Consider the following 121,896-nt stretch of genomic DNA (forward strand, 5'->3'; position numbering starts at 1 on the left):
TCTCACTGTCTCTCTCTCTCTCAAATAAATAAATAAAATCTTAAAAAAAAAAATTATAATAACAATAACACATCTTTTCTCCATTGTACAAGGCATAATTCTCAAGCAATGATATTGATGGCGTAACAGATTCAGATCCCTCGTGGTCTGTTAAGATACCACTTGATGTGACTTTGGGTCTGATTAACTAGTGGCTAGATTTGGGTTCCTCTGAAAGCAGGGCCTGAGACAAGGAGTTGAGTGCAGGTGATTTCAGAAGCAGGAGTATGGAAGGATGAGAATAGGGAAGGAGGGAAAAAGAGAGATGGGTTATTGAGTCAGCAAGAACTCAAAACCACCAGGGAACTTCTGAGAACTTCTGCAGAAAGCACCTCAGAATTGTTCACCTGAAGGACAGAACTGTCCACCTGCAAATTTCAACCAACTCTCACTCCTCATTGGTGAAGGACTGTTCTCTTGCATGCCTGGGCTGACCCTATAAGAAGTTGACTGTCCTTTGCTGGCTTCCGAAAAACATCTAGGGCAGAAAACTAGAAAGAGACCATAGCCTACGTGCTTGAGGTGGGATGGGGACATGGACAGGAACTGCCCACCTCAGCTGAGCTGAAAAAAAATGGGTTCAGGGAACAAAATGAAAATGGGAATTTGAAAAGATATACTTGCACCCCTATAGCTATTGCAACATTATTTATAATAGCCAAGATACAGAAGCACCCAAGTGTCCATTGATAGAGGAATGGATAAAGATGTGGTGTGTATATTTATACAGTGGAATATTACACAGCCATAAAAAAGATGCCTCGCCATTTGCAACAACATGGAGAGACCTAGCGGGTATTATGCTAAGTGAAATAAGTCAGTCAGAGAAAGACAAATACCATACGATTTCACTCATATGTGGACTCTAAAAAAAAAACAAGACAAACTAACAAAAAGCAGAAAGAGACCCAAAAATACAGAGAACAAACTGATGGTTGCCAGAGAGAAGGGGTATCAGGAGGATGGGCTAAATGGGTGAAGGGGACTGGGAGGTACAGGCTTCCAGTCACAGGATGAATAAGTCACAGGAATAAAAGACTCTGCATGTGAATATAGTCAATGATATTGTAATAGCAACGTGTGGTAACAGATGGCAGTTATACCTGTGAGTACAATATAACATATAGTGCAGTTGAATCATATGCTGTACACTGGAAACTAGTGTAACATTGTGTAAAAACTATACGCAAATTTAAAAAAATTTAATGAGGTGATGTGGCCTGGGCATGATAGGCATCTGTGTCACCTAGGAAGATTCTCATCCCAAATAACGTGAGAAGCCGTGTTCTGTAGAGGACAGGGCATCATATTCGCCATTTGTTAGCTGCGTGAGCTTTGGCAAACTTCTTTTCCCTCCAAACCTTAATTTCTTCATCTATAAAGCAATTATAATGGTAATAATTAAGTACTCTTCTAAATAATAAATTTGTTAATCCACATGAGGTGCTTGGTGCAAGAAGAAAAACACATTAAGCTGCTATAGTATTGTTAATAAATTAATAATTAAAATAGTGATATCTCATTTGCCTTCTAGGTCTCCAATTTTGGTTCACATTTTTTGACCCCTTTTTGGTCTTGCTATTACTCAGTAGCTTCTGTTTATTCAGACACGTGATAGCTGCCTCGGCTTGTTTCTTTTCCTCCTTCTTCTTTCCTAGCAAATATTTTTTGAGCCCTAACTGTGCTCCAGACATTGTCCTCACCTTACTCTATAATTTTGCTTTGCTTCTCAGACTGCATTCAGCCTTCTTAGCTGAAGTACTGAAAATTCAGTTTGTATAAATACTGCCTGCAAATTACCCATGTCCACCATCCTTCAAATGTTTTAAAGTCTTGCCATGTCATGCTGGAAACAGAACAAATAGATGAGAACTCATGTATAAATGAGCATTGTTCCTCATTTTTTTTAAAGATTTTATTTATTTGTTTGACACAGAGAGAGAGAGAGAGAGAGAGAGAGGGCACAAGCAGGCAGAGAACCAGAGGGAGAGGGAGAAGCAGGCTTTCCACCAAGCAGGGAGTCCGATGCAGGGCTCGATCCCAGGACCCGGGGACCACGACCTGAGCTGAAGGCAGACACTTAACCAAATGAGCTACCCAGGTGCCCCAAGCACTGTTCCTCTTAAAGTAGTTACCTTGCAAGGTTTCACAATTCACCTCTCTCCCTCCCCCACTCTCTGTATTTGGGGAACAATACAGAGTTGGTATATTATTTTAAATAGTAGAGGATGCAAAAATAATTTCTGTTTTGTTTGCAGGCATTTGCAACAACACAGAGGAGTACATAACACTAATGACCACATCTCATTCTTTTATAAACCCCAACCCACACCTGACCTACTAACCTTCCTGCAGTAAGTATATAATAAGTGTTAGCTATTTATTCATCCATTTATCAAACATTTTAAGTACTCATTATAAGCTAATTGATGTATTAAGATCTGAGGAAGGACACAAAGGTAATTAAAGTATGATTTATGATGTCCAGACCATTATGGTCTAACAAAGAAGATAATATTAAATGTCTCTATAAAAGGATCTTAGAAGAGTTTTAAACAAAACAATTAACAAAACTGAGTGTTCAGCTCAGGTCATGAAGCCCAACTCAGGACTCAATCCAGGATCCCAGGATCATGACCTGAACTGAAGGCAGATGCTTAACTGACTGAGCCACCCAGACATCCCTCATATGAGATTTTAGTAAACAAAACAATTCATTTGAGTGTTGATTTTTTTCAATAAGTAGAAATATAAATCATACCACCATATTAACACTAAAAAGAGATCTAGAGATAGCCAAACAGAAGAAAAGATCTTCCCAGCCATTAAGATCAAGGTAATTTGGGGGACGGCTGGGTGGCTCAGTGGGTTAAAGCCTCTGCCTTCAGCTCAGGTCAAGATCCCAGGGTCCTGGGATCAAGCCCCCGCATCGGGCTCTCTGCTCAGCAGGGAGCCTGCTTCCTCCTCACTCTCTCTGCCTGCCTCTCTGTCTACTTCAGAACTCTGTCTGTCAAATAAATAAATAAAATCTTTAAAAAAAAAAAAAATCGGGGCGCCTGGGTGGCTCAGTGGGTTAAGCCGCTGCCTTCGGCTCAGGTCATGATCTCAGGGTCCTGGGATCGAGTCCCGCATCGGGCTCTCTGCTCGGCAGGGAGCCTGCTTCCTCCTCTCTCTCTCTCTGCCTGCCTCTCTGCCTACTTGTGATCTTTCTCTGTCAAATAAATAAATAAAATCTTTAAAAAAAAATCAGGGTAATTTGGGACAAGGGAACTAATGCACCAAAGCTCCTTTTTATTCAAGTTTAACAATAACCACTGCCTGTGAGGCACTGCTCTTGGAAAATGGATGAAAGGAACATGGATTGAAAGCTGGGGGATCAGTTAGGTGACTATGACAGTGATTTAGGTAAGAGGTAATGAAGGTCTGACAATGATACCAGAAAGGGTAAAGAAGAGGAAGCAGATCTGAGAGATTATACATTAGCAAAACTTTAAAAAGAACTATATGAACAAGATCAATTGAACATGGAAATAAGTTACAAGTTGAGAATATCTCCTAAGTTTATAATGTGGACAAGTGGGTAAAATGCCCTTTCTTGCATGTGTTTGCATGCCACTGTGTATTGAGAGGTAAGAAGTTATGGCAAATGATGAGTTTGGTTTTCTTGAATTCAGGAGTATTCAGAGCACCCAAAAGAAACTATTTTAGTACAATTGACCATCAGCATGTCCTACTGACAGCTGTACTATTTTAGATTCAAGCAGGACTTTTCGAACACTTGTAAGAACAAAGTTTGAATTTGCAGAAAAAGGGGGAGTTGTTTCCCTCCATAAATCTGAATAAAAAGTTCTTACTATTACTCAACTCAGGGAGTTTTACTACTAACTACCTCTCATCTCCCCGAGAGTAGACACTCTCTCTTACTCCTCTCCATATCTTTAGAACCTAGAATCTGTACCTGGCCCAAAAAAAGGAATTCAGGAAATATTTGTTGAATTAACTAATTAATTAAGGTTAAACTAAACCTCTGTCCTATTCCCAAGAGTCTGCATGACTACTGGAAAGGAAGCCATGCCTGTAAATCAAGATCTTGGGTACAGGAAAAGAGAAAGAAAGAGCTAGAGAAATAATCTTTCCAATCTCACAAAAGCAGGTGACATCTCCAGAAGACAGCCAATTGTTTTCTCCTACACACATCACCTACCCACTTTATTTCCCATGTGGAGTCTTAGACCAGAGATGAGCACCTGTTTTGAAGAGGGAAAAGGAGAGGAAAGAGGAAAAACTACCACAGCTCCCACTGGCTTATTAACTTATTAGTTCCAGACATTTATGAAATCTAATTCTGTATCCTTTTGCTACTCTGACACACTTCTTTGTTTTGATTCAAACATGCTTGAAGAGTGTTCACTCCTTGAAACCAAATGGTTACCGAATTTAGCACACAGTGGATATACAAAGCTAATGAAATGAAGGAAGGATGGAAGGAAAGGAGGGAAGCAAAGGAAAGGAGGGAGAGAGGGAAGGAGGGAGGAAGGATTCTTTACAAAGATTGGCTTTCATGGATGAAACTCTGTAAGCCCAATGAATGTCATTTTTTCCCCAAAGCAAGTATTCCCAAATATTCTACAGAGAAATTCACTTGGTTCCAAACCTGAAGACCAGCAGCAACATTTGAAAAAGTAAAGATGGCCCAAAACTGGGGTTGGAGATACATCTGTTCCTAAACGGTGACCCAGTCACTGGGGGAGTGAATCTGATACGAGAAAATATAAGGGATATGAGCTGGCTACTCAATCCTGGCCACAGCCTATCGCTGTTTTGGGAAAATAGAAAAGAAAGAGAGTACATAAGAAAAACTGAATGCTGAATTAGGTAGATAAGGATTTGAAATGAGCCTGAAGAATGAGCTGATTCATAAAATCCATGGAATAGATCACTTGGGACACTCTACTAAGACAATGCTAAGACTCAGAGATATCCAAACACAGAGTTAAAACTCACTTCCCATTTTTACTTCCATTAGTTAAAAAATGCAGCTTGAAAACTTGAAAAATGTCCATCATCAAAGAATTCTCTGGAGGAGTTGGAAAATCACCTGTATCCAGCTGGTACTTTGCTCTGTTAATGATTTGTATATATGTGAACAAAAGGTTCAGTGCTCCTATTAATTACCTAAAAAATGATTAATTTCCTTTTCGACTATGGAATTAAGGAATCAAGAGGTAGATCACCTTTAAGCCTTCTCTGTATCATGGAGACCAGAAATAAGTATCATTCCTTGTGCACTCACCATGTACTTTCCCTTTTTATTTTCTGCTACAATTCTGCATGCCCACATAGCAGAATGAGAAGAGACAAAATTCACATTCATCTTGTTTTTGCTCAAATCCTAGAGGTGGAAATGATGGGCCACAAACTTTCTAAGGCAGAGCACATATGTAGGTAATCACACCCTTTGCTTCACCATCACAATGTCCCCTTCTTCCTATATTCTCCATATTACTCCCTACACATGCACTTCACCTGTATTTGCCACAGAATCCTCAAAATGTCCACAGCATTTAAGTGCCATCAGGCTATTTTGCCTGTGGTTGGGGTCTTAACTTTAATAGCCTCCAGGCTTGCAATTCACTCTCCTGTTTATAACCTCTACTTTAAACTGTAATTTGGATTTTCCTTATTTTCATTGCCCTGTGCAAATATCTCACCAGACAAAAACATTGCTCCTGGAGCACTCTATTATAATATCCCAACTGCCAACATGAAAGGCTCAATGGAAAGTTCACCTCCATTATGTAATGCTGAATAGAATTTAAACCAAATAGGACACTGAATAATATCATTTCTGTTGCTCTGAAATTTGTTTATGCAAGTTATTGTGTTCACGAATTGTAATTGCTGCCCTCGTAATGACTTAGATGGAGAGGTAAAAGGTAGGCACTCAAGCTTGTGAAGAACATGAAAATATGGAGAAAAACACTATTGAGTGAAGTACAATAAGCAACTATCTATTAAGTATTATTAAGGTGCTTTATACTTAATTCATACCATTTTATCAAAAAACATACCTGTAGAGTGGCTATGGTTATTATCATGCCTGTTTCATAGAGGAATGTATTAGGCCTTATCATCTCTGAGGCATAGGTGAAAATCCATTGCAGTTGAAGGAAGGGAACAGAAAAAATCTACTCCGGAGAAAGGGGCCAGAACATATGTTGGACAAATACCATAAGAGATCACCTCCGGCTGTGAGGGAGGGAAGAATTCCTAGAAGACTCCATCCCTAAGACCCAGAACAGAGGACTTATATAACACTAAGGCTTAAACATAGCAACAGAAAATATGACCCTTCCTCTGCAACCACCACTAGGCTAAAAAATCAAGTATTAATAGTTATCTACTGCTAGAGAGAGGTAAGAGAAACGATCTCAAGCTGATTGTGGAGTACATACTGAGAAAAACCGTCTGGCCAATCAGCCCCTACCTTAAATGAAAAGAAAAGCTAGAGGAATGTGAAGCTTATGGTGAGGACGTTATAGGTTGAATTCCACCCACACACACACACAAAAAAGTCAAAATCCTAAGCCTCAGTACCTCAGAAAATATCTTTGTTTAGAGACAGACTTTTCATAGAGCTAGTCAAGCTAAAATCAGGTCCTTACAATGAACCCTCATCCAATATAACCGGTGTCCTTATAAAAGGGGCAAGTTGGACAGAGACAACATTCATAAAGAAAAGATGATGTGAAGAGGCATACGGAGAAGATGGCCATCTACAAGCCAAGGAGATAGGCCTAAAACAGAACTTTCCCTCATACCCCTCAGCAGTAACCAACCCTGGCAACACTAGGACTTCTAGCCTCCAGAATTGTTAGACAATAAATTTCTTGTTAAAGCCATTTGGTTGGTGATACTTCATGGTACATCTCATGCTCACTCTCTCTCTCAAATGAATAAATAAATAAAATCTTTTTTAAAATTCAACAAAAAATTTTAAAACAGAAAATTATAAAAATACATGAAAACAAATGTTTGTTCTTAAATATCAATAAGATTAACAAACTGTCAGACTGAGAAGGAAAAAAATGCTAATTACCAATACAGAATGAGAAAGGTGACAACACAACAAATTCTTCAGATATTAAAAGGATAATAAGGGTCATTTAAAGGATAATAAGGAGCTTTGCTCAGTGGCAGTATCATAGCCAATGAGGTTTATCTGAGGCATGATTGTTGCTAATTGAAAAGGGTAATAAGGAAATATTATAAATAACCTCATGCCAATAAATTTGACAACTCAGATGAAATGGACAAATTTCCTGAAAGATACAAACAAAGCTCACTAAAGGAAACATCCATATCCTGAGTAGCCGGGTATCTCTCAGAGAAATTGACTCAGAGTTAACAGCCTTCACACAAAGAAAACTCCAGGTTTAAATGGCTGGTGAATTCTATCAAGCATTTATGGAAGAAATAATAGCACTCTACACAAAATTTTCCAGAATATTGAAGAGGAAGGAATAGTTAACTCATTCTGTAAGTCCAACTGTACTCTGACAGAGACAGAGGTGAAAGAGACATTATAAGAAAACTATAGAACAATATCATTCATGATCACTATACAAAAATCTTCATCAAATATTAGTGAGTAAAATCAATAATAAATCAAAAGGATTATGCATCATGGACTGTATCTCAATTCAGAGCTGATTCAATATTTGAAAATCAATATAATTCACATCAACTGACTAAAGAAAAATCATATGATAATCTTGATAGGTGCAGAAAAGACCTTGACAAAATTCAAAATCTCTCATAATACAAACTCTCAGTAAACTAGGAATAGAAAGGAATTTTCTTAGCCTGATAGCATCTAATGTTCTAATGATGAAAGTGGAATGCCTTTCAGATTAGGAACAAGGCAAGAATTCCATTCTTACTACTCCAATTCAACATTGTACTGAAAACCCTTGCCAGTGTAATAAGATAAGAAAAATAAATAACAGGACTACAGATTAGAAAGGACAAAATAAAACTCTTTCCACAGATGACAAAGTTGTTTACATAGATAAGTCAAGAATTCGTCAAAAGAAAAATTAATAGAATAAATGAATTTATTAGAGTTACATGATACAAAGTCAACATACAAATACCAATTGTATTTCTATAGTTTAGCAGTAAAGTATTAAAAATTTAATTTTGCAAAAAAAAATCATTTACAACAGTAGAAAAAATGCTTAAAGATAAAATGTATTAACTATATATATGCTTAAAAATACAGAACACTGATAAAGACATCAAAAAATATTTGGATATGTCGTTTGCAAATATCTTCTCCCATTCTGTCAGTTGTCTTTTGGTTTTGTTAACTGTTTCCTTTGCTGTGCAAAAGCTTTTGATCTTGATGAAATCCCAAAAGTTCATTTTTGCCTTTGCTTCCCTTGCCTTTGGCGATGTTCCTAGGAAGATGTTGCTGCGGCTGAGGTCGAAGAGGTTGCTGCCTGTGTTCTCCTTAAGGATTTTGATGGATTTCTTTCTCACATTGAGGTCCTTAATCCATTTTGAGTCTATTTTTGTGTGTGGTGTAAGGAAATGGTCCAATTTCATTTCTCTGCATGTGGCTGTCCAATTTTCCCAACACCATTTATTGAAGAGGCTGTCTTTTTTCCATTGGACATTCTTTCCTGCTTTGTCAAAGATTAGTTGACCATAGAGTTGAGGGTCTATTTCTGGGCTCTCTATTCTGTTCCATTGGTCTATGTGTCTGTTTTTGTGCCAGTACCATGCTGTCTTGATGATGACAGCTTTGTAATAAAGCTTGAAGTCCGGAATTGTGATGCCACCAACTTTGGCTTTCTTTTTCAATATCCCTTTGGCTATTCGAGGTCTTTTCTGGTTCCATATAAATTTTAAAATTATTTGTTCCATTTCTTTGAAAAAGATGGATGGTACTTTGATAGGAATCGCATTAAATGTGTAGATTGCTTTAGGTAGCATAGACATTTTCACGATATTTATTCTTCCAATCCAGGAGCATGGAACATTTTTCCATTTCTTTGTGTCTTCCTCAATTTCTTTCATGAGTACTTTATAGTTTTCTGAGTATAGATTCTTAGCCTCTTTGGTTAGGTTTATTCCTAGGTATCTTACGGTTTTGGGTGCAATTGTAAATGGGATTGACTCCTTAATTTCTCTTTCTTCTGTGTCCAAAATCTATAAAGAACTTAGCAAACTCAACACCCAAAGAACAAATAATCCAATCAAGAAATGGACAGAGGACATGAACAGACATTTCTGCAAAGAAGACATCCAGATGGCCAACAGACACATGAAAAAGTGCTCCATATCACTCGGCATCAGGGAAATACAAATCAAAACCACAATGAGATATCACCTCACACCAGTCAGAATGGCTAAAATCAACAAGTCAGGAAATGACAGATGCTGGCGAGGATGCGGAGAAAGGGGAACCATCCTACACTGTTGGTGGGAATGCAAGCTGGTGCAACCACTCTGGAAAACAGCATGGAGGTTCCTCAAAATGTTGAAAATGGAACTGCCCTATGACCCAGCAATTGCACTACTGGGTATTTACCCTAAAGATACAAACGTAGTGATCCGAAGGGGCACGTGCACCTGAATGTTTATAGCAGCAATGTCCACAATAGCCAAACTGTGGAAAGAACCTAGATGTCCATCAACAGATGAATGGATAAAGAAGATGTGGTATATATACACAATGGAGTACTATGCAGCCATCAAAAGAAATGAAATCTTGCCATTTGCGACAACATGGATGGAACTAGAGCGTATCATGCTTAGCAAAATAAGTCAAGCAGAGAAAGACAACTATCATATGATCTCCCTGATATGAGGAAGTGGTGATGCAACATGGGGGCTTAAGTGGGTAGGAGAAGAATCCATGAAACAAGATGGGATAGGGAGGGAGACAAACCATAAGTGACTCTTAATCTCACGAAACAAACTGTGGGTTGCTGGGGGGAGGGGGGCTGGCAGAAGGGGGGTAGGGTTATGGACATTGGGGAGGGTATGTGCTTTTGGGTAAATTGGAAGGGGAGGTGAACCATGAGAGACTATGGACTCTGAAAAACAATCTGAGGGGTTTGAAGTGGCGGAGGGGGTGGGAGGTTGGGGTACCAGGTGGTGGGTATTATAGAGGGCACAGCTTGCATGGAGCACTGGGTGTGGTGAAAAAATAATGAATACTGTTTTTCTGAAAATAAATAAATTGGAAAAAAAATTTAAAATATATATATATATATTTGGATAGGGCGCCTGGGTGGCTCAGTGGGTTAAAGCCTCTGCCTTCAGCTCAGGTCATGATCCCAGGGTCCTGGGATCGAGCCCCACATCGGGCTCTCTGCTCAGCGGGGAGCCTGCTTCCTCCTCTCTCTCTCTGCCTGCCTCTCTGCCTACTTGTGATCTCTCTCTATCAAATAAATAAAATTCTTTAAAATATATATATATATATATTTGGATAAATGGATATACATACCATGTAAACAAACTGGAAGACTCAACATTGTTAAGAAGTCAAGCCATAAGTGACTCTTAATCTCACGAAACAAACTGTGGGTTGCTGGGGGGAGGGGGGTTGGGAGAAGGGGGGTAGGGTTATGGACATTGGGGAGGGTATGTGCTTTTGGGTAAATTGGAAGGGGAAATGAAACATGAGAGACTATGGACTCTGAAAAACAATCTGAGGGGTTTGAAGTGGCGGGGGGGTGGGAGGTTGGGGTACCAGGTGGTGGGTATTATAGAGGGCACAGCTTGCATGGAGCACTGGGTGTGGTGAAAAAATAATGAATACTGTTTTTCTGAAAATAAATAAATTGGAAAAAAAATTTTAAATATATATATATATATATTTGGATAGGGCGCCTGGGTGGCTCAGTGGGTTAAAGCCTCTGCCTTCAGCTCAGGTCATGATCCCAGGGTCCTGGGATCGAGCCCCACATCAGGCTCTCTGCTCAGCGGGGAGCCTGCTTCCTCCTCTCTCTCTCTGCCTGCCTCTCTGCCTACTTGTGATCTCTCTCTATCAAATAAATAAAATTCTTTAAAATATATATATATATATATTTGGATAAATGGATATACATACCATGTAAACAAACTGGAAGACTCAACATTGTTAAGAAGTCAAGCCATAAGTGACTCTTAATCTCACGAAACAAACTGTGGGTTGCTGGGGGGGAGGGGGGTTGGGAGAAGGAGGGTAGGGTTATGGACATTGGGGAGGGTATGTGCTTTTGGGTAAATTGGAAGGGGAAATGAAACATGAGAGACTATGGACTCTGAAAAACAGTCTGAGGGGTTTGAAGTGGCGGGGGGGTGGGAGGTTGGGGTACCAGGTGGTGGGTATTATGGAGGGCACGGCTTGCATGGAGCACTGGGTGTGGTGAAAAAATAATGAATACTGTTTTTCTGAAAATAAATAAATTGGAAAAAAAAAGAAGTCATCTTTCTTAAGATAAAAATAAAAATCCAATGAGAAAGTTTCATAAAAGCTAATTTTTTAAAAAATTGCATGTAAATGCAAAGATATCAGAATAGCCAAGACAAGTTTTGAAAATAAGAGCTAAGTAGGCCCCACACTACCTGGTTTCAAGATCACTGTAAAGCTATAATAGTCAAAGCAATGTTACACTGAAGAAAAGTATACATACATAGATGAATAGAAAAGAATAAAAAGTCCAGAAATAGATTTTGCATATGTAGTGAATGGATTTCAGACAAAGATGCAAAGGTAAATCAATGGAGAAATCATATTTTTTTTCTGAAACTACTGCTATTAAAAAAAAAACTATTGCTATAAAAAAACTATTGCTATAAAAATTATATAAAAAATATAAAAATCAACACAAAACAAACAACAAAAAAAGAACTTAGATCCATACATTGCTCCCTATACAAAAATTAAGTCGAACTGGATCATAGGGGAGCACCTGGGTGGCTCAGTCAAATGAACCTCCAACTCTTGGTTTCAGCTCAGGCCATGATACCATGGGTCATGAGATGGATCCCTGTGTTGGGCTCCTCACTCAGCAGGAAGTCTGCTTGAAGATTCTCTCCCTCTGCCCCTCCCTCCATTCAGACTCTCTCCCTCTCTTTCTCTCTCTCTCCCAAATAAATAAATATTTTTTTAAAAGAGTTAGGTTGCACCCAGATGGCTCAGTCAGTTAAGCATCTGCCTTTGGCTCAGGTCATGATCCCAGGGTCCTGAGATCAAGACCTGTGTTTGGCTCCCTACTAAATGGGAGCCTGCTTGTTCCTCTCCCTCGCTTTTCCCCACCCTGTTCATAATCTCAATCTCTTCTCTCTCTCAAATAAACAAAATCTCTTTTTTTTTAAGATTTTATTTACTTATTTATATATTTGACAGAGAGATGGAGAGAACACAAGAAGGGGGAACAGCAGGCAGAGAGAGAAGGAGAAGCAGGCTCCCCGCTGAGCAGGAAGCCCAATGTGGGGCTTGATACCAGAACCCTGGGATCATGACCTGAGCCAAAGGCAGACACTTAACCAACTGAGCCACCCAGATGCCCCTAAATAAAATCTTTTTTTAAAAAATGTTTTAATTGGATCATAGGACTGAATATAAAATACAAAACTATAAAATGTCTAGAACACATAGGAGAAAAATCTTTGTGACCTAGGGTTAGGCAAAGATTTCTTAGATATGATACCAAATGCAATACCCACAAAAGAACAAGTCAGTACATTTTATTTCATCAAAGTTGAGAACTTCTACTATTCAACAATGTTAAGAGAGTGAAAAGCCCCATAGCCTGGGAGAAAATATTTTTAAATCACACCTGACAGAAAAGTTGCATTCAGAATTCACCAAGAGTTTTCAAAATATAAAAAGAAAATAAATAACACAAGAAAAGACATGGGCAAAAGATTTGGATACCTCTCCAAAGAAGATGCAAAGACCAAACAAAAATCATGTGAAAAGACTCAACATTATTAATCATTAGCTAAGTACAAATCAAAACCATAATGAGATACTATCATACACCCATACACCCATGAGAATGGCTAAAAAGGAGAAAATAACTAATAATGCCAAGATTTGGTAAAAATGTAGAGCAACTAGGACTTCCATATATTCCTGGCAAAAATGCAAAATGGTATTGTCACTTTGGAGAACAGTTTGCCAGTTTCTTATAAAGTTATATGTATACACTATCAGACAACACAGCAGTCCCATTACGGCTATTTACCCAAATGAAATGAAAATCTATGTTCACACAAAAACCTGTACACAAACATTTACATCAGTTTTCACCATCTTTGCCAAAAACCGGAAACAACCAAATGTCCCTCAGCTGGGGAAGGGATCAGCAAACTCTGGGATTCTACGCAGTGATACACTGCTCAGGAATTTTTTTAAAAAGAATCAATACATGCAATAAGATGGATGAATCTCAAACGCCTTCTGCTAAGTGAAAGAAGCCAGAGTCAGAATATTACATACCATAAGATTCCATTTATTTGCGGCACCTGGGTGGCTCAGTGGGTTAAAGCCTCTGCCTTTGGCTCAGGTCATGGTCCCGGGGTTCTGGGCTCGAGCCCTGCATCAGGCTCTCTGCTCGGCAGGGAGCCTGCTTCCTCCTCTCTCTCTGCCTGCCTCTCTGCCTGCTTGTGATCTCTGTCTGTCAAATAAATAAATAAAATCTTTTAAAAAAAAAAAAAAGATTCCATTTATTTAATATTCTTTTTTTTTTAAGATTTTATTTATTTACTTGAGAGCGAGACAGTGAGAGAGAGCATGAGCGAGGAGAAGGTCAGAGGGAGAAGCAGACCCCCCGCGGAGCTGGGAGCCTGATGCAGGACTCGATCCCAGGACTCTGGGATCATGACCCGAGCCGAAGGCAGTCGTCCAACCAACTGAGCCACCCAGGCGTCCCCATTTATTTAATATTCTTATAAAAAACATTTTAGAGAGGTGCCAGGGTGGCTCAGTTGTTTGAGCTTCTGACTCCTGGTTTCAGCTGAGGTCCTGATCTCAGGGTCATGGGTTCCAGCCACGCATCAGGCTCCACACTTGGCAGGGAGTCTGCTTGTCCCTCTCCCTCCCCCTCTGCCCCTCCCCCTGCTTGTGCTTGCTCTCTCTAAAAATAAAAAAGATTAAATATTTTTTTAAATTGCTGGGACAGGGCGCTTGGGTGGTTCAGTGGGTTAAGCCTCTGCCTTTGGTCATGATCTCAGGGTCCTGGGATCGAGCCCCGCACTGGGCTTTCTGCTTGGGAGCCTGCTTCCCGCCCCTCGCGTGCCTCTCTGCCTATTCGTGATCTCTCTCTCTGTCAAATAAATAAATAAAATCTTTAAAAGAAAATTACGGGGACAGAAAGTAGATGAATGGTTGTCAATAGAGAGAGGGGTTAACTAAAAAGGAACACAAGGGAGGGGGAGGGGGAAACCCTTTTATATCTGGATTGTAGTAGTGGTTACTACAATATATGATTTTCAACACAGAACTGTACACTATAAAGGGTGGATTTTACTGTATATACATGATAACATTTTTTAGAGGGGAGGGGGCAGAGGGACAGGGTGAGAGAGAATCCCAAGCAGGCTCTATCCTGGGGCTCAGTCTTACAGCCCTGAGATGGTGACATCAGCCAAAATCAAGAATTGGACACTTAACAAACCGAGCCATCCAGGTGCCCCTAAATGATATAATTTTTAATGGAAAATGTTATTGTAATGTAGTAACAAATGATTAAGGCTAACCACAGAAACGTTTAAACTCTTAAAATTATAAATAAAATATTTACAATACATAGAGCACTAACTAGCTGACAAATGCTCTACAAAATTCTCTCTAATCCTTATAGGAACCCGTCAAATATTTACCATGACCCTTACTATCATATTAAGAAACTGATCTTCGGGCGCCTGGGTGGCTCAGTGGGTTAGGCCGCTGCCTTCAGCTCAGGTCATGATCTCAGGGTCCTGGGATAGAGTCCCGCATCGGGCTCTCTGCTCAGCAGGGAGCCTGCTTCCTCCTCTCTCTCTCTGCCTGCCTCTCTGCCTACTTGTAATCTCTCTCTGTCAAATAAATAAATAAAATCTTTAAAAAAAAAAAAAAGAAAGAAAGAAACTGATCTTCATGATCTCCTAGATATGAGGAAGTGGAGATGCAACAGGGGGAGTTAAGGGGGTAGGAGAAGAACAAATGAAACAAGATGGGATTGGGAGGGAGACAAACCGTAAGTGACTCTTAATCTCACAAAACAAAGTGAGGGTTGCTGGGGGGAGGGGGGTTGGGGGAAGGGGGATGGGGTTATGGACATTGGGGAGGGTATGTGCTATGGTGAGTGCTGTGAAGTGTGTAAACCTGGTGATTCACATACCCGTACCCCAGGGGATAAAAATATATTATATGTTTATAAAAAAATTAAAAATTAAAAAGAAAAAAAAAGAAAAAGAAAAAGAAAGTGATCTTCAAAAAAATAGGACCTTCTTGTAAGTTATGAAGCAAAACCCCAATTCCAAATCTTGGTTTAAAATCCCAAATAAAGGGCACTGTACTACTATGGGCTTCATTTCTTTAAACCTTAGAACAAGCATATGAAGTTGGTAATCACATCTCTAGTTTACAGATGGAGCTACTGAGGCCTAAAGGATCACTTAACTATGCTAAAGCCCCAGAGCTGATCAACAGTCACATTTTACCAAGGTCTGCCCGACACTAAAGCCCAGACCATAAATATGTTAGCAGCTCTCAATCCAGGGTGATTTTGCTCCCCTCTCCCCATCCCAGGGGACATTTAGCAATGTCGGAAGAAAATTTTTGATTGTCACAATGGGGCGGGGCAGAGAAGATCTACTGACATCTAGGGCATGGGGCCCAGGATGCGGCTAAACATCCTACCAGGGGCAGGGCAGCCTCCCACAACAGAAAATTATCCAGCACGGAATATTAATAGGGCCAAGCTTAAGTAATCCTGCATTATGCCATGGGATCCATGGAATAAAAGAGTCAGAATAAGGCACTTCATTAGGACCTCCTTCCATAGTCTCCGACCTGGAGTCATGCCTTCCCCAATATTAAAGACACGGCCTGGGATCACCCATGTGTCTGATTTCTGTCCTTTGGGAAAGAGGAGGTTGAGGTGATACAGAGGAAATTTTGAAAAAACACGGGTGACTGCTGAATTGAAAGAGGGGTTTTGGAAAGTCAATACAGTTCAAGACAATACAGAGAAATCTCGTAACTGCTGTATCAAGCAGCATGAAGCCCTGAGTCTTTGAGGGAGGGCAGGCATGGGGATAGGAATTATGTTCCCATTATCCACAAAATGAACATTTTCCTAACTATAATGCAGTGATTTCAGAAGCAATTTAAAAAAAAACAAAAAACAAAAACAAAACACCAAGAATCTTCCCCCAAACTCTACAGCCTTTCTGATTTTTGTCAGCAACAAAGAATTCAGCTTCCAAAAGCAGGCTGCATCTCTGAATATTAAAACTCCCACCTTGGGAAATTTTTTAAGCCTCTGACAACCCCTTCTAAAGTGATAAATGAAAGTCACTCTACAGACTATAGTGCTCATGGGCCCCTTTTATCTCCTGAAGAAAGACAACACAGTGAAAACTTAGGAGCCGGAGACCAAATTACTGACCTTGAATCACCTTCCACACCACATCTGGCCCAACCAAGATAGGGGATTAAAAGCTTTAACTAGGAGCAACAGCAAATGATGTAATTTGATGATATAAAGAAATCCATCAAGGGAGAATAAACGGCTAGATCGTATTATTCATAGAGCTCTTGGAGTTTAAAAAGAGGCTAAATTTGCCTTCAGCTAAGTCCTTTCATGCTAAAAATCAACCATTCCACTTTCACCTCCTGCCCAGAGAACAAGCAACTCTAGGACCAAAAAAGCTTGGGCTGTCTTAATGGGTTTATTACTACCTGCCAAGAGCTGCATGGATGAACCCCGACATCACTCCCCTCCCCCCGCTTTATTGTTCTGATTTCCCTTTTTTGTGATGGTGATTATAATGCCACACTGATACCTATTCACCCACATCGTCGGTATGAGTTTCCCTGTTCCTCCACCAGAGCCGCACTTCTTGTGCCAGCCAGCTACGAAACTTCCTGAATTGCCGTCAAATCCAAGCATCAAGGGTCTAAGGCCCCAAACTTGACCGTAGCAAAAATGCACCATGTCACTTGCTTTGTGGCATTTTCCCTGGGACTCACAAATTGTTATCTTTGTACCTAAATCTGCTTCTCTCTGCCTTTCTCCCTAACACCTGACCATAAGCATTAACTACCCGTTCTCAGGCACTCGTTATATACCCGGCACTGTACTAGGTTTGACAAATAGAGTTTTACTCAGTGCTCACAGCAACCCATGAGGTAAGTATCATTACCTCTTTGTTACAGGTGAAAAAATGAAGGCTGGAGAGTTTTAGAAACTTAAAACAGGCAACATAAAAAGCAAGCAGCAGGTTTACTCCTAAGTCTGTCTGACTCCAGAATCCATTTTTACTACTCAGCATATAAGATTTATGGGTAAAAATAAAAATAATAAAATGTTAATGTAGTTATTGCTAAAATATAAGGTGTTGACTAATTTTATGTCTTTCTTAATTATTGTCCATTTTTTTCAATATTTAAAATTGGGCAGGGCGCCTGGATGGCTCAGTGGGTTAAAGCCTCTGCCTTTGGCTCGGGTCATGATCCCAGGGTCCTGGGATCAAAGCCCCGCATCGGGCTCTCTGCTTGGCGGGGAGCCTGCTTCCCCCCACCTCTCTCTCTCTGCCTGCCTCTCTGCCTGCTAGTGATCGCTCTCTCTGTGTCAAATATTTTTTTTTTAATCTTTAAATAAATAAATAAACAAAATTGGGCATACAAAATAGAGTAACAGACTGGATGCACCCTTACATCTAGAACAACAAAAAACAAGTGAAATATGTGAAACAAAAGTTTTCAAGATACTGGACATTGGGCAACAAAGGCAGTGATCCCTGACAGGTAGGAAACAACTAAGGTTTGCCTCACACCTCTGCACACAGAGAGGAAACCAGGCAGGATATGGCAGACTCCCTGAGCTGAAAAGACAAATCTGAGTCCAGTGAAACTGAAGTGCCTAGAGTTCATAGCAACAGTACCAGCAAGAAAGGAGGTACACAGACAGAGAACTCCAGACAACTGTAGAGGGTACTCTTCAAGTATTTAGTGAATTCTGATCAGTATATACATGTGAGGAAACTCTCTGGATAAGGGAAAAAAACTAAAAAGATAAAAGTATCCAGTGTTCAAATTGAGCTGGGAATAGTACCTATTCCCACCAACCAGACTAGAAAACCACATGACTCACAGGTCATAGAGTAGAGGACACAGTAGAGTCTTGTCTCAGTAATGGAAAATAATTATCCATGGAAAGCTCGGCTCGACTCAATATTAATCACTTAATATTTCTTTTTTTTTTTAAGATTATTTATTTATTTATTTATTTGTCAGAGAGTGCAGAAGCACAGAGAGCTGCAAGCAGAACAGGCAGCGCTAGAAGCAGGCTCCCTGCTGAGCCAGGAGCCCAATGTGGGACTCGATCCCAGGACTCTGGGATCATGACCTGAGCCAAAGCTTAATCAACTGAGCCACCCAGGCGGATACAAAATATTTGGATACAAAAATATATCCAGCCCTCAGTAAAGCAAGCATCCCAATATCTGACAGCCAATCAGAAAATGAACAGACATGCAAAGAGGTGAACAGATACAATCATAATGAGGAGAAAAACCCATTCAAACCGACTCAGAAATGTTAGCAAGACATTAAAACAGTTACTATACCTGTACCCCCACATGTTTAGAATTTGAAGTACAGCCATGAAAGATTTAAAAAAAAATCCAAATCAAACTTATAGAGATAAAAAATTATATTGGATGAAAATAGCAGAAGATTAGACACTGCAGAGGAGGAAAAAAAGTGTACTTGAAGCTAAAGCACAGAAATTACTCAAAATATAACACTGAGAGAAGAAAGAATCCAATAAAATTAAAAGAGCAGCCATGAGATGTACAACAACTTCTAACAGCCTAAATGCATAGACGGAATCCTAAAAGGAAGGGGGGGGAATTATTTGCAGAAAATGGTCCAAATTTGATGAAAACTATAAACCCACATATCAAAGATCAAATGAATTCCACACACAAAAAAAAATTTTTTAACTACACCAAGACACACCATAATCAAATTGTTCACACCAGTAGCAAAGAGAACACCTTAAATTCAGTCAGTGAAAAGAGACATATTATGTAGAGAAGAACAAAAATAACAATGACAAAGGCACCTGGGTGACTCAGTCACTTAAGTGTCTACCTTCGGCTCAGGTCATCCCTCAGAGGCCTGGGATGGAGTCCCGCTTCAGGCTCCCGCTGTTCGGGCTCCCTGCTCAGCGGGAGTCTGCTTCTCCCTCTGCCCCTCTCCCAACTCGTTCTCTTTCTCTCTCTCTCTCAAATAAATAATTTTAAAAATAACAATGACAGATTTTTTTCCAATGGAAACAACACAAGGGAGAAAACAGTACAGCAACATAACAGAATTCTACACCCAGCAAAAATATCTTTCTAAATGAAAGGAAAGCAACATGGATGAAAGTTGCAAACATTATGCTAAGTGACAGAAGCCAGTGAAAAAAATCCACGTATATTGTTTTAGTCTATGAATATGTCCAAAGTAGGGGTGTCTAGGTGGCTCAGTCAGCTAAGTGTCTGCCATTAGCTCAGGTCATGATCTCTGGGTCCTAGGATGGAGTAACATGTCAGGTTCCCTGCTCAGCAGGGAGTGTGCTTCTCCCTCTCCTCCCTACTTGTGCTCTAAATAAATAAATAAAATATATAAGGGGGGGAGAAAATGCCAAAAATAGGCAAAACTTTACACAGTAAATAATGGGTACCTAGAGCTGGGAGGGTTGGAGCTAAAGAGGTTAATAAAAGGAACAGAATTTCTCTTCAAGGTGACAGAAATGTTCTAAAATTAACTATAATAATGGTTGCACAATTCTGTGAATAAACCAAAAACCACTGAATCATATACTTTGGTGCATGCATGTGAATTACATCTCAATAAAGCTGTTTTTTATATGGAAGGAGAAATTTTAAATTGTTCAGAAATACAAAAGACAAAAAAGTCATAATAGCAGACCCACACTACAGGTTAAAAGCAGTCTTTTAGGCAGAAGGAAAATGATACTAGATGGAAATATGGGTCTACACAAAGGAGTATGAAGAACACCAGAAATGGTAAACAGCAAAAGGAATGATTTTTTCTTATTTCTTTAAATCTCTCTAAAAGGTAGCTGTTGAAACAAAATTATTAATAATGTATTATAGGTTTATTACACCTACATAAATGTAAAGCATATGATAATAAAAATATAAATTCTGGGAGGGGCGAGTGGAAGTGTACTACTGTAAATTCCTGTACTTTCCCTTAAGTGATATATCATTGGACAGTAGATTGTATTCATTTAAGATGTATACAATAAACAATAAAGCAATCACTAAAATGACAACACACCAGGTGGCAGATAATAAGCCCCAAAGGAGATAAAAATAGAATCATAAAGAATAATCCAAAAGAAGGCAGAAAAAGAAAAAGAAAACAAAGAACAGATGAGACAAATAGAGAATAATTAGCAAGATGGCAGGCCTAAACCCAACCAGATTAGTAGTCACATTAAGTGAAAATGCTCCAAGTACTCCAATTCAAGGCAGATATTTCCAACCAGAAAGAGACAAACAGATCAGTAGAACAGAATAGAGAGGCTAGAGGCTGACCCACTGATGAATGGAAAAATCACTGATTTCTTTTTACAAAAAACACTAATTCAATGAAGAAAACAGTCTTCTAACAAATGAAGATCCAACTATTATATATGGACATATAACAAAACAAAATAATTTTGATATATAATAATAATTTTGGGATATATATAATTGTATATATTATATATCTAAAATATATATCTTAATATCTTAAATATATAAATATAGATATAAATATATAAATACTTATATATAAATATATTTATATATTTAAAATATATCTTAAATATATATTTCTATATCATATATAAATATATATTTTATAATATATATCATATATATAAGATAATTTTGATAAATATCCCATACTATATATAAAAATTAACTCATTTGGACCCAAATATAAAATTAAGACTTCTAGAAAAGTACATAGGAGAAAATCTTTGTGTGACCTTGGTTTAGACAAAGATTTATTATATAGGACACCAAAAGCACAATCCATAAAAAACAAATTGATAAACCGAACTTCACAAAAACTGAAGACTTCTTCAAAAGTCACTATTGAGAGAATTAAAAGACAACCTATAGGGCACCTGGGTGGCTCAGCTGATAAGAATCTGACTTCATCTCCGGGTCCTGGAATCAAGCCCCTCAGTGGGCTCTACAATTGACGTGAGTCTGCTCGTCCCTCTTCCTTTGCCTCTACCCCTACTAAAGCATTCTCCCTCTCTCTCTCTCTCTCCCTCTTTCTTTCTCTCAAATAAAAACTTTTTAAAAAAATACAGCCCACAAACTTGTGAAAAAATTGGAAAGCATATATCTGATAAAGGACTTGTTTCCAGAATATATTTTTTAAAAACCCTGAAGTGTCAAAACTAAGAGAATAGAGGCGCCTGGGTGGCTCAGCCATTAAGCATCTGCCTTTGGCTCAGGTCATGATCCCAGGGTCCTGGGATTGAGCCCCACATCAGGCTCCTTGCTCCGTGGGAAGCCCGCTTCTCCCTCTCCCTCACCCACTTCCCATGCTTGTGTTCCCTCTCTAACTCTCTCTCTGTCAAGTAAATCTTTTAACAGTCTTAGAAAAAAAAAAAAGATAAGAGAACAAGCAACCTAATTTTTTTGTTTGTTTGTTTTAATTTTTTATTTTTTATATTTTTATCCCCAGGGGTATAGGTCTGTGAATCGCCAGGTTTACACACTTCACAGCACTCACCAAAGCACATACCCTCCCCAATGTCCATAACCCCACCCCCCTTCTCCCAACCCCCCTCCCCCCAGCAACCCTCAGTTTGTTTTGTGAGATTAAGAGTCACTTATGGTTTGTCTCCCTCCCAATCCCATCTTGTTTCATTTGTTCTTCTCCTACCCCCTTAAGCCCCCACGTTGCATCACCACTTCCTCCTATCATGGAGATCATATGATAGTTCTTTCTCCGCTTGACTTATTTCGCTAAGCATGATACGCTCTAGTTCCATCCATGTTGTCGCAAATGGCAAGATTTCATTTCTTTTGATGGCTGCATAGTACTCCATTGTGTATATATACCACATCTTCTTTATCCATTCATCTGTTGATGGACATCTAGGTTCTTTCCACAGTTTGGCTATTGTGGACATTGCTGCTATAAACATTCGGGTGCACGTGCCCCTTCGGATCACGTTTGTATCTTTAGGGTAAATACCCAGTAGTGCAATTGCTGGGTCATAGGGCAGTTCTATTTTCAACATTTTGAGGAACCTCCATGCTGTTTTCCAGAGTGGTTGCACCAGCTTGCATTCCCACCAACAGTGTAGGAGGGTTCCCCTTTCTCCGCATCCTCGCCAGCATCTGTCATTTCCTAACTTGTTAATTATAGCCATTCTGACTGGTGTGAGGTGATATCTCATTGTGGTTTTGATTTGTATTTCCCTGATGCCAAGTGATATGGAGCACTTTTTCATATGTCTGTTGGCCATCTGGATGTCTTCTTTGCAGAAATGTCTGTTCGTGTCCTCTGCCCATTTCTTGATTGGATTATTTGTTCTTTGGGTGTTGAGTTTTCTAAGTTCTTTATAGATTTTGGACACTAGTCCTTTATCTGGTATGTCGTTTGCAAATATCTTCTCCCATTCTGTCAGTTGTCTTTTGGTTTTGTTAACTGTTTCCTTTGCTGTGCAAAAGCTTTTGATCTTGATAAAATCCCAATAGTTCATTTTTGCCCTTGCTTCCCTCGCCTTTGGCGATGTTCCTAGGAAGATGTTGCTGCGGCTGAGGTCGAAGAGGTTGCTGCCTGTGTTCTCCTCAAGGATTTTGATGGATTCCTTTCTCACATTGAGGTGCTTCATCCATTTTGAGTCTATTTTTGTGTGTGGTGTAAGGAAATGGTCCAATTTCATTTCTCTGCATGTGGCTGTCCAATTTTCCCAACACCATTTATTGAAGAGGCTGTCTTTTTTCCATTGGACATTCTTTCCTGCTTTGTTGAAGATTAGTTGACCATAGAGTTGAGGGTCTATTTCTGGGCTCTCTATTCTGTTCCATTTATCTATGTGTCTGTTTCTGTGCCAGTACCATGCTGTCTTGATGATGACAGCTTCGTAATAGAGCTTGAAGTCCAGAATTGTGATGCCACCAACTTTGGCTTTCTTTTTCAATATCCCTTTGGCTATTTGAGGTCTTTTCTGGTTCCATATAAATTTTAGAATTATTTGTTCCATTTCTTTGAAAAAGATGGATGGTACTTTGATAGAAATTGCATTAAATGTGTAGATTGCTTTAGGTAGCATAGACATTTTCACAATATTTATTCTTCCAATCCAGGAGCATGGAACATTTTTCCATTTCTTTGTGTCTTCCTCAATTTCTTTCATGAGTACTTTATAGTTTTCTGAGTATAGATTCTGTGCCTCTTTGGTTAGGTTTATTCCTAGGTATCTTATGGTTTGGGGCACAATTGCCTAATTTTTTAAATTAGCAAAAGATTTAAGCAAACTCTTTAGCAAAAAAAAAGATATATGAGGGGCGCCTGGGTGGCTCAGTGGGTTGGGCCTCTACCTTCGGCTCTAGTCGTGGTAAGGGGTTCTAGGATCGAGCCCCGCATCAGGCTCTCTGCTCAGCAGGGAGCCTGCTTCCCCCCCCCCTCTGCCTGCTTCTCTGCCGACTTGTGATCTCTGTCTGTCAAATAAATAAATACAATCTTTAAAAAAAAAAAAAAGATATATGAATGGCAAATGAGCACATGAAAGGATGTTTAATGGAGGGCCTAAGTGACTCAGTCAGTCAAGCACATCTGCCTTTGGCTCCGGTCATAAACCTGGGGTTCCAGGATCAAGCCCCATGTTGGGCTCCCTACTCAGTGGGGAGCCTACTTTTCCTTCTCCCTCTGGCACTCCCCCTGCTTGTATGTTCTCTCTCTCTCTCTCTCTCAAATAAATTAATACATAAAATCTTTAAAAAAAGAAAAGATGTTCAACATCACTAGTTATTAAGGAAATGCAAATTAAAACCACAAGGACATAGCTTTACACACTTTAAAACTTAAAAGATGAACCACACCAAGTATTGGCAAGGATGCAGAGAAATTGAAATTCTCATGCACTGCTGGTGTGAATGTAAAATGGTAGAATCACTTCAGAAACAGTTTGTGTTACATCCACAAAAGAGACTACTACTTAGCAATAAAAAGAATGGTCTCAGATATACACAAAACAAAAGGAACTCAGAGTAATCAGGTCAAGTAAAAGAAGGCAGATGAAAAGATTTTTAATGAAAAAAATTTTTAAACTGTACTGTGCAATTCTATTTATATAAACTCCAGAAAATGCAAACCAACTTGTACAGAAAGCAGATCATTCATTTTAAGTGTGGCAAGTTGGGGGCAGGATGAAGAGGGACAAGAAGAAAGACGTATAAAGGGAAATGAGAAAAACTAGAACTATGACTGATACGTTCACTCCCTTGATTGTGGTATTGGGTTCACAGGTATATACATATGTCAAATTTATTAAATTATATACTTAAATATTTGTGCCCTATATTAACTATATACAATAACTTCTATAACTTACTTTTTAATTGAATTAATAATTTATACAACTATGCCTCAATAAAAATGGGCACATGACATTTTATTATCATAAAGCCCGTAAACATATCTTAATAAATGCAAAGAAATATCTAAGGTAGAAGGAATTTCAGGGGTTCCAGCTGGCTCAATTAGTGGAGCATATGACTCTTGATCTCAGGGTTGCAAGTTCAAGCACTATGTTAGGTGCAGAGATTACTTTAAAAAAATAAAATCTTTTTAAGAATAAAAATAAAAAATATGGGGCACTTGGATGCCTCAGTCAAGTAAGCATCTGACTCTTGATTTTGGCTCAGGTCATGATCTCAGGGTCATGAGCTCAAACCCCATGTTGGGTTCTGTGTTCAGCAGAGGGTCTGCTTGAGCTTCTCTCCATCTCCCTCTACTACCACTGCCCCCCACTGCGCTCACAAGCTCTCTCTCTCTCTCTCAAATAAATAAATATTTAAAAAAATAAAAATAAAAAATAGAGTAGAAGGAATTTCAGTTGCTATGTTAGAGGGAGATATTTAGGGGAAGTGGAATCTTCAGTTCCTGTAAGTTTCTAAAAGTCTGGCATGGCTAAAATACCTTATATACCACACCACAACCAAAGGTAATTACTTACTTGTCTTGTGAGTACTAACAGGAGTAAAATCTTAAATGAAAATCTAGGAGCACCTGGGTGGCTCAGTGGGTTAAGCCACTGCCTTCGGCTCAGATCAAGAAGTTTATTTCAACCATCCATACAAGGACTCTTCCCCTCTTAAGATCGTAATACCTGGAACAACAACAACAACCCAAAAAAAAGAAGGATTTCAGTGGAAAATGCCTTGAGCTTAAGTTTCTTTTCAGTTACCAAGACATTCCATCACAATCATGAGAATTCCCACAAACCATTTCAGCACATATTGGGGCTCTACTTAAAAGCTGCCATCCCAGTGATACCACTGTAATCAATTTCATTCATCTTCGAGCACTTCAAGACGGTCTTTCTAGCACTCAGGTTTGTAAGCCAAACCATAATAATTACCAGGGATTTCCATGACTGAATTCCTCTCCATGGTCAACTAATTGCGCACGCTGCAAGAGAAACTGTGTGGGACAAAGGGTGTGGATCCATGCAAACCCTCCCCAAGGCCTCAGAAAAGGAGGAGACATTTAGAAATTCTACACTCTTGGGGATGCCTGGGTGGCTCAGTTGGTTGGACGACTGCCTTTGGCTCGGGTCATGATCCCCGAGTCCCAGGATCGAGTCCCACATCAGGCTCCCAGCTCCACGGGGGGTCTGCTTCTCCCTCTGACCTTCTCCTCACTCATGCTCTCTCTCACTGTCTCTCTCTCAAATAAATAAATAAAATCTTTTTAAAAAGAAGGGAAGAAAGAAAGAAAGAGAAATTCTACACTCTTGTTTCAAAAGTTGATATTCTCTTTGGTGGGTGGGGGCAGTGAATGCAGGCAAAACAGAAGTAAAGGGTTATACTGAAATCCTCTAGGAAAGGGGACCAGAAGTAGAGCTCAGAAAGTGGGCTTTTACTTTTTACTGTATACCTTATAGTATTTTTTAAAGATTTTATTTATTTATTTGACACAGAAAGAGAGATCACAAGTAGGCAGAGCTGCAGGCAGACAGAGAGGGGGAAGCAGGCTCCCCACTGAGCAGAGAGCCCGATGTGATACGGGGCTTGATCCCAGGACCCAAGATCATGACCTGAGCCGAAGGCAGAGGCTTAACTCACTGAGCCACCCAGGCACCCTTATAGTTGTTTTTGTTTTTGCTTTTGTTTAATTTTCTAACTCTTCTTGTGTGTAACTCTTTTCCATTGGCAGGGGATATCTGTGGGATTTAAGATCCTTTTGTATTCAAGTTTATAGTCCTTTGTATCATATCTTTTAATAAATGTAATTTTTAATAATGTTCATCCTCCTTTGTGTCCATTCAGAACCAGAAGAGATCACAGACATCTCTTAATCTAAGACCAACCATTCTACAGATGCAATACTTGATGCTCAGGATAGAGAACCAGGCTCCTCAAGTCTCTACCCAGTAACTGGAATGGCCCATTCAGGATCTAACACCTCTGGACTTTCAATACATTCTATCAAATTTCCCTTCTGCAGCTACATATTAATTTTCCATAATAAAAATTTTTTTAAAGATTTTATTTATTTATTTATTTGACAGACAGAGATCACAAGTAGGCAGAGAGGCAGACAGAGAGAGAGGAGGAAGCAGGCTCCCTGCTGAGCAGAGAGCCCGATGCGGGACTCGATCCCAGGACCCTGAGATCATGACCTGAGCCGAAGGCAGCGGCTTAACCCACTGAGCCACCCAGGCGCCCCCTCCATAATAAAAATTTTTAAACTGTAAGTGCACCAATTTTCTGGAAGCCACACCTTGAAAGAAAAATGTACCAAAATTGAAAACTCAAAAGAGAAGTAATTGTAGGGATTTAAGAAGGCGAATTGGGGTGGCGGTGCCTGGGTGGCTCAGGGGTTAAAGCCTCTGCCTTCAGCTCGGGTCATGATCCCAGGGTCCTGGGATTGAGTCAGGTTCTCTGCTCAGTGGGGAGCCTGCTTCCTCCTTTCTCTCTACCTGCCTCTCTGCCTACTTGTGATCACTGCCTGTCAAATAAATTAATAAAATCTTTAAAAAAAAAAAAAAAAGAAGAAGAAGAAGGTGAATTAGGGGAAGTTTTGTTGCAATCCCTGACTTTCTCTAAAGTAACATTGTGGGGGAGGGGTGAGGTACATGTTCTGTGTGGCTCTAGAAGGAAATACTAAGTCCCATGAATGGAAGTCCAAGAGGGTAAATGTGACCCAGCTCTCCACAATGGAGTGCTCTGTGTGTGTGTGTGTGTGTGTGCTTGCACACATGCACGCACAGTGATTTGGGGACTAACATGCCAGCTGTGTTGGAGAAAGAGCTAGACATGAGAAGAGGGATAACCTGGATGTGCTTCAAAGTCTTCTCCCCTAAGGGCCCAGGCTGGAGCTCTACACAGCGAGGCAGCTCCTACACACAGGCCACCTCATTAGATCATTCCTTTCCCTTGCCTCCTTTCATCTGGAAGACACTACCTCGTCCCCTACAGATCTCCCCATGGAGTAAATGAGTTACGGTTGGCTTCACAGAAATAGAAACTTAAATCAGCAGCAACAATTACTGGGCAGTAAGCAAAGTAAAACCCCTGGGCCCCACAAACAGCCAAGGATCAGAAAACTCCCAAAGTTCTCCCAAAGAGAACTAGGCAATGCTCGGAAAATGATGAGGCCTCTTTGGTACCACTCCGTCTTTCCTTTTCCTTACACAATCAGTCTCATTGGGATTTTGGTGTTTTTATTTTTTGTCTATTTTCTCGGGCTTTTTGCCCTCATTATAAAGCCTCTTGGTTCAAACAGCAGCAAAGCAACTAAAATGATCTTAGCCAAAAAGTGCTGGGTCTTTAATGCAATGTTAAACAAATACAGGTTCCAAACTTCCTGAGGGCAAGATTCATCTTCCTGTGAGGAATAAAGAGGTGAGAGTGACCAGAATGAGAATTGGGCTGAATATTAAGTATGACCCAAAAAAAAAAAAAGAAAAGAAAAAGCTACTGGGGCACCTGGGTGGCTCAGTGGGTTGAGCCTCTGCCTTCGGCTCAGGTCATGATCTCAGGGTCCTGGGATCGAGCCCCGCATCGGACTCCCTGCTTCCTCCCACTCTCTCTCTGCCTGCCTCTCTGCCTACTTGTGATCTCTCTGTCAAATAAATAAATAAAATCTTTTAAAAAAAACTATTTTAGCTCATTGATAAGTTTTCTTATTAACTTATTTACATATATAATGGTTTTATACACAAACACACATATACACACACAGAGTATGTGAAAAACATGAGCTTTGGCGAGATAGACAAGGTCTTTGAACGTTGGTAAAGTGACCTGCTTTCTGAGTCTCAAGTTTACCAAGTGTAAAATGGGAAAAAAAATAATAAGTTTCTGCTGGTCACCTTCGTATTAAGCTGGTTGTGAGTATCCTTACTTAAATAACACAAAAGACCCTCAAACTCAGTCTGTCTAAACCTTCTGTGAGCCTGTGCAATATTCTAAAGTTCTCTGTTTCTCACTGCATCACCACACACAGAGCCATAAATCTGAGTCACACTAAATCTGTTACGTTTCTTCTTCCTTACCCACCCACACTGTTCCAACTACCAAGCCTTACACTTTAAAAATTAGTTAAGCAACTTGTGGTTTGGACTCAGGTCATTTTCTCATCTCAGGGTCATGAGCTCAAGCCCCATGTCAGGCTCCACACTTAGTGCAGAGTCTGACTGAAATTCTCTCCCTCTCCCTCTACCCCTCCTCCCGCTCATGCTCTCAAGTGCTCTCGCTCATAAATAAATAAATAAATAAATAAATAAAATCTTTTTTAATTAAATAAAAGATAAATAAAAATGAGTATTCCAAGAGATGCCAGGGTCCATCAGTGAAGTATGTGATTCTTGATCTTGGGGTTGTGTGTTCAAGCCCTACACTGGGTGTAGAAATCACTTGAAAATAAAATCCTTAAATAAATAAATATCATGCATTTATTAAAAATAAGATTGGAAATGGATGCATTCCTAGAAACACATAAACTACCACAACTGAACCAGGAAGAAATAGAAAGCCTGAACAGACCCATAACCAGTAAGGAGATTGAAACAGTCATTAAAAATCTCCAAACAGGGGCGCCTGGGTGGCTCAGTGGGTTAAGCCGCTGCTTTCGGCTCAGGTCATGATCTCAGGGTCCTGGGATCGAGTCCCACATGGGGCTCTCTGCTCAGCAGGGAGCCTGCTTCCTCCTCTCTCTCTCTGTCTGCCTCTCTGCCTACTTGTGATCTCTGTCTGTCAAATAAATAAATAAAATCTTTAAAAAAAAAAAAAAATCTCCAAACAAACAAAAGCCCAGGGCCAGACGGCTTCCCGAGGGAATTCTACCAAACATTTAAAGAACTAATTCCTATTCTCCTGAAACTGTTCCAAAAAATAGAAATGGAAGGAAAACTTCCAAACTCATTTTATGAGGCCAGCATCACCTTGATCCCAAAACCAGACAAGGATCCCATCAAAAAAGAGAGCTATAGACCAATATCCTTGATGAACACGAAAATTCTCACCAAAATACTAGCCAATAGGATTCAACAGTACATTAAAAGGATCATTCACCACGACCAAGTGGGATTTATCCCAGGGCTGCAAGGTTCGTTCAACATCCACAAATCAATCAATGTGATACAACACATCAATAAAAGAAAGAACAAGAACCATATGATACTCTCAATAGATGCTGGAAAAGCATTTGACAAAGTACACCATCCCTTCCTGATCAAAACTCTTCAAAGTGTATGGGACGCCTGGGTGGCTCAGTTGGTTGGACGACTGCCTTCGGCTCAGGGCGTGATCCTGGAGTCCCGGGATGGAGTCCCACATCAGGCGCCCAGCTCCATGGGGAGTCTGCTTCGCTCTCTGACCTTCTCCTCGCTCATGCTCTCTCTCACTGTCTCTCTCTCTCAAATAAATAAATAAAATCTTTAAAAAAAAAAAAAACTCTTCAAAGTGTAGGGATAGAGGGCACATACCTCAATATTATCAAAGCCATTTATGAAAACCCACCGCAAATATCATTCTCAATGGAGAAAAACTGAAAGCTTTTCCGCTAAGGTCAGGAACACGGCAGGGATGTCCATTATCACCACTGCTATTCAACATAGTACTAGAAGTTCTAGCCTCAGCAATCAGACAACAAAAGGAAATTAAAGGCATCCAAATAGGCAAAGGAGAAGTCAAGCTATCACTCTTCACAGATGATATGATACTATATGTGGAAATCCCAAAAGACTCCACTGCAAAACTGCTTGAACTTGTACAGGAATTCAGTAAAGTGTCAGGATATAAAATCAATGCACAGAAATCAGTCGCATTTCTCTACACCAGCAACAAGACAGAAGAAAGAGCAATTAAGGAGTCAATCCCATTTACAATTGCACCCAAAACCATAAGATACCTAGGAATAAACCTAACCAAAGAGGCACAGAATCTATACTCAGAAAACTATAAAGTACTCATGAAAGAAATTGAGGAAGACACAAAGAAATGGAAAAATGTTCCATGCTCCTGGATTGGAAGAATAAATATTGTGAAAATGTCTATGCTACCTAAAGCAATCTACACATTTAATGCAATTTCTATCAAAGTACCATCCATCTTTTTCAAAGAAATGGAACAAATAATTCTAAAATTTATATGGAACCAGAAAAGACCTCAAATAGCCAAAGGGATATTGAAAAAGAAAGCCAAAGTTGGTGGCATCACAATTCTGGACTTCAAGCTCTATTACGAAGCTGTCATCATCAAGACAGCATGGTACTGGCACAGAAACAGACACATAGATAAATGGAACAGAATAGAGAGCCCAGAAATAGACCTTCAACTCTATGGTCAACTAATCTTCAACAAAGCAGGAAAGAATGTCCAATGGAAAAAAGACAGCCTCTTCAATAAATGGTGTTGGGAAAACTGGACAGCCACATGCAGAGAAATGAAATTGGACCATTTCCTTACACCACACACAAAAATAGACTCAAAATGGATGAAGGACCTCAATGTGAGAAAGGAATCCATCAAAATCCTTGAGGAGAACACAGGCAGCAACCTCTTCGACCTCAGCCGCAGCAACATCTTCCTAGGAACATCGCCAAAGGCGAGGGAAGCAAGGGCAAAAATGAACTATTGGGATTTCATCAAGATCAAAAGCTTTTGCACAGCAAAGGAAACAGTTAACAAAACCAAAAGACAACTGACAGAATGGGAGAAGATATTTGCAAACGACATACCAGATAAAGGACTAGTGTCCAAAATCTATAAAGAACTTAGAAAACTCAACACCCAAAGAACAAATAATCCAATCAAGAAATGGGCAGAGGACATGAACAGACATTTCTGCAAAGAAGACATCCAGATGGTAAACAGACACATGAAAAAGTGCTCCATATCACTTGGCATCAGGGAAATACAAATCAAAACCACAATGAGATATCACCTCACACCAGTCAGAATGGCTATAATTAACAAGTCAGGAAATGACAGATGCTGGCGAGGATGCATAGAAAGGGGAACCCTCCTCCTCTGTTGGTGGGAATGCAAGCTGGTGCAACCACTCTGGAAAACAGCTTGGAGGTTCCTCAAAATGTTGAAAATGGAACTGCCCTATGACCCAGCAATTGCACTACTGGGTATTTACCCTAAAGATACAAACGTAGTGATCCGAAGGGGCACGTGCACCCGAATGTTTATAGCAGCAATGTCCACAATAGCCAAACTGTGGAAAGAACCTAGATGTCCATCAACAGATGAATGGATAAAGAAGATGTGGTATATATACACAATGGAATACTATGCAGCCATCAAAAGAAATGAAATCTTGCCATTTGCCACAACATGGATGGAACTAGAGCGTATCATGTTTAGCGAAATAAGTCAAGCAGAGAAAGACAACTATCATATGATCTCCCTGATATGAGGAATTGGTGACGCAACATGGAGGCTTAACGGGGTAGGAGAAGAATCAATGAAACAAGATGGGATTGGGAGGGAGACAAACCATAAGTGACTCTTAATCTCACAAAACAAACTGAGGGTTGCTGGGGGGAGGGGGGTTGGGAGAAGGAGGGTGGGGTTATGGACATTGGGGAGGGTATGTGCTTTGGTGAGTGCTGTGAAGTGTGTAAACCTGGCGATTCACAGACCTGTACCCCTGGGGATAAAAATATATTGTAAGTTTATAAAAAATAAAAAAAATTTTTTTTAAAGTTACAAAAGTAAAGAAAAAAAAATAAGATTGAAAAATATCTAATTCTTTGGGATGATGTTCCAAAAACATGTATAAACACACATACACACACACACTCACACACACACACAAAGCAGAAAGTAGAAGAGAGGGCAAGAGGGAGGGAGATAGAAACAAACTACAAGTTATTTTTAGTAATTACCCAAAAAGTGTTGGCAATGGAGTTGTTCTTATTTTTCCCTTTTTGCTTATTGGTATCCTGTAAATTTTCTAGGACTATTAATCAAAGGAGAAAGTTCTGTTTTCTAATTATGAGAATTAGCTAAGGACAAGATTCCTTTGATGGAAACAACATAACGACAAACCCTGTAGTTGTTTCGAGACCAAAAGTAGCAGCCGTGGTTAGGACAGACTCAGAGCCGCACTTCCTGTCCTACACTCGGGTCCTGCCACTTCTCATTATGGAATCTTCAATGAGCTATTTACCCTCCAACTCTCAGTCTCTTCATCTGTAAAATGGGGACAAAATCAATACCAACTACATAGGGTCAGTGGGACAATTAAATGGATTAACAAAGGGTGCCTGGGTGGCTCTGTTGGTTGAGCGTCTGCCTTCAGCTCAGGTCAGGGGGTAGTCTGCTTCTCCCTCTCCCTCTGCACCTCCCCCCTGCGCTCGCTCTCTCTCTCTCTCTCTCTCTCATAAAATCTCACTCTCTCTCTCAAATAAATAAATAAATCTTTAAAAAATATTTCATCTCAAATTAGAAGCCAGACCAACCTGGCTAAGGATAACTCTAACCATGTCATTTTTTTTTTTTTTTAAGATTCACTCATTTCTGGGGCATCTGGGTGTCTCAATCATTAAACCTCTGCTTTGGCTCAGGTCATGATCTCAGGGTCCTGGGATCAAGCCCCGCATCGGGCTCCTTGCTCAGTGGGGAGCCTGCTTCCTCCTCTCTCTCTGCCTACCTCTCTGCCTGCTTGTGATCTCTGTCTGTCAAATAAATAAATAAAATCTTTTTTTTAAGAGATTCTTAGAAAATAATTACAGAATGAGGTTACATTTGATAGAGTCCCAAAACAAGACATGAATAGATGGTTAAGGGAATGCGCAAAGGGTTAATATTCTTTGTTAAATTCAGTACACCAAGATCTGTGAGATTGGACCCTCGAGGGCTTAGATCTCAAACGGTTTCTCCCAAGGAGAAGAGAGGCTAGATGAACCATATCCTGTGTCCTGCCTTCTGCTTGGATTCCTTCCTTTCATTCCAGGAGAGCATCCAGGAGTCTCCTGCTCACTAAGAATTCCACAATGGCCCCAAACGTCCTCTTTGTCTTGAGTAGAGCAGAGACAGGCCGGTAGGTTCAAAATCAATGTCAATAACAACTAAAGTGGGGGAAAGGTAAAGGAAAGCATAATAGCACAAACAGATGGACGACTATCCAAAGTAAGTATTTGTGAGCGTCCAAACATTAACAAAAACATAAAGACACACATAGAGTATACCTAGAGCCAGTGTCAGCACGCCTGAGAAGAGGAAACCTTGGCAATGAGTAGTGACAGCTTCCTCAAAACAATTCTAGGAGGTAGGTGCCTTCTACAGACAAGGAAACTGGGGCTCAGAATGTTCAAGAGAACTGCTCAAGGTCACAAGGTCAGTTGTGGAGACAACACTCAAACCAGTGTCTGTTAGACTACAGAATATGTATTCTTTCCATGACACTAAGCTCTCTGCTCAACCTGCTGAATTCTCCTACACATGCAAGAGATTTCTCTCCTGGTCAATAATACCTATTATCTCAAGCTATGCCTGGCCATTACTGATTCAAGTGTAACTTTAAAATGTTCACACACACCCCCACGTTGGCAGAGGCCTGCCATGCTTCAGGTGGGAAGATGATCCAAAAAAAATCCATATGTTCTGTGCTTTGGTCTGTCTGGTGTCTGACCCAATTTCCTGCTGCCCACGCCTGATTTAGTCCCATGAGCACCTCCCTTGGCTGCCCCAGGGCAGTAGGAAAGAAATACAACACTGGGGGGTGGGGGGCGCACCTGGGTGGCTCAGTGAGTTAAGACTCTGCCTCCAGCTCAGGTCATGATCTCAGGGTCCTGGGATCGAGCCCCATACCAGGCTCTCTGCTCAGCAGGGAGCCTGCCTCCCCCTCTTTCTCTGCCTGCCTCTCTGCCTACTTGTGATCTGTGTCAAATAAATAAATAAAATCTTTTAAAAAAAGAAAGAAAGAAAGAAATACAACAGTGGGATTGTATACACAGATTGCCCACATTCACTCAAATAACCAAAAGAGAGTATGGAAATCAGGAAATCATATTCCAAGGCCTATCTCCTAGCATTCCCATTCCCCACCATATAAGACAGAAAACTACAATTGCAATGCCCATCACAGAAAACCAAATATCCATGCTGGCGTCTAGACCAGGATTTAAAGCTTTGCAACACAGATATCTGTGCTCTGATCTGTAAAAGGGGTTGTCAACGAGGAGTCAAAAGAATAAGCGTAACTTGCATGGCCCGTTGTAAGACAGGTTGGAAACCGTTACTCTTGCGTCTATCAGTAGTATGGAATAGCAGCATTGTTTCAGCACGGGGAAACAGGTGATAACAGAGGGATCTGGGAAGTCCTCCCCGAATTGTCTGGGCTCCTACATGGGTCCTTTCCCTTCAGCCTGGGATGCGTGTGGACAACTTAGACTTACAACCAGGGGCTTAACAAAGACCCTGTGCAGAGACATGGTGTAATCTGCCACTCATCAAGGGGCTGCCAAGCTTAGGGTGAATGCTGAGGGAGAGCCTCAGTCACGAGGCAGAGTGACATTAGGCGCGTAACATTACGGAGCCCGATCCCAGCTGCCCTTCCCCAGGCCTCAGAATCCACATACCCAGATCAGAAGCAAATGAAAAACAAGAGAGCAAGCAGTAAGTTAACAACCCACTTCAGAAGTGACTGCATCCGTTCTGTGGAGCAGCTACTTAAATTCGGGTGTTTCCCGCTCCTTTGCCGCTGTGTGTAATTCTAATCAGGATGAAAGTCCTTCATCATTGCCACGTTACGGAAGCTTCTATCCTAAACCTGTGAGGACTCTTACAAAAGGAAATATCGTGGGTTTGCTGGCCTCTGCAAAAGGAACGAGTTACCAGCTCACAGCTCCATCCCAGACTTAACTCCTGGTGCTGCCAGGCAGTACCTGTATGCCCACCTCTTCCTTGTGCATGTGGTCTACCTGACCTTCCACCTACCCGTGCCTAAAGGTCATCAATGTCCTCCCTCCTGCTCTGACTCAGGTCAGAACACGTATCATGACTTTCTGCTGTGCTGGTCATGTAACTGTTCACTTTTCTTCTATGTAAAGCAGTTGGTCAAGGCCATCAGGCATTTAATGCCCTGATGCAGGGCAGAGCCTTTTATGAGGTTAATGAGAGAATCAGGGGGAAGGGCATGGACAGGAGATCTGCACAGTGCATGCAGCAGGCTGAGAAAGTGACTAGGCTCTGTTTGGGTTTGATTGAGAGTAACAAAGAGAAGAGGAGAAAATCATGTTATTGGTATACAGTATCTTGCAAAATTAATGAAAAGGAAAAGTATGTTTCCTTATATTTATTTTTATTATTTTTTAAAGATTTTTATTTATTTGAGAGAGAGCGAGAGAACATGAGCAAGGGGAGGGGAAGAGAAAGCAGCAGATGCCCCACCAGGTAGGGAGCCCAACATAGGGCTCGATCCCAGAACTCTGGGATCATGAACTGAGCAGAAGGCAGATGTTTAATGGACTGAGCCACCCAGATGCCCCTCATGTTTCTTATTATAAAGATCAACTCTCCCCTTTGGATCAATTCATGCAATCCACGTTGGCCCCTCACCAGGTCGATAGCATTGTCTGAAGTCAATTCAGTAACCTAAAATTTAAACTATATATTCCCCGAGTCTGTCCCATTTCTACTCTCTGAGATACTCTGGCTGGATATTCTACACCCATCTTTGACTCCTTCCTCAACCATCCCACCCTTCATTATCTCTACTATTCCATACCCCCTGCTCCATCCCAACGGTCAGGAAAAATCTCCAGACCTAAATCCGCTCTCCACCAGCTCACTGAGAAAGTACTCAAAGCTCTGTTCACCCTGCGTTTCAATGCATCAAGTCTATCTCTGTGATCTGTAACCTTTTCAAAATAAAATTCTTATTCCAAAACACTAAGTCTTCCCAGTCTCCACAAAATAAAAGCCCAAATATCCCAGCCAGCGGTCTGCTCCGGATACGACTCCTTGAACACATATGCTCATGACGGTTCCCACCGGCAAGAAATCCTCAACCCACTAATCCGTGTAAATTATCCTCCAGCATCCGGGTCCAGTGACCCCTCTCCTGAAGACTCCCCTGACCTCCCAGATGGAAGGGATCTTTCCCTTCTGTCAACTGTACTGCCCTCTCTCATAGCATTTATTACAGTGTGACGAGCTCTTCGCCATTTCACTCAAGTTCCTCTCCCGGCGCAAGAACAAATCAGTCTCCAAGGAGTCTGTATCCTGACTTGGCCATTTATTAGATCTTTGACCTGGAGTTCCTTATTTAACCTCCACCAGCCTCCGTTGGCTTGCTTGTAGAATAGGGGGGAGAAAGATTCCTATCTCACTGGGTTAGAATGAGGATTTAGTGAGGTAATACACATTAGGTACTTCGCCTGCTGTCTGACATAAAAGGGCTCACTAAATTTTAGCTATAGTTCTTATTTATGTGTATGTGTGGAAGTTACTCTCCAAAAAAGGGTTGCCGCCGAGTCTTTCCCTCTCTGGAATGGTGTGCTCCTCCACCCTTCAAATCTACTCCCTCTTCTCCTGGGTCACGGCTAGCAGTATGACTTCCTTTATCGATGACATGCAGCTGAAATGATGCCATTTCTGCTCCTTTCCTCTTTTTTTCTTTCTAAATTTAATCTAAATAAAATATAAAGATTTTATTTATTTACTTGATAGACAGATTACAAGTAGTCAGAGAGGCAGGCAGAGAGAGAAAGAAGCAGTTTCCCCACTGAGCAGAGAGCCCGATGCGGGGCTCGATCCCAAGACCCTGAGATCATGACCTGAGCAGAAGGCAGAGGCTTTAACCCACTGAGCCACCCAGGAACCCCTGTTCCTTTCCTTTAAGAAGCCTGCCAGTTTCTGCTTTCTCACTGGTGAAGTTGCCACCTTGCTATAAAGACGCTTGGCCTAGGGACGCCTGGGTGGTTCAGTTTGTTGGACGACTGCTTTTGGCTCAGGTCATGATCCCGGAGTCCTGGGATCGAGTCCCACATCGGACTCCCAGCTCCACGGGGAGTCTGCTTCTCCCTCTGACCTTCTCCTCACTCACGCTCTCTCTCACTGCCTCTCTCCCAAATAAAAAAATAAAATCTTTAAAAAAAAAAAAAACACTTGGACTAGACTACTCAAGGATGAGACACTATTTTAAAAAAGAGAGAGAGAAAGGCCACGTGAAAGAACACTGAGCCACCAGACACAGGAGTCAGGGAATATTGGACCTCCCAGGCAAGCATCTGCAAGAGACACCCTTTGAGCAAGATAAGCAGATGACCTTTCCCACTGAGTCCTGGCAAACCCACAGCCAACCCATGGGTTTGTGGGAAATCATACATTACTATATAGATAACTAAAACAATGCCCACCCACTTTCTCTTCTACTAGACAGTGAGCTCCTTAAGGGCAAGGACCATATCAAGTTTATATTTGTATTAGCAGTTCCTAGACAGAAATCTCAATAACTGTGTTTTATCAATACACCCGTAGAGGATGTACATAAGTGGCTTAGGCAGAGCGTTTGAACAGAAAGCTGTTGAATGAATTCTTTCCGATCTCTTTATGAGGATACTGTACACACAGAATCAAAGCCCAGGGTACAAAAACATGAATACGGTCTGACATCTAAATGAGGGGGACCCATCTTTGGAAATTCGTGTTTAACATTTTGGTTAAACAGGTCTCTTCCAAATCAGCCTGACTGCCTGCCAACTTCTGAGACAGAGGCAACCCAGGTAACCAGAGGAAGGGAAGAGGGAAACTTGGATTTATTGCACCAAGTTGAAATTACAGAGGGAAACAGACGGGAGATAAAATGTTCCATGAAGGGACGCCTGGGTGGCGCAGTTGGTTAAACGACTGCCTCCGGCTCAGGGCGTGATCCTGGAGTCCTGGGATCGAGTCCCACATCAGGCTCCCAGCTCCATGGGGAGTCTGCTTCTCCCTCTGACCTTCTCCTCGCTCATGCTCTCTCTCACTGTCTCTCTCTCTCAAATAAATAAAATAAAATCTTAAAAAAAAAAAAATGTTCCATGAAGTTTACATGTTTCTACCCATTCATTCAGTGATCGCTGCTCACCATCTGTCTCCACTCTGGCAAGGGGGTCTTTAAGCATCAGAAGAGCCTCCTTCTGTGACTACTACCAAATGTACCTCTGAAGGTTGTACCTAGTCTAACAGGACCTGGCTCTGTCCCTTTAAGTCTGGAGACCCACCACCAACCCCCTCCTCCCACGCCAGAAGGCCTAAAAAGACATTACCTCTTTTAAAACGGGGGAAGGAGGGTTGTCACCTGACTGACACAGTCAGTAGAGCACATGACTCTTGATCTCAGGGTCATGAGTTCAAGCCGCACATGAGCAAAGAGCTTACTTTTAAAAAAAAAATTTTTTTTAAGTCATCTCTGGCACCTTTTTCTCTTTTTCAAGCTTTGACCTGAACCGTCACCCTCTCCCTTTGTTTTTACAGCTCTTTTCTGATACAGAATCTTGCACGAGTCCTAGAACTCTAACTGAATAACAGTGGTTCAGACCCCAAGCTCTCCTCACCAATCACGGTATCATATTCTCATGAATTTTCCTACTTCTGGGTACTGTGAACAAAGTGAAAATTCTCATGTGTATGGCCCAGCCACAACATCTTGTATAAACCTTTATAATCTCTCTAATCCCTATGTATGTATATGAGCCATCAAACAGTACCCATATCCCACCTCTTAGTCAACATTTTACATGGATCTTTTGGAAATGGGGTAGGAAGGAGAAAAGAAAAAAAAAAAAGATCAAGGACATGGCCTTCCTAATTGGAGTCGATGCTAATGAAACCCCATGTCCAATGTTCTCATCAGCTTTCACACTTCTTTTTTCATGATGTAAAAAGGTATGTTTTCCCCAATAATTTTTGCTAATTCCCAAGGTAGTCAGATTCCCATCGCCACTCCTCCCTGCCATTCCCTGAGTCCACTGAATTCTGTTCCTGTTCTTGATTAAGCCACGTGTACATTTACTGAGCCTCGAATATCTTTTTTATATCCTCAAATACTTCTTGAGTCTTTCATAGGAGAATGTGACAAAACCCAGTTACTGTTGTCAGGACATAAAGACCAAGTGGGACTGACAGAAAAATCAATAGGCGATTAAAGGCTGTAGTGAGTGTTCCTATAGGAAAAGTAGAATGTGTTCTGTAAGCACCTCATTCTGAGAGGGAGCCGGGAGGGTCAGAAACAGCCTCGCAAGCAGGTGAGACCTAGAAGCAAGTGATACGCAAATTCTTGTACTCAGAGTGTAGCCCATGAAAATAGATGAAGCCACAATTATAGTCAGAGATTTCAGTATCTCTTCCAATAATTGATAGAATCGGTAGATAGGAAATCAGCAAAGATATATCAGACTTGACCAATTATCAGCCAACTTATACAACACTCGATCAAACAACATTAGAATATACATTCTTCTCAAATGTATAAGGAAAAATAACAAAAAAAAAAAAAAACAGGAAACAAAAACCTTATCCCAGGCTATAAATCACGGCCCAATTATTTCAAAAGGACTCAATTCATATAAAGTTTGTTCTCTAACCATATAAAAAATTAAATTAGAAATCAATAACAAAGTTCTCTGGAAAATCCCAAAACATTTAGAAACTAAATAATATATGTCTAAATAACCCTTGGGTCAAAAATAAAATCAAAAAGGAAATTGGAAAGTATTTGAACAGGATGAAAATGAAAAGACAACATATCAGAATTTATGGAGTGCCACCAAAACATTACTAAGAGAGACATTTATAAGACTAAATGCCTAGGGGTGCCTGGGTGGCTCAGTTGGTTAAGTGTCAAACTCTTGATTTCAGCGCAGGCCATGATCTCAGGGTTGTGAGATCAAGCTGGGCATGGAGCTTGCTTAAGATTCTCTCCCTGTAGGAGTGACTGGGTGGCTCAGTCGGTTCAGCATCTGCTTTCAGCTGGGCTCATGATCGTGGGTCCCTGGGATCGAGCCCCATGTCGGGCCCCCTGCTTGGCGGGGAGGCTGCTTTTCTTTCTCTCTCTCTCTCTCTCTCTCTCTCTCTCTCTCTGCCTTTCCCCTCTGCTTGTTCTCTCAAGTAAATAAATAAAATCTTAAAAAAAAATTCTCTCTCTCTCCATCTACCCCCCCAAAGACTAAATACCTACATTAGAAAAGAAGTAAAGTCTCAAATCAATAACTTCAGCTTCTACCTTAATAACCAGAATAAGAAGTAAAACCAAATCAAGCAGGAAAAAAAGGAAATAATAGACATCCAACTGGAATAAATAAAAGAAAACAAAAAGCCAATAAAGAAAAACAATAAACTAAAACCTGTTAAGAGAATATCAATAAAATTAATAAAACTCTGGCCAGAATGATTAAAGGAGAAAAGGCACGTGACCAATATCAGGAATCAAAGGGTTCCATCATTTAAGCTTCTGTAAATATTAAAGGATAAAATGTAAACAATGAATCATGGAACACTACATCAAAAACAAATGATGTACTGTATAGTGACTAACATAAAAAAATAAAATTAAAAATTAAAAAAAGCAAATACTGGAGTGCCTGGGTAGCTCAGCTGGTTAAGCGTTCTATTCTTGATCTCAGCTCAAGTCTTTTTTTTTTTCTTTTTAAAGATTTTATTTATTTATTTGAGAGAGAGACAGTGAGAGAGAGCATGAGCGAGGAGAAGGTCAGAGAGCGAAGCAGACTCCCCATGGAGCTGGGAGCCCGATGTGGGACTCGATCCCGGGACTCCAGGATCACGCCCTGAGCCGAAGGCAGTCGTCCAACCAACTGAGCCACCCAGGCGTCCCCTCAGCTCAAGTCTTGATCTCAGGGACATGAGTTCAAGCGTCATATTACGCTCCATGGGCATGGAGCCTACTTAAAATTAAAAAAAAAAAAAGCAAATATAATGAAATATAATGAACAAGTGTAAGACAATGTATTCAAAAATTTAACTGAAATAGATAAATTTCTTTTTTTTTAAAGATTTTATTTATTTATTTGACAGAGAGAGAGAGATCATAAGTAGGCAGAGAGGCAGGCAGAGAGAGAAGGAGAAGCAGGCTCCCGCTGAGCAGAGAGCCCAATGTGGGGCTCGACCCCAGGACCCTGGGATCATGACCTGAGCCGAAGGCAGAGGCTTAACTCACCCAGGCACCCCTGAAATAGATAAAGTTCTTATGAGACACAAATTAACAAAACTCATTAAAGAAAACTTAGGTAGCCTGAAAATTGCCATCCATAAAAGGAATTTAAATTGTTATTTAAAACACTCCACAAAGAAAACTTCAGGGCCAGATGGCTTCCTTGGTGCTTTCTACCAAATATTTTAGGAAAAAATCATGGCTGTTCCATACAAATTTCTTTAAAAATGAAAGAGAAGGGAAGACTTGCCAACTTATTCCAAGGGCCATTCCTGACACCAAAGTCAGAAAATGACATTACAAGATAAGAAACAGACAAACAGGGACGTCTGGGTTGCTCAGTGGGTTAAGCCGCTGCCTTCAGCTCAGGTCCTGGGATTGAGTCCTGCTTCGGGCTCCTTGCTCAGTGGGGAACCTGCTTCTCTCTCTGCCTCTCTGCCTCTCTGCCTACTTGAGATCTCTCTGTCAAATAAATAGATAAAATCTTTTTTAAAAAAAGAAAAGAAAACCATAAGGAAGAGAAAATATATTTAGGTATTTATTAAAGAAATCCACATATAAATAAATGGACCCACACAGTTGAAGCCTACATTGCTCAAGGGTCAACTATGTATGGAACCGGGGCGCCTGGGTGGCTCAGTGGGTTAAGCCGCTGCCTTCAGCTCAGGTCATGATCTCAGGGTCCTGGGATCGAGTCCCGCATTGGGCTCTCTGCTCAGCAGGGAGCCTGCTTCCCTCTCTCTCTCTCTGCCTGCCTCTCTGTCTACTTGTGATTTCTCTCTGTCAAATAAATAAATAAAATCTAAAAAAAAAAAAAACTATGTATGGAACCTTAAGGACAGTATACACACACACACACACACACACACACACACCAATTAGAACTAATAAATAAATCCAGTTAAGTTGCAGGATACAAAATCACATTCAAAAAGCACTGCATTTCTACCCAGGGGTTTAAAACCACATTTGGATTATCAGCAAAAAGAGGGAAGAGAAAGCAAATGAAGCCTTGTTAAAATATGATGGAGAAGATTTGATTTTGACAATTCCCAGAAGACCTAGGAGGGGGAGGGGAATTCTAAAGCTGTCTTTAAAGCTCCTGTGTCATGTCCAGCATTTCTAAAGTAACTGAACTTCTTCCTGGGGGAATGAGGGGTGATTCCAGCAGGCAGGCTGGAACTAAACACCACATGTAAAAAGGATGTAAATAAGGCTTGTCACCTTACAGTCTTTTGGGAAGGCAGATAGAGGATAGGTTTTGAGAATGTCCTTCTATAGGTTCTCTGTGCTGAACCAAGGCAAAAAGACCCCAGTATCTTCAATTCCAGGGTTCTCTAGTACCCAGTCTCTTGTAAATCCAAAAGGAGCCAAATAATGTGCCTGAACCATCTAACCATAACAGAATCCATCTGCCCTCCACACTGGATGGACGGACACACACACACACACACACACACACACACACCCCTTCCAGTGCTTGCCTGCTTTTCTGACCCATTGGCTGCGCTGCTCTGGAAAAGGAATACTGGTTATTTAGGAATTTTGATCAGAAGTTAATGTAGACGTACATTCAGGCCACTATCATTGTCACAAAGATTTACCAGACAGTGGAACACAACAATAATATTTTGAGATTTTTTTTAAAGATTTTATTTATTTATTTGACAGAGAGAAATCACAAGTAGATGGAGAGGAAGGCAGAGAGAGAGAGAGAGAGAGAGAGAGAGAGGGAAGCAGGCTCCCCACTGAGCAGAGAGCCCGATGCGGGACTCAATCCCAGGACCCTGAGATCATGACCTGAGCTGAAGGCAGCGGCTTAATCCACTGAGCCACCCAGGCGCCCTATTTTGAGATATTTTAAATCTACGGTCTGCTTTCCCAATTTCACTTCCTAGGACACAAGCAAGTAACTGGTCATATCACCATTGCCTCAGGAGAAAAGCAACCCGAAGCAGAAGTCAGAGAGAGAGTGCAAATCCCCCTGATATTTTTATCTAAATTTTAAGCCACAGGAAGAAGAGGAACCAAAAGCATGAGCACATTAGGAATAGGTGACGGGTCATCTTATGTGTTGATTGAACTGGACTTAGGGATGGCCGTAGAGCTGGTAAAACACTTCTGGATGTATCTGGGAGGGCTTTTGGAGGAGACTGGCATTTGAGTTGGTAGACTGTAAAGCAGATTTTAACCCCCTATGTGGTGGGCATCGCCCAATCCACTGAGGTCCTGAATAGAAGCAAAGGGTGAAGGAAGGGCAAGTTGCGCTTTTCGCTTAAACTGAATCATTCAGCTTTTCCTGCCCTCAGACCCTGGCAATCATGGTTCTTGGGTCTCCAGTTCTAGATCAGGATTTACGTGATCAGCTCCCCCAGTTCTCAGACCAACTCCCCTCAGACTAGGACTGGGACTTACACCGTTGACTCCCCTGGTCTTCAGGACTTTGGGTTTGGACTGGAACTCCGTCACCAGCTTTCCTGGGTCTCCAGCTTGCAGACATCAGATGATGGGACTTGTCAGCCTCCATAATAGTGTAAGCCAATGTCTCGTAATAAATCTCTATAGAGAGACAGATCCTACTGAATCTGTTTCTCTTAAGAACCCTAATACAGGCTACTGGTTAGAAGGAGAACAGAAGAGAAGCTTCCTCCTAGACTATAAAATCTTCCTCTGGGCTAAGGAGCACAGGAAAAGGGAAAAGAAGGTTGTCTGTGAGGCTAGACTCAGAGGAGCAGGAGAGGTCCTCGGTTCCAGCAGGGGTACCCCAGAGGTTGGCCCTGCGGGGTGCATTCTGACACTTTTACCACCAGATGGCAGCATCCACCCACAGATGCTACAACCTGTCATCTCAGCAATACTCGGCAATTTGCTTACAGAACACTTAGAGGGTCCTGATCCCTTGCCTCCTGTTAAAAGGTCAGGAGGATGATTCAGAAAACATCTCTGTGATAGGGGGCAGTCCTCTCCACACCTCCCCAGGGCCACACCGACCCCTGCACTCCTGCACTGTTACCTACCATATAGGCGTTGCTATTTTAAACACATACCCACCACAAAAAATGGCCAAGCTGAGAAAAGGCCTTTTAACCACCAAATCTCAAGGTTCAGAGGGAGCTTGCATCTGTTCCTTAGTTCCTATTTTAAATATAGAAGCCACTAGAGAGGGATGCCTGGGTGACTCAGTCAGTTAAGCCTTAGGCTCAGGTCATGATCTGAGGGTCCTGGAATCGAGTCCCGCATCAGGCTCCCACATTTGTCTCTCTGGAAAATAAATTAATAAATAAAATCTTTACAAAAATATTTTTTAAGAAAAAAGAAAGTTTATGGGGCGCCTGGGTGGCTCAGTTGGTAGACCATGTGACTCTTGATTTCAGGGTTGTAAGTTCAAGCCCCACATTGGGCATAAAGCTCAGTTTATAAATAAATAAATAATTTTTTTTTTAAAGCTTTGCATGCTGATGAGGCCTTGCAGGTGCTACTGTGATTACAGAAAACTGCATTTTATGCAACACCTGTGAGAATTCATGCTGACTGGAATTGCACATTCCATTCCATTTAGCCATGGCTTCTCTTTGCTAAGAAAATGTCTACCCAGTATTTGGCAAAATTTGATTAATTCGACTGGATCTTATTTATAAAAGGGAAAAAAGTTGCAAGTGACACTCAGTTCTTTTCAGAGTACTGGATATTCTCATTCCCTCCTCCCCTTTGCTAAGCTGTGACAGTAGAAAGAACGGGGTTTGGAATGAGACAAATTCGGTTTGAATTTCTTTTCCGTCACTTGGTATTGCAGGGCAATGGAGAAGTGGGTGAACTTCACTGAGGATCAGTTTCCTGAAGTAACAAAAGGGAATAAATCTTCCTCACAGTGCTTGGCACGGCGAAGTGCTCGGTGAGTATGAGGGAATCTTGTTTGCGGGTTTCCTGCAAACATGCAAAGTGCAACCCCCTGGTTGACCTTGGGGGCTAATGAATCCTGACACTGAAACTGTTATTTAACATGCTCTTTCTCCAGTGACTTCTTTTTTAAAATATTGATTTTATGTGTTTGTTTGTCAGAGAGAGAGAGAGCACAATCAGGGAAGCAGCAGGCAGAGGGAGAAGCAGGCTCCCCGATGAGCAGGAAGCCTGATGTAGGACTCAATCCCAGGACCCTAGGACCACGACCTGAGCCAAAAGTAGACTCCTGAGCCACCCAGGTGGCCCTAAACTCTAGGTTATGTGAAAATTGCCATACTTGTTCTAAAAAAAAAAGTTCATATATAAAATAAAATAAACTGCATCCTGAGTTTAACTTTAAATGCTACATAAACCTGACCCCAGAATCTTTTTTTATATATACTACTGCCAGCCACAGGATCATGATAGCCAACAAATCCTTACGGGCTTAGGTTGCATTAATAAAATACTTAAGTTCTAAACAACAGAAAGGGTCATCACACTCTGACTCAGACCTCTCCTGATGGGGCTAAGTTCTTGTTAAATCTATGACAGGCTGTGTTTATCTGAAGAATGGATACTGATGTGAAGTTCTTATCGTAGGGCACATGATGAGTTTTATTAACCAGAGAAGAGACATCAGGATGGCCAAAGGCCCCAGGCCAGACACCTCCAGGGTCCTGAGCTGTTTCTCCTGCCAAGAGCAGAAGAAGAGATGATTTAATAATGGAGATACAGCACCTGTCCTCAAATACGCACAGTATTTCTCTTCCCACTTTGGGATCAGATGCACACCTACGAACTGAAGGTACACAGAGTCTGTCTCATTAAAAGCAAGAACACTGTCACACCAAGTGCTGTCCCACCTATGGAATAGGTGGCCTGATCAGGGCACCAGTAAATATTTGATGCATCAATGAGATGCATAAGCAGAAACTTCTTCCATATATGAGATATGCTACGCCAAATTCTAGGGGCATAATGGCATTGGAGGAAGGCTCTGTTTCTGCCCTCACAGGGCCTTTGCAGCGAAAACAGGGCCAAAAAACAGAACAAAACAAAACAAGAAACCCCACACAGGGAAATTTAATATAAAGCATGAAATGTACTATCATAAACACAGAGTGAAAGGAGCCCCATCCAAGGGGCACCTGACCCTGACTCTGAGTAGTCAGAAAAGGATCCTCAGAGAACGGTTACCTAATTTGGGACCTAGCAAATGGGAGTTAATTATATAAAGAAGATGGAGAAAAGGAAGGATGTTGCACTAACAATGCTCCTTCCCAAACAGTTTTCTATGACCTCTTTCTCATATGTGACCTTTATAAACACCAAGAAAAAACTGCCCGTTGTTCTCAGTTATGCTGTGTAACAAGCATAATATTTTGTGACTTAAAATCACAATCATTTATACGCTCACGACCCTGCATCTTGGCTGGGCTCCCCCATGTGGCTGCAGTTACTGGACAGCTCAACTCGAAGGCACTGCCCACACGGCATTGGTCAGGGCCCCCCGGTTTTCCTGCACTAGCCTCCCACCCCCGGAAGGCTGGGTAGAGAGCTTCTTCACACGGTGGTGCTGAGGCTGCTTTCCAAGAGGGTGAAGGAGGAAACAGACTCATCTTTTCCATGAGAGGAGCTGCAAAGCTCTGGCTCTGTTTTTCAATCTACCACAAGTATGCTGAGAAAACATAAAATGGAAGAATTCACAGAAGAGGGACACCTGGGTGGCTCAGTGGGTTAAGCCTCTGCCTTTGGCTCAGGTCATGATCCCAGGGTCCTGGGATCAAGCCCCGCATCGGGCTCTCTGCTCAGCAGGGAGCCTGCTTCCACCTTTCTCTCTGCCTGCCTCTCTGCCTGCTTGTGATCTCTGTCAAATAAATAAATAAAATCTTAAAAAAAAAAAAATTCATGGAAGACTCCAGAAAAGAACTCATTCTAAAGAACGAGGAAGAGTTTGCTGAGGAAAGCAGGAGTGCGCAGCCCTACGGTGGCAGGGAGGTGTTAGGAAGCACATACGACCTGCCTGGGGAAAGACACGGCAGGAAAAGAACTGTCCCAACATGCATTTGGCTGCTTAGGACATGAGTGATTTACCTTGACCGTGTCCAGTCAAGGACAAAAGCATGAAGTCCGCTATGACCAATGCGGCAGTTTGCCAAGAGAACATTTTCATCAGGGGAGTTAAGGAAAGACTCTTTCCCTTCTGTATGTGAGATGATATTTCACAGATGCCACCTGACATAACAACCAAACTACTAATTCCCGTGGATCCGGTCAGGACCCTGATTCTCTGTACTTTCTGTGCCCCTTACAGGATCCATGTGAACCCGAGTCCTTGTTTAGAGCACATCGATTCACTCAGGTTAGAAGAGAGGGGAGCATCCTCAGCAAGTACCGTGACCCCACCTGATGTGGTCATGGACACCGAAGCCAGAGGACCAGTATGAAAGCAGACATGAAGGGAAATGGTGAACATCTAACCCAACACATGGGATCTCCCTCGAGTTGGTTTTATACACAGTACTTTTTCTCTGTGTCCTCAGTCAGTTGGAAGAAGAAGCTTCCTGGCTAACAGGCTGGAGAAAGAACTGAGATAGCAATCCTAGAATTAACCAGTTTTGGCAAAGCCAGGATGAAGATGACTGAGATTGCCCAGGGTCATGTGAACTGAATGATTTAAGCCACTAAAAACGGACAGTAAACATTTCCTCATATTAATGGTTGCTCTGTGAGCAGGAACTGTGGAGGCCAAGAAAAACAAGGCTGTACCCATCTCGAGTCTAGCCCTGACATAAGTGCAGCCATCTTGATGTTCCAGATTATCACAAAATATTTCTTGGGCTCTGACCTACTCAGGTTAGCACTTTAAACAGTCCCTCTCTCCTTTAATGATTGATTTAAACCTCTGGACTCAGCTGCCTCTGTCTTTCATAACTCCCCTACACATTCCCTAACTGATCAATGTTGACCTGAGTAGGTAGGGACAACTCTAAGCCCCTATTCAGCAGGAAGAAGTTACAGAAGATGAGACCTCCCACCTTCAACAACCTTAAAGATTTAAGGGTCGAAATTGTTCAGGGGGAAATGTGGAGGCTGAGAAAAACCAAGGTTTAGCTTTAGCATAAGTACAGCCATCTTAGCTCCGGCAGCCATCTCAGACCCCTGTGCCCAAGGGCTGAACTTTCCCCCCACCCTGCTTTAGTAACCCCCACCCCGTTTTGGTTCCAGGAAGCCCCACCCTGCTTTAGTTTCAGAGACCCCCACCCTGATTTGGTTCCAGAGACCCCACCCCACCCCACTTTGGTTCCAGAAACCCCCACCCTGCTTTAGAAACAGGAACCCATAAATACCCCTGCCTTAACTAAGCTCAGGGTCCAAGTTCCTACTTTACTTTGTCGGGTATACTTGGGCCCAAGCTTAAGCTTGTGGAATAAACCCTCCTGTGATTGCATCGGTGTTTGGCTCTCTGGTGGTCTCTCCCATGCGAAAACTCGGGCACTACGGAACTAATGTGACTCACGATGAAAATGTAGTCACCAAAGACCACATATTATTATTGTATGATTCCGGGGCGCCTGGGTGGTTCAGTGGGTTAAAGCCGCTGCCTTCGGCTCAGGTCATGATCTCAGGGTCCTGGGATCGAGTCCCGCATCGGGCTCTCTGCTCGGCAGGGAGCCTGCTTCCTCCTCTCTCTCTCTCCCTCTGCCTGCCTCTCTGCTTACTTGTAATCTCTACCTGTCAAATAAATAAATAAAATCTTTAAAAAAAAATTATTGTATGATTCCATTTATACAAGAAGGCCCAGAATAGGCAAATTCGTAGAGACAGGAAGTAAGATTAGTGACTGCCTTGTCAGGGTAGGGGAGGGAAGAAATGGAGGGTAGCTGCTAAAAGAATACAAAGTTTCTTTGAGGGGTGATGAAAATGTTTAAAAAATTGTAACTATGGTTATATGACTCTGTGACTATATTAAAAACTACTAATTTGTACATTTTGTATTTTCTTTTTATAACCCCACAATCAAGAGTCACACACTCATTCAGCGGAGCCAGCCAGCCACTCTGAATGGTGCGCTTTAATGAGTTAACTATATAGCATGTGAATGATGTCTCAGTAATGCTGTTCCAGAAAATTCAAGTCAAAAACTCTCTCTCCAGGCAAATCCCGTCATCTGGAGGCTGTGAACCATCCTCTGAGCTAAACTTGGTGCTCAGAAGGTCTTTCCCAAAACCAAGAGGAAACAGAGTCTCGGGGCGCCTGGGTGGCTCAGTGGGTTAAGCCGCTGCCTTTGGCTCAGGTCATGATCTCAGGGTCCTGGGATCGAGTCCCGCATAGGGCTCTCTGCTCAGTGGGGAGCCTGCTTCCCTCTCTCTCTCTCTCTGCCTGCCTCTCCATCTACTTGTGATCTCTGTCAAATAAATTAATAAAATTTAAAAAAAAGAGGAAACGGAGTCTCAAGGCAAAAACAAATATAAGTGTTTTCTGCTTCCTAATGGTGCCCTTTGTTTAATGTAAAGGAAGCCATCTATAGACATGCAGGCAGAATATCCAGTAACTTTTGATAACTACCAGCTGGAATTTACACAATCCAATTAACCTGTCGGTTGACAAAAACTCTCCTTTTGTTTTGTTTTGTGGGGAGAAGTGGAGTCTCCTGGAGGTGGGGAGAGTGAAGACCTGCTGATTCGATGCATTTTGTAGTAGATTAGCAAGACTAAAAACGTGTCCCTGGGCCTCAGGCTGACTGCGGTTTGCTGAGATAGGAGGGAATCCCTCAAGGACACACACATCTGGGGCTACTTAACGCGGCACAGTGGATTCATCACTCACTCGTCCTTCCAGCAAAAGCAAATCACCTCCTGTGTTGCACAAGGCTCTAAAGAAATTAGACAAGTTAGGGGAGGCTGGGCGGCTCAGTGGGTTAAGCGCCCAACTCTTGATCTCAGCTCAGGTCTTTGATCTCAGGGTCATGAGTTCAACCCCCACACGGGGCAACTGAAAGGAAGGGAGGGAGGAAAAGAAAGAAAGAAATTAGACAAGTGATTCTAATGAACAGCCAATAGTTAAGCTGAAAGTTAGCAAGATGGCACCACCCAGGGCAGATTTGTCTTGGGTGACCTGATCAAAAATAAGCATAGGCAGTCATGATGACACACATCGTTTTTAAGAGCTTTCACATACTACAGTCCCCAGTGATACTCCTTTAGTCATGGTTAGGAAACCATTTTAATAACATTATTTGCACATGAGGAAACAGAGGTTCAGAAACAGCAGGTGCATATAGCAGACAGGGCTTTGATTTTGCAGACATGGAGCTCTTAGTTCAAATGCCATCAATACAACTTACTAGCCTTCTGACTTTTCGCAAGTTTTTGCAACTTTTCTGAATTTCAGTCTCCTCAACTTAACAGTGTTGGGTCCATGGTCAAAGGAGCGAGACTGATACAAAGCAAAGGTCAAGCAAAGCTTTATTTTGCGCCAGCATCAAGAATCGAACTGACTGGCCAGGGACGTCTCTTGCAAAAAGGCTACGACCCTCTGCCTTACAGACTAGCTTTTAAGGACAAAGGTCACGTGGTTGGGCCTGGCCACACACAGGTGACCAGTGAGTTGTAACACAGAGAAAGCTGCACAGTTCTGCTAGGTCACACCTAAGTGACCAACTGAATTACAGTTTACCCTATAGTAGATATTTGAACTAGCCTATCACCTTGGTCAGAATGGGCACCCAAGAGGCACCCAAAGGGCAGGGCCCATACTCCTTGGTAGCTAGGAGACAGTACGTGACCCCATGGATTGAATGCCTCCACCTGGCCTGACCCACCCTTGTATTTGGGCTTTGTTACCTGGGACTGGTTTCCGGGACTTGTTTTTAAGTAAGTTCCCTGAAGGGGTAGGGGCAGGACCAAGATGGAGCTGCTCTGGCTAAATAGGCCCTTACAACAGCAACAGTGATAACGCATCTCTCATAGGCTTGTGTGAAAGAGAGGAGAACTTACTCACCCACATGTGCACATGCACATGTATGCACACACGTGCACGTGCACGTGCGCGCGCACACACACACACAATGCCTGGCACTTCAACAGAGTTTAGCAATTGGTTACTAAGCCGTGTCCTCTGGAGTCAGACTACTTCAGTCAAAATTGCAGGCCTGCCATGTGCCAAGTTCACAAATTTAAGAAGTATGGCTTCTCACACCACATTTCCTTACCTACAAAATGGGTCAATAGTAGCAGCTGCCATTAGGTTTGTTGTGAAATTTAAAGATGACAAAGGGGGACACCTGGGTGGCTCAGTTGGTTAAGCTTCTCCCTTCAGCTCAGGTCATGAACTCAGGGTCTTGGGATGGAGCCCCGCATCAGGCTCCCTGCTCAGTAGGGAGCCTGCTCCCCGCTCCTGCCTACTTGTGGTCTCTTTCTCTCTGTCAAATAAATAAATAAAATCTTTTAAAAATTTTAAACCACCATAAGATACCTCTTTATACACACTAAGATGGCCATAATTTTCTGAAAAAAAAAGAAGTGGTGAGGATGTGGAAAAATTCAAAAATTCAAATTCAAAAAAAATTCAAAAAATTCAAAAATTCATACACTGCTGGTGGGAATATAAAATGGTGGAGCCTCTGCGAAACAGAGTCTGGAAGTTCCTCAAAAAGTTAAATATAGAGTAACCATATGACCCAGCAATCCCACTCCTGGGTGTACATCCAGAGAAAGGAGACCTGATCATATAAAACCTTGCACATGAATATTCATAACAGCATTTATTCATAATAGCTAAGAAGTGGAAACAAGCCGACATCCATCAACTGACAGATGGATATAAACAAAATGTGGCATATAGAACAGAATATTATTTGGCCCCAAAAAGAAATGAGGAGCGGATGGACACTCCACCATGAATGAACTTTGGAAACATTAGAGAGAGAAGCCAGACAGAGAAGACATGTATCGTATGAGGGCATGCGGGGGAGGGAACGGAGATATGACTGCTGAGGGCTGGAGGTTTCTATCTGGGGTGATGAACATGTTCTGGAACTAGATGGTGACAGTTGTACAGTCTTGTGAATATGCTGAAAACAACTGAATGGTACACTTTCACATGGCTTATTTATGGTATGTGAATGGCATGTGAATTATATCTCAGTTTTTAAAAGAGAGACAATGGAAGCTGATATGAAGGCCACTATGGGAGGGCTTCCTCACGGCTAAGCATGGGACCTCCCAGGCTTTGACCATGTTTCCAGGGAAGCTATGTTGATTGCAAGGCCAGCGTGGTTTGTGCAAAATCGTCATGCAAAAACTGTGCTGGTCACGTGACTTGAGTTACAGAGCTCTTGCAACTAGTTTTGAATGTCAGAGAACCTCCTGAACTCTGTTTGGATAGAAGGCTTTCTGCCATGACCACAAGGCACTCGTAAAATTTTACCCCTCCCTTGTCCCCTAGCATTATGTGCCATTAAGAAAGTATATAAAGGTTCATTCACATCTCTAGTAGAAAGTGCTTTACATTAGTCATTCACCAATTAATTCATTTATTTTTCCCAGTACTTTCATTTATACAAGGTCAAATAGTTCATACTTTAAGTTTAGATGTCCGTATTATTGTTGGGAGACAAGTCTCCCTGGAATTCTCACTCTCTGCGTGTTCTAGGTCTTTTGAGCCAAAGATGTGTTTGAACAGCAAACAGCCTTGGAAGCTAGAAATATGTTCCCTCCTGAGAGACTTGGATATTACCTCCCCAGAGATGTCCCAGTAATAAAGATAAGCCTTCTCTCTCCCTGGGAGATTGGCTCATATTCCAGGCTAATTGAGTAATCTCTCTCTTCAGAGGAGAAGAAGGACAGGTCATTAGTTTCCTCATTTCAGGGCTCCTCTTCCGTGGGATGCCCCATAACATGTGCAGGTAACACGCAGACCTCACCACATTTCCCCACCAACTTGGAACATAGGAAGTGTTGCCTTGGCTCTTGGTTTAGCCATGAGTAATAAACCTGTGTCACTGACCCAGGGGGCACATGATTTCTGTCAGTATATGCATATAAAATTGTGCCAGGCCAATTTGTAAGTTTGCAAGTAAGATAAAACCTCAGGACTTCCACGATTTCTAGCTTAATGTTTTATAAAATGCGGAATAACAATGCTTATATAAGCATCTTAAGGGTTTGAATCAAGCCATGTGAATAATGCACTTGACTTATTATTTGTCAGTCACTGTGCCTTACTTTATTAATTACTAAACACACAAAGTTAGGGGCACAGCAGACAACAAGAAAGAGATTTGGGGGGCGCCTGGGTGGCTCAGTGGGTAAAGGCCTCTGCCTTCGGCTCAGGTCATGGTCCCAGGGTCCTGGGATTGAGCCCCACCCACATCGGGCTCTCTGCTCTGCAGGAAACCTGCTTCCTTCTCTCTCTCTCTCTCTCTCTCTCTCTCTGCCTACCTGTGATCTCTGTCAAACAAATAAATAAATAAATCTTAAAAAAAAAAAAAAAAGAAAGAGATTTGGTTCTTGGATTTCTGTCTGAAAACATGACTTTGAATTCTGGCTCCACCACTAGCCAGATTTGTGACAAAGGACAAGTCAGCCCTCTCTCAGACCTTTGTGTTCTCATCTGCTAAAGTAGAATACTGGAAAAGGTCAATATTTAAAAGATGCTTTCCTAGAAGCATTAGACTCATGAGATTATTCTGGGCAGGGAAAGGGTTCTGTGGACGCAGACATCTGGGAGACTTTGCATCTGGTAAGTCTCCCCTAAAAATCTATAAGGCATAGAGCAAAAAGTCAGAGAGCCCTGCAGAAAAGAAGACTGTTTGATTTGAATTAAGCCAAGTTTCCAAAATGTCATTTGACCCTTTCTTCCTCATGACACCAAACTAGCAGCCCATGGATTGTATCGTAGAAAATGCTGGACCAGGTGATCTAAGGGTCTTTCAAAGGTCAACAACCTTTTACCTCTCTATCATTTACCCATGTCTGATGTTTCTTTCTACAGTTTCAAGCTAAGGTTATGAGTGACAATGATCTTCTTGTGGACAGGAACCACACCTTTCACTCCTAAATCACGCAGCACAGGCAACTAAAAGGTCTCGATAGACACAGAGCCACAGCAGTCAAATGCACACCCATCACCGAGCACACAAAAGAAGATAGTCACATTGGAAGTTTATAAATGAACTGAACTGTCCAACATTCTTACTGCCACCAAACACCCTTGTTGGGAAAACATTTCTTTAGTAATCAGATGGGGTGGAGGGGAGCCGCATGTGACCATGAACCTTTTTTCCGGCCTTGTAAACAGCTAAATTCAATAAGAATGATGCTCTGGAACCTGGAAGCTTCGGATTCTCATTCTGCCTAAACCATGAACTCACTCCTGACTTGAAGGGAGTCCTCTTCCTTATCAAATCATGCATTTTCTCCATCTGGTCAGTGAGGGAGTTGAGTTTCTTCTTCTTTTTTTTAAGATTTTATTTGTCAGAGAGAGAGCGCACAAGTAGGCAGAGCGGCAGGCAGAGGGAGAAGGAAAGAAGCAGACTCCCCACTGAGCGGGGAGCGCCATGTGGGGCTCCATTCCAGGACCCTGAGACCATGACCTGAGCTGAAGGCAAACGCTTAACCAACTGAGCCATCCAGATGCCCCAAAATGGCATTTCTTTTGATCCAGCAATTCCACGGTCAGTGCAGCCTTCTGCAGTAGCCTTCTGGTCCCGTGCATATGCATGAGCCTCATAGCCTCCAACATGCACAGGTGGAGATCCATCTGGTCCTTTTCAAGTCCATCTGGTCCTTTTCAAAAAGGCTGCATCACACCTCTTATGCTCAGTGCCCACAACGATGTCACTCTTAACTACTTGGGAAATGCTGTCTCCAGTTTGGGGGACAGCCTGTGTCCACTAAGTCAATGGCCTGGACTGCTGTGATCCTGAAATTTTCCTTATTTATTTATTTATTTGACAGACAGAGATAACAAGTAGGCGGGGGGGGGGGAGCAGGCTCCCCGCTGAGCAGAGAGCCTGATGTGGGGCTCTATCTCAGGACCCTAAGCTTATGACCTGAGCCGAAGGCAGAGAGGCTTAACCCACTGAGCCACCCAGGCGCCCTGAAATTTTCCTTTTTTTAATAATTTTTTTAAATGACAAAAACACTCATTTAAGTTGTTTGAAGGAGGTGACTTCAACCTCCAAAAGCAAAGAGAGCTACACCTGGGCCTAGAAGTAGTGCCAGACACATGGCTTAGGTTAAGTCAAAAGAACAGTTTCAAGTTTGAGTTCAAGTTTGTTCTTTTGTGTGTGTGTGTGTGGCTCTGTCAGGGCCTTACCAAGATTAAAGCACAGCTTACTTGGGGGAACTAAATGCTGTGAATGTGTACATTGGGTTCCACTTCTCTGAACTGTGCTGAGGAGCTCAAATCCTCTTAACCACTGAGCACGGGCAATCTCTCCTCAGGGCAGCGTCCAGGCTTGGCTTTGAGGTCACTGACGGCACCCTGTCCCTGCCCTCCCTGCTGTCAGCTGAATGAGGCCTGGGGCTTGTTTGAATCCCCTAAGTCACCTTCTCAGGGCCACGACACTTACAGAGAGAGGAACAAGGAAGACCTGGTTGGCTCTGATGTCACCGATCTGTGACTTTGAGACAGTCTTGTGGCCTCTCTGAGCCTCCCACAACCTTTTACTTCCCTACAAAATGGGGCTAAAAATCGCGCGGTTGAAAACCTCATCAGACTGCTGGTGGGACATCTCTTACCCATCTCCAGCTCATGGGATATCTGGAGGGATCTTGACTTTGTCTATCTACCTTGTCTGTGGTATCTTCCAGGCTTGACAAGGGCCACACCATCATCCTGGTAATAATGTCCTTTCTGTTTTGTTTTGTTTTTTTCTTAGTAAACTGCTACTCATTCTTCTAGAATCCAGTCAAGTGTTTCCTCCTCCAAATGACTTTTCTTGACATCCCAGGCTGATGGTCCCGTACTGCATTCCTCTGGCAATAGAAGCACTTCTGTTTACATTTGCTACTGCACTTAGAGAACTAAAATCACAGTTTCCACCTTTAAGATGCTCACAAACAGATGCACCATATTCTTTAATAATTGGCCTTTTTTGGAATGTCCCCTCTCGGGTGGCTAATACATGGCTGGGCACATAATGGTTGGTGACTGAAAGTCAAAGTACGTGGGGTGCAGGGGCCACCAAGACAGTACAAGGACCCAAGGGGTGTGGGGGCAGCACTGGCATTGTCTGTGACACTGGAGGAGGCCAGCACGAGGCCAGCACCTGCCTCTCTTCATGGTCGGCAGATCCTGCAAGACGTCTCAAGCACGATATGGAAGCAGAGATGGGATTGTCCATATGTTTTAGAAGGAGCCCACTGGCTGCTCCATGCAGAATGTATAGAAGGAGCAAGACTAGAGTCAAAGAGTCCAGTGAGTGGCTTTTGGTGCGACTCAAGACAGGGCCGATGGCACTGGTCATGTGGATGGCAAGAGGCAGGAGTCTTCCATTCCCTGTGGTAAGGAGAATGCTGGGGCTGAATCCAGCTCTGCCCCTCCATGGCTACGGACTTCAGGTGCCAACTTCACAGCATCACTGTGAAGAATATGTGAGGAAATAAATGCTTTAGTAGCAGCAGTGTGCCAGGCATGTTCTGGAGGTGAACTGGGGAGTATGGCAGGTGAGAGAGCACCAGATCAAGGATGCCTCTTGGATTTCTGGCTTAAGGAAATAGGCTGGTAAGTCAGAAAGGACTCAACTGCGAGCATGTCAGGTCTTAGGACAGGTAGGCGCAGGACATACTTGGGATCTGTGGGTGGAACTTGCTTAGGCCCTCGTATCTCAGCCCTAGCTCTGCTGCCTGGTCCTCACTCCCTTGGGCAGGGCAGGGTGGGTGCAGCACAGGCAGTCAAAAAGAGTGTTGGAAAGAACAACAGGTCAGTTATCTGAGAGGCTAGGCCTTATCAGAGGTGCTCTGGATGGCCCTGGGCAAGTCACTTCACCGTCATGCATGTGAATAGAGGAGACATTTCCCAGACGCTGAGAGCTGGAAAGGACGGATGGGGACCTTGAAACATTTCTTCATTCAAGGTCCTACTCATGTGCCACTTCCTCCATGTCACCCCTCCTGGTTCCCCAGCCAGCAACAACCACTCTCCACTCGGGGCTCCTAAAACCAACACCCCTGAGCACTTACAAGGCTCTGTCTGGCCCCTGCCCACCCCACAATGCTCCTTGCCCCATGAGCCGCTCTGCTCCCCGTGGCTGCAGGTGGCTGGCCCCAACACCGGGTGAGTCCAGACTGCAGCTTCTGCTGTCATGATCCTAGCCAACAGGGGAGGAAAACCAGGTGGCTGGTTTTCCTTCGAGTGAAAAGTCCGAGTGTGAAGCAGAACCAAGGGAAATCAAGGCATACCTGTACAACAGGGCTGTACAACTTCCCTGCTCAGTGGGGGAGCTTGCTTTTCCCTCTTCCTCTTTCTCTCTCTGTCTCTCATGAATAAATAAATAAAATCTTTTAAAAAAAAAAAAAAAAGCCAGGCCTCATTGTCCCAGATCAGAACAACTTTTTGCGGCTGTTACAGTCTCAGAGGCTTGTTACTGCTATTGGCATAGCTTCTTCTTCTACCCAATCCTGCTTCCTTCAAACCCCCAGATGTAGATCATCAGAAGGCCACCCAAAAGAGTCATGAGTCTGTGCGGAACTCTCCCGTTCTTTTAGAGTCTTCAGTTCTCTGGACAGGGAGAGACCAGCTCTTTTCTACCTGCAGCCTGAAGGCTGACCCACAGCATCCACCCTCTAGTCTGGGCCTGGAGAAGAAGGCTGGACGGAGAGGATTCCTGGACAGGCTGCCAGAGGCCTGACTCGGGACCGGGAGCAAACTGAGGATCCTCCCAAGTGTCTTTAATTGGCGACGCTGGTAAAGGGAATCTACCCTTCATCTATGCTTTTGATTCTAGTCTCAAACACCAGCTGGCTATGGGACCTCCAGCAATTCTTCCCTCTCTGGCCTCAGATTTTCCGTATGTGTAGTGGGAAGCCTGGAACTGGGGACACAGCTTCCTGACACACCTGTATAAGAGCTGGCAAGGTATGGTTTCGATCTGTGCTACTCAAAATGTGGTCCACTGGCCAGCAGCTTTGGTCTCACCTGGATACTTATTAGAATAGCAGAAGGGCAGGCGCCTCCTACGATGGGCGGAATCAGAATCTTCATTTTCCCAAGATGCCTGGGTGATGCTGTCCGGACACTGCTGTACGAGAAGCACTGTCCTAAATGAGCTCGGAAAGCCTTTCCATTTCTGGAGGTCTATAAAATACAACTTGAACAGGATCCGAGTAGAGAACATGGGGCTTTTGGTTGAGAGGAATTATTGATTTGTCAGGGAAGCTTTTCCTTTGTCAACCCCTGGTGACAAAGGTAGCTCCCTGATTTCCATAGCTAGAACTGAGACCTCCTTGGAGACCCTCCCCTGGCTCCCTCTCCTCCATCTGATCTTTACCATGTTCTGTCTCTTCCCTCTTAGCTCCTTTAAAAGATGGCTAGTGTGAGGCACCTGGGTATAGGAGCCTTCTCTCTACCTGGTCTCCCTACCTCATAAGGGTTGACCCTTCCCACCTATTTTTCCCACCAGTAACTCAAACTAGCTGTTGTAGGAGAAAGTTCAATGTATATACTTAGAGACCAGTATAAAAAATACACACATCCAAAATGCTGACCACTGTTAATATTATCTGTAATATGTTATGAAGCAAACATGGCAAAGTTGTATCATTCCCTCCACAAGGCAAGCACCCTCATAAACCCTCCTGATCCTGTACTGAGTATATCCTTCGTATGTATTTTGTCAAACTTTTACATATGTTTACAAATGACTAAATGAAATGATTTTGCATATGTTAGAATTTTATCTAAATGGTTCTGCAACTTGCTTTTTTGTTTTCAAGGTTTATCCATGTTGATACCCATAAATTGAGATCATTCAGGGCCTCCTGGGTGGCTCAGTTGGTTAAGCATCTGCCTTTGGCTCAGGTCATGATTCCAAGGTCCTGGGATGAGCCCTGCAACAGGGTCCCTGCTCAACATGGAACCTGTTTCTCCCTCTCCCTCTGCTACTCCCTCTGATGCTTCCCCTGCTTGTGTTTTCTCTCTCTGTCAAATAAATAAGCCTTTTTCAAAAAAGTGAGCTCATTCACATCAAAAGTTCTATAGTACACCATCATGTAACTATAACAGCACATCTATTTAACTACTGATGAGCAACTCGATTTCTCCTGTGCTTTTCTTTTGTAAACAATGCCCATATCCTACTCACATGTGAGGTCTCTAAGGCCTATACTTGCAATTATAATTGCTGGGTCTTAAAAACAGTGATTGTTATGGGTTGAAATGAATTCCCCCAAAATATAGGTTTAAGTTCCAATCCCAGGTACCTGAGAATGTGACTAATTTGCAAGCTGAGTCTTTGCAGATGCAATTTCATCAACTTAAGATGAAACCATTAAGGTGGGCCCTGATCCAATACGAGTCATGTCCTACAAGAAAAGACCCAGCCATACACACAGGAAGAAAATACGATGTAAAGACAGAGGCAGAGATTGAGTGATGAAACTACATGCCAAGGAGCTGCTTGATGGCAAGGACTGCTCGTAACTGCCAGAAGCTGAAAGAGAGGCAGGGAACAGATTCCCATTCCAGAGACTCCAGAAGGAATGACCCCTGCTAACACCTCGATGTGGGGCTTCTAGCCTCCAGAAGTGTAAAAGAATAACTTTCTGTTGTTTCAAATCATCCAGTTGTGGTACTTTGTTACAGCAGCTGTAAGAAGCTAATCTAGTGCTGGAATCCTAAATCCTGGCCTCTGGGAGCATAGGTTAAGGCCAGAGAGAGAGCAGATGAGTCTGGGACAGTCAGCAGGGGCCAGACTGGGAAAGACCTAGAATATGACCTTGGATAGGTGTTTAGATTATTCACTCAGGCAAGGAGATAAATTAAATCGTAAAGGGACACAGTTCTACTAGGGGTTTTTAAAAGTGTCAGAGAAACAGCCGTTCTTTCGAGCAGACTTGATTGAATCATTCAACTTCTGATATCTCCAATGTACTCATTTTTTCCTTCAGAAATGATTAATTCCCTTCCACACACAACTGCAAGGATTTGAAAAGCACAAGTTTGTCATTAATAACCACGGGTTATCTTGTGCTGCTAAACCAGGCCGTTTTTAGACATAATCGGCTAATCTCACTTAATCCTCACAAATACCCACCACGAGAGGGCCCCCTTATCCTCTACAAACATGGATAAAGAAACTCGGGAAGAAGGTGAGGCGATTTGCTCTTCACGAAATATCCCCCTAAAGACTGAGGACTGGCAACCTTGCTTACGGGGCTGTACGGCAGGAGGCAAATTACTTTGCCTACATCAGCCTACATTTTCCCAGCTTTTAAACTGGCGTGATAGCGGCTGTACTGTCTGGTCCGTCGTGATCAAACGAAAGCTTTTCAGGCGCTGCGAACCGCGACAAACCGCACCGTCACCATACTCGGGGACCACGTGGCGCGGGAGTGCAGACTCCGCGGCGAGCCCACACCCCGCGCGGCGCAGGAGGCCTCGCTGTCTGCGCTCCGGGCGCCAGGGTGCGCTGTGACGACGCTCGGGACGACGGACGGCCGCTCTAGCCGCCCCGGGGAAGTCGCTGTCCTTACCTTCAGCAGGAGCCCGCGCCTCCGTGTCTGCGTCCGCTGGCCCTGCGCTCCGTCCTGCAGCTACCCACTGCCTTCTTGCCGCCCACCATGGCCCTGCTGCACTCTGGCCGCGTCCTCTCCGGGGTCGCCGCCACTTTCCACCCAGGCCTCGCTGCTGCGGCTTCTGCCAGAGCCAGGTAAGCGGGGGAGACGGAGAAGGAACCGGGGACAATAGGCCTGCCCACCCGGGCTGCGGACGCCCCAGGACTTCCACCCCTGCCCCCCAAGCACAAGCGCGAGTATCACACACACGCTTTCTCTGACGCCCCCTCGGCTTCACTGGGGGCTGATAATTGAGCGTCGGGGCCTCGAAGTGACGGTCGGGGTCCTACAGCCCTCCCCTCCCTCGCCCCCAGGACCGTAGGAGAGCGTGCCAACGTGTTCCCCGGGGGTTAGAAAGTGTGGCCCTCTACGGCACCCGGACTCCCATTCACGGGTTGGGGGGGGTCACGAGACGCGAGTTCGGCGCCGTGGGGTGGGGGAGGGGTGGCGAGGGGAGAACACACGGGGCCGCAGTGCCGGCCGGCCTGGCGCCGATTGGCTGCGCCCCCGAGACTGCCTCGCGCCGATTGGCTGCGGCGCGGAGGGGAGCGGGTGTCCTTGATGGGCTACCCTGGGGCACGGCGGGACTCACCTGTCCCGGCCTCGTTGGGGCCTGAGCAGGGTTGGCAGGCCTGGGGCGTGCTGCTGGTCGTGGGCCCGGGGATAGGAAGTATATGGCAGGAAGGCTCCGGGGCTCCGGCTTTCAGGCCCAGCTTTCGTTCCTGCATCCACTGACCTTGGTGCGTGGCATCCTTTCTCCCTACCCCCCACCCCAACCCCGTGTTATTGCCTCAGTTGCCGGTGACCCCTGGGTCGTGTGGCCTTCACGTGGAAAAGAGTCAAGGTGTAGTTCACCTCCTGTTTGACTGTAGGGAGGTCCCGGTTCTTCACCTCACTCTGCACTCATTTATTAATAAGTAAGTAGTTCGTCACCTGTTTCTCAAAGCCAGGTGCTGGATCAGATAGATGCTAAGTTTGAGCGAGAGACAGGTGTCGCTCAAAATAATTTCAAAAAATGTAATTTCACACTGTGTGCTAAGTGGTGCAACAAAAAAGTACGTAGTTGAGAACAAATTAGCAATTCCTTCCCAGTGGAGACCTGAGCCAGGCAATTAATTCACTCAAGAAGGCAATTTGGTGGGGCGCCTGGGTGGTTGAGTGGGTTAAGCCTCTGCTTTCGGTTCAGGTCATGATCTCAAGATCCTGGGATGGAGCCCCACATCAGGCTCTGCTTAGCGGGGAGCCTGCTTCCCCCTCTCTCTCTGCCTGCCTCTCTGCCTACTTGTGATCTCTCTCTCTCTTTCTCTGCCAAATAAATAAATAAAATAAAATTTTTTTAAAAAGGTGGAAATTTGGAACAGTATCCTAAAGTACCTCATAATGAGGAACCTAGTCTCCAACTCTCCTCCAGGTAGATACTGGCTACAGGGAGCAAAGCCTTGGCCCTTACGGGTGCCTTTATTGTTTGCATGTCATCTTCAAGCCAGGGGAACAGTTTGTCCTTTATGCAGCCTCCTGTTGGCAGTACAGTTTTGCTTGGGCTCTCACATTTTCTCTCTCCCTGATTTAGCTCCTCCTTGGCCCCTTGTCAAGGTATGCTCTTTAAACCAGCCTATTTAGTGGACCAGATTGAAGAGGGTTTATCATTTATGCAACTAATACAGAGAAGAGAAAGGGGTGTCTGAAATGATGGGCAAGAGAAAGTCTTTCAACATTGTAGCGATCTTATAGTAATTACTGTTGTATAGATTTGGTTGGGTGGCTTAAAGCTTAAAGTGCTTGGTGAAAATCCCTATGGGTGTGACCTTTTAGTCATTCTTTGAGTGGCTGACTCACTTTTCTTTTCTGTCTTTTCACAATGAGAATGTAAGTTCCATGAGAGCAGAAACCTTACCGACTTTGTTCACTGATGTAAAGTCTTAAAATATTTGAGCATCTGAAGCTGAGAAGGTGTTGTTCAGGTTTAAACAATGATACATGATTGAGTGATAGAGCCAGATTCCGTATCTGGCAGACTGGTAACTGTTCAGACAAGGAAGTGAGAACCTGCATTGCTGCCACTGTGAAAGTGATCTTTACCAAAATCCAAAGCGAAAACATTTAAAATAAACTCAGCTAATTGAAGTTTCTTTTCTTTTCTTTTTTAAACAGCTCATTTTGGGGCACCTGGGTGGCTCAGTGGGTAAAAGCCTCTGCCTTCCGCTCAGGTCATGATCCCAGGGTGCTGGGATCAAGCCCCACATTGCGCTCTCTGCTCAGCGGGGAGCCTGCTTCCCTTTCATTCTCTCTCTGCCTGCCTCTCCACCTACTTGTGAACTCTGTCAAATAAATAAATAAAATCTTTAAAAATCAATAAATTAGCTCATTTTACTACAAGTCAGCCTTGGCAGTCACTATTCTAAAGAACTGAGGATTTATCCTATGAAATAGTTAATTGGTGTTGGGTCATTTAGATGGAACTCTAAGTTCAAATGTTTCATTTAGCTGCGTTTTTTAAACAGAAAGCACTCAACATTTAACCTTCTCTTCCTGACAGCTGTGAAAACATAGTGACATGAGATCAGCCTTAATCCCAGGTCAATGAAGAAAGGAAAATATGCTCATGAATTTGGTTTATAAAATGATCTGTTCTTAATTACTCAGGTTATTTAATATTTAGTGAAATAACTAAAGGAGTATCATGAGACCTTTTACAAAGGCAGTGTGCTCTTGCTCTCTCAAATATGTAAAAATTTTAAAGGAGTGGTACTTCTGGGTTATTCAGTTGGTTGAACGTTTGACTCTTGGTTTTTTTTGACTTGGGTCATGATCTCAGTGTCCTATAGAAGGGCTCTGCACTCGGAGGGTCTGCCTAAAGAGTCTCTCCCTCTGCTCCTCCGTACCCTTATACTCACTGGCTCGCTCTCAGATAAATGAATAAAAATCTTGGGGTGGGGGGAAGGCAGTGTACAATAGTAGTATAATAACCAGTAATAGAAATCAGGATTATAGTATCATCTTTGCCATTTTTAGCTCATGATCATGAACAAATTCTCTCCTTATTTTAAAATAAGAATATGAGGGTCACCTGGGTGGCTCAGTTGGTTAAGCGTCTGCCTTCAGCTCAGGTTATGATCTCAGGGTCCTGGGACTGAGCCCCGCATCGGGCTCCCTGCTCAGCAGAGAGTCAGCTTCTCCCTCTCACCTTCCTCTGTGCTTGTGCTCTCTCTCTCTCTGTGTCTCAAATAAATAAATAAAATCTTTTAAAAGAAGAAGAAGAATGTGAGGAAAAGCATATTTTTAAACTACAAAGCACCAGAGAGGTTCCCAGAAAAATTGCAAGGCCTTTGAATTAGAAATATTTTATTTAAATAGTTTTTACCTAACGTGTTTTGGTTTGCTGGTCAGCATTGCTGACCAATGACCAATGGCTGAGGCTTTGCATTTTTGTCCAAAGTACACTGGTAGGAATCAGTTTGTAGGCCACAGGTTATCACCATCAGTTTTGTCCCTAGAACATTGTTTTCATCTGTTACTGTCCCTTGAAAACATCATGGTTCTTACATTGTGTGCATAGTCCTTACCCTTTTAAGGAATGGAGTAATGAAGGGCACAGAGATTCTGAACATGTTGTAGAACTAATTGAATCGAGTATCCCTGTTCCTACATTTAGATTAAGATTCAATATTGTAAAATTGCTTTTAGAATTTTTAAAAGATACCACTCTATTTTTTTTAAAGATTTTATTATTTGACAGACAGATCACAAGTAGGCAGAGAGGCGGGGGGTGGTAGGGGCGGGGAGCAGGCTCCCTGCTGAGCAGAGAGCCCGATGTGGGGCTGGATCCCAGGACCCTGAGATCATGACCAGAGCTGAAGGCAGAGGCTTTAACCCACTGAGCCAGCCAGGCGCCCCAAAAGATACCACTCTTGATGAGATCTCTGCCAGAAAACTCAAGGGTATAGTTTCAGTGAGAATCTCTGTGCTCAATAAACTTTGTCCAGCTGTTTTTTTGTTTTTTTGTTTTTTTTATTTATTTGTCAGAGAGAGAGGGGGAGAGAGCGAGCACAGGCAGACAGAGAGGCAGGCAGAGGCAGAGGGAGAAGCAGGCTCCCTGCCGAGCAAGGAGCCCGATGTGGGACTCGATCCCAGGATGCTGGGATCATGACCTGAGCCGAAGGCAGCTGCTTAACCAACTGAGCCACCCAGGCGTCCCTCAATAAACTTTTGAAAGAACTTGATGAGGGTGCCTGTTTGGCTTAGGGGGTTAAACCTCTGCCTTTGGCTTGGGTCATGATCTCAGGGTCTTGGCATCAAGCCCCATGTCGGGCTCTTTGCTCTGCAGGGAGCCTGCTTCCACCTCTCTCTCTGCCTGCCTCTCTGCCTACTTGTGATCTCTCTCTCTCTCTGTGTTAAATAAATCTTTCTTGAAAAAAAAAAGAACTTGATTAATAAGTACTTTTCACACCATTTAATAAGAATGGTGCCTTCTGTCCTTGTAGCTTGAGGCAGCAGTCCTGTCATTGTTGGTTAAAGGCCTTGGAGACAGAAATACCTTTTTTAAAAATGAAAATTGCTTACTGGAAGTTTTCTATAATATGTCCTTGACATTCAAAGTATTCCTTTCCCTCATCAGTTAATGACAGTGACGTATAGAGGCAGGTGGCTACATGTCTTCAGGATCTGAATTGTGGGTAGGAAATAAAGGAAGCTTTCTTCAGGCCCAAGTCCGAAGTTGCTTCAAGGTATTTGTTTCTTACTGTTGCTTAGACACTGGAACAGCTAAGCAGCCTACAACAATGAAAAAGAAGAGAGGGATTTTGAGTCCTGGCAATAGAGACAGTGAGGAAAAAGGATAGTAATAATGTCCCCCAGGACTATAGAAAAACTAAGAAGAAATAAGTGAAAAGCAAGAAAGACCTGTATTTGGTCGTAAAAATTATGACCGTATGATTCTTGACTTTTATCTACATACTTGCCTCATCAGACAGGATACTCAGGGCGCGATAGTTACAAATGAAAGCATAGAAGTAATAATTTAGTAGCAGTGATACTAGCTAGCAGCAAACACTCACTCTGTTCCAGGCTCTTAGTGTTTTATATTTAATAACTCCCTTCATCTTTCTGGGGTGCCTGGGTGGCTCACTGGGTTAAAGCCTCTGCCTTTGGCTCAGCTCATGATCCCAGGGTCCTGGGATTGAGCCCCACATTGGGCTCTCTGCTCAGCGGGGAGCATGCTTCCCCCTTTCTCTGCCTGCCTGCCTCTCTGCTTACTGTGATCTCTCTGTCAGATGAATAAATAAAATCTTTAAAAAAAAAAAAAACCTCCATTCATCCTTCTAACAACCTCTAGGATAGGAACTGCTATGCCCTCACTTTACAGATAAGGAAAGTTGAAACTTAGAACTTAATTGGCTTGACTGCTCACCCAAGCTGGTAGGCCGCTGAGCTGTAACTTGACTCCATACAGGTTGCCCAGTACTAACATTTCTAAGGCAAGCTGATAAAAGCCTGGGAAATCCAAAAATGGAATAATTTATCCTTCATTAACAGAATTAACTATATGTAACAATTACAGCTGCTAATACTCAGGCAGTTTTCAAGGAGTCAGAAGAGCATAAATTTAACTCCAGTGTGGTGCCGAGCCATCCATTGTGCCTCATGGAGGAGTGAGGTGCGTGAGTGCTCACTGGCCACTGACAAGTTCAACAACAAAACCATTTTCAAGGGGCGCCTGGGTGGCTCAGTGGGTTAAAGCCTCTGCCTTCGGCTCAGGTCATGATCCCAGGGTGCTGGGATTGAGCCCCGCATCAGGCTCCTTGCTCCCCAGGGAGCCTGCTTCCTCCTCTCTCTCTGCCTGCCTCTCTGCCTGCTTGTGATCTCTGTCTGTCAAATAAATAAATGAAATCTTAAAAAAAGAAAACCATTTTCCAGAAGGAAGTTCTCACTGAGCTTGTCAGCATGGTGAGCACAGAGAACTCTGACTGTGCTGTGTAAAACATTTGATTGGTTAAGATGGCTTCCCTAGCTTCCACCTGTCACTTCAACACCCCCCCACCACCACCACCAAGCTCTTTTTCACCTTTAACCTTTATTCTTACATCTCTGCTGGGAGTGCCTTGTTTCCTCCTGTCATCCTTAGCACTCACCTCATATGTCACCTCCTCCTGGAAGCCTCCCTAAGCCTGTTCTTTCTCTCCCTTCCCCAGGTTATGAGGGCCTGTCCTCAAGGCTATGAAAAATAATATTCTGTGCTCTGAGCCTGACTTTATCACTGTACGTCCCCCCCCCTCCACTGTAGCCTGCATTGTTTAGCACTCCCTGGGGGTCACCCCCCTAGGCCAATGTGGTTGTGAGGGGTGGTTTTACTCTTCTTTATATTCCCAGCTCTTCGCACATAGCACATGCTCAGTGACTGGGATTTAGGAGATCATAAAGACCTTGTTTTCCATAATATGAAACTGTAGAAAGCTTTTTGCTTATTTGCCATGAAGAAAAGGAGTAGAATAATCTTTTTTTCAAAACAGTAATTCACCATGAGTAAAACCTCAGTTTTGATATATTAATGCTGCCTGGTGCCAAGAGAGTGTTTATGGGAAACATGAATGGAGCTCCTTGGGTGCCCTCTTAGAAATCTCAAAGTAGTTTTAGGTGAAAGGTAGCCTGAAAGTTTATGTTTTCTATATTTAGGATTCAGTATGGGAAGGCCAAATCAAAAAAACTGTTAGGTATTTGATCACTTGATTAAGATAAGATTGTGAGTGCCTAAGAATTAATCACTGTCTTAATTAAAATGACAGAACTTTAAAATTAAACATGTGACTTGATTATGAAACCATTTCATATGTGAGGAACTATGTTTTGAGTTTTGTTTTTTCCTTTAACAGGGACATAGGAAAGTCAACACAAAGCATAGAGAAGTAGTCTAGTAGAACAAAGAATATCCACTACCTAGGCAGATTACACAGGAGGTAAAAAAATTACGTTTTGTGTTACAGGTAAAGTCATTAATCACGTAACCAAGGAAGACTGAGCAAACTTTTTTTTCTTCCCTCTTGTATGGTTCATCCTGAGCCTGCAGGGAGCAAGCTGGCTCCAGACTTCTCCAGTTCCGCATTTCTTTGCTTCCAATTCTTACATGTCCAAAGATAGGACACACCTTTGCAGGTGGGAAGACTGAGCAACTTTTAAAAATGTTAACACCTGGGTGGCTCAGTTGGTTGAGAGTCTACCCTTTGCTCAGGTCATGATTCCAGGCTTCTGGGATTAAGCCCCACGTCGGGCTCTCTGCTCAGCAGGGAATCTGCTTCTCCTCCTCCCTCTGCTGCCCTCCCTGCTTGTACTCTCTTCCTCAAAAGAGAAAATTTCATAATAAATAATAATAAATAATAAATTTCATAAATAAAGTCTTTCATAGCTTTTCAGACTCAGTTCTAATGAATCAAGACAAAATTCATTTTCCAAGTTTTGTCCTTAAACGCTCTTTCATATTTATTTAGATATGTGATACTTCAACACAGTGTAACAGTTTCTGAGTTTTATTTTCTGATACAGTAAAATATTGGTGTTACACTACACATAAATAAAAGCTGTTTCAGGCCCTCAACAAGTGTAAAGAATAAAAAGGGATCCAAAGACCAAAATGTTTGAGGACCTTTGCTTTAGGACAACACAGTTTGTTTTTTCCTTTGGAAAACAAAAACATATACAACATTGCATATCTCTGTCACAGTTGATCCTTTCATATTCTCAGCCACTCGTTAAGGAAGTTACTTTCACAGACAAAACCGAAGGGAGGGTTCTAATGTCAGCCCTACACAAGCATTTTAGCAGACCAGTCGACACACCTTCTACAGCTTCTACAGCCACTCATATATCTTTTTAAACTTTCTATGTATATATATATACATATACGTATATGTGTATATATTTTTTTCCCCTTAAAATGACAATAAAGAACATGTTTACTAAAGTGACCCAAAGCTCTGGACTTCTAGTTTCCAGAATGGTGAGAAAATAAATTTCTGTTGTTTAACCTCCCCTCAAAAAGTTGTTTTAATTAATAAAATCACCCAAGGCTATAACCTCTCAAGCACATATAAAAATAGGAAATAAAATATATAAAAATTATGCTTAGTAATCAGTGTGTCTGTATCCTGTCTTACTTAGAAATTATCTACGTTTCCAATAATTAAATAACCCATTAATTAATTCATAATTATATTAGTCTAAGATTTTAAGTTACTTAAAGATCTCAGAAATTATCTTCAAGCAGACATATTAGAAAATAAAATGTTCTCCTAACCACCCATAACTCCAGTCTAATGAGCAAAATATCAAAGTCCAATAGAGGGATATCCTGTAGTATGCCTGGCCAGTACTCCCCAAAACTGTCAGAGTGATCAAAAACAAAAAGTATCTAAAACCACCACCATGAAGAATAGCCCAAGGAGACATGACAAGTGAATGCAATATGATATCCTGGGTGGACCTTTAGAACAGAAATAGGACATTGGGTGAAAACTGAAGAAATCTGAATAAAGTGTGGATTTAATAATGTGTCAATATTGGTTCCTTACTTGTAACAAATGTACTCTACTAATATAAAATGTAAGTAATAAGAGGGAATTCTTGGTGGGGGAGCAGGTGTTGGGAACTCTATAGCAGCTGCTTAATTTTCTGTAAATCTCAAATTCTTCTGTGGGGTGCCTGGGTGGCTCAGTCAGCTAAGCATCTGGCTTCATTCAGCTCAGATCATGATCCTGGGATTGAGCCTGGCATCAGGCTCTCTGCTCAGCAGGGAATATGCTTCTCCCTTTCCCGCTCTCTCAAATAAATAAAATCTTTCTTAAAAAAATAAAGCTTCTAAAAAATTTAACCTACTGGGGTCCCTGGGTTACTCAGTCTAAGGTTAAGCCTCCAACTCTTGGTTTCAGCTTAGATGTTGATCTTGGGGTCATGAGTTAAGGCCCACATTGGGGTCCATGCTGGGGGTAAAGTCTACGAATGAATGAATCTAATAAAAGAGGAAAAAATAGGGGCACCTGAGTGGCCCAATCAGTTAAGCATCTTCCTTGGGCTCAGGTAATGATCTCAGGGTCCTCAGATAAAGCCCCACGGCTGGCTCCGTGCTCAGCAGGGAGTCTCCTCCCTCTTTCTTCCCCTCACTTGTGTACCCTCCTTCCTCTCTCTCCTCAAATAAATAAAAATCTTTTAAAAGGGGGACTCCTTGGGCGCCTGCGTGGCTCCGTTGGGCAACTGCCTTCAGCTCAGGTCATGATCCCAGACTTCCAGGATCGAGTCCCACATCGGGCTCCCGGCTCCTTGTGGAGTCCGCTTCTCCTTCCGACCTCCTCCTCTCTCTCACTCATTTTCTCTCAAATAAATAAATAAATAAAATCTTTAAAAATAAAAAAATAAATAAAGGGGGGCTCCTGGGTGGCTCAGTCAGTTAAGTGTCTGCCTTCAGCTTCGGTCATAATCTCGGGCTCCATCTCAGGATGGACTATAGGCTCCCCTGCTTGGCAGGGAACCTGCTTCTCCATCTGCCTGCCTCTCCCCCTGCTTGTGGTTGCTCACTTCTCTCTCTCTCTTACTCTCTGACAAAATCTTAAAAGAAAAAAAAAAAAAAGCATGTTAGCTTATAGTCCAGTAAACCAATGTAAATTTAGGAAAAGCAAAGCCACATAGAATAAAATGTATGCCTGTATCATACTTAAACATGAATAAATTAAAGACATAACTAGTTCTATTAAATCAGTTAAACTAGTCTCAAAGGGGTTTATATGACTGACGTGAACTTGAATTTTTTAAGCATTTCCGAGTTAGTTTCTTTAAGAAAAAAAACTTTTGTCTAGCACATTTAAAGTACTAGAAATACAGTCTCTATTACACACAATCAGAACAGAACACCTTTGAGATTTTTTTTTAAGTGGAGCCCAATGTAGGACTTGAACTCAGGACCCTGAGATCAAAATCTGAGCTGAGTTCAAAAGTCAGGCCCTTAATGGACTGAGCCACCCAGGTTCCCCAAGATTTTTATGATATAAATTTATCAGTACCCGACAGAGCTGGAAAACATTTCACATTCAGACACTCAGGAGGAAAACAAAAAAAACCTTTCTGAATTACTGACACATAGAGGTCTTAATAGCTCTACAGGTTTACAGCTTTGGCCACAGAGCAAGAGTAAACACAAATGAAAACCTCACAATTCTGATAAAGAGCTGCAAAAAAAAATTTTTTTTTTTTAAGATTTTATTGGGGGGGTGGGAGGTTGGGGTATCAGGTGGTGGGTATTATAGAGGGCACAGATTGCATGGAGCACTGGGTGTGGTGAAAAAATAATACTGTTTTTCTGAAAATAAATAAATTGAAAAAATAAATAAAAAAAAAAAGATTTTATTAGGGAGGGGCCCCTGGGTGGCTCAGTTGGTTAAGCAACTGCCTTTGGCTCAGGTCGTGATCCTGGAGTCCTGGGATTGAGTCCCACATCAGGCTCCTGAGTCTGCCTCTCCCGCTGACCTCTCTCCTCTCATGGTCTCTCTGTCTCTCTCAAATAAATAAAATCATTTAAAAATTAAAAAAAAAAAAAAAAGATTTTATTAGGTAATCTCCATTAGACCCAACGTGAGACTCAGACCCACCCACCACCCCAGGATCAAGAGTCCCATGCTCTACCAACTGAGCCAGCCAGGCGCCGCAGAGCTGCAAAATTCTTGATTAAGCTTCAAATAAACAAAATCAAACAACTAACCAGATTATGCATCATCTCTCACCCAACAGAGACTAGATCTCTGCTACCCGTTTTCAGAGATTACTGAATGGTGAGCTCATAAAACCAGATTTACCATCATCGCTACTGATGAGGACTGGCTTATCGGCCTTAGGTGAACCAGAAACAAAGCCCCAGATTAGTAGCGGTAGGAGACAAGCCAGAGAAACAGTTTTTGCCTCAGGCTCCTTCACACCAGGTATGGAAGCCAGTGCCCGGCCTCTGCTGGAGGGGCTTCTGCACCCAGGAGAATGAAGGTCAGGGTGGCACACAGCAAAGTAAACCCCAGCGCTTGAGTGATGAACAGTCAGGGCATCTGGCTGGCCTGCATTGTCTTGGTAGGACTGCCTCATGTTCTACTCCGCATTCCTGTTGTCTGGACCTGACCGATGCTGACTGATGCCATCCATAACTTGGCTGTGGTGTCGTCTTAATATACAGTGAAAGGGACACCCTTTAAAACCCCTCACTAAGGGGTGACACACTGGAAACAGATGGACTGTAGGCTCCAGTTAACGTCTTCCAGCAAATTCCTCAGTGTTTCTCCCACTGTCCTCTACCTCGTGGCCAGTTTCTGCACCTCATCTACACAGCCTCATTGCTCAGCATACTGCTGCCTAAGTTACCCAGTTCCGTGGGCTTCGTGTCTTTGGCATCAACAAATACTGAGGGATGGGGCTGGGGATAACACTGGACCAAAGGGCTAGAACATCCTTTCCTTCTCCATATGTTTAACCTTTTATATCTTTAAAGCCTGAAAGCTCTACAACTTTTGCCAACCTTTCTCTTCCCAGGGAAGAGAACAGATTAGAAAATAGGGCTCCCTGGGCCCAGCCCTGCCAAGAGCTCTGTTTTGCTGTGTGTTTTCCTTATAATAAAGGTAATTTTGAGGGGCACCTGGGTGGCTCAGTGGGTTAAAGCCTCTGCTTTCGGCTCGGGTCTTTATCCCAGGGTCCTGGGGTCGAGCCCCGCATCGGGCTCTCTGCTCAGCGGGGAGCCTGCTTCCCCCTCTCTCTGCCTGCTTGTGATCTCTGTCTGTCAAATGGATAAATAAAGTCTTTGAAAAAAAAAAAAGTAATTTTGAGGGGCACCTGGGTGGCTCAGTTGGTGATGCGTCCCAGGTCTTGATTTTGGCTCAGGTCATGATCTTAGTCGTGGCCTTGAGCCCCACATCAGACTCGGCGCTAAGTGTGAAGCTTACTTAAGACTTTCTCCCTCTGCCCCTCCCCTACACCCCCCCAACACTCTAAAAAAATATGTAATTTTTTTTCCCAAAAATAGTTATTTTTCAGAGAGAGCACAAGCAGGGGGAGCAGCAGTCGGAGGGAGAGAGCCTCCTGAGCAAGGAGCCCATTGTGGGACTCAATCCCAGAACCCTGGGTTCATGACCTGAGCAGAAGGCAGATGCTTAACTGACTAAGCCACCAGGGTCCCAAGAAACTAAAGTTCTGTTGCCTCTTGAGATTACCTCAGGACACCAAGGAAAGATGAAGTGTACTTCCCTAACAATATAGTTCACCTGGTCCAGGTGGATGACCCCCCCCCACCCCAAGATTATTACGGGATAATTTTTTTAAACATTTTTATTCATATTCAATTAATCAACCTAAAATGTGTTATTGGTTTCAGAGGTACAGGCCTGTGATTCATCAGTCTTCTATAACAGTGCGCATTACATCACATGCTGTCTTTATTGTCTATTATCCAGTTACCCCTCCCCTCACCCCCCTCCCCAGGGGATAATTTTTTAAGGCAAAATCATGACTCTTATAAATACAGAATAATAAACATTGTCCAGCATTTTAATTAAGTAGTGAGAGGATGAATAGGTTGTTACATGTAGTTCTTGCTGATTTTTAATTCCGAAATACCTCGAAATTCTGTCTTCCTCTCTGCCCCTTGTCCTGGTTTAGGCCCCAATCCCTTTATCTCTTTTGCTGAGTAATGAACCAGTGATCCTTCTGCATCCGCTTTTAACACTACATTCAGTACCCCACCTTGTGACCAGATGGGCTCTAAAAAGGCAAGGCTGTTCATGTCACTCCACTTACCTGATCAACCCGCTTCCTCCTGCCCCCCAAAAAACTTCAATAACTGTACATGTTCTCACTATATCCAAGCTGGAACACGGGAACCTGTGTTTTTAACAACCTCTGCAAATGCTACCCTTTAACAAGTTTGAGAACAGGCTAAAACCCAAGCACCTTTATGGGGCGTGGAGGTGGGGGGGTGGTCACGTAACATTCAAGGACCGAGCAAGCAATGGTCCCTGCTTGCTTCTGTCTCTCCTTTTTTTTTTTTTTTTTTTTTTTTTTTAATTTATTTGACAGACCGCACTAGTAGGCAGAGAGAGAGGAAGGGAAGCAGGCTCCCCGCCAAAGCAGAGAGCCTGATGTGGGACTCAATCCCAGGACCCCAGGATCACGACCTGAGCTGAAGACAGCAACTTTTTTTTTTTAAGATTTATTTATTTATCCATTTGACAGAGAGAGAAAGAGATCACAAGTAGGCAGAGAGGCAGGCAGAGAGAGAGGAAGGGAAGTAGGCTCCCTGCTGAGCAGAGAGCCCGATGTGGGGACTCGATCCCAGGACCCTGAGATCATGACCTGAGCCGAAGGCAGCGGCTTAACCCGCTGAGCCACCCAGGCGCCCCTTGCTTGCTTCTCTTATGTTATGTTTTACCACTCTGTTTCTCACAGCCAAATTACATGAAATAGTCTTTGCCTGGGAATTTAGATCAGATTTGGACTGTGAAAGCCTACATATGCACCCTGTCCTCCCCAGGATGATTGGGGTGTCCCTCTTCTGCTCCTCATTGCATTTGCATTTGGTCTTCTGCCCTCCTCTGCAAAGTGCTCTGGCAGATTTGAGATGTCTCTGGCCATGGAAATCCAGCTACTATATTTTCTTTTATTTCTCATTTCAGCTCTTGGTGGACCCATGTGGAAATGGGCCCCCCAGATCCCATTCTGGGAGTCACGGAAGCCTTTAAGAGAGACACCAACAGCAAAAAGATGAATCTGGGAGTTGGTGCCTACCGGGATGATAATGGAAAGCCGTATGTGCTCCCTAGTGTCCGGAAGGTAAGTTTGCCGTCTATCCCCTGCCTTCTTGGGATGGATCAACTGAAGAGAGCTCCTGGAGAGTGGCAGAAAGAGTGCCAGGCTGGGAGTCGGGAGACCTGGTTCCAGTTCTGGCACCGGCTGCTTAAATCACTCAGGTTTCTGGGCTCTGGGCTCCTTGCTGTAAAAGTGACAGATTGGAACTATGTGGTCTTTCTCAAGATTGAACTTAAGTGATTATCTGTAAAGCAGGCATAGTTTCATATTTAATCCTGAGTGTGCGCAAAAGGACTAAGAATTTAAACGTTGCCTCTTGGTAATAAGAATAGCCCTTTGTGGATGAGGATTGCTGCCATTATTTTCCATTTCTCTCATGGTGATGGCCTTAATAAGCTCTCCCACACAGGCATGCTCTGTCCTTTCGGCGAATTACAGAATAATTCGCTCTATTTTTGTGACATTTTTATCACTGTTCTTTCTGTTGGTAATCACTATAACTTTAAATAGTCAATTCCCTTAGAACAGTTTTTTTAAGGAAAGCATGTGTTCCCTTTCCATCTACACCTCCTCTTTTGATATATCAATGCTCTGTCACTTCCGAAAATGGGCTGGTGATGCATCCTTCCTCCATAGAGCAGAACTGGGCACCGTGAGTGAAAGTTACAAAGGAATACTTCCGGGTCAGGGTATAGCACTCCGTAATCATCTGAGCTGAGCGCCCTGAAGCCAGCGGGCTCAGGCCCTCAGGAGCCAATGAAGTAAGAACATGGGCTGAATGAACCCCTGAAAGAAGAAGTATCTAAGTCTGTGGGAGTGTGAGTTAAGAGTCACCTCTGGAGCTCTCAGAGTAGACAAAAAGGGTTCGAGAAACCATTGTGATGAGAAGACTTACTGGAAACTGCTGGCTGCTGGGTCTCAGGTCATGCAGGGATTGCCTTGGTCTCAGTCTGACAGTTGGAAGTATTTCAGCAAGGATTAGTCCGCTGGTTTGCAACCTGGAATACCACCACACGCTTCCATGCATTCCTTTGTCAGGTCTTCAGCCAGTCGTGAGAGTTGTAGCAACAGTTGTCCCCCCATTCAACAGATGAAGAAAGTGAAGCTCAGGAAGGTTACTAATTTGAGTTGCTCAGGGACACACAACTAGTGAGGATTGGTCTCACGTCTGTCTCCAAAGCAGAAGAGATGTGGCTAGTACAATTAACTCCTTGAAGTTCTTAGACTGGCATTATACCTTGAAATACTTTCTTACATATTTAGTTTGATTTTATCATCTTATATCTCTTTTAAGTGTTGCTCATAAACTTTGTTCTTGTGCATTCCAGGAATGCCATATGTTAAATATTAACCAAGAAAACATTGTGTACCAACCCATGTAAAACCTAACTGTAAAAAAATACAATTTTTAAAATCATAAATATTTGTGTTCTACATTATAAAATACCAAGTAATCTTTTTTTTTTTCTGTAGGGTTTGGTGTTTTTTTTTTTTTTTTTTTTTTTTTTTTTTTTTTTTTGGTGTATATTTTCAAATTTTTATTTAAATTCCAGTTAACATACAGTGTCATATTAGTTTCAGGTGTAGTACTTAGCTTTTTTTCTTGAACAGTATTTCCGAATAAAAACAAGGCTATACTTCCTTTATCTTTAATATATAAACTAAATTTATTAAACATTAAATATTAATCATCGTAATTCCAGGTAAGAAGAAGAAACTAAGCAGATACCTTTTCTCTTGTCTAGGCAGAGGCCCAGATTGCTGCAAAAAATTTGGACAAAGAATATCTGCCCATTGCAGGACTTGCTGAGTTTTGTAAGGCATCTGCAGAGCTGGCCCTGGGTGAGAACAACGAAGTGTTGAAAAGTAGCCGGGTAAGCAGAGCAGACTCTGGCATCATACAGAGTCTGTTTTTAAATTTAACAGTTTAAACAAATTTGAAATAATTTAAATAAATAAGATATATCACTTTGTGTGTAATGATGATTTTGAGGTGACCGCACTATTGCTAATATCTCTTCTTGAAAAAGTAAGTTGGTACTTATAAATTAAAAGATTTCATGTAGGGGTGCCTGGGTGGCTCAGTGGGTTTAAGCCTCTGCCTTCAGCTCAGGTCATGATCTTGGGGTCCTGGGCTCGAGCCCCGTATTGGGCTCTCTGCTCAGCGGGGAGCCTGCTTCCCCCTCTCTCTCTCAGCCTGCTCCTCTGCCTACTTGTGATCTCTGTCTGTCAAATAAATAAATAAAATCTTAAAAAAAAAAAAAAAACAATGCCAAACTAGGTGCACCTGGGTGGCTCAGTCGTTTGGGTGTCTGCCTTCAGCTCAGGTCGTGGTCCTAGGGTCCTGGGATTGAGCCCTGCCTCAGACGCTCTGCTTGGTGGGGAACCTGCTTCTCCTTCCCCCCTGACTCTTCCCTCTGCTCATTCTCACTCTCTGTCTCAAATGAGTAAATAAATCTGAAAAAAAAAAAAGAAGAAATGCCAAACTATGCCCAGTTTTAGGCCTATAATTAGCCGCTACTCTCATGTTCTCGGCTTCCAGCTCAGATGGAAGAAGCACACAGGCAAGTCTCTTGGGGCCAGGACCAGTCTGGTACTCCTCTGCTGCCCCTTCACAGCCAGTTTAGACATTAAAAGAAAGCAGCTCTTCTCCCTTCCTGCCTCCTCCCTTGTCTCTCGGGTCCAGAAGACCATCCTGCAGCCGTGACAGGGGAGCACACATGTCTTCCTGGGGGTCCTCTTATGGCAGAAGAAGATGGTACTGTACACAGACTTTGCACCAGTAGATGTCTGAGAATGCACAGGCTCGGCCCTTCCTGTAGAAGAGGAGCAAGCCGGAGGCGGCTGGGATGCCTCCAGGCCGTTCAGCAGCGCAGTGACAAGGGGCCTCGAGCACCAGAGCACCATAGTTCCCTTTCCTTTGAAACAAATGTTTATTAATGGATACATTTGTATGTTTAAATATTTGTTTTCCTGGCCAAGTCCTGAGAAAAACAAAGTAGCAGAACTAAGCCAACATTTCTCCCCTTCCACCCACGAGACCAGAATAAATACAGTTTATTCACAAGGCTGGTCTAAGTCCACAGGTTAGATCATGAACTCAAGAGTAAAGCTACAACCTCCTACTGAGACAGTAATGATCCTGATCCACAGTTTGATTGATATCCGTGCAATCAACTGCCTATTAATCCCCCATGAAAGCTTCCATTTTCTCTGTAATTTTTGCTTATCTCTATCTGTCTAGCTAAAGTAACATCAGCTTGTCTCATAAATTGCTGTGCCTTTATGAGTTTTTAATATTATCAGATCCACAGTTAGGTTTGTTTGATTTTTCTGGATCTTCTAAAGATTTTATTTATTTATTTATTTTAAAGATTTTATTTATTTATTTGACAGACGGAGATCACAAGTACACAGAGAGGCAGGCAGGGGGAGAGAGGCAGGCAGGGAGAGAGAGGAGGAAGTAGGCTCCCTGCCGAGCAGAGAGCCTGATATGGGGCTTGATCCCAGGACCCTGAGATCATGACCTGAGCTGAAGGCAGAGGCTTAACCCATTGAGCCACCCAGGCACGCCAAGGTTTTATTTTTTAAGTAACCATTTCACCCACTGTGGGGCTCAACCCCAAGATCAAGAGTCCCATGCTCCACCAACTGAGCCCACCAGTTTCCCCCACAGTTCGATTTTTATTTCTGTCACGGCAAAGTTCACAGGGACAAACTTCGTTCCATAAAGAGTTTGTTATGCTCTCCCCCCTCCACCCGTTTCTTCTCCTGCCCCCCAGGCCAGAAAATAAGTTTATGTTTAAGAGAACCTTAAACATCTATAGTGCCATAGGAAAAAAAATCTGTGATTTCTTATTCCTTAAAGTTGACTGATTCGAAGAAACAGATTACTTCAGGCACCTTCCTATTACTCAAAAGATAATGTTTTCAGATTATGAAAACTCAGAGAATGGAACTTCTGAGCCTTTATTTGACAGAGAGAAATCACAAGCAGGAAGAGAGGCAGGCAGAGAGAGAGAGGGGAGAAAGCAGGCTCCCTGCGGAGCAGAGAGCCGGACGCGGGGCTCGATCCCAGAACCCTGGGATCATGACCTGAGCCAAAGGCAGAGGCTTTAACCCACTGAGCCACCCAAGCGCCCCACTTCTGAGCCTTTAAAATGTAGTGATCCTTATTATTCTCATAATAATAAGTTGACTTGCTTTTCAAGGAACTTTGATATTCAAGAATCGTTCAGTAATGTAGTGACTTTTCTTAGTGTCTTTTTTTCTCTGTATAAATGAACCCTTTCTCATGTGGGGGGAGCAGTTGTGTCCTGAACATTTCTCCTATTACACGGTATGATACTGATAACAAGCCATGAGGAGTTAACTTCTTGGTCAGCAAAGATGTTGGAAACTGAAGAGACGGCTCTTTTGAGAACTCACAAGGAGAGTCAGTCTGTCTCTTAGCAAATTGGGAAATGAAACAGTAGAGCTATTCTCTCATTTCCCAGGACCATTTGAAACGTCTTCAGCAGGAAGAAAACTGAGTGTACAGAGCAGTGCCTCTCTGGGCTTGGCCTCAGTTCTGTTATGGGCCTGTAGAGAGTATCATACCTCACTGACCGTGCTCTCTCTCCTTCAGTATGTCACTGTGCAGACCATTTCTGGAACTGGGGCCTTGAGGATCGGAGCCAGTTTTCTGGTGAGTCTGGAAACTGCTTCAGGGATGAGCTGTAAGAGAGTCTGTAAGTTGAGGATGGTGGGGTTTCCTATTGCCTGTGTGTTTGATGACCTCTCTCCCCAAAGTTGGAAGAGTTCCTGTTCTCTGACGAATGGAGTCAGGGGTAAGAAAAGTAAAAATACTTAGAAGAAATTGCAAGGAAGATAGAATAATAATAATAATAAATCTTATTTATTGAGCACATATCTGTTACTACCAGCTTCTGTTTTAATTCATTTAATGATTTAATCTTTATGAAGAAGATTCATTTACCGACATTTTACAGACAAAGACAGTGAGGCCCAGACAAGCCTTTGGCTACACAGCGAATATACTCATCAGAGCTTACATTCCAGCTCACACACTGTTGATGCTGAGTCATTACTGTCTCTCACTCATAAAGATAAGATGAGTTTCAATAGAGAAAAATGTCTTCCTCTTAATGTCTTCTTCCTAAAATGTATCAACTCTTCTTATTTTTTTCCTCTTCCTTCTTCACTTATCCATTCCCTTTCATTCCATTTTTTAGCAAAGATTTTTTAAGTTCAGCCGAGATGTCTTTCTGCCCAAACCGTCCTGGGGAAATCACACACCCATCTTCAGGGACGCAGGCATGCAGCTACATGGTTATCGATATTATGACCCCAAGACTTGCGGCTTTGACTTCACAGGCGCTCTAGAGGACATTTCGGTAAGTGTGACTTTCAGGGCAAGAGGGGTGAAGGAACAAGAAACAAACCTCCTTGTGGAGATGTGATGTTTCACAGCTGGGTCTCAGTATCTGAGTAAAAATATTGGGAATGAACTTATTTTCGGATCTCAGATTATCTTTGTTAGTGATCAAAATAGTGACTCTATGGCATTTCAGGTAAGTTATCTCCTTTCAGAGCTGCATAGTCACCTCTTGGTTGTCTCTTTAGAAAATGCCACAGCAAAGTGTTCTTCTCCTGCATGCCTGTGCCCACAATCCTACGGGAGTGGACCCCCGCCCTGAGCAGTGGAAGGAGATAGCAACAGTGGTGAAGGTAAGGAGAATGAGCTGACTAGCCACAGTTCTGTGTTCAGTAACTGGGCAAAGTCTTAATGAGAATTAATTACCCTTGAGCCCACATTAAGTTGTCAGGAAAGAGCTGCTTACTTATTAATTAGCAATTTGGGTTTTGTTTTTGGTTGGTTTTTTTTTGTTGTTTTTTTTGTTTGTTTGTTTTTTGTTTTTTTTTAAGATCTTTTTTTATTTGAGAGAGAGAGTGCACGTACATGCATGCAAGTCGGGGGAGGTGCAGAGGAAGGGAGAAAATGTCAAGCAGACTCTGCTGAGTGCATAACCCAGCACGGGGCTTGATTCCACAACTCCGAGATCACAACTGGAGCTGAAACCGAGTCAGCCACATAACCAACCAAGCCACCTAGGTGCCCTGCATAATCAGCAGTTCTTAATTGATGGTACAGGAGCAGCTTGGAGATAATCTGTTCCTCAGCCTGGATGCTGGGAATTCTGAGGACTCTTGTCATTGGCCAGCCTGGCCAGTGGGTATCCACTGGCCCTAGGAGGTCTGTCATTGGCACCTACATTTGTCCTGGCCAGGATTACATGTTCATCGTTTATACACTTTGTCATGTCTCCTGTCCTGGCCTGTTTCCTCAGCATGGCCGTTATCTTTCACAGACTCAACTGTCAAAGAAGGCAATAGTCAAAATTTCAAGCGAGGAGGGGTGCCTGACTGGCTCAGTTGGTAGAGCATGCAACTCATGACCTCGGGGTTATGAGTTCAAGCTCCACATTGGAGGAAGAGTTCACTTTAAAAAAAAAAAAAAAATTGCAATAGAGGAAGGTATTCTTGTTGCCCTGTGTCTTCATTTTTGCTTCTTTTGGTCTCCCTTTCTTTACATTCTGTTAAACCTAAGGTTCAAACAGAATGAAACAGAGGGGGGAAAAGAAAAAGAGAAAAAGAGCATTCACAGAGCACTTTGAAGATGAGATGGTTCTCATGAGTCCTGGGTAAAAGATGAGACTGCTGGAGTTACATTAGCCCCAGAAGAGACTGATGTTGGTCCTGTGTTGACTGGACCAGAGTAATTACCCAGAATCCTCTGGGCCTGAAAAGAGCTTCCTGTTAGACCAAGCAGCTTTCTGGGAAGATTAAAATTAAGAGTACCTTTTCTTTTTTTTTTTTTTTTTTTTTAAGATTTTATTTATTTATTTGACAGAGAGAAATCTCAAGTAGATGGAGAGGCAGGCAGAGAGAGAGAGAGAGAGGGAAGCAGGCTCCCTGCTAAGCAGAGAGCCCGATGCGGGACTCGATCCCAGGACCCTGAGATCATGACCTGAGCCGAAGGCAGCGGCTTAACCCACTGAGCCACCCAGGCGCCCCCCCCCCCTTTTTTTTTTTAAGATCTTATTTATTTGACAGACAGAGATCACAAGTAGGCCTCGAGGCAGGCAGAGAGAGAGAGAGAGGAAGAAGCAGGCTCCCTGCTAAGCAGAGAGCCCGATGTGGGGCTCGATCCCAGGACCCTGGGATCATGACCTGAGCCAAAGACAGAGACTTTAACCCACTGAGCCACCCGGGCACCCCAAGAGTACCTTTTCTTAATGTCTTCTTGAGGGACCATATCCACCAAAGTAAAGAAAAATATATGATGATGTCTTAACTCAGGGAACATTAAACATCTCCAAATTGCCACCAGGGGAGAAAACTGCTCACTCTGTGTGAGGCAGATACGGTCCCCATAAGCACAGGCAAGCATGTGAGGCATCTTGAGACAGACTGCCTAAAGCTTTGCTCTTCTCTTTTCCTTCCCAGAAAAACAATCTCTTTGCATTCTTTGACATGGCCTACCAAGGCTTTGCCAGTGGTGACGGTAACAAGGACGCCTGGGCTGTACGCCACTTCATCGAACAGGGCATTAATGTTTGTCTCTGCCAATCCTATGCCAAGAACATGGGCTTATACGGTAAGCTCAAGGATCCAGCACATGGTGTGTGTGTCCTGATAAGACGGAAGAAGTGCTGGAAGAGGATGCCACATAGATACCAGTTTGTGGGGGGGGTGCCCGTGTCCATGTGTGTCCCTGTGTGTGTGTGTGTGTGTGTTACCCAGAGAAGACAGGTAACCTGGATTTTGCTTATCTTAGTCACATCTTCGTTCGTGTCTCTGAACTCCTCCAGCAGAGGAAACTAATAACTGCTTCTCTAAACAAGAAATGACGGCTCCACAAGCCAAGAAGATGGATGTCATAAAAAGAGACCTTTGAGTACTCAGACCTCCTGTTGCCTCTAGATTCACCTTACTGGTTGTCGAAAGCTTTTAAACAGATATTTTTGGGGCACTTCTGACGGAAGCATAATATGTAGCACATTGAATCATGACTTGCTTTCACATGTGAGACTGGAAAACTGAACAACAAGGTCCATGTGTGTCTCTCCAGGTGAGCGCGTGGGAGCCTTCACTGTGGTCTGCAAAGATGCCGATGAAGCCAAAAGGGTGGAGTCGCAGCTGAAGATCTTGATCCGTCCCATGTATTCCAACCCTCCCATCAATGGGGCCCGGATTGCCTCCACCATCCTGACCAGCCCTGACCTGCGAAAACAATGGTAACGGCTCATTGCTGCCCCCCTGCCCCCACCACCTGCCTTTCCCACCACCGAGCCTTCAGAGCTTGTTTATAGTCGGCGGGTTGTGATGTACAGTCACACCCAGCTTCCCTGTGTGGGCGGGGAGGGGGAGAGAGGGGTATGATTCTGTTAGCTCATTTAGATACATCAGAGACAAACATAATTCAAGAAATGGCAGGGTGGGTTTTTTTATTCCATTATCTCCATCTTAAGTAAAACCTGCCCCCTACTCAACTGAGGCTCAAATTGAAGTACCTTACACAGGAAAACTTAAATTTTTAAGAACAACTATTTTTTGTTTTTATCTTAATAATAACTACCTCTGAATCAGTATTTCTGCTGCTTTTTGGTTTTTATTAGCCTTTCCGTCTGAATCTCTTGGCGCCTGTGCTCAGACTTAGTGTCACTCAGTCTCTTTGACCACAGTCCACGTAAGACATATTTTGTATCATGAGCCCACATCCCTGTAAATGTACATGTAGCTGAAACAGTTGTCAAAAACTCAGTACTGGGGCACCTGGGTGGCTCAGTGGATTAAAGCCTCTGCCTTCGGCTCAGGTCATGATCCCAGGGTCCTGGGATTGAGCCCGTCGGCCGGAAGCCTGCTTCCTCCTCTCTCTCTGCCTGCTTGTGATCTCTGTCGAATAAATAAACAAAATCTTTAAAAAAAAAAAACCTCAGTACTTAGGCTTTATGTGTTCTAGTATTTTCTAAATGCCAGTTGCATCCAACTACTTGAGCACTAATGGGTCATGCCACACAATTTAGAAACCTTGCTCTAGATCAGAGGTTGGAAAACTGTTCTGTGGGTCAAATCTAGTCTGCCCCCTCTTCTTACAGAGTTCTACTTGCACACAGCCACAATCATTTTTGATGAATTACATGTGGCTGCTTTTGTGCCAAACAGCAGAGTTTAGTAGTTGTGACAGGGAGCAAATAGCCCGCAAAACCTAACAACGTTTATAATTCAGCCCTTTATAAGAAATTTGCCATGTTAACTGTACAGAACTTAAAAAACTTTGAAAATGAGAAGTTTGCCAACTCCTGCTCTATATTTTTCAAAGTTAATAAAAAGCCAAGATGCCCATGAACAATGTGATTTGTCAGATAAGAGTTTATCTTTAGAGCTGGTTAATTGAGAGGCTAGAAGATCCCTGAGCAGCTTCTCAGGGAGAAAAGCTAAATCTGTTGTCTGCTGTCTGCAAGAGACTTTATCTGCCGCCCCCCAGCTTATCACATGACAGCTATTCTTTCCAATTTAAATTACTCTATGGAACATTGAACTAAGTCTGGTTCAGGGTAGTTCTTTTTAATTAAATATACTCATGCAGGGCTTACCAAGAAACTGACTACTTTTTTATTTGTACTTTTTTCCCGTTATAAAATTCATATGCAAGTATATTTCAGAAACTTTGGGAGAGGGAAAAAAACTCACTGTAAATCTAGTCAGTAAAGCCCACCTTTTGTCTTTCTTCACTGTTTTCCATCATGGTAACATACAATGTACTTTACTCCTATCTATGTGTGATGTAGGTTTGGTGGTGTTTTCTCTTTGAGTTACTCTAAGCTTTTTTTTTTTTTTTTGAACTTCGTATTTTTAAGTGGTTTTTTGTATTTCCTAATGGTTATCAAGATGTCATTTTTTTAACGTGTGCACTTCAGTACACCTTTGAAGTCTGTTGTGTACTAAGGTAACAAAGGAACTGTGCTAGATGAGTGAGGCATTTCGGCCTGTGGGTAGTTTATTATCAGGTGAGAAAGGTACACATACAGCCTTGATACAAGAGACAAAGAATAAATGTGGACCAAAGGAAGGGCTGTTGATTCTAACTGGGTATAAAGGAGGATATAATGAAGACGGCAGCCTGTAAGCTGTGCCTCTAAGGGAGAAGAAGGCTTTCCCCCGCCAACCAAATAAAGAGTCAAGGAGAACTGAACAGAGCTGTGCCTGAGGACAGGCACGGGAACACATTGTGCATTCTGTAGGGCATGCTTTGGAAGTCCCAGGGAGGGGAGTTTCTGTAGCCTTGACTCTGAGGGGGAGGAGGATAGAGAAGGCAGCAAAGCTGGGAAGTTGGGCACAAGTGATGAAGCACCTTCACCGAGATCTTGAGAAGTCCGAACTTCATTCTCTGGGCACCAGTGAGCACGGAAGGGTTTTGCTGTGCTGGAGTTGCCCTGGATCTAGCTGTGGTCAGAGCCTCCATGCTTTTAGGATGCCAACCTGAAAGTAAATGGAGCTGGACAGAGATGGGACCGTAGGGAATTTAAAATCAACTGTCATCCCTAGAGGAGTTGGGAGCTAGAGCTCCAGCCAGGAATCACGCTGCTGGTGAAGTGTTGCCAGCTTTTTCCAGAGAGGAAACACCCGTTTTTATGTGGAAGTGCCCAATTTTAAATGTTTACCTGAGTCAAATAAAAATTACTAATACTAACTTTCTTTGACTTCTGATTGGCAGTTGTGACCCATCGTAACTGTGTATGACATCATCATAGATGGTTTAAGAACATGAACACGTTAGAACAGGGAGGTAAACTAGAAATATTTTTAGTCATCTAGTTGGGCAGGAATTTCCCCTAAAGCCATAGGTCTAGAATGGCAGGAGGAGATTCTAAGGAAGGCGATGATGTCCAGAATCAAGTGAGCCATGTGTATCAGAGGACTGCCTTCAGTTGCCAGATAGAACTGTCCCTCACTCCCTGGACTTTCAATGCAGCACTGTTCTGTTGGTTCTTAAATTGTGCCTTGTTCCATAGTTGGTGGTTCACAGGTTTGTTCCCAGTTTTGGTTTTAAGATTTAAAGGCAAGGACCATGTCTGAACCCTCCCTTCTCACCGCCTAGCATATGGCTTGGCACATCATAGGTTTCCATTGCACTGTCTTAACTGCAAAAGCAGGAGTCTGTATTCCATCCATGTTAAAAATAAGGTCATAGTTTACTATTTAAAACACAACTTTGGGGGCGCCTGGGTGGCTCAATGGGTTAAGTGTCTGCCTTCAGCTCAGGTCATGATCCTGGGCTCCCAGGATCGAGCCCCATGTCAGGCTCCCTGCCCAGTGGGGAGGCTGCTGCTTTTTCTCCCTCTGCTCCTCCCCCATTCATGCTTAATCGCTCTTTCTCTCCTTCCCCCAAATAAATAAAATGAAATCTTAAGGGGAAAAAAAAAAAAAAACCACAACTTTTCCACTTTTCCCACTGCATAAACAATAGAGAGCCTTAGCCTTCCTAGATTTGAGTCACTCATTCTTTTTTTTTCTTTTTTCTTTTTTTTTTTTTTTTTAAGATTTATTCATTTATTTGAGAATACAGGGTTGAGGTAGGACAGAAGGAGAGGGAGAATTCCAAGCAGTCTGCATGCTGAGCACAGAGCCTGATGCAGGGCTCAGTCAACCCCAAGATCATGACCTGAGCTGAAATGAAGAGTCACGTGCTTAACCACCTGAGCCATCCAGACACCCCTCATCATTCTTTTTTTATTATTATTGTTTTATAAACATACAATGTATTATTAGCCCCAGGAGTACAGGTCTGTGAATCGCCAGGTTTACACACTTCACAGCACTCACCATAGCACATACCCTCCCCAGTGTCCATCACCCAACCACCCTCTCCAGGCCCCCCTCCTCCTGGCAACCCTCAGTTTGTTTTGTGAGATTGAGTCACTTATGGTTTGTCTCCCTCCCAATCCCATCTTGTTTCATTTATTCTTCTCCTACCCCCAAGCCCCCCACATTGCATCTCCACTTCCTCATATCAGGGAGATCATTTGATAGTTGTCTTTCTCCGATTGACTTACTTCACTAACCATGATACCCTCTAGTTCCATCCACGTCGTCGCAAATGGCAAGATTTCATTTCTTTTGATGGCTGCATAGTATTCCATTGTGTATATATACCACATCTTTATCCATTCATCTGTTGATGGACATCTAGGTTCTTTCCATAGTTTGGCTATTGTGGACATGGCCGCTATAAACATTCGGGTGCACATGCCCCTTCAGATCACTAAGTTTGTATCTTTAGGGTAAATACCCAGTAGTGCAGTTGCTGGGTCATAAGGTAGCTCTATTTTCAACTTTATGAGGAAACTCCCTGCTGTTTTCCAGAGTGGTTGCTCCAGCTTGCATTCCCACCAATAGTGTAGGACGGTTCCCCTTTCTCAGCATCCTCGCCAGCATCTGTCATTTCTTGACTTGTTAAGGTTAGCCATTCTGTCTGGTGTGAGGTGGTATCTCATTGTGGTTTTGAACCCCTCGTCATTTTTAATAACTGCATCACCTTAGTCATTAGTGTAGTGATAGAAAACAATGTAGTAAAATAGCTTTTTACTTGCTGAACCAGTGACAGCATCTGACTTAGGCTAGGACAAAGAATTAAGGCACACTGGGGAAACAGCCAAGGAACATAAAATTGCTATGAGCTCTGTCTTATTTGTTGGTGTTTGTCTAGAACTGAGCTGCATCCCGGGGTTCTTTTTGGGTTTTTTTGTTTTACAGGTTGCAGGAAGTAAAAGGCATGGCCGACCGCATCATTAGCATGCGGACTCAGCTGGTGTCCAACCTCAAGAAGGAGGGTTCCTCCCACAACTGGCAGCACATCACTGACCAGATTGGCATGTTCTGTTTCACGGGACTAAAGCCCGAGCAGGTGAGAGGGCCTGATTTCTCCTTAACTGACCAACTGATCAGTCCTCGCAAATCGAGAATTCCTCACAGATCCCCTACCTATTCTCAGGTTCCCATTAAAACGGTCCTTTTGGAACCCTATTAGGTAAAGGAAGAGTGTAGCATTCATTTGGTTTTGTTAAGAGTCATTTCTCTGTCTGTATCCCCCGTGAGGCTGCAAACTGCTGAAAAGCAGAGCAGGTTTTGGTCATTTTTTGGATCACTGCTGCTTCTCTGAAGAAATCCCAGAACAAGCAGGAGCCTGAATATTGATAGGAGACATAGCTGAGCTCTTCCATAGCTGGATTCTGGATCTGTTTTTTCTTCAAATGCTGGATCTAAGATTTGTTTTCACCTGTTCACACTTCAGAATTCATCATCCAACTTTAAGATGGCTTTTTAGCCTTCTCTCTATGCTAGCCCACCAAATTCTGGGAATAGGGTTTAAACAAGAAAATTGAGTTTCTGTTTTCCTGTTTTAATGCATGGGCTGGGCAAATCCCACTGCCTAGAATGCTCCTGAACTCTCTTTTCTGCAGGTGGAGAGGCTGACCAAGGAGTTCTCCATCTACATGACAAAGGACGGCCGCATCTCTGTAGCAGGTGTCACCTCTGGCAATGTGGGCTACCTTGCCCATGCCATTCACCAGGTCACCAAGTAATTTCCCTGGTGAGAGACAACCTTCCTGCCTACGACCCCTGCTGTTGTGAGATTCACACAGAGAGAAGAGGAGGGTGGATGGTGGTGAGCAGGTCCTATCTTTCAACCACAGTAGTTAACACTCAACCACTGAATGTGTTTCGCAGAAAAGAACGCATAGTGAAATAGGGCAGAGGCATCTGCGGCGGGTGTCTGAAACTTTGTGGCTCAAAACCAAACTTCTGCTCATCCTTGAACCTCAGCTATTCCAAAAGAGTTTACATGTACGAGGAAGACAGAAACCCTGTTGCTCATGCCATTGCAATATTCCAGAAGCTTTAACTGCAGCACCTTAGGGCGTTGGGGCACCTCTAGATCCGGCATGAGAACAGCACCTGCAAGAGGTGTATGGGAAGAGCCCATTCCGACATTCGCAGGCGGCCTCACGTGTGTCCCCCTGCGATCCAGCAAGCTTATCAGCGGACCTTGTGACAGAAATGATGTTTCATGAAAACCAGCAAGTCTGCCGCTGCAGCGAGGAAAATAAAAAAATGCTGTTTCCTGTCTTATTTAAGAAGAAAAAAAAGGTTCTTTTCAATACTTTCAGGCATTTTAATGTTCTTCTCTTTTCCCTTATCATTGCTGTTCTTTTCCTTAGCCACAGAGATCTAAAACTAGCCTGCATTTTCATCCTGCGCTACTGCTTGACTGACCACCTGCCCCATCCTATAGGCTGTCCTTAGTTGAAGAACAAAGGAGATAATGTACTGCCCCTCCCATACCCTCACCTTACTTGTCAGAGAATAGCCCAGAGTAGGTAATGGCCCTTGAGGCCAGCATCACTTTCAGTGATTGGTTGTCTACTGTCGGGTGTTGCCTCTGCCCGCTTGGACCCCTTGGTTGAGTGCGGTTGTGCAGTCTGTCATCTCTCACATCGTTGTGCGGTCTGTCATCTCACATCGTGAGCGGGCGATGCAGGGCAGAACCAGGAGAGCGGATCCCTGCGCTTCGGTTTTAACCTCTGTGTGCTGCCAGCTGGGCTCAGGTTTTACCCTTTGGAAAGATAACCCCCATCTGCTCCAGTCCTGTAGACTTCCTGCAGCCTGGTTTCTCTGTTCAAATAAAGTTACTACAGACCCCACCGCTGTCTCCTGTGGTATGTTTTTCTTTAATGGAGGAAAGGGTAGGAGTGGCCGGATGTTCCAGAAGTTTGCTGGCCTGTTCAGCAGCCTGTAAGCCAGGAGGTGGGAGAGCTGTTCCAGATGTAAACAAAAGTCATGTCTTGGTCTTGCCATTTGGCTTTTCCAGTCCAACAATGTTGAAAATGTGGGTATAATCCTTTGGACTTTGGGAAACAAGTGAAATACCTTGAAAGAAACTATAGATAGAACAGGGGTAAAGAACAGGGGGGCAGTGGCGACTTTAAGTGTCTATAGGAGCCAAGTAGGTAACAGAAGCAAACAATGAATGTAAAGTAAAAAAGGGATGTGAAATAGAAGGTAACTGGTGAGCAGCCTCCATCCTCCGTGTTGAGGAGTGGTAGGGAAATGATAGCACCAAAAGGAAGTTCAGAATTGCGGGTCTTGTGGTTTTTTGTTTTTTAAGATTTTATTTATTTGACAGCACAGGCAGAGGGAGAAACAGGCTCCCCACTGAGCAGGGAGCCTGATGGGAGACTCCATCCCAGAACCCTGGGATCATGACCTGAGCCGAAGGCAGACGCTTAACCCACTGAGCCACCCAGGCGCTCAGGTCGTAACTTTTTTTTTAAAATAAAAATGGAGGGCGCCTGGGTGGCTCAGTGGGTTAAGCCGCTGCCTTCGGCTCAGGTCATGATCTCGGGGTCCTGGGATCGAGCCCCGCATCGGGCTCTCTGCTCAGCAGGGAGCCTGCTTCCTCCCCTCTCTCTCTCTCTGCCTACTTGTGATCTCTCTCTCTGTCAAATAAATAAATAAAATCTTTTTTAAAAATAAATAATAAATAAAAATGGAAATCCTGGTTTCTATGGGAGGTCTACAGATGTTTAAAAGTTGGCAACTAATTCAGTTTGTTGTAAAATGATTTGCAACCAAGATGCAAATAGTAGGTTGCCAGTGCCCAACCTTTAACATGAAGTCATGTGCTCTGTTGGCAGACATCTAGCAGTGGCACCTGCTTAGCATCAGTCCTGCTCAAGGTTATTCTGTCCCTTCTTCTTAGTGCTAGGAACCATTCAAGATGGGCCAGCTACTGAGCAGACAGTGGAACAGGACTCGGGCCTATCCACAGTGTTTTTTGACAGGGAGGGGGAGAGAGGAAAGTGAGCTCTTGTTTTTCTTCGCTCCCCAAAGGGAAGAGTACACTGAGGAGCAGGGGGCTCTTCTGTGATCCTCTTGCTAATGGAAATAACCCAGCAAAAGGAAGTGAATGGGCCAGGTTATCGGGTGTCTTGGAAATGTCTTAAAAGGAAAAGCAATAAATAATATTAACTGATCCATAAAGGGACTGACTGCTAAGTCTCTTGTCTGGAGCCAAAGGTTGAAAGTTGGCTGCCAAGCCCTCAACCAAAAAAGGAACTTAACCACCCTGCTGACTTGTTATTTTTAAACATGTATTACCAGCACACCCTGGACTAAGTCCCATTCCTCACTGAAAACAGACCTGGTGGTGTGAACCTGATGCTTCTCTCCACTGTTCAGACTACTTCACCCCTTCCGAGTTTCTCAGGCTCTAAGATGTTAGTGTGCTTGCACATGATGGGGGAGGTGGTTTGCCCACTCAGAAGAGTCATGCCTTTGTTCTGTTACAATTTAAGGTATAATAGTTTCCAAATCTGTGTTGATTTTTTAAGTATTGGTTTCCTCTTCTTACCGTTGGGCATTCTGACTCAGTATTTCTGAAATAAGCCTTGGGAGTCTATTTTTTAAAATAAGAGAAAGAAAACTTCCCAGGTGGTTCATATATAGCTGACCCATGGGCAGCCATTGGACACCATTAGATGAGACTGCTTCAGGCTTATATCTAAACCAAAGCCAGCTCATTCATACTCCTTGAAGAAAACAATTTTTTAAATTTTTATTTATTCGTCAGAGAGCATGCGCACACAAGCAGGGGGAGTTGCAGGCTCCCCACTGAGCAAGGAGCTGGATGCAGACTCGATCCCAAGACCCTGGGATCATGACAGCCGAAGGCAGCCTCTTAACTGACTGAGCCACCCAGGCATCCCACCTTGAAAAGAATTTCTGAAACTTTCCTTACTTTGGTGGGATTTTTTTTTTCGTTTTTTGGGTGTTTTCTCCGAAATTACTAGTTTACAGTTTTTTAAAAAGATTTTATTTATTTATTTGTCAGAGAGATAACAAGCAGAGGAGCAGCAGGCAGAGGGAGAAGCAGACTCCCCGCTGAACAAGGAGCAAGATGCAAGACTCAGATCCCAGGACCCTGTGATCATGACCTGAGCCAAAGGCAAAGGCTTAACCAGCTGAGCCACCCACTAGTTTACTCTTATAACCAGTAACTAAAAGACAAACTTTTTCAAAACAATCTTATTTTTTTAAGTTGAGATTAATACTGCAACTTACATATCTGATAAGGGACTTCTATACAGAATATATAAAGAACCAGCACAAATCAATAATCAAAAGACAACTCGAGTAATGACAGGAAAAGGGGTCTGAATAGACAATTCTCCAGAGAAGACATCCTGGTAGCCAATAAGCTACTAACAGCAGGGAAATACAAATAAAAACCTCAATGAGAATCTGTTCAGACCTGCTAGGATGGGTATAAGAAAGAGAGAAGATAAAGAGGGTATCAAGGCTATGGAGAAATTGGGAACTCATACACTGCTCCTAGGAATGTAAAAGGGTGCAGCGGTTTTGGAAAGCAGTCTGGCAATTTCTCAAAAGTTCAAACAGTTACCATTTGACCCAGCAATTCTACTCCTATGTAAATACTGAAGATAAATGAAAACATGCATCCATACAAAACCTGCATATGAGTGTCTGTCGCACTGTTATTCACAAGAGCCAGAAACTGAAAACAACACAAATGTCCAGTCAACCAGCAATAAAAAAGGATGAAGTACTAATACGTGCTCCAGCATGGAGGAACCTTGAAAACAGCAGAAGGCAAATGTTGTAGGTAATGAGAAGGTCACATATATCAGTCTGAGGTGCATGTTCTTGTGACACAAAGTCACATATGACTGTTTTTATGAAATGTCAAGAATGACTCATAGTTACAGAGTTTAGGAAGAGTGATAGCAGTGTTCTGAAATTAGGTAGGTTGCAAAACTCTGAATATACTAAAAACCACTGTACTAGACCCTTTAAAAGGTTAAATTTGGGGGCTCCTAGGTGGCTGGGTCCATTAAGCATGCAACTCTTGATTTTGGCTCAAGTCATGATCCCAGGGTCTTAGGATCAAGCCCCACATGGAGCTCCCTCCACACCTCTCCCGCCGCTCACTCGGCGTGTGTGTCTCTCTCTAAAGCAAATCTTTTTTAAAATTTATTTTGTTAAAGATTTTACTTATTTATTTATATTATTTATTTATTATTAGAGAGAGCAAGTGGAAGGGAGGGCAGAGGGAGAAGCAGTCTCCCCATGGAGCAGGGAGCCTGATGCAACTCCATCCCAGGACCCTGGGATCAGCAGAAGGCTGACAAGGCACTGAGCCACCAGGCACCCCAATAAATCTTTTTTTAAAAAAATAAAAAGGTTGAAATTTATGGTAAAATGCCTAAAGTCCAATAGTTACTTATGTTTCAAAAATTTGCAAATAGCTTAGATAACCTGCAAGTGATTAGTTACACAAACTGGTATATACACACTGTGGAATGTTCCTCAGTAATAAAACATACAGGTTGATACACAACAAGTTGGATGGATCTCTGGGAGATTATGCTGAATATGGAAAGCCAATCCTGAGTACAGACTGTTTCGTTCCATTTATATAACCTTTTTTTTTTTTTTTTTTTTTTTTTTTTTTTTTAGATTTCTATTTATTTATTTGGGAGAGAGAGAAAGTTCAAGAAGGGAGGGGGCAGAAGAAGAGCAAGAGCAAGGAACCTGACGCGGGGCCCATGGAATCATGACCTGAGCCAAAAGCAGACGCTTAAGCAGCTGAGCCACCCAGGATTAAAACTAACAGGATCAGCATGGTGAGCTGGGCTGGGAGAGGACCTCAGGTCATTACTGTGGGGTTGGGGATTCACGCAGCTGGCGCCATCCAAAACTAAAGCCGGCGGAAAACTACAACTCCCAGCGTCTCCCTCGCCGCTGGATCTCGGGCGGTCATGTGACCACGGCTCACGTGTCGCTGCTGCCGGCTCGGGCGTGAAGCACTGTAGGTAGGTGGCAGGAGATGAGGGTGTGGAGTTAAGTCCCCGGCCTGCGGTCCCCGCTGCGGCAGTGTCCTCTTCACTCCCTGCAGGGCTCTGAAGCCCGAAGTCCTGGGTCCCCCGCCCGCCCTCGGTTGGACCGGGTTTGCCGCGCGGTGATCCCGGACGGTCTCCACCTGGTGCTAGGCCGGGATCCAGCACGGGAGCGCCTCCCTGTCCTCCCTCACAGCAGCCCTTTCGCCTTGCTTGGTGCCTGAGGCGAGCCCCGGGTGCGCCCGGGGTGAGCCCTGGCCCACTTCCTAGTGCAGCCCACCCTGCGTGTTTCTGGGATCCAGCCACAGGCTGGACGGGGCGCTCGCTCCCATTGGATGTGAGGGGGCCCAAGGCAGTGGTTACAACTCCGGCTTGAGCCTGTGGACATCAGCCTTGTGGTTCTGACTCTGCCAACTACCGGCTATGACATTACTCTAGCCTTTTTCCTTCCCTGGGCCTGATCCCCTCACTGATCTGGTGCTCCGATCTGTGAGTTAGCGTCACAGCTGCTCAGTTCCCTTCCCTCTGCTGACCAGCGCAGAAACAGCTCAAACTCTTCTCTCTGCTGACAACAGATTTTAGGTGAAGTTTTGAGAAAGAAGAAATTGGGGCCAGAGGGAAGTGAGGAAAATCAGATCCCAGATCTTTGGAGAGAAAGAGATGTAAGGAGCAACACCCTCTACCATAGACCATCAGGTGGAAATAGCAGGTAAGCTGGGGGTTGTGGAGCTGAGGACTTCTGAGGGAAGGAGAGTTGAGAAATCTTGGGCCAGTGCAGAGACCTCTGTGTTGGAGATGCAAGCAGGGTGGATGAGGAGGTCTCATGGCTCTGGGGAGTGCTGACTTCACACGGCTTCTCTCAAGCTGTACTGGAAAGCTGGGAGCTCCAAACTCTACCTCCACTACCCACAGCTTTGATTTTTTGCTGAGTTACTGGTTGGGTAACAGGTTGCAATAAGAGCAAGCCCTTTGGCATCTGACTGATCTTTCTGGACTTGGAGCTGGCAGAGAGAGAGTTCCTCTGGAGCTGGGTTCCTTGGGTGCGTGCTTGGTGACGGTTGTCTGAGAGCACCCACATTCTTCCTTTAACCTCCCAGGAGTGTACGATTCCCATTGTTGTTCAGCCATCACCAGGAGGAGAAATGAGAAACATGTGACGATCTACGGGCTCTCATTAGTCATTCTAACCCGCGCCCCCCCCCCCGCAGTGTACTGAGGACATCAGAGGGTTGCCTCTGATGGGCAGTGGTTAGGTCACTTAGCCAGGAAAAAAACGCGAATTAGCCTTGAATTTTGAAGGGCTTTGGAAGCTACGCAGAATTTAGACTCTGGGCCAGAGGGAGGTGTATGAGACTGTAATACACGGAAATACTGACAGTTCTCGGTGAGGGCTGTTCTTGCAACCCTGTGAGTAGGAATAGGCTGATAGATAGAGATCCAAATCCTGTTCTCCCTCTTGCTAATATGTGACCCTGGGTCAGTGATATGATCTCTCTGAACCTTATGACCACTGTGGTAAGAGTTGAATGAGATAAGATATGTCCGGGGCACCTGGGTGGCTCAGTGGGTTAAAGCCTCTGCCTTCGGCTCAGATCATGGTCCCAGGGTCCTGGGATCGAGCCCCAGATCGGGCTCTCTGCTGGGCGGGGAGCCTGCTTCCTCCTCACTCTCTGCCTGCTTCTCTGCCTACTTGTGATCTCTGTCTGTCAAATAAATAAATAAAAATCTTTTAAAAATTTTTTTAAAAAGAGAGATAAGACGTGTCTGTGATACTCCTGCCCAGCGTGTAGCCTCTCTGTAGTGCCGATATGTTAGTACGCCTCTGTTTTATGTTTATCTCTTACTGACCTTAAGGATCTGTAAGCCTGAAGCATCAGGATTTGCATGGGCTATATTTCTGTCTCCGCCACCCTACACTCTGGCTCCCAGTGACGTGTTCTGCACAGAGACACACCTGGGTTTGAATCTCAGCCATCTGACCTTCAGAATGTCGGTTCAGCTTTCTGTGCCCCTCTCAGGATAACAGTAGTACCTGTCTCTCCCATCTAGGTTGAGAAGAGCTAGGGCTCACAGTCTACCTGGAATAATAGTCCCAAACAGGCTGGTGCCGCCCTCCAGCTGAAGGTGTTCCCTCAGCTGCCCCAAGAATGTGATTGTGAAGCCAAATCTGCAGATCCAGTGGGAAGCAGGCTCCCGGGGCCATGGCCCAGGTCAGCATCAACAGTGACCTCGGCGAGTGGGGCTCGAGCATAGACTCTGGGGAGCGGGCCCGTCTGCTGCAGAGTCCCTGTGTGGACACGGCCCCCAAGAGTGAAGGGGAGGCCTCTCCTGAGGGTCTGGGCAGAGGTACCACTTCCACCCTTGGGGCCATCTTCATCGTCGTCAACGCCTGCCTAGGTGCAGGGCTGCTCAACTTCCCGGCCGCCTTCAGCACGGCAGGTGGGGTGGCAGCCGGTGTCGCGCTGCAGATGGTGAGTGTACTCGCTGCTCCGGTGGAAATTCAGTTCAGGGGCTGGGGCAAGGCTCTTGACTTCATTCAGAAGGGAGGTTTTGCGGCTGAGATAGTGGTAGGTGACACCTGCCACCTCTGTCCCCACCCACACCCTTGGCAGACAGTACTAATCAATTCCAGCATTTTTTGCTCTGAGCCCAGAGGAGGCTTCAGAGCGCTTCCCAGCAGTCAGGGAAATTTGGATATCAACCGCATATTGAATAATTGTGTAGTTTATGTCTTAAAAGCGGGCCCTTGTCTTTTAAAACTACATGCTGAAATATTTACTGGTGAAATAATTTAGTAGCCTGTATTTCCTTCCAAATAATCCAGAGCGGGAGAGGGCATAGCAGAAACACGATGGGCTCTGAACTGGTTATTTTTGAAGCCGAGTGGTGGGTGAATGGGGGTTCATGATACCATCCTGTCTACTTTTGTGTACGTTTGAAATTTTCCAGAAGACTTTATTTCTGTTTTGAGAGAAAACCTCAATTCGGCAGCCTCCAGCCATCTGGTAAAGTTGCCGGCAAGATTAGACTCATTTAGTGAGCCGGCTTCGGGCATTGGCCCAGTCAACACTGTGCAGGCCCGTGCTGCCGGTTGCTGCCAGGCCTTCCGCACAGCCTCTGGCTCTGTCCTGCCTGCAGGGCATGCTGGTCTTCATCATCAGCGGCCTCGTCATCCTGGCCTACTGCTCCCAGGCCAGCAACGAGAGGACCTACCAGGAGGTGGTGTGGGCCGTGTGTGGCAAGCTCACGGGAGTGCTCTGCGAAGTGACCATTGCCATCTACACCTTTGGCACCTGCATCGCCTTCCTCATCATCATTGGGGACCAACAAGACAAGAGTGAGGCTCCCCCTCGGGACCTACTTCATCCCTCCCCCTCAGCGCTGGTGCTCCCCAGGGGAGGGGACAGGCACAAAGACCTGCCCAGGGCCTGACCTGGGTCCGGCATTCTTCTGCGAATCCTCCCTCCTGGCTGCTGAGCCCATTACACTGATGGAGGTCCTAAGGCTCACCGGAGGGGAGGGCCACAGCCTGCAGGAGCCCAGAGTGATATTCCCTCCTTCTTTCCTGTGCAGTTATAGCTGTGATGGCAAAGGAGCCTGAGGGGGCCGGTGGCAGCCCCTGGTACACAGACCGAAAGTTCACCATCAGCCTCACGGCCTTTCTCTTCATCCTGCCCCTTTCCATCCCCAGAGAGATCGGCTTCCAGAAATATGCCAGGTTCGGAGGCCCCACCCCAGCCCAGGCCAGACGGAAACTCCTATCACAGGCAGCTAGAGACCTAGGCACTGCTGGAGAAGCCGTCTCCTTCTGGGGCAGCAAGAGTGGGCAAGGCAGGGTGGAGCAGGGCTTGCAAGGCTTCTGGCCTAAGGTTTCCTTTTGTGTCAGCCACAAGAAAGACAGTGGCCCTTTGCATCAGTGAGAGACTCTGCCCCAAATGTCCTTGTCAAAGAAGGGACAGATGATAATCAAGAGTGCGAAGGCAGCTTCCCGGCAGGGCTGTGGTTTTCCCAGGGAGAGTGGATTTGTGATCATTTAATATTGTCAAACCTGGCCCAGTGTTCCATGTACCTTGGTATGAAGGGAGAGGACTGGCTTCCTGGCTCAAGGTCTGAAAAGCTGTGTGATTCTGAGCATTTCCTGCAATCTATATTTGACAGGGTCACACTCGGCTATCTCCGGGGTCCCCTTTCATGTTGACATTCCAGCCCTTTTCCCTCCAGCGCCTCCTAGTTCTCAAGGGCCCCACTCACATCTGTCACCAAGCAGGGGCTGCACTGATGGAAGTAACAGATGGGCTTTGAGGCCCAGACCTCTGAGCCATGGAGCTGAACCAGTGCATTTCCTCATGGTTAGAAATGTCAGTCTGGGGCGCCTGGGTGGCTCAGTGGGTTAAAGCCTCTGCCTTCGGCTCAGGTCATGATCCAAGGGTCGTGGGATCAAGCCCCACATCGGGCTCTCTGCTCGGCAGGGAGCCTGCTTCCTCCTCTCTCTCTCTCTGCCTGCCTCTCTGCCTACTTGTGATCTCTGTCTGTCAAATAAATAAATAAAATATTAAAAAAAAAAAGAAAAGAAAAGAAATGTTAGTCTGGCCCCCTCTTGGGGACCAGCTCCTTCTGAGCTGTGACCAGTTTCTCTAAAACTTACTTCTTTTTTTTTTTTTTTTTTAAGTTTGTTTATTTCTACACCCAACATGAGGCTCAAACTCATGACCCCAGGATCAAGAGTCTTACGCTTTTCTGACTGAGCCAGCCAGGCACCCCTCTAAAACTTATTTCTTGTGCATTATTTTAAGCTTTGTTTGGAATAGTCCCCCAATTCACTCAGTAGACACTGTGGCCACTAGAGCTGAGGGTGGATATTCCCTGGGGTGAAATCAGAGCGGGAAGCTGGGGCTGGGGAAGATGAAACTCAATCCATTCTTTCTGGCAGCTTCTTGAGCGTCGTGGGCACCTGGTACGTCACTGCCATCATTATCATCAAATATATCTGGCCAGATAAAGAGATGACCCCGGGGGACATCCTGACCAGGTGAGTAAGAACCCCCAGGGGAAGCCACCACTTGGGCCCCAGGAGGTGCTGGGCCACCTAGGTGCTCTTCTCAAGGCTCATTGGCTCACCAGAGCTTGACTCATCCGTCATTGTGGGAAGGAGGCGGGAGGTCCTTATCTCTTTTTATTGGAGTGAAGAGTGAGGACCAGGGACGGGGAGACCTTGCCACCAATATCCAACAGCTGAGTCGTCATGAGACAGACCTTGGGTTACAGGGACTACCACAGTGGACTTGCACATTTTTGCAACTTGTGCTCGTTTAATTTCTTTATCTTCTGAACGAGGAGAAATCGGTTTTGTCATTTAAGACAAAAAAAAGTTTCCAGTACAGGAAGGTCCAGTACAGGAGCCAGAAATTCAGGATTTGGGTCTCTGCAGGGTCTTCCACAGCCCCAGTTTGCTGACCTGTGGAATGGAGATGTGCCCTCTCCCTGTTTCCAGACTTAGAGGGGGTTGAATGTGTAGAATAGTGGTGGAGGAGGGTCCTGGTGGCCTGAGTGAAGCAGGACATGGGGGTGATTGGTGGCTCTGCATGGGGTGCACGTGCAGCAGATTCTTGTGTCTTTGTCCACAGGCCAGCTTCCTGGGTTGCCGTGTTCAATGCTATGCCCACCATCTGCTTCGGATTTCAGGTGCCGGTTGCAAGGATCCTGTCACCCTCTCAACTCGTTCCCCATTCCGGGCTGGACCCCACATTACAGGGAGGATGGGGACATCCTGGGAGGAAAGACAAAAGTCAGGGCCCTGGGGGTTGTCCTTTGTCCCCGTGGCTTTTGTCCCCCAACGTACCTCCTTCCGGAAACCAGGGAAGGGATCACTTTGCCTCATAACTGTGACCTTCATCCTGACAGTGCCACGTGAGCAGCGTGCCCGTCTTCAACAGCATGCGGCAGCCCAAGGTGAAGACTTGGGGTGGGGTGGTGACAGCCGCCATGGTCATCGCCCTCGCTGTCTACATGGGCACGGGTGAGTGCTCCCCTCTAATGGCTGGACTTGGAGTGCTCCCAGTTTCTGTCTTTGTCTCTCTGTCCTCTGGCCCAAGTCTCCTGGGGGACAGCCCTGCACTTCCAGCATATCAAACACTTACTGTAGGCATTGGCTTGGACTCGGGCTGCCTTAGGCCTCCTCCCACCCGAATGAGAGAGGTGTATTCATGGATTCATTCAGCAGGTCTCAATCAGTCTCTAGTAAGGGCCAGGAACTGTTCCCAGCATGGGGGATGCTGTGAAGATTGACAGCCATGGTCCTGCTCTCATGGAATTGATGGTCTAGCCAGAGAGAGCCTTACACAGTAAGTCAGGAATCAGTAAGGCATTCTAGACAGTGGTGAGTGCCACTGTGATAGTCAAACAGGGAAGTTGTGAGTGGGCCTGGGAGAGGTGGGGATGGCCACCATGGATCACAGAAAGGGGATGGTTCACAGAGGCCTCCTCCCTGAGCGGGTGGCAACTGGGAAGGCCCTAGTGATGATGAGCCAGAATCTGAAGGGCTGGGAGAAGAGCATTCCAGACAGAAAAGCCAAAAATGCCAAGCCCCTGAGGCAGGGACAGAAAGGCCTGGAGTGGACAGAGTTGGGGGCAGGCAGGGAGGCCAGACAGGGCCTGTTGGGCCTGTTGGGCCTGAGGACTGTTGGGATCCAGAGAGGAAGCATTTCAAGCAGGGACACATCTTGGCAAAAAATGGCTGTGGGTGCCACGCAGGGAATGGTTTGGATGACAGTGCAGGACCAGAAGACAAGGAAGCCCAGGCGCTGTGATTCTTTCCACAGGTGTTATGGGGTCAGCACTGTTCTACCTCTGAAGACAAATCCAGGAACAGGAAAGGCAAATAGGCAGAGCCCATGCCCTCCCGGGGCTCGTGTTTTGGCTGGGGAGACACATGATGAACAAGTGTTAAAAACAGAAAATGCAGAGAGAAAGTAGCAATCTGGGGAAGATAGAGCAGGGTGACATGAGTGAGTGCCCAGGGCCGGGGGTCATTGTGGATGGGCTGGGTGGGTGCGTTCTCTGAGGAACGGACATCTGAGCAGCGACCTGAAGGTGCGGGGAGAGGGGTGTGAAGGGCTGGGCAGACAGAATGTTCGTGCAGAGGAATGTGCTGGGTGAGCTCAAGATGACAAAGGTGGCAGTAGGCATGGAATGGGAGAAGTCAGGGAGGAGGCCTCGGGTCCCACCCCGACACCGTCTTAGCCTCCAGAGCTGCTCCAGCACCCTCCCCATATGATGCTGCACCCAGGAGTAAAAGGTCCATCCCCTTACCCTCCCAGGATCACCTCTGTCCAGCCCTCTTGTCCCTGTCCTCAGGCATCTGTGGCTTCCTGAGCTTTGGAGCTGCTGTGGACCCCGACGTGCTGCTGTCCTACCCTTCTGAGGACATGGCTGTGGCCGTTGCCCGCGCCTTCATCATCCTGAGCGTGCTCACCTCCTACCCCATCCTGCACTTCTGTGGGCGGTGAGCACCCTCCCCACCCCATGGGGGTGCTCCCTCCCTGTCCCCCTCTCCCTTTTTGAAAGCCCTTTGAACATGGTCCTTTGACCTTCTCTGAGTCCTCTATGAACCTGTAGTCCAGGTCCTTTCCTGAACACCTAGCCTTGTAGGTACCCGAGGAGAATAACAGCATGAGTTCCCAGGGGTGAAGACATCCACCATGGATCACAGAAAGGGGATGGTTCACAGAGGCCTCCTCCCTGAGCGGGTGGCAACTGGGAAGGCCCTAGTGATGATGAGCCAGAATCTGAATCTGATTCTGATCACCCCGGCCAGGCACTGAGCGTATCATATCCACCATCTCCTCCAGTCCCCATGGAGTACCGCTAGGCCCACTTCACACAACAGGAAACAGGCGCAGAGCTTAGGGCCATACCCCCAGTCTGTTGGCTCGAGGTCTCACTCCAGGAACTGGAGGGGGACCTCTGAGCCACATCCTTGCGGGCAGGGCGGTGGTCGAAGGCCTGTGGCTGCGCTATCAGGGGATGCCCGTGGAGGAGGACGTGGGGCGCGAGCGGCGGCGGCGCGTGCTGCAGACCCTCGTCTGGTTCCTGCTCACCCTGCTGCTGGCGCTCTTCATCCCTGACATCGGCAAGGTCATCTCGGTCATCGGAGGCCTGGCCGCCTGCTTCATCTTTGTTTTCCCAGGTGGGGACCCTCAACCCCCTCCCCCCACAGCACTGGCCCCCCGGGTCTCCCAGCCTCAGGCTCCATGGCTGAGCCCCGCCCCTCCTGAAAAGAAGGTCCCGATGCTTTCTCCACCTTTCTGATGAGGCGATGAGGGGAAGTCAACAGACTCAAGGCTTGAGTAGCAGCTTATTTGACCCAGCCTGCACTCCTAACCTTTCCTTCACGCATTGGTCTCTGCGTGATGATGAGGGGTCGGGCTGGTTTGGCTTGGGATAGCCCAGAGGCTGATGGGGTCTGGTGGCCGCACACTGATGCAGAGGTCCGGAGACGTTGGACACATGATGTCTGCCACCAGGTCCCCGGGAAATGGTTCCTTGGGCCCAGCCACGAGTTCTGCCTGTACCCACCTTACTCCTCCCTGGGAGACCAGTTGGAAAGGCCTTGGCACACTGCTTGGAGCAGGGGCGGCCACACCTGCTCAGAAGGGCACGGGGAAGAGCCCCGGGTGTGGTGGGAGCTGCTGCCCCTGAGCTCTGTGGCTCACGTGCAGCCCATGGGGTGCCTGTCAGGTGCCTCAGCTGCGCAGGGAGTGGAGGTGGAGATGGGGTATCGGGGAGGAACATACACGGGCCCTTCTCAACTCACTGTCACCACCTCTTGATAAAGGGGGAGGGTCCCAGTGAAGGAACCCACCCGAGCTCTGGGGGCCGCCTCTTCTCTTCCAGGACTGTGCCTCATTCAAGCCAAACTGTCTGAGATGGAAGAAGTCAAGCCAGCCAGGTAAAGCAGGGCACCCCTCTGGTCCTGTCAGGGAGGTGCTGGATGAGGGATGGTCTGGCGGGGGCAGGGGGGCCGGAAACAAGGATCAAGAGACTTGTAAACTTGAAAGCCCTAAGAGTTTTCTAAATCCCTTTTTAAATGGGTGGCACATGCTGGTTCTAACAGCTTCAGTGCTACTGGAGGACTTCAGAGGAGAGCGTGGAAGTCCTTCTTCCCCCCTGCAGCGCCCTCCCTGCCGCACCCCTCCTCCTGAGAGAGTTCTGTGTGCATGAAGCATGCGTGTGTATGCACAAGCATGTGACACTCTGTGTCTAGTTGGGGTTCTCCAAAAATGACTTCATGCCACTCTCCTGCCGTTTGCAGTTTACTTAACCATGTGTCTTAGAGATCACTGTCAGCACAGGAAGATCCATCCACTTCTTCCCTCTTTTGAGGACTGCAGTGTTCTGTTTTGTGAATGCATGAGGACTCTAATACGTGGGCGATTTGGCACACCTGTTTTGAAGATCTTAGTAGGATCAATTCTTAGAAGGGAATTGCTGAAGCATGGGATGTGCTCCTTTTGACTTTGGCACATGGGTTCAAATCTCTCTCTAGAAAGGCAGTACCAGTCAGAGTCCTAGCAGCAGAGAGTGAGAGTGCCTCTTCCGCACAGCCCTGCCAGGATTGTATGGAACAGTCTTTTAAATTTCTGTTAGTCTGAAGATGAAAAATATGACATTTTTTAAAAAGATTTTTTTTTTTATTTATTTGACCGACAGATCACAAGTAGGCAGAGAGGCAGGCAGAGAGAGAGGAAGGGGAAGCAGGCTCCTTGATGAGCAGAGATCCTGATGTGGGGCTCGATCCCAGGACCCTGGGATCATGACCCGAGCTGAAGGCAGAGGCTTTAACCCACTGAGCCACCCAGGTGCCCCTGACATTGTTTTAATATCCACGTTTTCTTGAATCGCACAGAGGTTGAAAACTGGTTGCAAGCTTTTTAAAAAAAATTAATGTGCAAGTAATATCCCTTATAAAAACTTTAAAAATATAAGTCTAAGGAAGAAAATTAAAATCATTCTGAATCTCAGTACCCTGTCGTACCCTCTTAATGCCCTGTTGCTTTCTTTGATACATTGATTTGCAGATGTCTGCTTTTTTTTTTGTAAATGGTATGGGTCACATTCTACATGAACTGCTTTTCCCTGAACATATTTCCATCAGCATACATACATTCTAATCCTGGTTCTGCTCTTGGCTTGCTGTGACCAGTCCATGAATCCTATTAGGTCTAGGTCTGCTGACCCATGGTGTAGGGATCATATAATCTGGTCCCACATACCTTTGTATGAAAAGTCACTTAGAAGTAGGAAGTGCCTACCCACAGGAGAAGTGGTATAAGTTATTACAATAATTAACTGATAGATAGATAAAGTCTGCAAAGTCAAGGATGGGTTGACTGACTAGGTCCCTCTCTTCCTCTGTCCTACAGCTGGTGGGCGCTGGTCGGTTATGGTGTCCTCTTGGTCACCCTGGGAGCCTTCATCTTCGGCCAGACCACAGCCAACGCCATCTTTGTGGATCTCTTGGCATAACCACTGCCTCCAGGCAACACATGGTCTTTGCCGCTGGACCCAGGAACCCATCTCTTTAAGCTGTGGGGCCACCCTGTGTCCAACATCATTCCCCTTTACTGGTGGGATGACATCTGGACATCCTTTTCTGGGGACAGTTCTGGAATGAGATCAGGCCTCACACCTCTGGACAGATCAAACCCGGCTCCCCTCCTGCTTTCCAGTCCCAGCAGTGCGAGGATGGGCAGGGGAAGGTCTTGGGTCACGGAAGAACATTCTTTGCCCTCCAACTCTCAATTCTCCATGCCTGAAAAACACAGGGGAAGAGTGTCAGAACATCTCGGAAAAAAAGAACCCAGTCTGACTTGACTTTGGAGAAAGAGTGTGGGCAGAGGGCCACCGCCATCCTCCACAGAGCAGCCTGTCCTGAGCAGGAGCTGCGCTCGTCACCCCGGGACCCCGTGCCTGCCCTTTTGTCAGCCACTTGGCCCACAGTGGCTTCTCTGGGATCGGGCAACTTCCAAAGGTAGCACAAAAGTCATACAGATGCACAGAGGTAGATAGAGTCATGCCTTGTCCACCCCATCCTGGGGCCTCTTTCCCCAAACCTGAGGGTCAGGCATCCCTGTCTTCCTCCGTTCGCAGACATCATCAAGTCTAATGTTTACAAACGGTGCCAGCCCGGCTCTGAACCAGAGGCCGGGGGCCGTGCCATGCCGCCACGGTGCTGTGAGGACTCCTTGGTTAGTTTTTCCCTTGGCAGGACGTCTGCTTTTCTCTCTCCGATTCTAGGTGGGCCCCTTGTTTCAGAGGCACAGGTTGGGTGATAGAGAAGGCTGGAACCTTCCAAACCCATGCAGGCTGGGCTAGTCAGGGTCCGGGGGAGCCTCTCTGATAAGCTTCTCTTTCATTGACTGCTTCTCTTCTGCCTGCTCTCTAGTCATCTCTCTCCTGTCAGCCCTAGCAGGGTAGCCCTCAGAGAAGAGCAGCTGAGTTGTCACTGACTGGGCAACATTTGAGTATAGTCACACCAGTGTGGAAGTTTCCCTTCCAGTCTAGATCTGGTCTGTTCCCTCCCTTCATTGTTTCTTCACCCCCTACCCCATTTTTCTAGCTCAGTCTCTCCTCGCATAAGCCTGGGGGTAGTAGACCTCCCTTCTCTTGCCCGCTTCTGCAGCTCCAGGGGTCCACCGGGCCAGCCTCAGCTGCCTGTCAATCACACTGAGGTCATACATGGATTGTGCCCCAGATGGGGTGAGGAGGGACACTGTTCTCCTGGTCTGATTCCCATTTTTCCTTCTCCGGCTGTTCACTTCGACCAAACCCAGGCATTGAATCGGGCTTCCTCCACCTGGAATTCTCCGCATTTCCTCAGCCCCTCCTGCCCAAAACCTCCATAGGACAGATGAGCGGGACCCCCACCCAGCAGCCCACCACTCAGGGCAGTGAGCTCACAGAAGCAGAGGCAGGCTGGCGGCGAAGTAGGCTTCTCCTCAGTTCCCAACCTGGATGACCACCTTTCCTCACATCCCCGTGCCCCCCTCCACCCATCCTCAGCCCCTCAGGCAAGACCCATGCTGCTGCTTTCTCTTAGCCCCTGCATAGTGCCAGGCCCTTCCAGCGCCCATCCCTGCCAAGGCTAGGAGGTCCAGTCAGCAGGGCTGCACAGCCCCCTGAGGTTGGATTTCAGCTAAGGGATGGGGGATGTATGGGGAGTTCTCGCACAGAAACATACCTGTCAGGAGAAGGAGCTGGAATCTGGCCATTTGGCCTAACCTCAGGAGCCCCCTGCCCTGCCCTCCCTGCCAGGGTATTTTACGGTTTCTTTTCTACTTGTGCACATTCATACCAGGGAAGATGGTTAATAAAAAGAGGCTGTGCTGCTGAGCTGTGTGGCCTCTGTCTGGTGCTGGGGACAGAGTCCAGGCCACTGACTGGAGGGAGGTAGGTGGAGTTGGGGGAGGGTAGGCGGGGACTTTTGACCTTAATCGACTTTGACCTGTCTCAGACGTGAGTACTGCCATGCTCCCTTCATTGAGATGGGAACATACAAGTGGTTTGTGAGGACTCCCCTTTCTTCTACATCCCACCAGCCCTTCCCTGCAAACCTGGGCATTTCCCCCTAGGCTCCTGTCCTGCTGCCTCTGCCTTGGTTCAAGCCCTCTTCGAATTTTCCCCACACCGTATGGCTTCAGACTGGGCTCTCTGCTGCGTGTCTGGCTGATCTCCCGTTCTGGGATGAGCTTCAAACTCCTGAACAACCACCGTCATCCCTTCAGAGGCCTGTGTTGAGCAGGCCCCGCTTACAGAGCCCAGGCTCTCACTGCTCAGGGCTGGCAGGGAGGCACTCTGCAAGACAGCAGCTCCACTCTCAGACAGATGGGTAAGACGGATGCTAAGCACGTGGTCACACAAGTGCATACTTGCGATTTGTGATATGTGGCAAGAAGAAAATAGAATGTTCTCTTTGGGGGCCTGAAACTTGTCTGGGGAGTCGGGGAAACCTTCTTGGAGGAAGCGGCATTTGAGCTGGCCCCTGAGTGATGAGTAGGAATAAACTAAATGAAAACAAGTAAGAAAACCTTTCCAGGCCATGGGAACTGCATGTGCAAAAGCCCTGAGGGGAAGAATCTGGTGTTTGGTACTTGGTATTTGAAGAACTGAAAAGTGGGTGTTGTCTGCCAGGTATTGCCCGGTGTGGGAGAGCAGCCATGAGGCAGGGAGACTTGCCTGTAGGGTGAAGTCTAACCAGCTCATCTTCCACCACACAGCCTTTCCCTCCCGGTGGGAGTGGGAACTCTCCAGGAAAATACATCTGAAGTGGCCTAGTACTATTGAAAGGCTGGAGGGGTGAGACAGCTTTGGGTCATACTTTACAAGGGACCATGAAGACCCGAGCTTGAGGTTTGGTTTCACGTTCTCTGAGTGAACAGAGAGAATGAAGGTTTTCACCGACGTTAAAAGCAAACAGTCGTGTTCATCCATTCAGTCATGATATTCAAGATACTCCCCATCTTGTTCACCATACGTGTAAGCACTGGTCTTAGGTCTCCATTACGCTGTAATCTCCATGGGAGCAAGGGCATAGCTCCTGTTCAAAAAACAAAATTAAGGGGTACCTGGCTGACTCAGTTAGGTGTCCAACTCAATTTCGGCTCAGGTCATGATCTCAGGGCTGAAATGGAGCCCCATAGTGGCTCTGTGCCCAGCATGGAGCCTGCTTAGAATTCTCTCGCTCTCCATCTGCCCCTCTCCTCTACCCCTCCCTCTTAAAAAAAAATTCAACTGAGTAAATATGAATATCAAGTAGGCTTTATTAGGCAATTCATGGATCAGGCAGTATCCTATGAAGCAAGTACTAAGATGCTCCAAGGAGTTGTGCAAAATGGAAGGTTCTTAAGCCAGTCCGTCCCAAGTGCTGGGAAGCCTGCTGACCGGTAGCTCTGGGCAGATCATGGCAGCCCTGTGGGCTTCTGTTTTCCCAGCTCTCAAATCAGAATGATAATCGTGGACCCTATTTGCCTCCCAGGGGAAAAGGGAGACAACATAAAGACGGTACATGGAAAAATGACAGAAGTGCTTTGTAGCCAGAGATCCACATTCACAGAATAACTACGAGAACTCAGTATCTCTTCAGGAAGAGGAACTGGGGCTCGCCTACCACTTCGCAGGAGGCAGGGCACTCCTCAAGCTTTAAGGTACAGACAACATTTTTATTTATTTTATTTATCCTCCTTAGGATACAAATTCTGATTCAGGAGGCCTAGGTCTGAAGTATGTGTTGATGGTTGTTGGGTTTTGTTTTTTAGGCTTTATTTATTTATTTATTTGAGAGAGGGGAAGGGGCAAAGGGAGAGAGGGAGAGAGAATCCCAAGCAGACAACCCGCTGAACCCCACATGGGATTCAGTCTCAGGATCCTGAGATCATGACATGAGCAGAAGCCATGAGCCAGAGGCTCACCCGACTGAGCCACCCAGGCGCCCCATGAAGTCTGTATTGCTAATGCTCCCTATGTTGCCTAGGCTCTGGTCCTTGGACCCCACTTTGAGGAACAGTGGACGGGTGGGCAGAGCAAGGCTTTAGCCTCGCACAGACCTGGGGGGTGGATCTTAGTCATGCTTCTTACACTGCGGAAACTCGGAATCAGTTCCGGTCTCTCAACCCTGCTTTTCTCAGCTCTAAAGTGGGAGTGATGGTGCCCACCTTGTAGACCTCAACATTGTAAATCCAAGGACAAGTGGCGTAATGAAATGCCTGGAAACTGGTGGGATTATGTTGATCCTTTCCCTCCGCTAGAAGGGAGGAAAAGTAACTGCAGTGTCTTCTTTTGGTCAGTAGAGGTCACTTTTGTGTGTTTCTTCTCATGAAATCAGAGACTCCTCTTCGCTGAGTCACCAGAGCTCCTTGTGATTTGGCTCCTGCCTAGGACCCCTGAGGGATGCCCCAAAATTGGGGGCAGGACCACCTCTAGATTCTGCCCTCCAGTCTGGTGGGGGAATCAGGCCAATCAAACAATCCCAGAAACCAGTTACGTAGGTACATATGCTAGATACAGACTAGATATTCCAAATCCAGATTTGGTAATAATTCACTGCTTGATACAATGAAAAAAATTTCAGTAGGTGTAGACAAAGGCCAGAGACATTGTAGCCAGGAAGAAGGCAGACACACTGTACTGTGAAGGAACACTTTGTGTTTCCTGGGAGGGAAGACTCTTCATTCATCCATTAAAAATGAAATTCATGTGTTTCCAGTCCAGCATGTAAGAAGCTTGGATGTGGCCACTCCATTCTAACAAGTAAAAAGCTGAGCAAGCTGCAGCCAACAACTCCTCTTAGATGGGTAAGATGCCAAATTACAGGGCACCCTGCTGCACCCCCCAAAACTGTAGAGAGTGACATCCAATTATGAGACAGAAGCCCTTGTGGGCAGAAACACATGCCAGGGTTGGGCCCCCAGAGCTGTAGCTGATGAGTGGCTGGAGGCTCAGTGTGCACAAATCTAAGAGAGAAAACACAGGGGGTCCCAGTCATGGGGAGGGAGCCCACTTTGGTCATTTTACTTCCTGGAACTCTGCAGGTTCTCATAGGAAATGTCAGAGGAAAATCCCCTAGAGTTTCCAGGAGGGGAGAATAGAAGACACGTTCTGAAACATGCCAGAGCATTCTGTTCTTGAACAAGATCTGCCCTCAGAGGAAACTTAACATTTAACCAGAGCCTAACCTGCTGGGATTTTTATCAGAGCCTAACTGACCTAAGGGAAGGGAAATACCCAACTCCAGCCAGCTTTAGTGTTCCCTGTGGAGGAGAGGGAATAGAGAGGTCCAGCCCACTCTACTGGCTCTGCCCCATCTAGAAAACACGGGGGAGAGAAATAAGAACCCTGTGTGAGGTTCACAAGCCAGGGGCACACAGAATCACTGAAGCCTGTGGCTGAGTCATAGGATTACAGAATGCTGCCCTTCCTCCAACACCTGGCCACTCTTTCATGCAAAGCCTATGTAGAGGTGACTGGGTGGCTCAGTTGGTTAAGCATCTGCCTTCAGCTCAGGTCATGATCCCAGTGTCCTGGGATCAAGCCCCATATCGGACTCCCTGTTTGGTGGGGAGCCTGCTTCTCCTCTCCCTCTGCTGCTCCCCCTGCTTGTGCTTGCTCTCTCTCTCTCTCTCTCTCTCAAATAAATAAATCTTTTAAAAATAGAAAAAAGGAAAAGCCTATGTACAGCAGTTCCTTTTACTCAGTCCATTATGTCCAGTCATCAAGAAAAAATTATGAGACCAATTAAAGGCCAAAAATATGGTCAGATATGGCAAGGATTATGGAATTAACAGACAAGTAATTTATTTTACTTTTTAAAAAGATTTTATTCACTTATATGAGAGAAAGCATGAGCAAGTGTGGTGGGGAGGGGGCAGAGGGAGAAGGAGAAGCAGGGCCAAGCAGGGAGCCCGATGTGGTGGGCTTGATCCCAGGACTCCTGGATCATGACCCAAGCCAAAGACAGACACTTGACCAACTGAGCCTCCCAGATGCCCCCAGACAAGGAATTTAAAACAATGATGAGCAATAGGCCAAAAGAGCTCTGGAGGATAAAGTAGATAGCATGTAAGAATACATGGACAGTGCATGCAGAAAGATAGAAATTCTAAGAACCAATAAGAAATGCAAGAGATAAAAAACACAGGAAGAGAGATGAAGAATGCATTTCATGGGTGTATTAGTAGATTAGATACAGCTGAGGAAAGACTCTCTGAGCTTCAGGATTTCTCAGTGGAAATGTCCAAACTGAACAGTAAATAGAAAAAAGACTAAAAACAAAACAAAAACAGAAATCCAAAAACTATCAGGGACTACCATACACATCATGGGAGTACTAGAAGAAGAGAGAAAGGAACAGAAAAAAAATTTTTTTGAAAAAATAATGACTGAGAATTCCCCTTAAATTAATGTCACACACCAAATCACAGATCCAGGAAGGTCAGAGAACACCAAGCAGCATAAGTGCCAAAAAATAGTGACACCTAGGGGTACCTGACTGGCTCAGTTGGTAGAGCATAGGATTCTTGATGTCAGGGTTGTGAGTTTGAGCCCCACATTGAGTATAAAGGTTACTTTAAGAAAAAATGACACCTAGTCATATCATTTCCAAAATACAAAAAGTCAAAGATAAATTTAAAAATCCTAAAAGAGCTGGGGCAGGTGGAGTGGGGAAATGTAATGAGAACACCTATAGAGAAGTAAAGATAAGAACTATAGGGGCGCCTGGGTGGCTCAGTGGGTTAAACCTCTGCTTTCGGCTCAGGTCATGATTTCAGGGTCCTGGGATTGAGCCCTGCATCCGGGTCTCTGCTTGGTGGGGAGCCTGCTTCCTTCTGTCCCTTTGCCTGCCTCTCTGCCTACTTGTGATCTCTCTCTCTATCAAATAAATAAATAAAATCTTTAAAAAAAAAAAAAAAGAACTACATCTAAGGGGTACCTGGGTGGCTCAGTCAGTTAAGTGTCTGCCTTTGGCTTGACTAATGATGTGGGGGTCCTGAGATCAAGCCCCGCATTGGGCTTTCCACAAAAAAGTCTGTTTCCCTCTCACTCCCTCTCACTCTCCCTCTGTACTCTCCCTCTCTCTCAAGTAAGTAAATAAAATCTAAAAAATAAGAAAAAGAAAAAAAACTACATCTGATTTCTCCTCAGACACCATACAACTGAGAAGAGAGTGGAGTAAAATATTTTAAATATTGAAAGAAAAAAAAAAACAATCTAGCATTCTGTACCCTATGAAATTATCCTTCAGAGATGAAAGAAAGGTGTGCCTGCGTGGCTCAGTAGGTTAAGTGTCCTACTCTTGGTCTCAGTTCAGGCCCTATTCTCAGGGTCATGACTTCAAGCTCTGCCTTGGGCTCCACACTGGGTGGAGACTACTTTTTAAAAAAATGGAGAGGGGTGCGTGGGTGGCTCAGTGGGTTAAAGCCTCTGCCTTCGGCTCAGGTCATGGTCCCAGGGTCCTGGGATCGAGCCCCACATCGGGCTCTCTGCTCAGCGGGGAGCCTGCTTCCTCCTCTCTCTCTGCCTGCCTCTCTGCCTGGTTGTGATCTCTGTCTGTCAAATAAATAAATAATCTAAAAAAAAACAAAACATGAAAATGGAGGAAGGTAGTCAAAAGGTAAAAACTATCCATTATAAGATTGGTATGTTCTGAGGATATAATAAACAGCATGGTTACAAAGTTAATAATACTGTATTGTGTATTTGAAAGTTGTTGGTGGAGTAAACCTTAAAAGTTCTCATCATAAGAAAAAAAATGTAGCTATGTGAGGTAATGGATGTTAACTAAACTTGTGATAATCATTTCAGAAAATACAGTGATCTTTTTAAAAGTTTGATTTCTTTTTCCCTTTTTATTTTTTTTCCTTTTCCCTTTTTAAAAAAATTTTAAATAATCTCTATGCCCAACATGGGGCTTGAACTCATGACGCTGAGATCAAGAGTCGCACACCCCACCAACTGAGACAGCCAGGAACCCCTTTCTTTTTGCTTTTTAAATTGCAAATATATATAGTCCTTATTAATATATAAATCCTTATATATTATTCTTATTAAGGATTGTCCTTATTAAGAATTCAAACCATAGGGGCACCTGAGTGGCTCAGTCAGTTAAGCGTCTGCCTTCAGCTCAGGTCACGATCCCAGGATCCTGGAATCAAGCCCCACATCAGGCTCCCTGCTCAGCGGGGAGCCTGCTTCTCCCTCTCCCTCTGCCTGCCGCTCTACCTACTTATGCTCTCCCTCTCTAGTTCTCTGTCAGATAAATAAATAAAATCTTTAAAAAGAGAGAGAGAATTCAAGCCGTAGAGAAGTTTGGTGTACTCCAGGGTTAATTTTATTGTTTAGAATAGGCATTATTATCCCCATTTTATAGACAGGAGAACAAACTACCCTGAGGCCTTCCAGGCATTAGGAAACAGAGTGTGGACTAGAATTCAGAATTTTTTTGTTTCTAAGGGCAGGGTTGTCCCCCTGGCTGTATAGCTTCCTGGCAGAAGGACCCTACCTCCTACCCTGAGCTAATCAAGAAGAAACCCGCAAAGGCCTTGGCAAAACTCTCAGCAGACAGACCCTGATCCACATCAGAGAGAACATTCAGTCTGCTGCACGAGAGAGGACTGCCCTTGACTTCACCCGCAGCACTTGCTGTCCCGCTGCACCTGACTCACCCACCCAAGAGAGTGTACATATCTAAGTGCAAATATATAAGTTAGTCTGGGGTAACTCCAAATTGGCTCTGACTTCATTAATTGATTCAGGCCAACTACACAGCACTCTGTGATTTTTTTTTTTTTCCAATAGGCTGCACACCCAGTGTGGGGCTCCAACTCAGGACCCAGACACCAAGAGTCACATGCTCTACCGACTGAGCCAGCCAGGGGCCCCAGCACACTATGGTGTTTTTAAAGTTTTTTTGTTTTTTGTTTTTTGTTTTTTTATTTGACAGACAGAGATCACAACCAGGCAGAGAGGCAGGCAGCGAGAGAGGAGGAAGCAGTTGTTTTTACACAAAATAAGCAGCAGGATGTCTCTCACCAGGAGCGGAGTGGATGACAACTCAGAGGAGATGGGTAGCCCAGAGAGTGTTCCTGCCAGTGCTTCCCATGCTCGGCCTTCAGGGTTCTGATTAGCCTTGGCAGGAATCCCAAAATAGGGAGTGCCTCACCCTTTTACTTGTTTGTTTACTTATTATTTATTTATTTATTCGTAATTTCATTTGACCTTTGTCAAAGGATTGCTGTATCCAGGGAGCTATTACAGGTCACCAAACTTAGGTTTTCAAACGGGAACGAACACTTTAGGAGCATTTCCTGGGCACTCGAGCTCAGATTTCTGCCCAGTCCCGCCAAGTTCCTACTACGGTGCGTGTGCACAACTGGAGATTGCTGGAAAGCTACAAGAAGTGGGAAGAGGTGGGATGAGAGAACCTGAAAGCTTTTGCCCTCATCCGGGTGAGCCAAACTGTAAAACATAAACTGGGAACACTTCCCCCAAATCAGAATAGAGCTCACTGGCTTGTCAGAGCTGGCTGGTACTTGGTAACTCTCTTCCAGGGAGTGGGTTGTAGCGGTGCCTTCAACTCCCTATGGTATGGCATGGAGGTGTGCCCCGGCTTTGAGACGCCAGAGGGCGCAAGCTCAGGTCTCACATGCTGTACTGTAAGTTTTCAGCATGTTGGGTGTCAAAATAATTCGACCCTGTGGCCAAAAGTGTAGTATATTGTGGCTATACCCTTAACCCTGGAAGGACCTTGGACTGACTCCTCTCTGCAGGTTCTAGAAACTTCCCGCATGCTTCTGGGCATTGCCTTAACACCCTCCACCTCTGCTCACCCTGCTGGGGAACACATGGCCCCTAGGGGTGTGATGCTGCCAACATGAGCAACCCTGTCTGAAGATACCAGTATCACATGGCCACCCCAGTAAGTGGTTGGTCAGGCGGGTATAAGATGGTTAGGGCTGTGCCCTGTGGTCTAGAGAGCATTACCAGTATCACTTCTCCCCACCTTTCTATCCAGTCCAGTTCACTTTCATCTGTTGCCTAGACTATTATAATATCCTTCTAATTTAGTGATTTTTTAAAAAGATTTTACGTATTTATTTGAGAGAGCACAAACAGGTGGGGGGGTGTGTGGAGGCAGAGGAAGAAGCAGTTCCCGCTGAGCAAGGAACCCCATGTCAGATTCCAGGACCGCAGGATCATGTTGTGAGCTGAACACAGATGGTTAACTGACTGAGCCATCCAGGCACCCCTAATTTGGTGATTCTAAAGCCTCTGCCTTGGCCCTTCCAGCCAACTTAGTAGTCTTTTTTTGTTTGTTTTTTAAGATTTGTTTATTAGAGAGAGAGAGCAATTGTGCAGGAGGGGGATGGGCAGAGGGAGAGGAAGAGAGAATCTGAAGCAGACTCCGTGCAGAGCATGAGCCAGACTCTGGGCTCAATCCCACGACCTATGGGGTAATGACCTGAGCCAAAACCAAGAGCTGGACACCCAACTGACTGTGTCCCCCAGGCACCTCCTTCATAGTGTTTTTAAGCAAGCACCTTTAGTGCATGTGATTGATTAACTCAGCCTTCCTTTGTATATCTATAGATCACACCTTGTTTCCCAGAAAGACTCAGAACTAAACCCTCTGACACAACAATACTATAACCACCACTACTACATTCACCACCACCATCATAACCACAACTGCCACCAACAACGCCATCACCACCACAACCACCACCACCAACAACAGCATCACCATTACAACCACCACCATCGCAGCTCTGGTTCAGCCTCACCTGCAGACTCACCAGATATCAACCTCAGGGCCTTTGCACTTTCTGGTCCCCTGCCTGGGACCCTGTGCCATTAGAAGCCTGCTCAATTCATTCAGATCTCCACTCAGATCCTCAGAGAGATCTCCCTAAACAAAAGTAGCTGCCCACTCCTTTGTCACTCCAGCAACTTGTTCTGCTTCATTACTTTTCACAGCACTTTGGTTGCCTGGCTTGCTTTATTTATTTATTATTGCTCATCCCCTGCCCATCCCTGTTTTAGTACAAGATCAACAAATGCAGGAACTTGCTGTTTTTGCTGCCACCTTCCCAATGCCTAGCACACAGGAGGCACTGAATGACTATTTGTTGAATAAATGAACTCCTCCTATGCCCAGCACTAAGTATTTTTCAGACTTTGTCTTATTTTACCCTCCAAAGAACCTCCACTATCGTTATGCTCATTTTACAGATGAAGGAACTGAAGCTTAGAGAGGTTTCATTGTAGTGCAAGGTTATCTAGGGTATAGAGGCCACATTAGGCAACAAGCTTGAGCAATGGAAAGCTAAGTGAGGCCAGGGACGCACAGTGATGACCGGACTGAATGCAAACAGATTCATCAGGCAGCCCACCTCAAAATGCCCACAGGCCCTCGCTGACCAACGGGGTACTTACAACCAGGCACAGGGACCAAAAAAGGGAATTCTGTACATTCCCATACCTGCTTATTTTCCCCTTAACTACAGCCCCTACCCTTGCCTCCCAACAGACCGTCTCCCCTTGGCTGCCCTGCCCACTGCTCCCTTGAAGTGCACGAGATAAACTTCTGTCTTTGTTCTGCCTCAGGTGAATGCTTTCACTGCCCATGCCATCCCCTCCACCCGACTGGGTTGTCCCACGTTTGGTGGCCCTTACGGGGCCCCTCTGCCAACCCTGGGGACTCTCCTCAGAGTCTCCAGGTATTTCTGGGGACTTTTCTTCAGGGGACTGAGTCTAGTACTCTTTGGGGAACTGACAGTCTCTGCTGAGGTTATTCCAATGTGAAGTCCAAGGAGGAACCTGCCAGACTACCCTTGCCCAAAAGCTTGAGGGATTTCCCCTCCTGTCCTTTGGAGGGATCCTTCCCTCCCTCTCCTTAGGCCCTTGGGTGGTCTAACCCTATCACTCCTCAGATGACTGAAGATCTCTGGCCAGGGTGGCTCCCAAGTGTGATCTGAAGGTCTAACAGTGGAGGGGTTGGACTGTCCCTGCCCGTGATACTGAAGGACCGCCTTCCTCCCCTCTCCCACTCCATCCCTCTGGAGGCCTCCATTCCCTCCCTGTGGCTCAACTGGCAGCAGCAGCTCATCCAGGGTGAATCTACACCCGTTTTGGACTCAGTTGGGATCCTTTCCTGATGCTGGCTGCTTCTCAGCCACCTTGCTTCTTTAGGGCCTTACCTTTCTTCCATTGTTCCCACAGGGTCAGCTGCCATCCTGGTCTGTGGGCAGAATATGTTCCTAAGAGTCAGTGGTGGGTCCTTCCCGTCCTTTTTCTGACCCAGTTTGCTCCCCCGCGTCTAGCTTTCCCTGTTGCCAGGGACACCCCAGCAGGGATTCCAACTACCATTTGCCACCACCTTATCTCCTTGCTGGGTTGCCCCCCTGGAGTCAGTTGCCCTGCAAAAAAAGTCCTTTTTCAGGTCAATAGCCCCCCCCCCACTGAAATTGTGACCACTAGTTGGCGCTCCATTCCCTTTAGTGGGACACCCCTTTGAGAATCCCTCCCAGTTTGGGACAAATCCTCTCTATTCCTTTAGACTTGCCCTTTGGCTGTAATCTTTTTTTTTTTTTTTTTAAGATTTTATTTATTCAGGGTGCCTGGGTGGCTCAGTGGGTTAAAGCCTCTGCATTCCGCTCAGGTCTTGGTCCCAGAGTCCTGGGATAGAGCCCCACATCGGGCTCTCTGCTCAGCGGGGAGCCTGCTTCCTCCTCTCTCTCTCTGCCTGCCTCTCTGCCTACTTGTGATCTCTGTCTCTGTCAAATGAATAAGTAAAATCTTTTTTAAAATATTTTATTTATTCATTTGACAGAGGCAGGAAGCAAGCAGAGAGAGAGAGAAAGAGAGAGAGGGAAGCAGGCTCCCTGCTGAGCAGAGAGCCCGACTCTGGGCTCGATCCCAGGATCCTGAGATCACGACCTGAGCGGGAGGCAGAGGCTTAACCCACTGAGCCACCCAGGTGCCCCCCTTTGGCTGCAATCTTAAAAACTGGAACAAATTTGACCCCCCTCACAAAGACCTAAGGAAAAGTGTCTCATCTTTTTATGTAATGTTTCCTGGCCGCAGGGCAAATTCCCAGATCCAAAGGTAGGGCCCCTCCATGGAACTCTGTTTTATAAACACAAATACAAGAAAATGTCCATAATTTGATTTCAGTAGGCTTCCTCCCTTTGGGACTTCGCAACCCAAAAGATGGTTTTCCTGAAAAGAAACCTGGTCTTGGCTATCCTGGCTTCTTCCCTTAGGACCCCTGGCCTCAATAGTTGTGCTCCTAGTTATTGGTTCCCTCTCTTTAATCTCTTTGTTAAATGTGTCTCTTCTAGAATCCAACAATTCCATGTACAAATGATGATGGTTCAGCCAAGATTCCAGCCCACCCCACTGGAGGATCCCGTGGACCTGGCCACCAAGAAGTTTCACTCAAATCACCCATCAGCACGTTAATGTAATACCATGCATTTGGTCTAACCCCCAGTGGACCAACAAATTTAGGTAAGGACAGCGTGCTCCGCACGTGCCCCCTGCCGCCTGGTCCAGCATGAAGGAGCTACTGAAAATGAGACCTTTACCCAAATGCCAAAGATTTGTCACTGTCAATCTGTCAGGGGGTGGGGCACTATAGAGGCTGCTTTTAGGCAATAGGGTTGAGGAATGGAAAGCTGAGTGAGGCCGCTGGTCCATGGTGACAACCGAGCTGAATGCAAACAGGTTCGTTAGGCAGCCCACCTCAAAATACCCACAGGCCCTCGCTGATCCACAGACTACTTACAAATGGACACAGAAACTGAAAAAAGAACATTTTATACATTCCTATACCTCCTCACTCCTCCTCTTTGCTCTAGACCCCACCAGTGTCTCCTTTGCTTCCCGGCAGACAGTCTCTCCTTGGCCGTCCTGCCCACTGCTCTCCTGCAGTGCACTAGATGATCTGTTGTCTCCTTTGTTCCGCCTCAGGTGAATCCTCTCCTGCCCTGCCACCTGCCTCCACCCCATCCGGTCGCCCCACCCAGGGCAGAGCTGGAATATGTCTCCAAGGAGGCGGACTTGGGTGCTTCTGTGCCAGGGCGACGGTGGACTGTGGACATCTCGGTCTGAACCTGAAAGGAAGCAGGAGGGTGTGGCGCTCAGGGTGGTGGGAATAGGGGACAGGCAGCACTTCCCCAGGGGCTCCTCCTTCCCCCATCTGGAGCTGCTGTGTCCTTGAGTCCTTATTTCTTGAGACTATCATATGGTGATGGTAAGGCAGAGAGCAGGACAAGGAGGAACGATCTAGCCTCCCCTCCTCTCTGTCCTGCCTCCCCAGGTAATTCTTCTGAAAACTTCCCATTGGAATACGGGGTGGAGCCTGGGCAGCTGTGACAGGACAGTTCCAGGTGGAAAGGACTTCCAGATCCTTTGAGCCAACCCTTCCGTTTTGTAGAGGGCATTCATCCTGTGGTCTAGAAAAGGGGGAAAGCATAGTCTATATGTGAAGGGGATGAGCAGAGTTACAGAAATGGATCAGGGGTATAAAACGTGAAAAGAGTTTGTGGAATTCCAAGAACATCTCTATAGGGATTCACTAAGTTTGTGAGGCCTGAGTGTGAAATAGTGGGATTGGGGGAGGGAACAGCTGAGGCTTTCCACCTCATAACCCTCTCCTCCGCTCACTGTCTTCACCTCCTGATGAATCAGTGCCCTACCCTGTACTTGCAGCTGAACCCGAATTACACAAGGCAGGGTCTCCCTCTCCGCCTGGGGAACTCTGCCCAAGAACCCGAGATCCGGCAGCCACTGGTAAAGGCATGACAGTGAGGCTGGAATCTCACAGGGCTGAGGGGTCTCCTTGGGAAGAGTTAGGACAGAGATAACAGGTATCATCTGTAGGCCAGGGGGTGCCTGGGTGGTTCAGTCAGTCAAGCGTCCGACTCTGGATTTTGGCTCAGGTCATGTGCCTTGACATAGGGCTCCGTGCTGGGCATGGAGCTGCCTGAAGAGCCTCACCCTCTCCCTCTGCCTCTGTCCTTCCCCAACTTTCCCACTCTCTCTAAAAATCATGAATGGATGAATAAATAAATGGAGGGCAGGATGTTTGTTCACTGTTATAATCCTAGCACCTGTACAGGGTCTGGAACACAGGAAGTATCAAATATTTTTTAGAAGAAGAAGTGGTTGAGGGAGAGGCACCTGTTGTAGTTGGAAGCAGAGGGCATAGAGGTGGGGACCCTAGAGTCAGAAAGAGGGTTGGGAGAGCTGTAATCCTGCGGGAGCGGGTAGGTCCATGTCCAGGAGGAGCTTCTTGCAGACCCTGGGAATCCCAGTTCCCAGCTGCTTCTCCCTGCAGCTCCCAGCTTAGTTCTCAGGACTGACGTACCATGTGACATGACCACTTTCTGCCACGAGCTGTGGCACCATGACCTTTGTGCCCTTTTGTCTATAAAGGGGACACTGACCTGGCGTGCAACTTCCTGGGTGGGGAGAGGTGTGTGGAGGCCTGGAAGCAGTAGGTGGGACATGGTGCCCCTGAGGAAGCCGGGTGGGTGGGGGAAGGTTACAGCCCTTCATTCTTCCAGAAGTCAGCAGCCTGGGGAAGGGTGCCTTGGGTGCCCCTCTGAATGGGGCTCTCCCTGGATACTTCTGCCTTAGAGAAAAACATTAGGAAGAGGAGGCCTCGGGAGATCAAAGGCCAAGTGTATCTTCCTTCCTTTCAGAAAACAAAGGAGATCTTGTGCTTCCAGCTATCTAAAATCTGAGGAGAGATAACTTCTTTCCAAAACAAGTTCACCAGCATTTAAATATGCGCCAACCTCTGCATCTTCAGAACAAAACCAAACCAAACCCAAATCTCCTTTCTCTTCCAGTTACAGCTCCCACTTGGATCTGGTTTCTGCCCCCTCATTCTACAGAAACTGGCCCTCTCCAAGGTCACCACTGGTGCTGTCACACAGCCCAAGGCCTCGTCAATCCCTTCCTCTCTGGACTGCACAAAAACATGGAGTCCCTCCATGCTCTTGGTTTCTGTGACCCTGCTTAGCTTCTCCTAGTCCTCAACCTCCCAGCCCGGGCTGTTCCAAGGCGCTAGCCATCTTGGAAGAAAAAGAAAGAAAGAAAGAAAGAAAGAAAGAAAAGATTTTGGGGCGCCTGGGTGGTGCAGTTGTTTAAACATCCGCCTTTGGCTTGGGTTGTGATCCCAGGGTTCTGGGATTGAGGTCCGTGCTGGGCTCCCTGCTGAGCTTCTCCCTCTCCCTCTGCTGCTCCCCCACCCCCGCTTGTGCTCACTCTTCCTGTCTCAAATAAATAACTAAGTAAAATCTTAAAAAAAAAAAAAAAAGATTGTAATAGCCCCTGGGTGGTGCAGTGGGTTAAGTGTCTGACTCCGTTTCAGCTCAGGTCATGATTCAGCTCAGCATGGCCTCGGCTTGACCATCTCTCCCTCCCTCCCTGTCCCTCCTGCTCTTGCTGTCTCTCTCTCTGTTTTTTATCTCTCTCTATCTCCAATAAATAAATAAAATCTTAAAAAATAAAATAAAGCCTTTAATTTATTGGAGAGAGAGAGAGAGAGAGAGAGGGAGGCAGCCTCCCCACAGAGTGGAGAGCCCTACTTGGGGCTGGATCCCAGGACCTGAGCCATGGCAGACACTTAACT

The 121,896-nt window shown here is 44.7% G+C and overlaps 2 protein-coding genes, 1 long non-coding RNA gene, 1 other non-coding gene and 2 pseudogenes across 8 annotated transcripts; 5 read left to right on the forward strand and 1 right to left on the reverse strand.

Moving 5' to 3' along the window:
• Positions 1–7,221: 7,221 nt before the first annotated feature.
• On the forward strand, positions 7,222–7,420 carry LOC122914717 (annotated as a pseudogene).
• Positions 7,421–61,793: 54,373 nt separating this feature from the next.
• On the forward strand, positions 61,794–90,488 carry GOT2 (glutamic-oxaloacetic transaminase 2). Of its 2 annotated transcripts, XM_044256024.1 has the most exons (11): positions 61,794–62,003; positions 75,588–75,744; positions 77,466–77,594; positions 80,348–80,407; positions 80,955–81,116; positions 81,346–81,450; positions 83,230–83,380; positions 83,855–84,020; positions 88,540–88,690; positions 89,247–89,377; positions 89,515–90,488. In XM_044256024.1, exons 1-10 carry the CDS (start codon positions 61,915–61,917, stop codon positions 89,367–89,369), a joined length of 1,293 nt encoding a protein of 430 aa, XP_044111959.1. In that variant the 5' UTR covers positions 61,794–61,914; the 3' UTR covers positions 89,370–89,377; positions 89,515–90,488. The 2 variants fall into 2 exon arrangements, with proteins under 2 accessions (XP_044111959.1, XP_044111958.1); XM_044256023.1 differs by having other exon boundaries at positions 89,247–90,488.
• Positions 68,938–69,059, reverse strand: LOC122914890. Its single transcript, XR_006385954.1, has one exon. It is a non-coding gene; the product is annotated as a small nucleolar RNA SNORA38 (small nucleolar RNA).
• On the forward strand, positions 72,913–73,412 carry LOC122911389 (annotated as a pseudogene).
• A 3,867-nt stretch (positions 90,489–94,355) lies between the features above and the next one.
• Positions 94,356–105,338, forward strand: SLC38A7 (solute carrier family 38 member 7). 4 transcript variants are annotated; one of them, XM_044256027.1, is made up of 12 exons: positions 94,356–94,490; positions 95,279–95,412; positions 96,753–97,174; positions 97,842–98,040; positions 98,277–98,421; positions 99,634–99,732; positions 100,328–100,385; positions 100,605–100,719; positions 102,057–102,204; positions 102,689–102,888; positions 103,596–103,650; positions 105,125–105,338. In XM_044256027.1, the coding sequence occupies exons 3-12, from the start codon at positions 96,905–96,907 to the stop codon at positions 105,225–105,227; spliced, it is 1,392 nt and encodes a 463-aa protein (XP_044111962.1). In that variant the 5' UTR covers positions 94,356–94,490; positions 95,279–95,412; positions 96,753–96,904; the 3' UTR covers positions 105,228–105,338. The 4 variants fall into 4 exon arrangements, with proteins under 4 accessions (XP_044111962.1, XP_044111961.1, XP_044111960.1 ...); XM_044256026.1 differs by lacking the exon at positions 94,356–94,490 and adding an exon at positions 94,499–94,679; XM_044256025.1 differs by lacking the exon at positions 94,356–94,490 and having other exon boundaries at positions 94,694–95,412.
• A 3,406-nt stretch (positions 105,339–108,744) lies between these two features.
• On the forward strand, positions 108,745–118,719 carry LOC122913773. The gene is made up of 3 exons (XR_006385737.1): positions 108,745–108,904; positions 109,963–110,050; positions 118,595–118,719. It is a non-coding gene; the product is annotated as an uncharacterized LOC122913773 (long non-coding RNA).
• The last annotated feature ends 3,177 nt before the right edge of the window (positions 118,720–121,896 follow it).

Source organism: Neovison vison, chromosome 7, assembly GCF_020171115.1.
Source record: "Neovison vison isolate M4711 chromosome 7, ASM_NN_V1, whole genome shotgun sequence".
Lineage (NCBI taxonomy): Eukaryota > Metazoa > Chordata > Mammalia > Carnivora > Mustelidae > Neogale > Neogale vison.

Bases quoted from the DNA above. Each gene is read 5' to 3' on its own strand.
- GOT2 (XM_044256023.1), top strand. From the start codon at position 61,915: ATGGCCCTGCTGCACTCTGGCCGCGTCCTCTCCGGGGTCGCCGCCACT. The intron at 75,745-77,465 runs GTAAGTTTGCCG...TCTCTTGTCTAG, and splicing joins TGCTCCCTAGTGTCCGGAAG to GCAGAGGCCCAGATTGCTGC. The intron at 88,691-89,246 runs GTGAGAGGGCCT...TCTTTTCTGCAG, and splicing joins CGGGACTAAAGCCCGAGCAG to GTGGAGAGGCTGACCAAGGA.
- SLC38A7 (XM_044256027.1), top strand. From the start codon at position 96,905: ATGGCCCAGGTCAGCATCAACAGTGACCTCGGCGAGTGGGGCTCGAGC. The intron at 98,041-98,276 runs GTGAGGCTCCCC...TTTCCTGTGCAG, and splicing joins TGGGGACCAACAAGACAAGA to TTATAGCTGTGATGGCAAAG. The intron at 99,733-100,327 runs GTGAGTAAGAAC...CTTTGTCCACAG, and splicing joins CCGGGGGACATCCTGACCAG to GCCAGCTTCCTGGGTTGCCG.